This window comes from Amia ocellicauda, chromosome 13 (genome assembly GCF_036373705.1).
Source record: "Amia ocellicauda isolate fAmiCal2 chromosome 13, fAmiCal2.hap1, whole genome shotgun sequence".
NCBI lineage: Eukaryota > Metazoa > Chordata > Actinopteri > Amiiformes > Amiidae > Amia > Amia ocellicauda.
In genome coordinates, this window is record NC_089862.1 from 6,271,591 (window position 1) to 6,393,486 (window position 121,896).

Here is a 121,896-nt window from a genome sequence, read left to right on the forward strand (position 1 = left end):
CAAAAAGCACAAGTAAATTCCAAGGTTCCATATACATAGTAACGTTCAATGCTGTGCAAGACTTAAACTGTCTCTTATCTGCAAATAAGGATGATCAAAGACTTGTTTATAATTAAGAGCTACAAGCACGACAGAAAATATAAACTTAAAAATCAGGTTGGCTTCTTTTAACAGAGTGGAAGATGCATGGCAAATTGGATAAATTAGATAAAATAGAATTCTCCACCATTCTGTCACTGTATCAGCAGCCCTCCAACTCCCTCTTGTCCGCCTTCACTGCTGACCCCGCTCTGACAAGTGACTAGTTTGACAGTTTAGACAGCATTGTGTGTGCTATGTATTGTCATGGTTCTCTTACAAAGAAGCACCTCAGCTGTGGGGGCAGTGGCAGCAGACTATTCTCTGTGCTGGTTGCTGGTTGCTGGTGGCTATCAGCAGTAGAACAACTACTGTTCATAGCCTTGCATTCACACTAAAAAGAAAGTCACCTGTAGGTTGATTTGAAACATTGCCAAATTGAGCACTGAGTTTTCCTTTGGGGGGTGATTAATGCTGGTCGTCTAGAACCATAGAGTTGTCTGTTCTTTATTGCATTTGGGAGCTTGCATCAACCAATAAAATCCATGTTTGGCATTCAGGAAATGGAGCTGAGCCACAATGGTTAAACTTCACTAAAGTATGCTGATGAGAATAAACTATGGGTCCATTGTTACCACAGTGAGGTATTGGACATTGCAGAACTATTGATGGAAACATGGAGTCCACCATGGTCCTCCTTGGTTTGTGTATTTCCAGTCCATATTGATATGTAAACTATATGTTTAAACCATGAGCCATATCCTAAAATTTTGCTCATCCTGTGGGACAACTCTAGCCTCAGAGAATAAATATGCTGAGCTTTCAGAATAGATACACATATATTTGGACAGCGACACAATTGTCATCGTTTTGGCTCTGTACGCCACCACAATGGATTTGAAAGGAAACAATCAAGATGTGCTTTAAATGTAGACTTTCATCTTTAATGTGAGGGTAGTTACATCCAAATTGGGTGAATGGTGTAGGAATTACACCAATTTTTATATGTGGTCCCCCCAATTCTAGGGGCTCAAAAATAATTGGACAAACTAAAATAATCATGAATTAAATTGTGAGTTTCAATACTTGGTTACAAATCCTTTGCAGTCAATGACTGCCTGAAGTCTGGAACCCATAGACATCACCAGATGCCAAGTATTGAAACTCACAATTTAATTCATGATTAAGTTAATTTGTCCAATGACTTTTGAGCCCCTAAAATTGGGGGGACCACATATAGAAATGGGTGTAATTCCTACACTGTTAACCCAATTTGGATGTCTGCACTTAAAGCACATCTTGATTGCTTCCTTTAAAATCCATTGTGGTGGCGTACAGAGCCAAAAAGATGACAATTGTGTCGCTGTCCAAATATTTATGGACCTAACTGTACATACAACAAAATCAACCCCACCCAAAAAAACACAGGGCATACAAAAACATTTACCTTACTCGAGTGTCTCACTGAAATACATCATAGGTAAAACTGTAATACAGAAGTTTATCACTATCAAGTCACATTTGCATGCACCTGTTAATTCATTTATCTAAAACAATAATAACAATAATAATAAAACATAAACAACAATAATATTAATACTGATGATAGCGATTTATGTAACCTCTACTTTTCTGCAAGAAATAAAAGAGAGACTCCAGTGCCTTCTGCTTAAAGTAGTAACTATGGCAACGGTTCGCTGCACAGCAGAGCTACTACAGCAGTACAGAAATAAAACTGTTAAAATATCACTGAGCAGGTAAGACAAAAGATCTGGGCAGGCCTATTTATAGGGCTGCAGTTATATAATTTCCAAAGTGCACTGCAGGCATGGTCTGTCAGTGTGCTAGAATGTGAACTGAGAAGAACAGAATGGCGACAGCCGCAGAGTTCTCTCAACTACTCCCACAGAGAAAAACTGTTCTGTCTGTTGAAAAAATGGCTATGATACAAGGGGTAATGGGGGGTATTTAGGTGATGAGTCATAGGGGAGAGCCAGAGGGGAATAACTCATTTTCTCAGAGGGACTGAGTGTGGGAGGGGAGTCACTGAACTACCATGTTTTCATCTAGTTAATGGGCAGTCCCTCACTGAGGTGACAATCCTTTGAGTGTATTATCTAGGGCCCCTCCAGGGGACCAGCTGCATGCAGGAACACTGTGACATCACTAGGAATGCCACTGGGGTATTAGAGTGTAATACATGCTGAAATTCCATTACTGCACATTTGGAGGTATTTACCAGGAGAGTTGTTTGTGTGAAAAATAGGACGGATTGTAGGTGGGTTTAGACATCAGTCAGCATCAGTAAACATTGCATCATTACCCTGGAGTCATGTGGCCATTAAAAGGTCAGAAAAAGCAAGCACTGTCATGGCAGTTTACTACCTCTATCTCAAGGGACACCTTGTGAATATACAGTCACTAAGCAGACATCCAAACAACCTCCCACATTCAATAATACATGCATTCATTTCCGTGTCTTTTTACACCTTATTTCATCAGTGAATGAATGACACACTGGCTGGTTAAACATGGGCCAAATGGACTGTTCAATCAGTCAGGCTGTTTTGGGAAGCGACTGTTCAGCTCCGATTGACTAGAATGCAAAAGTTGTTCAGATCTGAAAGGATGAGCTCACTGATTGGCATTTTTGTTAATACATTTTCTTTGCCTAACCAGTTCTGGGGTTCTATAGTCAATCTTGTCACATATGTCTTAAAGAGCAAAATATCATATATTCTTATTTTTCATTACCATAATCTCCTTCCCCGCCTTTTTATTTCTGTGTGCAGCTTTTCCTTCATCAAAGTCTGCTTGTGGTTTGAAATACAGCGTGTCTGTTCCATTAGCAGCCACTCAGTTAAATGTGACATTAATACACCATTACTTACATTTAGATTTCCACATTTGTTTTCATATCCTTCAGTTGCTTTAGAAAACATTTTTAAACAAGGGTGGAGACAAAATCAAACCAACAAACAAACAGATCCTGTTGGTGAAAATTTTGATTTAGGAATGTCTGCTCGCTTAATACATAACTATTAAATTCAAGCTATCCGGTTTTATGGCATCTATGCTATTGCCTTTCCCTAAACATTCTGCCAGGCCCCATGTAAAAAGACCTTTGTTTAGACTTTAGATTATATTTAATCTTTGGGAAACTTGTAAAAGAGCTCCCTCTAGGAGCAGCACTGAGACACTACAGGTTTAGATTGGTTGCTAATTCTAACTGATGTGTAGATCTCCCACAGAGCTGAATTATTCAGCAGTCTTCAGCATCAATTCCATTGCAAGACATTACGATAGTCTGTACTCATTTAATCATATTATATTATTATTATTACTACATTTCCTATCAGACTTATCCAGGTGGACTTACAATTTTTACAATATATCACATTATTTTTACATACAATTATCCAGTTTTACAGCTGTGTTTTTACTGCAGTACTCTAGGTAAAGTACCTTGCTCAAGGGTACCACAGCAGTGTGCCCCACCTGGGATTGAATCCGCTCCAGCATCCAGAGGCCTAACCACTACACACTGCTGCCCCATATATATTCATGATTAAACAAAGATTCTTTTTTTAAATAGATTACTATTTTGTATTTAATTTCTGACTATTGCACTATTTCAATATAGAAAAAAGCTGAACATAGTTTCCAAATTGTTACTGTATGTAGTCTATAAATCTTATGTAAGTGATCTGATGCACTCATAGAAGAGACTTATAGAATTTAAAATATTTACTACAGAAAAACTGCAACTATGTTAAAAAAGTATGAAATAATGCCTCATTCGTACCTGTAAACATTAATAGGTGTACCAAAGTTAGTTGTACCGAAATCTTAACCTTTTTTAAGTAGATCTGCTGATTGAGATGATAGCTGTTATTAATATATTCTGGGTGTCTGTTTTTCTGAACTATATAATTATTATAATTATATATTATAATTAAACAAAAATATGAAATTTGTCTTCAGAATGGAAATCCATCCATATAAAGGTATATGTGTTGATTAACAGGTCAGACTGGGAACCCTTATCATCAGTTGTTCAGCCAAGCTGCAAATTTATGATATCACAACATCTCCAGCAATTCTTTCACACGCTCCATTGTGTAAAATTTCAGTCATATCACCTAATGTGACAAAAGTGTCTGAACTTTCAAAACAGGTATGACTGCAATACACTGAGGAATAAAACAGTATGTGTTTCATCATTTAAGAATTCCTGTGCTACTAACATTTCAAACAATTACAAGATACACCTTATTCAGTATTTTAGATTTTTCAGTACATTGCTTCTAATAAAAAGCATATATATATATATATAATTTTTAAATGACAGCATAACTTTCCTTTTGGGAGTGCATCTACGTTAGGTGAAAAAGGTCAGTTTAATCCCATGATTCAGTTCTGTCCCACATTTTGAGGGAATGTACGTAACGTGACTCATCTGTTTATTTGTAAAAGCTTCCCGTTAATGGTGTTTACACTAACATTTAATCACTGACACTGAAAGTGGTCTTTCAGATTATGAACTACGCAGTTAGTGCTTTAGTTAGAAGGTAAAAGATGTAAACACATTATTGACCATGCTTATTCAGAATGCAGTACATCTTAGCCAGTATTGTCAGGAGAATAATTTTACAGATGTAATTGAATCCATGTGAAGGTGTACAAATATTAAATAATGGAAGGATCTCAATGTTTTGCATATTGTACATGTTTACACTATCACTGTTCAAAAAGCTGATAATATTGACATTACTCAGTTTGAGGTAATACTCAAAATCTCAGAAAGCACATTATGAATTGTGATTTAAATTGCCCAGTAGCATAAACTGAAAGAGAGCAGCATGATTCAACTTAATGCCCAAAACCCAACTCTTGGCCTTGGAAGCCAGTAACCCAATGGAAAACATTATTTTGAAAACATCAACACAATTAATACTTGAGAAAGGGGGATCAATTGTTTCAGTTATGCACTTGATTTTTTCAATTATGTTATTCTGAGCTCAGGTGGAATGAAAACCAGAACACAATGTAACCTCCAAGGACTGGAGATGGGAACCCCTGGTATAGCCAGTATATCTTGGCAGACTTCATGTAGATAGTGCTAAATATCTCTGAGAGCAAAATTGTACACTTTTGTCCTAATTCTTCCTCAGGTGGGCCATCCCTTAACAGACTGAACCCCAAGGCATTATAGGTCCTCCACACTTATTCTTTTTTTAAATGTACTCTCTGAAATGATCTGTAAATATTTATTTACATTTTCATTGATTTTGCCTGACTGGGGTTGTTGGATGTTGTTTATATCTGCTGTTTTCTGTCTTTAAATTGAGTCCTGACCTAGTTCTGGGAGAGAAGGGATTCATTAGTCTCCCAGTTCTTTGAAACTAGTTTGGGAGACTGAAAGTAGACCCTACTTTTTGAAGAGGAAGAGCCCTTACTTGCTTGGAATGCTCTGCTGAGCATACAACAGTCTAATATTATTTCCCCTATTCTCCCGCAATGGCAGCATCATACCTGTAAATGCTACATTCCTAGAAATAGACTACTTAACAATACTTAAAAGCAACTACATTACCTTTTTTTTAATTCTAGGCATGTTGATCGAGGGTTAGAAATAGTGCACAGTAAGAATGAACACTTGCCAGTGTGAATTACTGCAAAAACACAGTAGAGATATCAGCACTTCATCATTTATAATGGATTATTTTTAAGGAATTAAGTGTACAAAAAGCATGAAAATCCATTGCTAAAATAGCAGCTTTTAAGAGGGGGGTACATTTAAAGTAGCTGATTGAAACATATTAAAACATGGCCAGAAGTGTCAGGAAATATAATAATAATAATAATAATAATAATAATAATAATAATAATAATAATAATAATAATAATTATAAACAGTGAAAATATACACTCAGGACATTTTTAAGGCACTTCCTTCCATCCACCACCAAGCTCATCCCAGATTGAGATGTGTCTTGTAACAAAGATTGCTTTCCTGTTCAAGGTTAGCTGACTAAGGCTGAGTGGGTGGCGTGAATTATATCTTGTGACTATAAAAGACCTGACCCCTACTTATTGATAAAATTGCATTAAAAATAATATATATATATATATATATATATATATATATATATATATATAATAAACAACAACAGAAAGAAAGGAAAAATGGCAACAACAACAGAATTCTGAGGTGAGAAAATCTCCAAAATAAGGTTTTATCATACAAGTGTACATTTTGTTAATTACAATGTTGTAGCTTTCATACATTGATTTGTTTTAGTGACACATTTATATTCTAAGAATTGTCCTGCCTTGTCCTAAAGACATTTCAGTGTAGAATGTAAAGAACTGGGCTGCATCTATATGACAAATATGTGCTGCTTATCAAGAATTGATCTGGCATTCCTTTACATACAACATAAGACCTATTCAAAGAGAAAATATTCTCCCTAGTTTCATTGACTGTAGCGGTTATATTTTCTGAAAGCATGTCTACTGGTCTGCTTGTTGTTATTTAACCTCAATTCATGATGCTTGCAATCGAACTAGACATACTTCAAAAATACTTTCACTCACACCAGCATCATTTGCTCATATTCTACAATTCCCTTTCCGTTTTGTTCAAATCAATCCACGGTCGCAAGTACATTTATACACACCGATTCCATTGTGACTTCAGCCGCAGCAGCAGGCCAAACAAAGCTGCTTCGCCATGGAAACACAGTCGAACAGAAACAATTACCTGTTTGGGATTGACGTCAAGCTGTTTCCTTCATGTGTGAACAAAATCACAAGGCCTGCCATTGAAATCAATCCTCAATTCTCACCTCAGCTCGGGTCCGTACCATCATTAATTTCATTTATCTAACAGAAATGGTCTGAGGCTTCTGACAGACAAGGTCGACATCAATGACTGTATGCTAATAGGATTAAATAAATCACAGACAAAAAGTGTAAATGGGAATGGTATTCTATATTTGTCAAAAAAAAAGTGTTTTAACAGTTTTACCTAATTGGGCAAAGGGGATAAGCAAACTGCAGATAATGTAAAACAAGGTATATTTTAATTAAAGTACTTACAACAAAAGGCTCAGTTGTCCAGTCTGGGCTACATGATAATTGGCATTAAACACAAACATTTCAGGTAGCTGAACTTTCATGGAATAGGAAAAATGCATTTATATTCAAAGGAAAAAAGCCTTATACTTTAGCAACATATTGCCGTAAAGCTTTTTTTTCATATCAAGCATAAAAAAAACATTGTCCATGTGCTCTCATCTTACATGATGCTGTGCCTACAGTGAAATCAATGCCTGTTTTATTTTTATAAAATTAGATAGTGTTGGTGGGCAGTATGGTAGTCATTCATTTAAAAAACGTTGTTCAGTTCACAAACACTCTTAAATTATGCCTGTCTCAAAGTACTTCTCCACTTTTGCTTTAATCATGTGTACAATTGCTCTTCTTTTCCATTCGTACCTCCTGACTGTATTTTAATTTGTATTGTGTAATTGCAGAACACTTTGTCAGTTCTTCTCTGGAGTTTCAAGTTCCCACAAAAGTGATCTCTAAAGACTGTGCTAGTCTTAACCACTCAATTAGAGAATATGGCTTTGAGTCCAGGAATTATTTTGTTTCTCTCTCCCCAAAGCAGCACTATGTCTGTAGTACAGATCTGAAAGGCACTATCCTAACATAGCTGAATATACACTCACCTAAAGGATTATTAGGAACACCATACTAATACTGTGTTTGACCCCCTTTCGCCTTCAGAACTGCCTTAATTCTACGTGGCATTGATTCAACAAGGTGCTGAAAGCATTCTTTAGAAATGTTGGCCCATATTGATAGGATAGCATCTTGCAGTTGATGGAGATTTGTGGGATGCACATCCAGGGCACGAAGCACCCGTTCCACCACATCCCAAAGATGCTCTATTGGGTTGAGATCTGGTGACTGTGGGGGCCAGTTTAGTACAGTGAACTCATTGTCATGTTCAAGAAACCAATTTGAAATGATTCAACCTTTGTGACATGGTGCATTATCCTGCTGGAAGTAGCCATCAGAGGATGGGTACATGGTGGTCATAAAGGGATGGACATGGTCAGAAACAATGCTCAGGTAGGCCGTGGCATTTAAATGATGCCCAATTGGCACCAAGGGGCCTAAAGTGTGCCAAGAAAACATCCCCCACACCATTACACCACCACCACCATCCTGCACAGTGGTAACAAGGCATGATGGATCCATGTTCTCATTCTGTTTACGCCAAATTCTGACTCTACCATCTGAATGTCTCAACAGAAATCGAGACTCATCAGACCAGGCAACATTTTTCCAGTCTTCAACTGTCCAATTTTGGTGAGCTTGTGCAAATTGTAGCCTCTTTTTCCTATTTGTAGTGGAGATGAGTGGTACCCGGTGGGGTCTTCTGCTGTTGTAGCCCATCTGCCTCAAGGTTGTACGTGTTGTGGCTTCACAAATGCTTTGCTGCATACCTCGGTTGTAACGAGTGGTTATTTCAGTCAAAGTTGCTCTTCTATCAGCTTGAATCAGTCGGCCCATTCTCCTCTGACCTCTAGCATCAACAAGGCATTTTCGCCCACAGGACTGCCGCATACTGGATAGAATACTCAGACCGGCCCGTCTAGCACCAACAACCATGCCACGCTCAAAATTGCTTCAATCACCTTTCTTTCCCATTCAGACATTCAGTTTGGAGTTCAGGAGATTGTCTTGACCAGGACCACACCCCTAAATGCATTGAAGCAACTGCCATGTGATTGGTTGGTTAGATAATTGCATTAATGAGAAATTGAACAGGTGTTCCTAATAATCCTTTAGGTGAGTGTATATATATATATGTATGTATGTATATATATATATATATATATATATATATATATATACATATACACACACACATGCATACAGTGGCTCTTAAAAGTATTCACCCCCTTTGGACTTTTCCACATTTCATTGTGTTACAATATGAAATCAGAATGGATTTAATCAGGAGTTTTTACCCCTGATCAACACGGAAAATTACAAATAAAACTAAATTAATTACAAATTCAAAATGGAAAATAATCAAATGCATAAATTATCACCCCCTTCAGTCAATATTTGCTGGAGGCACCTTTGGCAGCAATTACAGTTATGATTGTATGTGGATAAGTCTCAGTTTTGCACATCTGGACACAGATTCTTCTTTGCAAAATTGCTCAAGCTCCATCAAGTTGGATGGGGACCTTTGGTGAACAGCAATTTTCAACTCTTCCACATATTCTCAATTGGATTGAGGTCCGGGCTTTGACTGGGATATTTGATTTAATCCACTCCAGATTATTTCAGCAGGTTTTCTTCCAGGGTTCAGCAGGTTTTCTTCCAGGGTCTCTCTGTACTTTGCTGCATCCATTTTGCTCTCTATCTTTACAGGCCCTGACGCAGAGAAGCATCCCCATAGCATGATGCTGCCACCACCATGCTCCATGGTAGGGATGGTGTTCTCAGGATGATGTGTGATGTTAGGCTTGCACCAAACATAGCGCTTAGCATTTAGGCCAGAAAGCTCTATTTTGTCTCATCAGACCATAGAATCTTCCTCCCCACATGCCTTCTGGCAAACTAGCTGAGATTTGATGTGAGGTTTTTTTCTCTCCCATAAAGGCCACTTTTGTGAAGCACCCAGGCTATTGTTGCAGTCTGCACAGTGTCTCCCAGCTCAGCCGTGGAAGACGGTGGCCTCCCTGACTAGTACCCTTCTTGCCCGGATACTCTGTTTTTGAGGATGGCCTGATTTAGGCAGATTCACAGTTGTGCCATATTCTCTTCATTTCTTAATAATGGCCTTTACTGTGCTCTGGGGGATTTTGGAAATGTTCTTATATCCTACCCCTGATTGGTGCTTTTGAACCTTCTACTGGATTTGCATTGAATGTTCCTTCATCTTCATGATGTACTTTTTGATAGGAATTGTACTAACCAACTGTGAAAATGGAATTCCTTCACTCTTGTGTCTGTCTCCACTGTGTTCTGCCCTGGATGCTGTGCTTGTAGCATGAACGTTCACAAGTGGTACCAGGAGTGGAGTGCACAGCCTATTCGTGCAGAGATGGAGGTAGGAAAGTTATTGTGGTGGCTGCAGGAGCAGGAAGGAACGTGAAGAGACAGGAACAATTGGCTAGATTTTTTGGCTCGCCGGTGGAAAAGATGGCCTCTCCAGGAGGTACAGAGGCTGCAGTGACTAAGATGTTTGCAGTCCAGGGTCAAAGTGAATCAGTGGCATGTACGGGTTCCGACAGTCAAACGGAAGGCCATGGCGTAGGAATTGAGAAAAATGCAGAAGCTGGGCTTTATTAGAGAATTGTTCAGTGAATAGTGCAGTCTGGATGTAATGGTGTCAAAGCCTCATGGGCCAATATGGTTTTGTATTGATTTCCGAAAACTAGAGTAGATGAGCTGCTAGAATGTGTGGGAACTGCCTGGGAATATATACACTGTAGACTTAACCAAAGGCTACTGGTAGGTACCATTATTGCCAGATTCGTGTGAAAAAAAATGCTTTCTCCACCCCTCATGAGCTTTTGGTCCTACCCTTTGGTCTGCACAGAGCCCCTGCCACCTTCCAGAGGTTGATGGACAGAATCCCATGTCCTCATGCTGAATATGCTGGAGCCTTTCTAGATGATGTGGTCTTTAGTCAGGACTGGCCGACTCATTTAAAGAGGTTACAGGCGATGTTAAATTCTGTTAGGCAGGCAGGACTCACAGCGAATCCAAAAAACAATGCAGGTAACCCTTTCCAGAAACTCAATATTTAGGATACACAATGGGGCAGGGATTAATAAAACCCCAAGAGTCAAATCTAGGGGAATTGCTGAACCGCTGCATCCAGTGGACCCCGGACTGTGTGGTGGCATTTCAGGACCTGAAACATGCCTTGCAGTTGGGCCAGTCTTAAGGAACTCCGACTTTAGGAAAGATTATATACTTCAAACTGATGCATCTGGAGTAGGTATCGGGGCAGTACTGGCACAGAACATTGATGGTGAAGAGCATCCGCTTATGTTTCTGAGATTAAAACTTTTGCCCTGGGAACAGCAGTATGCACCATAGAGAAGGAATGTTTAGCAATTAAATGGGCAATAGAGAACTTGAAATACTATTTGTGGAGATGCCGTTTTACCCTCTACACAGACCATGCCCACTATGCTGGATGTTCAGGGTAAAAGATTCAAACCCTCGTCTCACGCGATAGTTCCTGGCTCTCCAGCCTTATTGTTTTGAGGTGAAGCACTGGGCAGGTAAGGACCATGTTAATGCTGACAGGTTGTCAAGACTCCCAAATTTTTTTTTTTCTCCGTTTTAGGATTATGCAGAAGCAGATCAGCCACTAGGGGGAGCTAATGGTGGGGCTGGAAGAGGGCTGACCAGACCCAGCACACACCATGGGAGGGATCATTAACAGTGCTAGATTTAGCCTTCCATTGGCTACAGGTGTGAATATATATTTTTTGTATTCCTCACCAGCATTTGCCATTGAAAAAAGACAAATACAAAATAAAACCAGTCACCATTCCTTCACTCCTGTCTGCCTCCACTGTGTTCTGCCCTGGAAGCTGTTCTTGTTATTGTGGTGGCTGCAGGAGCAGGAAGGAAAGCGAGAAGAGAGAAGCGAAGAGACAGGAGCAACTGGCTAGTGTTTTTGGCTCGCTGGTGGAAAAGATTACCTCTCCAAGAGATAGAGTATCCGTAGCGGTGTCTAAGATGTTTGCGATCCAGCCCAAGCTTAAAATGACCTCGAAAGATGACCCTGAAGCATTTTTGATATTTGCTGTGCTTGCAGTGTTTTACTTTTTACTACATATATATTGATGTTAAAATGACATACACTCACCTAAAGGATTATTAGGAACACCTGTTCAATTTCTCATTAATGAAATTATCTAACCAACCAATCACATGGCAGTTGCTTCAATGCATTTAGGGGTGTGGTCCTGGTCAAGACAATCTCCTGAACTCCAAACTGAATGTCTGAATGGGAAAGAAAGGTGATTGAAGCAATTTTGAGCGTGGCATGGTTGTTGGTGCCAGACGGGCCGGTCTGAGTATTTCACAATCTGTTCAGTTACTGGGATTTTCACGCACAACCATTTCTAGGGTTTACAAAGAATGGTGTGAAAAGGGAAAAACATCCAGTATGCGGCAGTCCTGTGGGCAAAAATGCCTTGTTGATGCTAGAGGTCAGAGGAGAATGGGCCGACTGATTCAAGCTGATAGAAGAGCAACTTTGACTGAAATAACCACTCGTTACAACCGAGGTATGCAGCAAAGCATTTGTGAAGCCACAACACGTACAACCTTGAGGCAGATGGGCTACAACAGCAGAAGACCCCACCGGGTACCACTCATCTCCACTACAAATAGGAAAAAGAGGCTACAATTTGCACAAGCTCACCAAAATTGGACAGTTGAAGACTGGAAAAATGTTGCCTGGTCTGATGAGTCTCGATTTCTGTTGAGATATTCAGATGGTAGAGTCAGAATTTGGCGTAAACAGAATGAGAACATGGATCCATCATGCCTTGTTACCACTGTGCAGGCTGGTGGTGGTGGTGTAATGGTGTGGGGGATGTTTTCTTGGCACACTTTAGGCCCCTTGGTGTCAATTGGGCATCGTTTAAATGCCACGGCCTACCTGAGCATTGTTTCTGACCATGTCCATCCCTTTATGACCACCATGTACCCATCCTCTGATGGCTACTTCCAGCAGGATAATGCACCATGTCACAAAGGTCGAATCATTTCAAATTGGTTTCTTGAACATGACAATGAGTTCACTGTACTAAACTGGCCCCTACAGTCACCAGATCTCAACCCAATAGAGCATCTTTGGGATGTGGTGGAACGGGAGCTTCGTGCCCTGGATGTGCATCCCACAAATCTCCATCAACTGCAAGATGCTATCCTATCAATATGGGCCAACATTTCTAAAGAATGCTTTCAGCACCGTGTTGAATCAATGCCACGTAGAATTAAGGCAGTTCTGAAGGCGAAGGGGGTCAAACACAGTATTAGTATGGTGTTCCTAATAATCCTTTAGGTGAGTGTATATATATATATATATATATATATAATATATATATATATACACACACACACACACAGACACATATATATATATATATATATAGGTGTTAAACACTGTAAATGTGTATTTTATAGTCTGCTCCACTGCTTATTTTCATACATAAGGACCATTACATTAATTAGTCCTGATACAATAACATTTACAAATTTATTTTCCAAAATTCTCATGGTACAAAGCTCATTAAAACCTAGCCGAAAGTATTACAGCAATGCAATGCGAAACATTATATCCACAGTGGCAGGGGATATGGCCTAAATTATTTTATTTAATTTTTACTTTTATTTAAGTTGAAGGAAAGATAAGAAAATAACTGTACAGCAGTGGGATCAAACGCTCATTTGAAAGCCCATAGACCTGAAGGTTTCATGGGTATCTTTACACTTTGTTATTTTACACTTGGGAGAAGACCAAAAAAAAAAAAACAATAAGCATAACAAGTCCAATTGAGAAAACGCAAGCGCAAGAAAGCACCAGAGGATCACTGCTGGTTTCTGGGATTGGAGCATGACATACCGGCTGCACAGTAAGCAAAGTGTAGAAATAAAGACCTCCTGTTTAGCGTCATTTCTTGTTTATTTCCACAAAGTCACAATCTCTCTTACACACAGAAAACAAGAGCTGGTGTCCTGCTTCAGCCCGGTTACACTCACACTGCAGTGGAACGGCAAAGCACACAACCCTGCAAATACAACTCCACTGGTCTGAGCAGCTCAGCCTTCACTGATCAGCAGCTGCAGGAAAATCAAACAGGACAATGCTCTCTCACAAACACACACACAAGCACCTGCACCTAAAGAATCAGATTCCTAAACCGATCATTTCCTGAGCTCTTAAAGAATTACATAGCAAACAGATGAGTAAGGACATTGTTTTTAACAATGATACCTAGTTCTGCTACTGGAGGTCCACAGTCCAGCAGGGCTTATACATCTGAAGCACCAACACTAAGATTTTTTTGGGAAAAAAATCTAATCAAATTAAACATATAAGGGGCCACCTGAAGGGACACCCATTGTTTATGATTATAGACACAGGCCACTGTAATTTGTCTGTCTTCCATCTCAATAAGCTTTCAACTGAGAATGAAAAACAAGACACAAGACACCTCCTCACACTGTATGAGAAGATCCCTTTAAAATCAAGAGTTGAGAAAGTATAGACAAGTCACTGAACAGCATTCACACCACAGTACAGTACAACACAGTATTTCATGGTCTTCTAAAATTAATTCAACTGGTAGACAGTAATACTGTTTCAATGGAGGTTTGCTTCGTTAAAAAAGTCATCAAAACAGAATTCCATCACTTTTTTGGTGTCAAAGAGGAGCTTTTGATCCTGTAACATGGCATATGTTCAATAATGTGCGATACAATTAGGATTCAATAGTACACCACTTATTTACCTTGAGATGACCATTGTGTTCCTATTTTTCAATTTATTGTATCTTGCAAAAGTGTTTATTTTTAAAGTGAAGTTTTAAAATATGAACAATACATTATCATTATTACATGAGTCTGTCCGATTTACAAACACTTTAATTACAAAATAATCCTTGGAGTTGTGTGCACTGCTCTCAGGACAAATTTGTTGATCTGGCATTAAATATATATAATTATGAAAAAAACTTACAAATTACATACGTGCCACAGATCTCTGTCAATTGTATTTCCAGTGCACAAGAAAACTGCAAGAGTTTAAACAGTTCAATAGTCTCACAGTGCCAGTTGTCAATATGTTGCAGTGTTCTTACAGATTATATTATTCTTGGCATTTTTTAAAAGCCACTAAACCTTATGTAAATGTACAGTATATAATCCACTTCAAGAAAGACAAAATTTCCTAGCTTTCTTTCGTAATGAAAAACTTTAAAAAAGCTGAAATTGATTATGCCACTCTTAGTTGCACCACAAATTATCAATCCAGTTAAAGCAATATTTTTACACTGCATTACTGTGCTTGTTAAATTAATAAAATTAAAAAGTTGGAATAATTTGTATAGAAAAGTTACGATGTCCTTTGCCGTTGTTTTGAGGTCGATAATGTTTCAAATAAAGCAACATTTAATTCTCAGTTGTACTTCAGAGATTTTCAGGCAGCCCTATACTTTTTCCACCACTGGAAACATACTTGTTTCTGTAGTGTTTCTGTGTCCTGCATTATTATACCTCTCATGCTCAAAGCACTCGGTGGTGTCTTTCTTGCCAACAGCACTATTCCGAATTCAACTGAAAATCGTGGAAAGGTAAACGTTTGATTCTTCCATCTGCTACAATGCAAATGGTTTTCCATTCATAAAATGCACAAGATGTTATAGATATTTGGTTTTTATCATCATTGTATAATTAATAGAGTCATGGGTTTACAGGAGTACTATAGTATTTCAGTCCATCATGATTTCATATCTAGACAGCATAATTTAATTAAGAATACAATGAACCACAAAACACGTGTTTATAGTTGTGACTTAGACTAACATCAGCTGGAATTGCCAAATGAATGTTTAATTGTCTGCGTGTAAATCTTTAAAGAGGAATGGGGAGGTGTTCTCATAAATCTGCATGCTACTGCAAATGTATGGACACTCAATCACTGCTGATTTGCTGCACTGTCATCATTCAAACTTCATGGCAGTCACAGTAATATCAAAGTATGAAAACTGGGCATCAATGAGTCATTTTATTCCATAAGTAAAACAGGCCCATGTACCCCTCTATTGGGAGTATTATCAAATCTGAAACACAGCATACAGCTTTGAAGACACTTGGTTTACTAAAAACTTACATAAAATACGTTAAGATATGCAGACAAATCAGACACAAAGCTGCATTTTTCTTTTTTCATAAATTACCGGAAGATTGAAATGATAAGGGTGGGGGGGCATATAATGCAGATGGTATTTTGCTTTTCATGGCTGCCTCAGTACTGCTCGGCCATAATTAACAAAGACAGAGCAGACCAACCAGTGAAAGGATGGCTTCCTTGACCCCGTCCTGTGATGTCACTGTACTGTTCCCAGATATAGCCCGTTTCCATGTATTGCCTGTTAACATTCTCTATAATATTCTTCCTCAAGTCCTGGTACAGAGCAGCTGCCTTTTCCCGATATGGCCCCTTGGAGTTTGCGTAGTAGTGCAGGGCTCGGATGGCCAGGTAGTTAATGTTGATCCATATGGGGCCCCGCCAGTAAGGGGCATCGTGTTCAGTATTACGTTTCATGTAGAGGGGGTCAGACTTGGACAGGGATCGCAGGCCATATGGGGTCCACAGCTTCTGTTCGTCCCTCATGTCCTTGAGGATGTGCTCCAGCTTGGGCGAGTCAGGCGTCAGGATCTGCAGCAGGAAGGGGAAGAGGTTCACGTAGCCCAAGGCATTGACGTACTGGAGCTTGGGGGCCTTGCGGACAGAGCGTACCAGCCTGGCCACGGGGAACTGGTGCCTGGGCTGTCCGGGTGGCACGTACACCTTCTCCCTCTGGAGGACCACCGCTTGGGTATGGTTCCCATAGTCGGAGAAAGCCTTGAGCTGCTCGGACCAGTGCAGCTCACTAAGCAGGGAGTTGTCGCTCAGAACCTGGTAAATCCTTTCATACTCTTGGTGGGGCTCTCCAAGAAGTTTGGCCACGTCAGCCATGATTCCAGAAGCCAGGGCCATCCAGCAATACAGGTCCACATGCCTCTCATCCTGGGACGGGTGCGAGGCCCTGGGGTAGTCATCCAGGCCGGAGGTGAGGGTCTTGGGGTTCAGGAAAAGGTTGGTGTCCTTGTCCCGGCCCCTCCAGCGGTAGGAGTTGGGGAGGGGCCCAGCTTGAGTTGTGTTGTACCACTCAAACCAGGTCTGGAGTCTGGGGAACAGCCGCCTGAGGAAGGCGTTGGTGTGCTCCTGTGCCTGTCCATCTGCTTCCGAAACGCCGGAGACCCTCTCCAGCAGCTTCTGCAGGGCGAGGAAAAGCGTGGGCGGGTTGGCGTTCTCGTTCCTTTGCACAATGAACTCGGCTGGCACTTTGCTGCGAGCCTCGTCATCCAGAATCTGCTCCCGGGGAATCCAGCCCTCCACGTTCATCAGGTCCAGCCAGTGGGCCAGTGACTCCCTGGTGATCTGGGGGTCCCACTTGCTGATGAGAAGCTGATGGAAGCCCTCATCCCAGAGGAAGCCCCTAGGGAAGAAGGAGCGGGACGGGACTGCAGTAAACAAGGGGCCTTCAGGGTAAGCTAGTGGGTACTCATTATACACCGACTGAACGACTGACTGACCGTAGAAGTAGCCCATCCCGCCCAGCATGTTGCTCAGGGCTGCTTTGCCAAACTTAATCAGAGCCGGGGCGTATCCTTGTCTTTGGAGGCCAAAGGTCTCCTCAAACTTCACTTCAAAAGCAGACTTCCTTTTCTCCAGCTCCTTTGTCATTACCTCCCCCACCAGCTGGTTGGGCCGGTCCCGGAAGCTGCCCGACTCGAACAGCACCTCCATCTGGAAGGGCGTCTGGACAGTCACCTGGTGCACTGCGAAATCGCCCTCCTTCTTGGTCTCACCACGCTGCTGCTGTTGAAGGGAGGGGGGCTTGTACGTATCCACTGCGATGTAGTACCGCTTCTCACCAGATGGGGGATTGTAGATAAACCTTCCATCCAGGCTATTTTTCACAATGTCTGTCAGCTTATCCAATCCTGGGCTGACAGTCTTCAGGTGATTATAGCTGGAAAGTACAAATAAGGCAATGAACATGGTGGGGGGGTGGTAGATTTAAAAATTAAGACCGCAATGACAGATAAATTACATTTTTTATACAGTCATCCCCTCAAGTTACGTCATCTCGTTTTACGTGTTGGCAGGTACATGTTTTTTGCTGTTGTTAAATGTTTCATCATCGAATATCAAAATATCTGTGCAGCATCTGACTAATGTCACCAATGATCTTCTCAGAAATGTCTTTCAACTCATGGCTCAATTGGTTTGCTTCTGCACAGAATTGTCCACAAGAAAGCAGCGTGTGACTAAATCACTTGTGTACAAGACCTACTTCACACTCGATAGTTTAGTAAGTCTGTGCACTCTTCACAAATTGCGTTATTGGGGTTTCTGATTTTAAATATTTTTAACAAAATTATGGGTTTCGATACAAAAAGATTTACAAGACAGAATGGGAGAGTGGGTTTATTTATTTGAGTAAATGTAGTGGAGAGTGGAAACACCAAACATACAGATTTACGTTGGGTTTGAAAAAAATATTGGGCAGGTTTTAGGGTAGAATATTATTGATTTTGAGCTACTAGTGCATTTTTATGTCTGACAACACTGCCCAGAGCTTCATTCTGCAGTTAGTGCTTGTATCAAAATCATCTCCCTGCTGTCTAATTGTATTTTACGGTTAAGTGAACGGTTTACTGATTTTACGATAGCTTTGAATAAGAATGCTTGTTTTAATTTTACAGTTTTAGTGCAAGGACATCCTGCTCCACAAATTGTCATTTGTTTGCAAATTAAAAAAAAAAAATCACAAGAATGCCGTGTCCAAGGGGGGTGAATAGTTTTGAGAGCCACTGTACATTTTACATTAGTAATAAATATATATTTTTTCTTGATCAAAATTGATGGGTTTGGAACCACCATTCCCATTTCAACGATGTATGTCCTCTCGACCAACGTCGCCAGTCTCAGAACAAACAACCATCAACATAACCACCAACAACAACAACCTCAACAAACTAACTCCCACCCAACCTCAACATACCCACAACTTTGGACTGCAGTGCCTGAGACGACCAATACAGCATAGAGTCGGCTCCATACCTAGCGTACTTGGCACCCGCGGTCTCTCCAGCTGCAGGCTTGCGGAAAGTGAGTTTGAAGTGTCCCAACTCTTCGGAGAAGCCTGTGACAGAGCCCAGGCGGTTCTTCTCCTCAACATGGGCCTGCAGAGAGCCCTGAGAGTCCGTCGCCACATAGAACAGCAGGGAGATCATTGGAGCCTGGGGCGTCGAGCTCTGAGGGAAATCAGCCCAAAACAACGACATGGAGCTGAACAACAGAATGCAGTCATTACAGTCTGCTCCTGGTCAGATCACAAATGCATTCAGGTGACTGTCCTAATCCTGCACACACACACAGACACACACACACACACACGAAGCCCATAACCCAAAGCATGGAAAAGAGGAGAGATGACCCTAATGGTGTGAAAAAATACATGAAAACAGCAACAAAAGGTAAAGTATTAACAGTAGTGAAGGAAAGTGTTGAAATGCAAATTTAGACTGGTTACTCATTCATCCATCGATTCATTTTCAATAACCAGTAAATCCAGTACAGGGCCACAGTGAGTGGGAGCCTAATACAGCGGACACAGGATGCAAGGCAGGGCACCCCCTGGACGGGACACCAGTCCATCACAGGCCAATCCATTCTTATACTGTACTCTGTTTAATAGTAACAGCAGCAAACCTGTATTCTACTTATTCCATAATAGCTGTGTTTATCTCTGTATTACACAATTTATGCAACCCATCAGGTTATCACAATGTGTTGCACAAAAAGGGTATTTCAGTTTGGATTATGTTTTTTTTGGAAGAATGAAAAATGACCCAAACTGAGGTGACAGATTTAAAACTGAAGAAAAGCTGCAAGAATCTGTATTGATTAATCAGCACTGTAAGAAGCAATGAGCGAAAATAACTCCCCGAGGTGAGAGTGCAAGATCGATTTGGTCCGGTGAAGAGTTCCTCACCTCTTTCACATCAGATTCCCACTTTTCTTCCCACAGTGCTGACTGAGCAATACAAACTCTTGCAGTTGTTCTCTCCCATCTCAAATGCCAATCACTCCAGGCAGTGTCATTCAAGTCCCCTCCCAGAAACCACCCCTTCCAAATAATTGAATAAGCGTTTAAGTTGTGCAGCATTTATCACAACTCACTGTGTGACAGAGGACACAGGACTCAGGACTGTGCTAGGGGCGCAGGTGGACAATGAGAAACGAAGAACAAGAGAGGAGTGACAGTTGCACACAGAGCGGTTATTGTTCTGGCTGACCTGCTGCTTGGCTGTCACCCTCCAGGTCCAGTCTCCCCCATGCTCTCCTCCCGTCCTCTTGACGAACTCTGTGGTCAGGGTGAAATCGGTGTCTCTGATCTCCTGGATGCCGAAGCTCACTCCATCGTGCATCAGCCAGCCGTAGCTCTGCAGCCGGTCGCCCTGTTCACAGGTGTGCCGCAGGTTCACGTCCCCCCCACCATCCTGACGCATCCACATTAGCCCTACGCAGACATACCAGGAACTTGTTTTTTTAAAAGACAGACAGACATCTCTAAAAAACACAATTGACACCTGGAGCAAATCAAAACTCTGATCAGTCAATTATAAACTTGTTCCCTATCACGCTTTTAACTTAACTTATAAGTTGTACAAAGTTGCATCTGACAATAACTTAAACTACAGTAAGGTACTGATTTGCACTTTTACAATTCACTGGTAGATTTCGCTGGGTCTAGCCCAGGGGTGGGCGAGATAGATCTATACATACACATATATACTTAATTAAATTACCGGTCACAATTGACTTGGGGCTCCTTGTTTTCATTCCAAAATACACCTGAGGCCTGTAGGAGCCCCAGAACCTTTCAGGAGACACAGCGGCACTGGTGCTATTGGGATGGAGGATTTTGTCAGAGGGGTGAGGGGTGATGATCCGCTTGGCCAGGTATGAGCGCATGTAGAGGGCGTAGAAGAACCATATCAAGCTGAAGATGCACAGCCCGATGGAAATGTTGATAAAGAGCTGTCCCACATTTAGTTTTTTCTTTTTCTCCTTGTGAAGGAAGATTGAGTTGGCAATGTCCTTTTTCTTCTCCTCCTTTCTGTTGGGGATCGTGTCACTCCCATCTTTGCTGTTGTTAGTAAGCACCCTCTTTCTATGCTGTTGTCTACCCATCCTTCCCTCGACAACCTGGGCAGGAAGACAGAAATCCATCAATGGCTAAAGATAAGACACTTGTGTAGTGATATACCTTTCCCTAATGGTATTGTAATTTGTACTGTAACTCATTAAGACAATTAATCTCACATATATTCAGGTGCAAACTTCGGTCAACATTATATTCCATGATATTATCACTTATCCTAGGTTTTTAGGCAGCAAAAAACCCGGCGCATCTTATATTAGTAGATCGCATATAACAAACCCAATTGTCTTGATAGACCTGCAGTACGGGCTACAAGTGGTGAAGAATAGATGGTTGACGCCAGAAGAAGTTGCCAATTTGCATTTCGGATTTCACTTAGTTTATGTTTACTTAAATGTTCAACATTAATATATTTCCCTACACTGCAGGGCTGTGGAAGCTGAAGGGGCCACCACTGTTTGAGACTACAATATAATGGCTGCTTTCGGCTACTATTTACAGGAACCCCAATTGATTCAGGTGTACATTTTGTTGAATGTACAAATGTAATCAAGTTTCTGAGGTTCAAACAAAGATCATGTCTGAACTAGGGAAGTCTAAGAAGAGCGGAAATATGACGTCAGATGATAAATGCATGGTCTCCGTATCTCAAGAAAACAAATTGCATTAAATGTCCATATTAAATCACATTGAGCAGGTACGAAAAATAAATACAAATACTTAACATAATTCTGCTTACCAAGTTTAATGTGATGAATGAGCCTCTCAGGCTGAGCAAAGAGGTTTGAGATCAAATATAGTTGACAATTGAATGTACATATCGGGATCAGCATTCAGTTTGTGTACTTTATCGTGGACACGTAGCTAGAAAATCCAGTTTCACATTAGGTGTGTGTGTTAGCGAAGGGCAGGGTTTTAGGGAGAGCTCGTTTCGCAAGATCTGGAAAATCACAGATTACTTCAGCCCAAAACGTGAACAGATCCTACACTGGAAAAGCACCTGCTCCATTTCTTTACTACTGAATTCAGGGGATGTGTTGTTAAATGGATTGCGAACCCAGTAACAGGTTTTCATTTCAAAAGGAAAATTATTTTGAATTTCAACGTGACGCAAACAGCGCACAAACGCGAGGCGAGGTGAACTATGTTGAAGTCGAGGCCGTGGGAACTCTCCGGACTAATGAGCCACTTTTCAGACAACGGTCGATTGACAGAACAAATCTGGTTTAGCACACAATGCAGTATTTTAATTGATAACTGTTAAATGTAATTCAGTGTACACGCTATAAAACATAATATAAAATCACAAACACACATCTGCACGGAAGAAAAATCCAGCTGTGGAATTAACCATAATCGTTCGTTTCCGAGTTTTTCCGCTGGTATTCGTGTGCTAGTTCATTGGTTTTCTCGTCTGCTGGCGCTCTCAGCAGACAAGCGCTAGCAGGCGATAGGAGTTTAAGAAAAGTGTACGCACGAAAAGTAACGTATAACTGATAAAATCCTATCTACTTACTTAATTATTTCTGCGAATTCACACAAGTTAGCCATTCATTATTCCATTTTAACTATATGTTGAGGACCACTGCTGTATCTCAAGAAGGTAGCCAACTTCCCCTTTTCTTCCGCCTTTGAGACGCGGTGCATCGTGGGATTGCACGGAGTTCCGGTGGCGCTTTACTCCGTATCTATATAATAGCATATTTCATATTCCAGATCTTCTCTTTTAAAAACAATTGCATTTTTTTAACGTAAGCGTTATTATTTCACTGAACAATGTCTTCACATGGCATGACAAGAACGCTTTATCTTCGAAGTGCTGTCTCTAGTCGCCGGGGTCATGAATATTCATAGAAATACAGGATCTTAGAACGACTGCTCTAGTGATTCTTTATCTATGGTCATTTTCGGTGGCGTAGCATTTATACGACGCGCAAAAAAACACGTCATTACACCTAAAGATCGAATATTTATGCAAAATTATTATAGCAGATATTATTTTAAGATTATCTGTTGTAATCGACTGGTAAATGGCATTAGACATATAGACAAACTTAACGTCAATTTTTCTGACAGCAGATATGTAAGGGCGGTATTGAGTATAGGGGATAATACATTTGAAACATAGGCTACTTCAAGAACAGTAAACTGAGAATAAGATTGGTGTAAAGATATGGGAATCTATTTATTTTTTCTTGAGACGTGTACAGTGCAGAGATAATATAGAAGAAATCAAAATAAGTCAAAATGGGAGCGCATTTGGAAGAAGCAGTATGTGGATGAAAGGAAATCTTTCCATTTGCCTGAAGTGAAAAGTATTTGATCAATGCATACTACCAGTGCTCATAAATGGTATTGAAACCTGGTCACTAAAAACAAAAATGTCATAGAAACTGTGGAACAACACAAAAAAGCTTGGAAATATGCATGCTTGGAATAACAAAGAGACAGATAAAGAAATCAATGGCAGTCTGACTGATGAATCTGGGTTTGGCGGATGTCAGGAGAACGCTACCTGCTCACATGCACAGTGCCAACTGTTAAGTTTGGTGCAGGAGGAATAATAGTCTGGGGCTGTTTTTCATGGTTGGGGCCCCTTAGTTCCACTGAAGGGAAATCTTAACACTACAGCATACAATGACATTCTAGATGATTTCGTGCTTCCAAATTTGTGTCAAAAATTCAGAAAAGGCCCTTTCCTGTTTCAGCATGACAATGGACTGCAGAGCCCTTTGTGCACAAAGAGAGGTCCATACAGAAATTGTTTGTTGTGATCGGTGTGGAAGAACTTGCCTGGCCTGCAGAGCCCTGACCTCAACCCCATCAAACACCTTTGAGATAAAATGGAACGCCAACTGTGAGCCAGACCTGATCGCCCAACATCAGTGCCCGATAATGCTCTTGTGTCCGAATGGAAGCAAATCCCCACAGCAATGTTCCAATATCTAGTGGAAAGCCTTCCCAAAAGAGTGGAGGCTGTTATAGCAGCAAAGGGGTGGCCAACTCCATATTAATACCCATGAATTTGGAATGAGATGTTCGATGAACAGGTGTCCACATATGTTTGGCCATGTAGTGTATTTTTGTTAAACACTGTAAATGTGTATTTTATACAGTCTCCGCCACTATTTTCCAGAGAGAATTCAAGTCTGCTGATTTTCATCTAGATACACGGACCATTACATTAATTAGTCCTGATACAATAACATTTACTAATTGATTTATTTTCAGAATTTCTTGTTTTACAAAGCTCATTAAAACCTAGCCCAAAGTATTACAGCAATGCAAAGTGATACATTATATCCACAGGGATATGGCCTAAATACTTTTTGTTTTATTTAACTTGAGAAGCTGAAGGGCAGATAAGAAAATAACTGTACAGCAGGGGGATCAAACTCTCATTTGAAAGCCCACAGTGCTGCAGGTTTCATGGGTATCTTCATGGGTATCTTTAAATTTAAAAAATCTAAATAAGCATAACAAGTCCAATTGAGAAAACACAAGCGCAATAACAGAAAGCACCAGAGGATCACTGCTGGTTTCTGGGATTGGAGCATGACATACCAGCTGCACAGTAAGCAAAGTGTAGAAATAAAGACCACCTGTTTAGCGTCATTTCTTGTTTATTTCCACAAAGTCACAATCTCCCTTACACACAGAAAACAAGAGCTGGTGTCCTGCTTCAGCCCGGTTACACTCACACTGCAGTGGAACGGCAAAGCACACAACCCTGCAAATACAACTCCACTGGTCTGAGCAGCTCAGCCTTCACTGATCAGCAGCTGCAGGAAAATCAAACAGGACAATGCTCTCTCACAAACACACACACAAGCACCTGCACCTAAAGAATCAGATTCCTAAACAGATAAGTACCTGAGCTTGTAGAGTTATGTAGCAAACAGATGAGTTAGGACTTTGTTTTTAAGTAGTACAATTTTGTTTTTATAACAATGATACCCAGTTCTACCACAGTCCAGCAGGGCTTAAACATCTGAAGCACCAACACCTTCAGAGTTTTGGTGAAAAAACATCAAATTAAATTAAACAATTAATAGTGTAATCAGGAGCTCCTGAATGGCCACCCATTCTTTTTCATTATAGACACAGGCCACTGTAATGTGTCTGTCTTCCATCTCAATAAGCTTTCAATTGAGACTGAAAAACAAGACTCACACTGTATGAGAAGATCCCTTTAAATCAAGGGTTGAGAAAGTATAGACAAGTCACTGAACAGCATTCACACCACAGTACAGTACAACACTATTTCATGGTCTTAGATTCTTCTAAAATTAATTCAACTGGTAGAAAGTAATACTGTTTCAATGGAGGTTTGCATCATTAAAAAAAGTAATCAAAACAGAATTCCATCAGTTTTTTGGTGTCAAACAGGAGCTTTTGATCCTGTAACATGGCATATGTTCAATAATGTGCGATACAATTAGGATTCAATAGTACACCACTTATTTACCTTGAGATGCCCATTGTGTTCCTAATTTTCTATTTATTGTATCTCGCAAAGTTTTTTCTTTTTAAAGTGAAGTTTTAAAATATGAACAATACATTATCATCCTTACACGAGTCTGTTCTATTTACAACCACAGATCTCTGTCAATTGTATTTCCAGTGCACAAGAAAGCTTCAGGAGTTTAAACAGTTCAATAGTCTCACAGTGCCAGTTGTCAATATGTTGCAGTGTTTTTACAGATTATTTAATTATTGGCATTTTTTAAAAGCCACTAAACCTTATGTACATATAGATTATATTATCCACTTCAAGAAAGAGGAAATTTCCAATCTTTCTGTCGTAAGGAAAAAGAGTTTAAAAAACAATTATAACTATTGTTAAATTGATTATGCCACTCTTTGTTGAACAAACGTTCAATAAAGTTAAAGCAATATTTTTACACTGCTTCAATTGGGTGACACACTGTATTACTGTGTTTGTTAAATTAATAATAATTAATAGGTGGAATCATTTGTACAGAAATGTTACAATGCTGTTGTTTTGAGGTGGTTAAACTTTAGACAAAATTTCCTAGCTTTCTTTCGTAATGAAAAACTTAAAAAAAGCTGAAATTGATTATGCCACTCTTAGTTGCACCACAAATTATCAATCCAGTTAAAGCAATATTTTTACACTGCATTACTGTGCTTGTTAAATTAATAAAATTAAAAAGTTGGAATAATTTGTATAGAAAAGTTACGATGTCCTTTGCCGTTGTTTTGAGGTCGATAATCTTTCAAATAAAGCAACATTTAATTCTCAGTTGTACTTCAGAGATTTTCAGGCAGCCCTATACTTTTTCCACCACTGGAAACATACTTGTTTCTGTAGTGTTTCTGTGTCCTGCATTATTATACCTCTCATGCTCAAAGCACTCGGTGGTGTCTTTCTTGCCAACAGCACTATTCCGAATTCAACTGAAAATCGTGGAAAGGTAAACGTTTGATTCTTCCATCTGCTACAATGCAAATGGTTTTCCATTCATAAAATGCACAACATGTTATAGTTATTTGGTTTTTATCATCATTGTATAATTAATAGAGTCATGGGTTTACAGGAGTACTATAGTATTTCAGTCCATCATGATTTCATATCTAGACGGCATAATTTAATTAACAATACAATGAACCACAAAACACGTGTTTATAGTTGTGACTTAGACTAACATCAGCTGGAATTGCCAAATGAATGTTTAATTGTCTGCGTGTAAATCTTTAAAGAGGAATGGGGAGGTGTTCTCATAAATCTGCATGCTACTGCAAATGTATGGACACTCAATCACTGCTGATTTGCTGCATTGTCATCATTCAAACTTCATGGCAGTCACAGTAATATCAAAGTATGAAAACTGGGCATCAATGAGTCATTTTATTCCATAAGTAAAACAGGCCCATGTACCCCTCTATTGGGAGTATTATCAAATCTGAAACACAGCATACAGCTTTGAAGACACTTGGTTTACTAAAAACTTACATAAAATACGTTAAGATATGCAGACAAATCAGACACAAAGCTGTATTTTTCTTTTTTCATAAATTACCGGAAGATTGAACTGATAAGGGTGGGGGGGCATATAATGCAGATGGTATTTTGCTTTTCATGGCTGCCTCAGTACTGCTCGGCCATAATTAACAAAGACAGAGCAGACCAACCAGTGAAAGGATGGCTTCCTTGACCCCGTCCTGTGATGTCACTGTACTGTTCCCAGATATAGCCCGTTTCCATGTATTGCCTGTTAACATTCTCTATAATATTCTTCCTCAAGTCCTGGTACAGAGCAGCTGCCTTTTCCCGATATGGCCCCTTGGAGTTTGCGTAGTAGTGCAGGGCTCGGATGGCCAGGTAGTTAATGTTGATCCATATGGGGCCCCGCCAGTAAGGGGCATCGTGTTCAGTATTACGTTTCATGTAGAGGGGGTCAGACTTGGACAGGGATCGCAGGCCATATGGGGTCCACAGCTTCTGTTCGTCCCTCATGTCCTTGAGGATGTGCTCCAGCTTGGGCGAGTCAGGCGTCAGGATCTGCAGCAGGAAGGGGAAGAGGTTCACGTAGCCCAAGGCATTGACGTACTGGAGCTTGGGGGCCTTGCGGACAGAGCGTACCAGCCTGGCCACGGGGAACTGGTGCCTGGGCTGTCCGGGTGGCACGTACACCTTCTCCCTCTGGAGGACCACCGCTTGGGTGTGGTTCCCATAGTCGGAGAAAGCCTTGAGCTGCTCGGACCAGTGCAGCTCACTAAGCAGGGAGTTGTCGCTCAGAACCTGGTAAATCCTTTCATACTCTTGGTGGGGCTCTCCAAGAAGTTTGGCCACGTCAGCCATGATTCCAGAAGCCAGGGCCATCCAGCAATACAGGTCCACATGCCTCTCATCCTGGGACGGGTGCGAGGCCCTGGGGTAGTCATCCAGGCCGGAGGTGAGGGTCTTGGGGTTCAGGAAAAGGTTGGTGTCCTTGTCCCGGCCCCTCCAGCGGTAGGAGTTGGGGAGGGGCCCAGCTTGAGTTGTGTTGTACCACTCAAACCAGGTCTGGAGTCTGGGGAACAGCCGCCTGAGGAAGGCGTTGGTGTGCTCCTGTGCCTGTCCATCTGCTTCCGAAACGCCGGAGACCCTCTCCAGCAGCTTCTGCAGGGCGAGGAAAAGCGTGGGCGGGTTGGCGTTCTCGTTCCTTTGCACAATGAACTCGGCTGGCACTTTGCTGCGAGCCTCGTCATCCAGAATCTGCTCCCGGGGAATCCAGCCCTCCACGTTCATCAGGTCCAGCCAGTGGGCCAGTGACTCCCTGGTGATCTGGGGGTCCCACTTGCTGATGAGAAGCTGATGGAAGCCCTCATCCCAGAGGAAGCCCCTAGGGAAGAAGGAGCGGGACGGGACTGCAGTAAACAAGGGGCCTTCAGGGTAAGCTAGTGGGTACTCATTATACACCGACTGAACGACTGACTGACCGTAGAAGTAGCCCATCCCGCCCAGCATGTTGCTCAGGGCTGCTTTGCCAAACTTAATCAGAGCCGGGGCGTATCCTTGTCTTTGGAGGCCAAAGGTCTCCTCAAACTTCACTTCAAAAGCAGACTTCCTTTTCTCCAGCTCCTCTGTCATTACCTCCCCCACCAGCTGGTTGGGCCGGTCCCGGAAGCTGCCCGACTCGAACAGCACCTCCATCTGGAAGGGCGTCTGGACAGTCACCTGGTGCACTGCGAAATCGCCCTCCTTCTTGGTCTCACCACGCTGCTGCTGTTGAAGGGAGGGGGGCTTGTACGTATCCACTGCGATGTAGTACCGCTTCTCACCAGATGGGGGATTGTAGATAAACCTTCCATCCAGGCTATTTTTCACAATGTCTGTCAGCTTATCCAATCCTGGGCTGACAGTCTTCAGGTGATTATAGCTGGAAAGTACAAAGACAACAAACATGGTGGGGGGGTGGTAGATTATTAAAAAAAAAAAAACAGTTTTGCCTAAACTATATAAGGCAGCAATGAGAAATTGATCAATATCATCAATTTTTTAAAAATATTTCCAGTGGGCTTTTTCACCCATGAGAACAGTGGCACATCCACCCAACAATTACACAGACATTCATCTGCCCTATTCACCAGTGTTAAATTACAATCAATCTACCGGGATTTGCACAGACTAGTCAAACTAACTCCCACCCAACCTCAACATACCCACAACTTTGGACTGCAGTGCCTGAGACAACCAATACAGCATAGAGTCGGCTCCGTACCTGGCATACTTGGCACCGGCAGTCTCTCCAGCTGCAGGCTTGCGGAAAGTGAGTTTGAAGTGTCCCAGCTCTTCGGAGAAGCCTGTGACAGAGCCCAGGTGGTTTTTCTCCCCAACATGGGCCTGCAGAGAGCCCTGAGAGTCCGTCGCCACATAGAACAGCAGGGAGATCACTGGAGCCTGGGGCGTCGAGCTCTGAGGGAAATCAGCCCAAAACAACGACATGGAGCTGAACAACGGAATGCAGTCATTTGCTAAATCCACCCCACACACACACACACACACACACACACACACACACAAACAAAACCATAACAAAGGTAAAATATTAACAGTGGTGAAGGAAAGTGTTGAAATGCAAATGTAGATTGGGTGTTGGGGGGCGGTTTTAGCATGTCCCAGCAAGAAAACACACAGCCAGGTAAGTAGTTAGGCTTTACTTAAATGATTTATAAGTCAAGTATCCTTTCAAAATGCCATCAGAGTTTAGTTTAAGTTTATTTGATCAGATTCTCTGTACACAAGAAAACAGGAACGGAGAAAGAGCTGCTTCCCATAATACAATACACTTTCACTAATGATAGCTAACACTAGTGCCATTTCTCTGATATTGTAGTATATGTTAAGATCAGAACTCTATCACCTTTCTTATGTGAAAACAGTTGATGCACAGGCACAGAAACACCCCACAGTATTACAGATTAAGGGTCCCTTACTATTGCAATCTGCTTTTGATGATGCATCTATGATCGCTCTTAACATAAATCTACATACTTCGAAATCTTATTTTGCTGTGTTTACTGCCCTGTTGTACATTCCCTTGCTTATTATATTTAGATCTCTGTCAATAACAATAGGACATGAAGAGTCTGTATTGATTAATCAGCACTGTAAGAAGCAATGAGCGAAAATAACTCCCCGAGGTGAGAGTGCAAGATCGATTTGGTCCGGTGAAGAGTTCCTCACCTCTTTCACATCAGATTCCCACTTTTCTTCCCACAGTGCTGACTGAGCAATACAAACTCTTGCAGTTGTTCTCTCCCATCTCAAATGCCAATCACTCCAGGCAGTGTCATTCAAGTCCCCTCCCAGAAACCACCCCTTCCAAATAATTGAATAAGCGTTTAAGTTGTGCAGCATTTATCACAACTCACTGTGTGACAGAGGACACAGGACACAGGACTGTGCTAGGGGCGCAGGTGGACAATGAGAAACGAAGAACAAGAGAGGAGTGACAGTTGCACACAGAGCGGTTATTGTTCTGGCTGACCTGCTGCTTGGCTGTCACCCTCCAGGTCCAGTCTCCCCCATGCTCTCCTCCCGTCCTCTTGACAAACTCTGTGGTCAGGGTGAAATCGGTGTCTCTGATCTCCTGGATGCCGAAGCTCACTCCATCGTGCATCAGCCAGCCGTAGCTCTGCAGCCGGTCGCCCTGTTCACAGGTGTGCCGCAGGTTCACGTCGCCCCCACCATCCTGACGCATCCACATCAGCCCTACGCAGACATACCAGGAAAAAGTTTTTTAAAGACACAGGCAGACATCTCTTACCTACATTCATCCAAGAAGTGACACTTTGCCAGTTGTGATCTCTTCTTCACCATATATTAATATAAATGTTATAGCATTGTCATCCTAAATAATTACAGTCATACACAGAAATATATACTTAATTAAATTACCGGTCACAATTGACTTGGGGCTCCTTGTTTTCATTCCAAAATACACCTGAGGCCTGTAGGAGCCCCAGAACCTGTCAGGAGACACAGCGGCACTGGTGCTATTGGGATGGAGGATTTTGTCAGAGGGGTGAGGAGTGACGATCCGCTTGGCCAGGTATGAGCGCATGTAGAAGGTGTAGATGAACCATAAGCAGATGAAGAAGATGCACAGCCCGATGGAAATGTAGATGAAGAGCTGGTCCACAGTGAGTTTTTTCTTCTTCTTCTTGTGATTGGAGGTTGAGTTGGCAATGTCTTTTTTCTTCTCCTCCTTTCTGTTGGGGATCGTGTCACTCCCATCTTTGCTGTGGTTCGAATCCACCCGCTTTCTCTTGCCCATTTTCTTACCCATCTTTCCCTCAACAACCTTGACAGGAAGACAGAAATCCATCAATGGATAAGACACTTGTGTGGTGATATACCTTTCCCTCATGGTATTGTAATTTGTACTGTAACTCATTAAGACAATTCATCTCACATATATTCAGGTGCAAAGTTTGGTCAACATTATGTTTCTATGAGGGTGTAGCAATATCCCAATCAGCAAAGAGCACAGGTTAGCCACCCCTTTGCTAATGCAGTCCTCATGTTCCATTATATTATCACTTATGCTAGGTTTTTAGGCAGCAAAAATTGTTTCAGGGAGCATGTTGAGCTGCTGTGAACTTCAAATCCTACAGATATCAACTGCCAACTTGAAAAAATTAGCCTGACTTCTTGTGGATCTAGGTTTGAAAAGAGACAGTTTACACCTGCATCAGAAAGCTTTACCAAGTGTATTGGATTTTGCTCATATTGTCATGAGAAAATGGAGATCACAGTATGAAGGGGAAAGGGGTCGGCTGTGAGTAGCTGCACAGCTTACCGGCGCATCTTATATTCGTAGATCGCATATAACAAACCCAATTGTCCTGCATTTGACAGATTTAATTGCATCTCGGATCTCACTTAAATGAGTTTGTGCTTACTTAAACGTAAGACTTTGTATTAAGTTTACAAATATAGAGATTTACTAACACATTCAGAAGAGCGTATTTCAATGCTCATCATTTACCTTGTTGTGAATATCCGTAAACAGTATAAAATAAACAGGATAGTTTTACCCCTCTCTCTGGTGTTTAGGAAATTAACTGTGCAATCTAAACCCTGCAATCTGTGATCATATCTTAACACTGCAGACAACGCGGATTAACTATAAATCCTCTCTCCTTTCCGGAAATGAGCCACATTACAATGTAGCAATTAATCATGATATTAACGTGCAGTCATCCCTTCACAGTGTGTGTTTCCCACCATTTGTTACAAACTATACGCCGATGCTGCAGGCAGGCACGGAGCTGTTTGTGAAGCGTTTGATTTGTAATGAAGCTACAGCGCCGTCACTGATTCAACAGCATATCTTGACCACCTTCAAGAGTAACATTGTGCAAATTCTCCATTCAAAATCAGCCGTTAATCTAGACAATTTAGGATTAAACAATTAATGAATGTATTCTGAGCTGTGTACCTGATCGCTTTCTGGTTCTGCGGATACACATGAGCGCTCCTCGCACTTCCCCTTCTTCACAGAGAGACGTGTAGCGTAGACGCCGCGCACAAAAAACACGTCATCACACCTCACGAGCCAATGCATTTATGTATCAAATGTATTAAAAAATGTATATATACATATATATAAAAGGGGGAAAAAGAACAATGTATAAGTACGACACACAAAGACTCAACAATGCACAAAATGTAGCCAAATATGATAGCGGTCGCTTGTATCTAACATCATACACAGAATCACGGGATCATCCATAAAGTAACAAGTCAGTAGTCAAGCAGACACCAGCAGGCTCATTGCACTGCCATTTTCAAAGACAGCTAGCTTCACTAATTTCCTTTTATTGTTTTTAGTAAACTTTTTATTATGCCAATTAGGCGTATTATATAATCAGTGATATGACTAGTTCGTGTTTTAAATCTTATTTTTCGGCATACTATGTTCATTCCAGCTTGTGTGATATGTGATGGTGTGGGTGGTGTTGGGGGATAAAGCATTTCAAACACAGGCTACTCCAAGTACAGTCAGCTGACAAGGATAAGATCTGGTCTAAAGATATGGGAATGGAGTTCACATCTGCAGAACATATATTATTGTTGGTTAAATAATACCAAAAAATAGGTATATAAGCAGAGGTAGCTGGAGATCCTTATCTTATGATGACATCTGGGCAATACTGCATTTGCAGTTGTTTGCAAAGCTAGAACCGCAGCAACCTTTGTTCATTACTTAGATTTGTGCTCAACTGCCTAGAATACAATTAAACATTTTTTTTCTTCTGTGAAGATGAATGGAAAAAAATGAAAATTTCAGAGATTAACAGAATAGTTGCCATATCTATTTTAATGTAGATCTCTGAACTTGATGTTAATGACAAAGGAAACAGAAGTCATTTGCCTACCAGTGTCCATAATTTCAATGCCATCCAATGATCTGCATAGTGCAGATCCCCACAGCCCTGCCACACCTCAATAAACAGCCTTGACCGTGGGGTGGTATGTATAGCACACCACACCCTCGCCAAAGAGGACAGACAAATACAGCAGTGGCTGCTTGTCCTTGCATGTCACGCACAGCCTGTCACCCACATTGATGCTGATATTTATACCACATGGCACAGAAGGCTGCTTGTGAATGGGATTTGCAGAGATAACAGAGCCTGTTTTTTTACCACCTGCTAGTGTTGAAAATGGGTCGCAGATACAGCGAACATACAAGTTTATTTCCATGGAAACCATGGAGATTCAACAGCTTGATCCAAAAGTCCCCGTTTCCCCAGAAACGGTCTCTGATGTACGTTTTCATTGAGTCTAGCTCCACTTAGTAACAGCAGAACATGATTATCATATGAACAGTGGAGATTGGGTTCTCTGCAATACTAGTGAAGTTAGTAACCCCTTTTAAAAAATGAAAAGAACAGGTGAAGAGATGGCTTGAATGTTTTATGTGAACAAAAATATAAACTCGACATATAAAGTGCTGGTCCCATGGTCCCGTGAGCTGAATTGAAAGATCACATTTTTTCCCCATACACACAAAAAGCTTATTTCTCGCAAATGTGTGCACAAATTTGTTTACATTCCTGTTAGTGAGCATTTCTGCTTTGCCAAGATAATCCATCCAACTGACAGTTGTGGCATATCAAGAAGCTAATTAAACAGTGAGATCATTACACAGATGCATCTTGTTCTGGGGACACTAAAAAGCCACTCTAAAATGTGCACTTTTGTTACACAACACAATGCCACAGATGTCTCAAGTTTTGAGGGAGCGTGCGATTGGCTGCCGACTGCAGGAATGTCCACCAGAGCTGTTGCCAGAGAATTGAAGGTTAATTTCTCTGTGATAAGCCGCCACCAACATTTCAGAGAATTTTGCAGTATGCCAAACTGGCCTGTGACCAGCCTTCAGGACAGCTGATGAAACTGGGATTGCACAAACTGTCAGAAAATGTCTCGGGGAAGCTCATCTGTGGCTCGTCATCCTCACCAGGGTCTCGACCCGACTGTAGCTCTGGTGGACTTTCCTGCAGTCAGTAGCCAACTCCCTCAAAACTTGAGACTTGAAATCCATAGATTAGGGCCTAATGAATTTATTTCAATTGACTAATTTTGCTTTAACCCTGCAGATTAAACAATAAAAACATCTATGTGAATGTCTTCATATACCAATTGAAGCAGAATACAGTAATGGAAAATAAAAAATAAATTATATATCGGTTTGGAGGAAGCATGCATACAGAAGTGCCCTGGGACCATGTTAGACCAACTTTTAAACTCAACATTTCCACTTCAAAACTCCAATGATGTAGCTTGAACAAATGCAAAAGTTTCAAAACAGCGTCTCCCTTTCCAGTTCAGTCTGACATGCATATCACCTCAAAACCTACAGAGTCATCATACACAGCAAAGCAGCAAATCCTAAGTAGGTTTGTGATTGATGCATGTCATTTGTTGTGGTTAACTTCCTGAAGTCTTCAAACAAAAACGTTTCTTAATGCAATGATACAGACTAGGATTATGTCAGCTTTTATTCAAATAATGACATTGTCCCAATGGATCTGCAATGCTGGAAGTTTGTAACAGAATAAACAAAAATAAAGCTTTTTAACAAGTGATCCACACTGCAGCATTATGGGGATAGGTTCAGGGGTTACATACAAAAGAAAATAACAATCAAACAGATTTGTTTTGGTTTCCATTTATGACATGAGCATTTATATCATTTTCAACATTTACCTGGAAACAAATAACACTTGTAAAAATAGGCTTATATATATATATGTTACAAAACACCAATGATCTCTTAAAACAATTGGGTATTTGCACCAAAGACTGATTACTTTTAAAATTACCATACCGTTTTAAATGTCCAAGATTTAGTTCTCTCCCCCTCCCGAGAGGTTGCTGCCAATAACCCCACACCGTTTTACCCCAATTCCATATTGATTATATACTGAATTGGTTTTGTTAACCCTTTTAAGTTTGTAATGCTGAAGTGAAAATTTAAAACCATTTATCTTGCTCAGTTCTACTGTATTTGAGAACTTGTGATTGTGAAATTAGAGAACGGAAAATGGCTAGAGGCTTTTAAAGTCTGGTATTACTATAAGTGCGTGGATTATAGAATACAGAGGCAAAGCAGAGATACCATGTAATTGAACATCCACCCACTAGCTGACAATTCCTTAGCCACGACAGAGGAGGAAATGTAATGGAAGGAACAGGAGAGAAATGCGCTATCCCAAGAGACTATGAATACATCGCCAGCCACAATGGGAACTACAGGCTGAAGAGACTACATCACACAGAGACCACATCGCTATATCTATGGGGAAAAACTAATCCACAATACAGTGTAACTAGTCCATTTGTACTGTCATTACTGTAAAGAAGGGAGGGAAAAAAAAACTATTAATTGCTCAAGTTGGAGAATTATCATACCAAGGTGACTTTTATTGCAAGTGCTTAGTTTTCATCTGTCACTTCTATATATGGTTACTTTCTGTATATGCTGCTGTAGTCAAAAGTATTCATATCCTAGATTGGAAGCAGTGTAATTTGAATCATTTAAGTCATATTAATTAAACAGATTAAGAGAGCAGGCGTGTTAACTTGTGACTGCCTCTGCTAGGATATTAATGGAGAGGAAGTCAACGCCCGATCTTAACTCATAATATTTACGGTTCTCTCCAGGCTCAATAAGTGCTAAACTATGACCAGATTCCCTTGATAGATAAGTATAGTTTAAATCAACAATTGTTATTGACCTAAGGCAAATCACTGAATAACACTTTAAGCCGATGGGGTATGAATACTTTCAGCTTAAAACTGTACAGTGAAATGTACTCATTGCTTTTTACATAGGACCCTGTTCTATTAGTTGTGTGCCTTCTTCAGCAGACTACGGTGTACTAGAGTAGGTTGAAACTTAAAGTGTGATGTGACCAGCTTGTTTTGCAATAACATTAACAAAAAGTTTAGAAAAGTCTGACATGACCAGTATAAAGACAGACCACTAAGCAAATGGAAGAAAGCTGCCCATGGTATAGGTACAAAGGGAACTAATTGAATATTTTGTATGATTATGTCACCTGTTCAGCCTGTAGACATTTCTTGAGAAGGCAGTAAACAGACATGATTTTGAATGCACTTCAGCTGCCTGTCACTGGCTAATTGATAAATATAGGGCTGCCAGTTTGGAATTTTATTCTTACCATACCTACATGACTTTAAAAGCCTTTTGTTCTGAAAACGAAAGAAATGACAAGTGATTTTAAACAGCCAGTCATCAAAAGGCATTGTGTTGACTGCTCTTTGCTCCTAAAGGTGAAATTGAATACATCTGTAAATCCTCCCCATTGTCTGTACACACTTTCTGCATTTGCATGGCATGTGTTGTTCCAACTCTGGGTCATCTCCAGAAATGCTGTGACATTGTTGTGTCAAGCTATACCCATAGAACAGTCTGAGCTGGTTTAGTCATCCACCGCTGAGAACTGCCATTTAACTAAACATTCAAATATTGCGATTACAGTTTTAAAGGCATGTAGAGAGGATAAAAAATAACTTTGAAACTGAGCAACCCTATAAGACAATATGATAAAAATGAACTTTGATATAAACAATTATCAGATTGTAAGAACAACACTGATTGCACACACATATTGAGGCGGTGATTGAGACTTCAGGTCAAATCTCCTCAGAGAAGAAAATAATCTTCAGAACATGGATAATAGATCATGGTTCTCAAACTGGAACTGAATCGAAGGCCACAGCAGGCAACTCGTACTATATTTCAAAACGGTCCAGGGGCCAGAGTTGTAGCACTGTCCTGGTGATTACTCCGTATCTCAGAAGCCTGTCTCACAGCCACTGCTGTACTGTTTGGATAACTGAGCATGAGAAGAGATGAGGAAATAAATGATTTCTGGTATAGGGTGAAGTTTCATGCAATCTCCAAAAAAAGGAGATGTTTTGGGGAGAACCTTCTATCAATAATACTTATAGTAACGGCTTCTTTTTTAGATAGCGTTGCCCAAAACTCTTTGGCCTACTCTTCAAGCTGAAAAAGGCAGGTTTACAGTTTCTTGAATTGGTTTTCTAAATTATTCATTTACACACTGAATTGCTCATTTGTTTTAATGTTCCCTTTTAATATTTTGCAGATGCTCTTTTCCATTTTCATTTACAAACCTTTCAAGTTCTATTCTGCCTTTTAAACAGCTTGAGTTTACAGCTCGTGGGGAAAATCAAAACCAGTTCTTTGGATGTCATTTAATAACACTGGAAAGGATTTGTAAAGATTTACCATTAATCTTCCTATTGTAAGACTCTGAAAACAAGAGCTTATGGATTCCTGTAGCCAAACCCAAAAGTACACACTCCTTAACTTATGCAGCAGTAGCTAGGTCCAGTTTTGCATGAACTCTTTCTTTGTAGTCTTCACATTTAACTGGGATTTCTATGTTAAAGATGTGGCGTCATCTAATTTTCAGTGGAGTGTTGCATATAGTGCATTTCATAGCAATCACAGCATAGTTTGGCTCTGGCAGAAGGAACAATTAGACTAAGAAATGTTGTGATTAGGTAGAATACACAGCAGGACCCCAGGCACTTAGGTAGAAGCTTAGACTAAGGTTGTTCCTCTTGCTGCTCTTACACTCAAAATTAGCTTTTTGTCCAACCACAAATCCCATTTCTTAACTGCCTATCGATAAGATTCTATGGAATCATAATGCCTTGCTCATTATGTTATATATAGAAAGTAATGAATGTTCAGGCAATGATGGGAAATTAAACTTGATTTAAAACACAAGAAATTAACTAGTTTCCTTAGCACTCAAAGGAAGGACATTATTTTTTAACTTATTTCATTCATCTGTTTTCCCATTGTTACCTAACACCTGTGTGGTGTTGCCCTGCACATCAGCGTGTGCATCATTTTGGTGTGGAAATCAAGAGTAAATGGGTCCTCCCTCCACACAGCCTTCTAGGCATGCATTAGCCTTGAGACAGGCTTCATTCTAAATTTAGGGTCATGAGAAGATTTAACAAAGTATGGATGTGTAAATCAACAGGAATAAACAAACTGCTTTAAGCATTATTATATTGAGGAATAAGGTCCTCTTAAAAAAAAGAATCAAAAGCTTTAAGAATGACTTCCACTGAATTTCTTTTAAACGAAGTGCAGGTGTGTTTGGACTTGCACAGATCCCACTCAGAGTGGACAGCCTGGGGTTAACAGACCTCTGCGGAGAAATCAGATTTGCCAGGGCCAGACTGAAAACATGATCATGGGTGGGCATATATATTTTTGAAATGCAGCAAAGCAAGAGAACACTGTGTGAGTGTTACACTGTCAAAAAGCCTGAAAAGCAAAATTAAATGAAAGCACCTGAAATGCTCTACCCCAACTGCCGAGTCCTACCAGAAATGTTCTAAATCGCAATGGTTTCCTTTCCATTATTGTTACTCATCCTTTAAATTAGGGCCTGACACCCAATTACATGCAATGCAAAACACAAAGGACAGTCACTGGTGCCGAGATCACCGTAACCAAACCTGCCACCCCCGACTCTCTCCCTCTGTACATGAGTGCGCTGAACAACGAACTCAGGAGAAAGGGGGGAAAGAAACAAAAAACAAAAAAAAAATATGCCTCCTCCCCCCATCCTTCCTGCCCTCCCTCCCCTATGTCACCAGAATCAAAGCACTACCCTTGGCATTGCCGTGGGGGCGAGTGTGGGTAGTGGTGGAGGGGAGACACGCTGCCCTCTCTGCTTCAGGGCTGCAACAGGGGGAGGCCACGGCACGCTCTCCCTCCCATCTACTGCTTGATGAGCCCTCCGTCACCCTCGCTCACAAAGCGCTTTCGCCCCCTGGTGGTCAGAACAACAATAACAAAAAGCTCAGTTCTAAACACTCGTTTCATTTTCTTTCAGGTAGAACAAATGGAAGCATACAAACTGCAGTTCGATACAAAAACACAGGCCTGTACTGCAGCAGGGTCATTCATACAGATATGCTCAGTGACATAAGAATGGTAATCAGACTAAAACAATGTAAAAAGTATTTGGGATGGAACTGTACATTTTCCACATAAAATTGAGTAAATCCCTTAATTAAATATATAGAATTAGCTCCTTTCTGAAGCGGTCTGGTTGCTTTTCAGTAAGGTGCGTTTACCAAATGGAAATGGATGTCAGCCGAGTGAAACCAGCATGGGCCCTTGGTGGCAACGCTCACCTGGAAGGACAGGCGTCTCTCAGCTGTTTGGTGATGACAGTCTCCGTGAAGCAGAGGTCCACAAATGTCTCCATGATGGTGTGGGCGTGAGGTACATCCAGACAGATATCGGGCAGCTCGTCAAACACGCGCCGGAATCCCTGTAGGGCAGAACACTGCTTTAGTCATGCCACCGCTGGGCTCCACGAAAGCACACACACACTTTGTTTTCTCCTTGAAATACCTTCAACCAGTTTCAACAGATCAATACTAATACAATACAAAAGAATCAGATAGCATAGCAAAATGTGACCGGAAGGGTCTTCTTGAACAGTGTTTTTAGCAGGGGAGTGTCACAGATGAGAGAGTGCTGACCCGGTTCATCTGATCAAGAGTGATGAGGCCCGTTTCCCAGAATGCCTTGAGCAGCTTCACCATCATCTGCACAGCCGACTCCCCTGTGGACTCCAGAACCATGATCACAGCCTGGGGGCCAGGAGACAAGACACACTCGCTCATTACCCTCAAGGAGGAGCAGGGGAAAGACACAGGCACACCAGGAGCTCAGGGTGCCAGTAAAATTGAGAAGTTCCGTACATATTAGGAAAAATATATATAATTTGGTAAAAACAAACTACACTAGCAAGTGGAATGGAAACTGCCTTTTGGGTCAATCACAGTGCACTGATTTTAGATACCACCTTTTCTATGTAGACTATCTAGTGGTATCTGCAGTGTACACTGACCGTCAGGCTGCAGACACCTAATTTAAAGATGCAAGATACAGATTTTCACATCCAGAGCTGTGCCAGGTCACCCCCGTGGAAATAATTATTTCGTTGAATATCTTTGTACCCAAGAAAGAAGTTGCACAAAAAGAAAATTCCTGTCCAATTGAAATGGTACAGTGTAGCTAATAGTAAATATTACTGGACCTCGCCACTAGAGGTCACCCTTGACTGTAACTGGAGGCCTAGTCGAAATGAAAATAAACAGAGGACAAAGTCTGACAGAATTGCTTTCATATTAAATTTAGAACTAAACCTAGACTACATTCTGAATCCAACTGCAATGCTGACAATTACCAAGATATGTTTTTGTTCCCCATTAGCCTTTCCTACAAGTTCTAAAATAGTATAAATTATAATACACAAGAACTGGCCAAGAAAGCTTCCTCAGACACCATTTCCAGAGAACTTATCTGAAAGAAGCGCAGTTAATTTTTGTTTTATTTTCAGTCAACTTTTCCCAGAATATCAGGTTAGAACAGGAGACTGCAACGCCATACAAAGTAAGCCGTTTCTATCCTAAAAGCACTGAGAGGAGGAGGAGATGGTGCCGTACCTCATAGACAAGCTCGTGGTGAAAGTGAGGCACTTCAAGGTCCCGCAGACAGCGCTCTGCCTCAGACACATCCCCCGAGATCAGGTACTCCTTCAGCAGCAGGTTCATCTGAAATGCAGACAGCGGTTTAATCTGGGACTGCCCAGCCAGCAACACTGAGACAGAGGCAAAATTAAAAACACAGGATTTCACAGAGTAATCAAATGGGCTGCGATAAACCAAGGTCAACCAAGGTTAGAACAGCAGTGGGGAATTGGTCTCTGCATTTACCTCAATTATCAATTACTTAACTAAAGCATCTAATTGTCTGAAGCAATTATGCCTTTGTTTCCTGGTTGTGAGGAGGTGGAGGTCTAGAGAGACCAATAACATCTGTAGGAATATGGCCCTCCAGAACCAGGACTCGCTCCTTGGGTTTGGTGCATTTCAGTTCAGGAAGTTCTGACCAATATACTCAAATCCTGACTAAGATCAGTTTAATCAAGGGCTCAAGGGGAAAACAAGGACAACCGGTACATTAAAAGTGAATTTAGGCCACACAGGGATCTGAAGTGAGAACAAATGATCAAGCTTGTGGCAAATGCAGATTTATTGATTTATTTTTCGCTAACCAGTCACACTGCAATTTCATTAATAAACACCAAAAACTAACAACTTCTTTTTAGACAGATTAAAAATCAAATCAAACTCACTTTTCTTTTGTTTTATCTTAGACCAATAACGATTTAGTCGAGAATTCCCCACTGTTAATTTATTTCTCTCTCAATAGGAAATACAGGTTTCTGCTTGGCATAACAGTTTCATTAATACAGCCCAGAGCCTTTCCTGTTGCCATTTTCCCCAGATAAAGCCAGAATGCATCTACAGTTCAGTGATAATCTAAGCACATATTTACCGACTTTAAAATAAACCCAACTTAATTTTGAGGGTTAATGACTTTATATAATTGCAGAGAAAGGGAAAGTTTCTAAGCATGACATCTTCTCAAAAGATTGGCCAATAACTGTTTTAACCCTAATGAACCCACTATAAGCTTCTCTTTCAGTATGTGAAATAATAGTAGCATTAGTAAGGTTTTAACAGTGGCCTACTTGCTGAAGATTCCTTTATGGAGTCTTCAGTCACAAACAATGGAAGGTTGTTCTGCTCATACCACACACTGCTTCTACAACAGACCTAAGAGGCCACTTTTTGGAAGGCCACTTTCATAGCAAAATCATGAAATAAAGTGCAAGGAACATGATTTCTCCTATTGGGATCTGATGGGGGACCCTTTCTGTTAATTACCCTAAATCAGTTTTCCTCACTGATTTGCACACTTAATCGATTTCAACAGACAATGTTTGCAGGTGACAAGGGCACCCAGGCATCTCCACCAGACACGGGGTTGGCGCAAGGCTTGGATTAACAGCCACAAAGACAACAGCTTAACACTGAAATCACTAGCAGGGACACATTTAGCATTTATATCGCAGGCAACAGGACAATCTGGGTCCAAAAAATATATATAAACTAATATACTTCAAAAGCATCTGAACAGAAACCAAATTGACAACATAAGGAATCCAATGTAAACAGTAGTGCAGTCCGCAGTGATTGTTATACCAGGGGTGCATTTCTGAGATGGGGATAGAAAAGGTGTGCACCATTTCCACTGCTTGCAGCAAAGCTGGCATAGAAACACTGCCCGAGAAGTCAGGAACAGTAACAGGGAGCCTACTGCTGTGACAACAGGGGTTATGTAAGAGACTGTGCTCCCAGCATTCACAGAGGCATGCCAGGATTGCTGATCTGTGGAGTGCAGTCTTTTTTGCACTGAGATACTGGTCACAGTATATCACCCCAGCATACACCTGCTTGCATCAAGTGTCTATTACTGAACAGAAGCAGAAATATTGCCCATTTTTCTGTCTGTGGAGGAATGGGTTTGTGTTCTTTTAGACTTAAAATTAAAAAGATAGTGGGGGGTGCTTTATAAATAAGTGTGCCTGCTATCTGTATGTAGGTATAATTTAGTTTTTACATTTTACAAGCCCTTAGGGAAACATTAGGGAAGGCAACAGTCACAGGGTTAAAAACAGCCCCAGCTGAGCCATAATTTTACACTCAAACCTCACAGCAAGTAGCCGTGATGTTTTCGCAACCCACGTTTTTAAACATGCACCCTGTCAAGCTCCTACTGAAATATTAAAGATGCCCATAAATAAATCGCTCTGTCCTCCTACCTCTTTGACAAGGTGTCTGACAGGCCTCTGTCCTCCGCCCACGCCCCATACGTTGTCTAGTCGCACTATCTCCCTCTTCATTGACAGCAACACAGCAGCCCGGTCTAGAGCAGCCCTGCCATCAACCAAAGCCATCATTACACAAAACACCCAAAAGGTTAAGGATCTTGCAGTTGTCACACCTCCTCCATTTTCTAATACTCTGTTTTTGCTCTTCTTTTTCTTAAACAATACACCTACATACTTCCTTCCCTTTAAACAGGTCTCATACAGTTACAGTAAAACAAACCTTCTCCAATAGCTAAAGAATCAATGTCCTGCAAGCATTTCTGATTCCTGTACAGTATAAGAGTAGGTTCAAGTAAATGGAACTATAGACATGCTCTTCAATAGCTTGTGACATCAGCAATGAAGTAAAGATAACTAATTACTCTACAGCAAAATAAAGGATCCCATTACCTTAAAATCAGAACAGAATTCTATTTTTTCAATTTAGCACATTCTTCATTTCATACCAAGACAGAAAAGTACAAATTTTGAAAGAGACAAGTAATGACATTTAGGGCTTTAATGATCATTAATTTGCTCAAGACTGATCAATGCTCTTGTGTTTCTTGGCATGGGAGAAGGTGGCATTTTCTCAGCTGCCATCTTGTCATTGTTTCTGTAGGGATTATGCATCCTTAAAAGTGACAAAAACAAACTGCAGGGCTCTCTGAAGGCAACTGCACTGCTCCTGGTCCAGCCAGCACACTTGTCCTTTTCAGGAACTGACCAATGGCCTCCAATCCAGCCCTCACCTGGCATGCTCACAGTCCACCTTGCCCTTATAACGGTCCAGGAAATCCATGGGGAGAGCATGATCCGCAATTGCTCTGGCGATAAACTGGCCCAGCATCTGCAAACACAAACACAAAGGCACCTGTGAGAAACCTAAAACACAAGGTCTTCCCAAGCAGAGCTTCCCTTCCCTCCAGCAAACAGCCGACACATGAATGAGATTTTATTACACCCTGCAGAACTCAATACCTTTGCTTTTCACAGAAAGGGAAAGCAAACTCTCATCCTCTCTATTTACATTTTTGGCACACAACAGCACAAACCCAGGTTACTTCACACCTATTGTGCAAGAGCTCTGTAGGCCACACATTGCACAGCGTTAAACACCTTAGAAAGAAGCACACAACTGATTTCAACAGAGAAATATATAATGTTTTTATCATTAGCAAACAGAAAAAGAATTCTCTGATGCAAATAACTTCAAACAAGGCAATTGTCCAACACTGTTTTAAGGTGTCCATTGATGGTATAAAGACTGGGTGCTTGGGAAGATTACATTTCTGTTTTTGATCAGCAGCTATCCTTGAGTAATGGTAATGGAAAATATATTGAACTGTACAGAAATTGAATACAATTGATTAACTAAATAAGAGAATAAAGATTTGACTTAAATATGGAATAAATTATACATGCATGCACTTCTTAAGATTCAAAATTACATTTCTACCATCTCAAATTGGAAACATTGAAAAGTATATGTGAAACAAATAGTGTGTTTTACTGCATGCACTATTGCAACATTGTTAACAGAAGCAGTGTTGTGCAGATGACTTGTTAAATTAACCTGTCATTCATCTGGTAATACATTCACAGCTTTAGCATTTAAGAATAGAGAAATCTCAAATGGAAAGCACAAAATAACAAAGGGCTGAACTGTCAAGTCTGCTGTATTGACAATACATTAAAAAAAAAAACTTGGAAAGCATATTTTGCAGTTTAATGTCAAATAGATCTTTCTGCAGTGTGAAATTAGGAACCCCTTAAAAGACTAAAAGCCCTTAAAACGGACAATCTGTTCTGATCATTTAGCTCAAAAAGGTCAAAAGTTCAGGCTCTTTAGGTTGAGACGAATACCTTGTTTTGCCGACATTAGAAAATAATATAAAGACAGGTGTACTTTGATATTTACATGTCAAAATTTCAGTTTCCATACCAATCTTAAACTTGGCAGAAATCCAGCTGTTTCCCAATCCACTCAAGGCTCAGTATGTGCAAAGCTTGGGTTTGGAGATCACAGCTATCCAATGCCCACACTGTGCAAACCCACAACTGCAAACTTACAAGTTACAACACTGAACTCCAAAGAAAGGTATTAGTAAAATTTACTCAGCATAATTGCTTGAACTTCACATCTGCATGCAGAATAACAGTCTAAAGCTCTGGGATGAAAATGTGAAATGGCTCTTTCATGGAACTCTCCTCCAACACCCCATAACACAAAAAGAAAATATTAATGCCGTATATAGCAAAAAATACATTTCAATAAGAAAAATGTGTTGATGTTTTACAAAAGTACAAAAGGCAACCCAGGAACTCTAAAATTAACCGGATTTGAATAATCTGGAAGCTATTCTGAGAAGAGATACTTAGGTTGCGATCTTAATAAAAGTGTCTCCACCAGTAAAAGTTGTTTTTGGTTTTGTTTTTCTACATACTGTTAAACAAAAACAAAGAATGGATGGACAGACCTTCAGATGATAAATATTACTAAAAGGAGGGGGAGGGAGGTACATTAATCAAGTAGAGCGACATTGACAGGAGTTAAAGTGGGATAAAGAATCAAGTAAATATTTGTATTGAGACTTTTAAAACCAGATCAAGACTGTAAAACAATTCAACCACTACAAGCCTCTGTTCAGACAATCCCCACCTGAATGTGGGCTACTGCACAGTAGTGAGAGGGACTGCCCAAGGGCCAATGCACATCTAGCCAAGTGCTGCTGGATTTATTTGGGGACAAAATCAGTCAGGGTTTCCATAGCTTTACACATAACAGTGCTCCTTTTGGCTGTGGACCTTCCCAGCTTGCCTGCAGAGTTCAGAAAGTGCTGCATCAGGCCTCCCTAGCATGCCCTAGTGCTATTCAAGTTTACTCACAGTGTGACAGGAAGGGTGTGGACAGTTTTTGAGGACAGTTGCATATTAGACATCACCTCTCCTGTGCAGGTACACAGTCTGTAGACTTTGTCAGTGTCTGGTAACAGACTACTCCAAATCGGGTATAAAAGTATTTTCAGTTGTATCTGCATAGTTATTTATCTGTAAAGTGAGGTCCCTGAATCAGAAGTTACAGCTGTAGTGTACCTGCGGGGCCTCTGGAGTGTCCAGGATGAGGTCTGGGAGGTCCTTTAGCATCTTATCGAACGCTCGCCCCATGTCGGCCTCAGACAGGACCCTGCCCACGAGGTCAGAAAGCAGCCGTGATGTTAGCTCCCGATGGCTGGCCTTGCCCTCCAGTGCCAGCGACACTGCCAGCGACGAGAACTCAAATCTGTTAGCGCCCAGGTTTAGCTCCTTCAGGAGAGCCTGCCAAACAGAGAAGATTATGCTGAAGCCTCTGTGGCACAATACATTCCTATTGCCTTTGTGTGCCCTCCATCTTGTCCTGACCCACAATGCAGTGCAAGGAGAAAAAAAAACACATTACATTAATGGCCCAAATATTGATCTTAAGACTTCTACATAATGTCACTGGGTGTGTATTGCATTATGGTCCTTCTCAATGACTGATGTAAATGCCATCAACATTCCCATGTTTTTTTTTTTTTTTTTTTTTTTAAATCAACTTTAGAGCGCCTCCACAATTTTCCAATGCCCCTAATCCCCTCCCACACACCCAACTTCTCTGCAAAACAATTCAGCCAGCAGGTTTGTAAAAGGTAGATGGAAAAGTATGTAATTAACCCTGAATCTGCATTTTTAAGGCCTTTTAATGTGGTTCACTGAAATCGGATTCTAAAAATAACAGCTAGTTTGTGAAATAACAGTTAAGAGAAAACGTGGAAACCTGGTAACACTGGGATTACAGACAAAAGATAAGAATGTTATATTTAAGTGAAAGTACAGAAGGTCTAGCATGCTAAATATTAGCCAATATAATCTTCAGAATTGTTTTGAAGTGTTTCCTCACACACGGGAGCTGGACCAACTTTTACTTGCTGGTGGCGTCCCTGAGGCAAAGAGTTCAAACAAACAATGCAGCATTCAATCACACCACATTCACTTACAACAATGAGAGTGTGTGTTTGGGGGGGTATCACAGAACATAGATAGCTAAGGCTGGTGATGATTTCACAAACTAACAGTATGCAGACTGCAATATCTGAACAGCCTTACCTGTACTTCCCTTGTGTCCCCGTGCTCAAAGTACTCCTGTACAATGGGGTTTACAGCTTTCTCCAGCTCTCCCAGCTCCAGTTCAGGCACCACTGTGGCAAAAACCGTGTCTCCCTTCAGCAGAAACAAAACATCTCGATAAAGCACTGCTCCTTCGGGTCCCTCTGCAAAGCCCTTTTCAGAGTCTTGTTACCATAAAATACTTCATAATGTAGTACAGTCCCTGGACAATGAATATATTCAACATGTGGGCATTAAAACATGCTCTTCAGTTCTCCATTGGAAAAATTGTGTTTTAGAAAGCAGGTGATATTTTCCAAACATCAAATCTAAAGCAGTTCAATCAATTTGAAATATTAGGCATGTTTATGAATAACACATCCACAGTACTTTTGTACAGTTTGCACAGGGTCGTAAACCTGTATCACACCATGTTCATATCTATATAACTTGAAGGCACATTCATTTTCTAAAAGCCTAATCAACAAACACTGTCATTAATTCTTTATTTTCTTTAAATTACTGGTTCTATGTGAATTTCAAGGTTTCAATATTTGGTTAAACAATTTTAACAATTAAAAAAACAGACTCCTGGGTTTGTTTTTATAATCACATTCAGTCCTTAGTTTCTGAACACAGCTGGTACCAATGAGCTATAGGGGAAACAACTGGGAAGCCCTGTAATGTGGGGCAGCTCTAGCTTAGAAATAATTATTGCAGTTTCCTCTGCAGCAATAGGTCTGAAAATCTGGAGGAAACTGTTAAAGAAGGAGGAGTTAAAACTCCATTGTTGGATTGGCTTTGAAATGACCAACCTTTGAATCTTAAATGTTGATAAGAACTCAGCTGTAATCATAATAAAAATACAAGACTTAGTGGCTTCAATTATTAACCCACTAATGACTCAATTTTTTGTTTTTGTTCATTGTGTCCTTCAATCACAGGTTCCAATGAGGAAAACATTTTCTAGGCAAACAGAACTATCAACTCCTTCCCCTTTCAAAATTGTGGAATTCCACTCAGCACTTCTGCAAAAGATGCCCTCCAAGCAAGTGTTTCATAATACAAAATCTATATCAACTTACTTATGGAAATGCATTCTTCAATTAACACCCATAAAAATTTAATACACTAAATATTGCCACTTGTGACCCTGATGCAATTTTAAAGTGGTGAGAGTTGGCAGGTTTCTGTAGCATTGTGCTGAAAACTGACTTGACCATAAAGAGAAATTCATGAGTCAGTTGTGTCTTAAGTTCCCCAAAAATCCCAATACACTGCAGCTCTGCAAGTGCACAGTTGTTTTTTCATTGGAGGATCAGTCATGGCTGGGGAAATCCTGTGATTCAATTCTTACTCCAATTTGGACACACAAACCCAGAAGGTGTCATTGTCTGCAGGCTTGCAAACTCAATCAGATAATACTACTGTGAAAGATACATAGTAAAAAGTCTGTTCTGGTTTGTAAAGAGAAAATAAAGCTTAAGATTTGTGAAAATATTTCTGACCTTATATCTAGCAAAGTGGAATAGAAAATTAGGATTGGTCTCTAGTCATCTCTAAAACCACTGTAGATCAAGAATTCCTAAGAAACTAGCATGATTCCAGACAGGTCTTTCCACATTATGGGCCTAGAAAGTATACTAAATGGATTTGTGTCAGGACAGAGATGGCCCTGACTTAAACTTTCCAGATTTGTGGCGACCCATCTAGCAACAAGGGTCTCTAGTGCTTGGTTAGCAGAGGATCAAGTCCACCCAATCCTAGCAGCAGACAAAGTAGTTGAAGCTCCCAATGACAATCGACTATTGACAAGGATTAAACCTGACTACGCAACCCCCACTTATAGGGTGAATCCCTCAAAGGGTGTGTACGGTTACTGGATGAACTGCTCAGGGGACCTCATTCCTTTAGCCACGTTCTTATGTTAGCTGAGTTAGGGAAATACAGCTCATTTTAGGGCTGTGTATCGGCAAGAATCGGGCGCTACGATACGTATTGCGATACAGGGGTTGTGATATAATGTTGCAATATATTGCGATATTTCTTATTTTAGGAATAGGATCTAATATTAGGAAAGATGTCATAAAGAACACACCACCATATGCAAACCTGAGCAAAAAAATATTTTGATTTTATTTAACCAGAACACACAGTGGGATCTGCATCAGTCCCTGTAACATACAACATCATGGAACTACTTTTTGTGCAATCTGAGTAAAGGGAAAAAAAAAGTGCTTGCAGGATTCTTTAGTTAAATTAAATGTATATATAAACAAATGTAAACAGTTATAAACACTATATATTTTGAGATCCTGCTTTAAAGGTTCACAGTGTAACAGTTTACTGTAGTAAAATACATCATAACTTATTTTGTGATCTGATCAAAAGAATTACATCTGCCTAATATCTATAAAAAATAAAGTGCTTGCAAGATTCCTAAAGACGGCTTTTCTGTCAAAACACGTGCCATTGGGGTCAGTGGGAAGAGGCGGCACCGGAGGGCGTGTCTGTAGGTCACGCCCATAAAATGGCTCTTATTTTCACACTTATAGCAAAAATACCTCTGGGGTTTGGCTAAAAACACCTATGAATATGTAATATAGACAAGCACATGAATATATCTAATCTAAATTGGGCTTGTTTCCAATTGATTTACCCATTGAAAATATGAGGTAAATGGAACACGTGATTTTTTTGTATTTCTATTGGTCTGTTTCTCTGGAAACAGTTACACCAGTTTTGGTACAACCCTCTACTTTAAATTGAGTGACAGTTTAGCAATCAAATCACAGTGGTTCACGGAGGCCAGGGCCTTAAAGACGGGGAGTGACCGAAATTTTTGGTGGCACCTGGCGGAACAAAATGCTATGCCGGCTCATACACAGCGCAGTGTGGAATGCCATTGGGGAAGAACGTTCCACGATCAGACATGCCGATTCTATAACAAGACTGCTAGTATCTAGCAGTCGGGGTATAATCCCATGTTATGAAAAAAAAAAATATATATATATTGATAGTGTTTTTGAGAATCGATGCAGTCTCGCCAAACATAATATTGCGATTGATATTTTCTTACACCCCTAGCTCATTTATCTTTAGTTAGATTTACTTGTATAAAGGAAGTCTATATCCATCTTTGTTTTCTAGATTTGATTTTTATTTGCCTATTAAGTAAATTCTTACTGAAACTAAAGAGAGCAATTAATTCAAGTCAAGTTCAACTGGTTTTGTTTCATAGCTCCAAAGAGCCTTTATCAGATGACTTTATACAAGTAAATCTGAAGATAAATGAGACTTAGACACACACACGGCTGTATTTCCATACTCTGCTAAAATATTTGAGCACCATTCCATTCATAGTGCAGGCAGCCAGCTAGGACCAGTCTACTTGAAAAACGATCACTTGGTCCCATTAAATTTGTGTATTTGCCCTTTAAATTTCAAATGCCCAGAAGTGTAATGCACAGCTGTGTTTAGATACAGTCAGGAATGCTTGTTTAGGATAATTCTCTGCAAAAACTATCTTGCCCTGTTGAAGTAAGTCAATGTAAAGACACTCACTCTGGAGGTGAATGACTCCCTCATAACTGAACAACAAAAACAGCTATTGATGTCCTTCTGCAATTTCCCGATTACTTCCTTAGCTATTATACTACTATACTCAACATTCTGTAAGTGTAGGGTGTAACAACACAGCACACTTCAATGAACAGCACCACTTGTGCAAAGTGCAGTCTACTGTATAACAGCCCTGAGAATTGCATGCATTACAATTCTGAAAGGGTCAGAAATCATGCGAAAACATTCTTTGTATCCAAGATAAATGTTTTATTTTTTATTTTAATTGAATTATGAGCTACAGATGCCTTTAAACTGTACTGAAGCAGAAAACTATTTTACAATATTTGAACTCAATGCAGTAGTCTGGAATGACTCCTAGGACCCTCAAGTATACTGCAGCACATTGTTTCATGGCCCATTCAAAACCACGGACACTGATATTTAAGAATCACACTTCAGTGGATCAGGTACTCTTCCAACATGGCAAGGCTGTGGGAGGGAGTGGTGTGCGTAACTGTACTAGAAATATCTTGTGAAACTTGGCTTAACACAACACTAGACAAAGAAAAGTTGAAACACCCTGATAATGTTATACCCTAGCTGCTTTTATGGAGAGAACTGAATATGCTTTTCTAGACCAATGGACTTCTCTGCAAAACGGAGCACACTGACCTGAGAGGACTCGTCGTAGTTGGGATCCCTGGCGTCCGGCTCCTCCATCTCGTACACCATTCCTGCTGCGCCCCACACGCCCTTCCCACCGGCTCCCCCTGCAAACCAAATGCAGCTCGTCTATAAACAGGGCCCACATCCAAAGGGCATCACAAAACAAACATAACATTATACTTGGTAACAGAGCTTGATTCAGAGAACCTTCTCAAATTCAGGGAAAGAACATACAAAATAATATCAATGGGTAGGCCTAGGCAGTGTTGAAAGGTAATTACTATACTTTAGTACACTTAATTTGTTCTAAAATATAGAAAGACCATTTTTTACCCCACATGTATACAAACCAAAGCCATAAGCACTGACAATAACTAAAGAATTTATACCATATTACAGCTTATTTTAAATGCTTCATCAGATTGACTGGAGGGGAAGAGAAAGATGCCAATGTTTGTTAAGCATGACAGAGTTTAAGAAAAACAAGAAAATAAATACAGATTTTAAATAAATAACACTAATTAAAATCCAGAGATTTGGTGTGAGTGTTCCCTATGGTACAGTAAACAAGCCAGTAACTTGGTCACAATCTGCAGGCCTGAACAGGGCTTGACAGCAGTGCCCACACCCTGGCTTTCTCTCCGGTTCTCACTGCATTGTGCTCTGCTATCCGTGATGAGGAACATCGGTGCCAGTGTAATATGTAATCCTGGAAACAAGCAGTGCAGGGTGGGGCAAACTGTTGCTGTGCAGAGCTGCCTCGTCCAAGGTAGCTTAACCAATGAAAACCAAACACAACGAGTCTGGTGACAGAGAGGTCTATCTCAAATCTCTCTCACTGGGAGGTGCCAAGATTCAAGTAAGTTACTTTTCATTGGCAAAATCGACTCAATATCTGACATGTAGGTGCGGTCAATTTTTTTTTTATAAAACTATACTTTACCAAAGGAGGTATTATCTTAATCTTATAATTAATCTTACTATTTCTGAATGACTGAAGTGTTAATTCCCCTACACTAGCAATGGGAAGATAAAATTTCTCAATGGTTCCAGTATCCCTGGAGTTATACGACATGTCTAGCTGTGGAAGACTGTCTCCAATGAAACAATAGTTTTAACAGTAACTGAAAAACGTGTGAAAGATTCAATCCACTGACGAATACTGGCCATTACAGCCTGTTCTGACCTGCCGATTTCCATGAAGGAGAGAAGAAGCATACACACCTGATTAAAATGCACTTCAGCTTCATATCAATCACTTAAATAAAACCAAACACAATAATTCAATGATACAACCCACACAGAGTGAGGCTGTGACAGGCGCTGACCTTTCTTGGGCAGCCCCCGGCCTTTGCCCATCCTGGACTTGCGGTCATTGCCATTGATCTTGCCCTTGGGGCTGGTGGGATCAGCCCCTGGCTCGCCGGATGCCTCCGAGAGAGACTCGCGCGTCGAGTCCCGGGACGAAGTCCTGCGCAGCCGGCGTTTGGCCTTGGCCTTGAGACGGGCCTCGTGCAGGGCCTTCTCCTGTGGGGTCCAGTTTCCATTCACCTCCACCTCGTTCAGCACGTCGTCGTCATCCCCAAACTGCTCTGCCAACTCCTCAGACCCTGGCATAGTGGAGAACATCCCTGCCGAGACACACAGACACCGAAGGAATAATAAAAAAGGAAACTCCAGGCTGCCACTGATCACTACCACCACCCCAGTTGCACAAATGACCCCAAATGTTTTCTTCTTTTGGGATTGCAGATACCGCAAACATCAAGGCCTGGCCTGGCTGGGTATGACGTATAGTTCTGGGATTACAAAGGAATTAAACTGAAGGAGGCACTTGCCAAGTCTAAATCCTCCGGAGCTCCAGATGAGAATAAACTGCTGCCCTATAACACACTGCAAGAAAAAAGTAATATTTAAGAACTGATATAAAGTCTGATATAAAAGTAAAATAACTGCATACAAATATTTTCTATATGCAAGTTTACAAATATACCTAACTTTCCTACTTAGTTTGTGGTGTAATTAGAGAGGAAGAAAAACAAGTTCCACTACCAACAAACTACTGTTGTTTTTGTATCCAGTGGCAAAGACCAACCACTACATTTCTATGGACAAAAGGCCAAAAAGGAAATTACCTTTGCCACAATACCTCACTTTATCATTAAATGAAACAATGACTCAAAATAGAATACTCAAAAACTTTCCAGAATCCTTTCCAGACCTGGGCCATACTAGCCTGTTTTTCCGTTTCTTCTCTGTTTTTAATTGTGATCTCATTCGGCCACTATATTGACAGTTACAGTGAAAAAACTGAAGTTGGTTTTGATGAACGAATCAGTTAAAAACACAGTTTAAAAGAAAAAAAAAAAGTTGTACAGTTACTGAAAACCATTCAATAGTGCAGAGGGGACTTGGTGGCAGAATTTGTTTTAAAGGTTTCACACAATTACAAGGATTTTAAGGGCAATCTCTGAAATGTTGATTACAACTGCAGAGACCAGGAGCTAGGAAATGGAGAATAACACTAATCAAAGATGTGTTAGGTGGAATGCATTTCGTCTTCATGTGCATCTAAACCTTGACGTTAATTTTACCAGTACTTTGAACTGGCCAAAAAATGAAAAGCTCGCCTTTATCACACTGCTTCAGTAATGTCATATTATGCATTTTGTTCTGAGCTGCACTGCAGACACAGACAAGACTGTGCAACTGGTTATTGCCGTACAAACAATTTACATATAATATTTTAGTGTAAAATGTAGGAGTCAAGTATGAGGTTATATTGTTGAGTAAAGCCAAGGAAATGAGGGGGAAACAATCCAGTGTGAGAGCCTATTCAGTACTGAAGATGCAGCTTTGGCCTGGTGAAACAGATTTATTACATGTCTTCCCTCTCAGCCTGACACCATCTTGCAACGAGTACTAGCATAGGCATGAAGAGGCACGGAGAAGTTATTATATTGCTTTATGCTTATGAAACATTTATGGGTAGTTACTTTCTGGGTGCGTGCACAGAGTCAATGTGTGCAGAGTTACTACTACTGCAACATATCTATATCCTCTCTATAATCTGAAACACTACACACAGCACTTGATCATCATACAGTTTTAGTCATATTAAAGAGAATAGGTCTCAGATTAAATTGCTATAATGTTCAAACATTTTAGACTAGAAGGGACATACAGGTTTAAACTTCAACAAAACAAAATACAAATGTTTATTTTCATATATTGAGATTTGAATATACAGAGAGTAAATCAGCAAAGACGGATTTTACCGAGTAATTTTAAGTTTAGATTATAGATGGGATTTGGACTCGAGGGCCTTTTTCTGCACATACACACTGACCGAATGGACTTCTAGTTTCATTTTGTACAAGCCTTTGTAAACACAGACTCAATTATACCAATCATCAGCCATAGATAGCACCTTAATATTAGTTTAAAAATAGTAAAGCAGTGCTGCAACTGCCCCCAGGAGCCAATTAAGAGAATGACATACCAAGTTAAAGACTTGTGTGAGACCAAGTATGAGCTGCTTCCAGGAATCCTCAAGAATAATACCAGTGAAGAAGAAATATGATTTTTACACAATGAGAAAATACTTCCTACATTTTGTATCTTCTAAACTGTACACAACTAAGTCCTCTCATACTCCAAGTGGTCCTACTGCTGAGCAACCAATGTTCATAAAACTCAAATCTACTGACCTACGAGACCACTCTAAGATCAACATTGAAACAAGGCCACAGGGTTTGGGAAATATAATACACCAAGAGATACACTTCCATGAGAGTAGTAGCTCAAAGCCATGGGAGCTGGCATGGCTAAAGCCACTGTACAGATCAGTGCTGGCCTAACATAGATTTGTGTGTTGTTTTCACACCTATCACTCCTCCACACATTTTAGGGGGTTTCTTTTCTAGCATTTCCAAGAAAGAAAAAGAATCACATTTTGAAACTTTGTAGTAATTGTATGAATGCACAGAGTTTGAATGATTTGTGAGTAACTGCGTAAACAAAACATAATATAAATAAATAGGCTACATACAGTTGAGTTAAAGGCACTCATGTAAAGCCAAATTCAAATGTGCAAATGATAGAAATAAACCAAGTAGACTACTAAAAAAAGAAAACGTTTATTTACTGAAGACTGTTAAACTCCGGAAACATATTTCCACATTTCAGCACAGCCCTAGTTTCAGATGTTGTTTTCTTCTGTAACATTTATTACTCAATAATACAATTTGAATTACTGTTTTAGGCGAAGTCAGACATTACCTGCATTCGTAACGATTTTGGGTGAAGTGGGATATGAATGTTATGCTTTTACATCTCAATGACAGGTGATTGGTGCGTAGCCTAGAACACTTGACTTTAAATGTTTGGGTTTTAAAACAAATTTCCTACTTGTAACATTTTGCAGTGCACTTTAATTTATTTTAATCATAGCCATAAAAGTGTAAAATAACCAAACAAACATTCAGAATATAACCAATTCCCATTCTGTAGCATTTTTCTTTACTGTACAACAGAACCTTCTCCTAAGTGACTTCGCCCAATGTGTGTGGGAGATTTGTGAGGAACTCTGAATAATAATCAGCCGATTTAAACTGGAATATAAATAGACATAAATAATTGACAAGTCAGAATTTATTCTGCCAAGGCAGGAAACAATCTTCACACATTGTGCATATGTAGACTTAAAATTGTTCAGGCGTGAAAAACCTATTTCATCAAAAAACTAAATCGCAGGAAGAACACGTATATATTAGGCAGCTAGAATTAATGAATGTAGCCCTGTACTTCTCAGGTCCTCCTGATTTACTGGTTGTCTTCAAGTACATAATTCCAGTCTGCATGTAACAAGATGATTATATAATGCCTAACTGCAGTGCTATATAGCCTAATCCTAATACTGTTGGAAGTCGTCTCCGCAGACAGGTCAGATTCTCAATATCAACAGTGCTGATGAGAGATTAGTTTAACCTGCTGGTCAAAACACAGTAAATCAGAGAAACTCCCTAGGTAATTCTATGTCTTTGACTTAAATAGATGAGAATCAAACAATACTGCAACCACTTGTATTATACATCAGTATTAAAATGGTAATGGCATCACCAATTTCCCCTAACCAATTTACAACCTACTATACAAATCATATTTTCAGGGGGAAAAACAAAAGAAAACACTTATACTGGAAGGGCAGCTTAAGTGTGATCACACAATTCTCAATCAGTGGTAATTAAATACTTTCAGGCAGAGCCACGCACTCATATAAACTCATTATAACCTTAATATACAAGATATGTTAACAACTCTGTACTGTACAATGTATCCCCGTAATGTGTAGCTGTAGTGCGTAGGTGAATGCATCTTTCTATCACAGCTAAAGACTTCAAGATCGATGGTTTAAAAATCATTGATCTAAATCAGTTTCTATAATCTAAAGCACATTATCCATTCGAGTTACTTAAACAGGTTCCATATAGCTATCCAATTAGTAAAGTGTGAAGATTCCTAAACAATCATTTCTCCCACTTGTAATTCAAAAACCAAATAAAAACTAACATGTTACAAATTAATGAGTAAGATTAAAATCGATGTCCTTGTGAATGCATCTAGTTGTAACTACTCTAACTAAAGATGAAAATGAGACACTCTCGAGCTGGCAATGCACTCTCTAGCTGCATAGTCTCATGAGGGGGACAACAAAATACTACAAACATGCATATAGGGTACTGAGAAAGCTTGCAAATTAATATCAGCAATGTATTCTTGTGCCAGTGCACGTGTTTCAGTCTACATCCCCAAGGGATTTTTGTTTGTTTGTTTGAGTTATGTGCTGATCATTACCATTTTACCATGGGATTATTGCTTTTCAATTACTGGGAAGGTCTTCTGGCCTCAGAGATGTTCCCTTTCAGACACTAGAGATGAGCAAGTTTACATTCCTCAGATGAATCAGACTGTTTTTAATACGTGTTCATAGCAGACTATAATTTGTTTGAAGAAACATGAGTTATGCAGGATGCTTCAGCTTTTGTTAGATTTTTGAGAGGTTAAAAAAATAAACATTAATACATATTGTTTGCAAGTCAATGTTTAGGTACTATAAACTGATGGTATCTGTAATCCGTAAAAATATCTCATGCGATTCTAATACTGCTGAAATTCACATTTAAATTATAATTGAACACAGGTCTTTCTCCTGAAGTCTTACTCATGAGAGGAAGAACTTGGGCGGTTTAAAATAAAATTATTAGCAAAATATCAGTGTTGCATATGTTTATGTATGTAAAGAAGTTTTTACTTCTGTAAACACTGAAAGTTTCGCTATTACAACTTACATTGAAAACTCCTGAGACAAAGACAAGCACCAGTCCCTGGCTGAGGACTAGTGCTGTTCAATTCTAGGCTTGGAGAATCACAGAGCTATGTGGTTGCCCTACTATCAAGAGTTCTCAATTACTTATGAGAAGCACATTTGTCAGTTAAGCACATTTCTTTCACTCCCTCACTCCCCCAGGTCTTTAACCTTGTTGTAGTGCACACTGCCAAGTACATACACAGCTCAGCCCCAACCGTTTACTCCACTCAGGAACCAATTACCATCCAGCACTGCAGGATCACCACTATCTTGCAGACTCAACAGATTCCAATCGGTCTTCATTGGCATTCCTAGGCTTGCTTTGGTACAGTAATAGAAAAAAGATTACATTTCTAACATACTAGAGATCACGGACTATATACATTAGTATATACATTTAAAACCCCTCAGTAAAGTTTTCAGGTAAGCGGTGGATACAAAGTGCAAAGGACTCCTGATACGGGCACTAAGCCTGGGGAATTTTTTCTTCCCTCTATAAAATGAGCATAGATGTGCCATCCAGGGGAGGAGTTTCCATATAGCAGTGTCCAAATCGGGACTCCCACTTGCTCGCTCAGTACTCAACGCAGCATGGCAGGAATGTCTCCAGCAGCAGTTAACCTCCTCCTGTCAGTGCACTTCCACTATCAGTGTAAGGAACTAGCAATGCTATACATCACAAGTCAGCAAAGGCACCCTCAGCTATGTTCTTATTTTCACCTTACTCCTTGAGCTAGAGAGTGACAGTGAGACCAGACTTTTTTTTTTTTTTTTTTTTATAACTCTTGAAAACCTCATTCAACAATCTTGTTCTTACTTCTGAAGCTGTTCTCTTCTAGTCTGCGGTTACACACCTTCAGGAGCAAAACATATCAGATTTTGAAGGAGGACAATCATTTTAAAATGGTGTAGCTGCAATACGTCTACTGTCATCCTGTAAGGAAACAATTTAATGATATGCCAGTATTCTCTTTTTTCATTTAACTGCAATGCAATGTTTGCCTCCTTACATTTAGTGATATTTCACTACATTCCTACAGATACATTCTACTCTAGGTGGCACAAAAGCACACTCTACACTGCTTACAAGCAAGTCATTTCAATTTTAGTGTTACTTATTTTACCTGCTAGAGTTATCACTGAATAAATTATCTACAGGAAACAAAATGGAAAATATTTTCAAAGAGACAACAGCAAGGCTTTAAAATTAACCTTTTAAAACTAGCACCTTTCATTGAGAACAAAACGTTTTCAACACTAACAAGTGTGGTTTTGCAGTAACACTAAGACTCATGAGCCCTTCAACATTACTCAATATACAAACAAAGAGGAAGTACTTCATTCACTGATTACCCACAAGGCTGCAGGCCACAGTACATGTGTCTACATACACTCACCCTCTACTGTGAACAAAACAGGCCATGCCTCCACCTTCTGCAAAACAAATGTGCCAGAGATGTAAAGCCAAATGAATGCATCGTTTGGTTAAAGCAATATGTCAGCAGTGAGCACACAGTTATACATCAAAATGTTGTTCCATAAGAGTACAACTTGACAAAGAGGATACTGGACAATATCCAGACCACATTTCATTCAAATGCAAAGAAAGCAGTGTACAAAGAGGTACTGAACACCTTCCTGTTACTTTCATTTAAATTCCTTCATGCCAACACCCGAACTGCATGTAAATAAAGACAAAAACCTAAACATACAAACACAATGAGCTTCATTGCTGTATTCCAAGTAATCAATTATCCTACATTCCAAATACAAACGCAAAATAAATATTTTATTTGTAATCTGTATTTCTTCCGAGTCTGTACCTGCTTGTACTGTTAATCATTAAGAGCTTTCAGGAGTAGATGTGGGCACCTTTCCACAGATCTGAACTTATTAATTATTATTTATTAAAATAACTTCATTTGTGTTCTCAGTTGGTCAGGTAAGGGATTCCTTAGACTTACTGTCAATGACACACTGTTCTCCCCTAAAATGGTCTAGCTAACTGGGATAAATCTAATGGTTGTCATACTTTATTTAAAAAAAAAAAAAAAAAAAAAAGTCTGAGGGTGCTGTGAACAAACCGTAGTGCAGAGCAAAAATTGCCATTTGTAAGGAAATCGACTATATAGCACAGAGTCATTTAACGGGAGCCTGCTTTGGCCTGCAAATGATTGCCTGACAGCGGGTTAAAAAAAAAAAAACATATACTGAGCCACTGAAGAGTTAACGTTATACAGATATCTCAGTGTTGCTACTGATAACAGTAAGTAAAGTCCCATTCTTTGTTTGATAAGAGTCTTTAGTCCACACAGCAGTTCCACACAGACTTGTGGTAAGAGGTGTGGCGAGTGATGAATGGGAATATTAACTGAAGTAAACCACTGATATCTCAACAGTTGGAGACTATCACTGGCAATGTAATGCACTGTCACAAGCAAAAGTGCTATGTTCCACTGCAAAATAAAAGTCAGACCACCCTGACTCGGCAGAGGGATCTTATTTGTTTTAGGGGCCTTTGCACAGTTTTGACATTTCCCTCGCATTAATTAATATTTAAAAGGGATCAAGTATTATACTCTTGACCGCCTTTTTCCTTGTTTAATGTGTAAGAAATAATACAGAAAACTCCTGGTGTGGATAAAGTGTATTTAAACTAATTTGGAAGCTCAAAACATAGAAGGCATTTAGCTCAAACAGTAAAATGTATAATATCTGTCCGGATTAAATTTCATTAGTTTGCATTGATTTAGTAGTGCATTTGTTGAGAACCTAGATGTGAATGTTTATTGAATGGCACGTGAATGAGGAATATCAGTACAAATTCTCTCAAATAAAAGGTGAAAAGGGAATTATTTGTATTTTGTTTGCTTGAGTTATTTACGATCGTTGTACATTTGGGTTAGCAAAAATGTTAAAAAGGTAAATGTGGTGGTTTGGAGTGCAAATAGTTAGTTAAAGTATTTTACCAATGTAACCCCTAGTCTGCAATTTAAAACACACATAAGGAGTCTGCTGGCAGGCTTTGCTGGCCACACAAAAGCCTCTTTGACGGAGGTGCTCCACGGCAGCGCAGGGGCAGGGCTGGTCTGGTTTAAGATGCACACCAGTGCCTGTGTAGCTCCAAGCACACACACCTTGACTCCTGCTTTCTGTCCCAAGACTGTGCGAGTCCAGATGATTTTTTGCATTTAAGCTAGGTCATGGTTTTCGATCACTAAAACCAATTAGCAATAATAATAATACATTTCATTGCAACTACGTAGCAAGAGGCACATCACAAAACTGCGATGATGTGTAGTAATAGTCTTCCATGAGCCAAACAAAGGGTTTCAATTCATTTGTAATACAGCATTAAGCACACAACAGTCGACGACCACAGCTGCAACGTCAAATGATTGCTCAGTTATACGCATTATGTTAGCAATTACAGTATTTTCAATACTCCAAGAAACGGATCTGGCTATAACATATGCAAAGACAAGATCGATAGAAACGACAAGTGAATAGCAGCCTGTGACACAGCGCACATTACATCAGCGCACCGTCGAGGGGGGACAGAGCGGCGTTTCTGATCTCTAACCAAACCCTGCCGTCGTCGCGTTTGAAACACGAAGCTGACAAAGACCTGTGTGGGACTGACAGCGATCCGGCAGCAGGACGACAATCACGGTCTTCAACCCACACCCCATCAAGAAATACAACAAAACAAATCCATTAAAACCAGCTGCCCTGGCCTGAAATGTACATTGTGTGCTTAGTAGCTTTAATAAAGACGCACATTTGCAGAAAAGCGCGGAAGGGGGCGTGGCCATTCACACAAAACAAAAACAGGGTGGACAGATATTTATTTACCTTTGATATTGGTATAGTTATATATATATATAAAATCAATACAACATGCATCTACCTGTGACCTAAACACGTTTTCGCAGTTTACTGATGTTTTCATTATTATTTCGTGATCAAATAACTCGTGTTTACGGAAATACATGTGTACAATTATGAACGCTAAACATATAAAAACAAACATGCATTTTTGTTCCTAGTAGCAGGCCTCCAAACAAAGAAAAAACGTCTCTAGGCCTATTCAACTATTTGAATAGTGTCCTGTACTCGATTTATCGTCCGGCTTGAGCAGCTGCTTCAATTCATATTGATTAAATACGGACATGTTTTCCCCAAGGTAAACACGGACTGAAGTGACAACAAGGGACGGACGAGCATTGTATTGTGCACTGCAGCCGCGGAAGGCATCGTGAAAATAGACAGCCATGTGAATACGCCGAGGTAAAACGATAAGTGCAATCAAATTCATATTATACACAGATTAAGCACGAAACAATGCAGCCTGGAGTTAACCCTTGTGTTGGAGCACATGGCGAGTTAAAAGTCCCCACAAGTTATACCCCGCCCCCCAAGCAAAAAAAAAATTAGAAAAACAAACAGCAAACTTTTATTTTTATTTTTGCGTGCACAACTTTGCAAATTAAAGGTGCCCCGACCCCTACGTGCATATCTTTCCACCGCGATTTGCTATTTCCAGAACAAGACAAGACGACTCACCGTCCTGCTGCGGAGCGGCGGCCCATGCTTCCACTTCAGTCGCCATTTCTCTCGTCTGCTGTGCGGTGAAGCCCTGCGTTGCAGCGAAGCGGCTCTGTCAGGAAACAAAACAGCAGACATGACGGCCACGCCACTTCAGCAGAGCGAAGCACCCCGACACTTTCCGCAAACCGTTATTATTTACTGTGAAAAAGCTGCGAGCGGATACCATGCACGACTGATTCACGATGCATTTAAAGGGCCACCTCACCTTCCCTCTTCCGCCTTCACAAAAACAAACCAAAATATTAAAACAATATTGAACAAATGAAGTCAATCCGGCACCGATCAATGACCCGAGTTGTTTTGGTTATTATATTCCTTAAGGGGGGGATAGTGCACGATTCCAAAAGTGACACAATATTTATTTCAGCAAAAGAACTAGAAGCCCGTCCCGCCTGATCACTCACTCACTCACTCACTCACACACACGCACAATATGAGCCCTGCGCCTTTAAAGAGTCTCTGGACGTAAACACATTCTGTTTTTAACTTTGGAACGCACTGGAGGTCACGTGGGAGAAAGGAGGCCGGGGATTGGCGGAGAGAGGGGCGGGAGCGCTTGCGTTCCGGCCAATCAGATCGCAGACACTGCCAGTATACTAAAACAGTCAGCCATGGCCAGGGTTTGAATTTCTGAAAACTTGAAAGTGGGGGCAAGGGAGTGAGATGTTCTCATCTTGTACTTTGTTGCAAGTGTGGTTACAAGTGCCGTCAGTGTCAGTGTTCAATCAGAGCTTCATGACCATCCTTTACAGCGTGTGCTGCCCTGGACCGCTTTGACTGTGACGTCACTCGAGTCTCCGCTGTTCTTGCAGATCTGTGCAAGTCTTATAAAGGCATGCACGCACTCTGCAACACTAAGCTTCTTTAGCTAATGAATGGGATGCGTGCATTTAAGCCCATTACGAGGAAGAGATTGTCCCTTTTTTGGAATGCATTCCGAAAATATTATTGCTTAGGAAGCCTAATAACTGCAGGCGTTATTTTTAAACGTGCTGCTAAATCTAGTTTATGTAACGCAGATTTGCCCTCTTTATAAATGCACGCGTTTTTTGACTCGACATGAACGTATTTTACAGTGTAAAGACGGGAATATACCATGCTCCAATACGTATAATCTGCAAATTCATACACTATCCTTATCATTGAACACAAATGTAACGAATAATTTGCCTAATCTGAGATCTTACATTATTTTAAACAATTGTAGATTTCATGTTAAATTTGAAACTGTAGATCTCCAACTTTTTATAAGCTACACAATTAAAAAGTGAAATGAAGCAAATCCGTTACATTGAGGTTCAATTATGTAATTGAGAGCTGTTTGAAACAAATAACACCAGTGCAGGGGGTCCACCAGGACCAGGTTTGAGATCCAGTGCACTAAACCATCCCCCATGGGCAGTGCCTTGTTGTAATTGACCTGCTGTCATTTAATGTATGTAACTGCATACAATGAAAATGTATTATGATGTATTTTACATCACAAGGTAATGATCATTATCATAAATAAAAATGTTCATGTTTGTATTCTGACATGTTTTATGTTTTCACTCTTGCTATTGTGGGCAGTTCTAAAGATATAATAAAGCTGTCTTCTGCTGGTGTCAGTGTCATGTAGTCATCTAAGGAACAATGCTAGTAGGCATGTTGTATTATTGGTGTACACTAAGAAACCAAGGAGAGCATTTTCTAGCTCCTGAGGTCTCCTGCACTGATTACCACCATTAAATCCATTGCCCACCAGTTCCCTAATTATTTTCAAGTTACTAATTTCCTCCATTGCTGTTGTAGAAACAGTTCTGGTGGTATTTGGCCTAGTTCTGCACAAGCCCTGGAAACAAGTAATTGACAGCCTTGATAACCAGGAGACTACTGACTGTAGAGCATGTACTCTAGTCTGATGGTAAATGTATCAGATCAGATCAGGATTTCATGTTATTGGTAATTATTGAGTTGGAGTAGAAAACGCAATGGTTTCACTTTATTATATCTGGTTTATGTGTTGCTTGTGCAGACTGTGGTGCACTATGCAGTGAATCATGTTGTGATAGTACCTCTCATTAATGACAGTGTAAATTGATTGACACGGTTTGCTTTGTGCAGACCCGAGAGTAAGACAGATTTACTATTCACTGAAAAAGCTATTTATATTTTGCAAGGAGAATCAATTGTCTGATAAACAGCACCTGCAAGAGATTATCGGACAAGATATTATATTTCAATTCAGGCAAGCAGCTTGGCTAAAAAAAAATCTTTAATTCTTTACATTTTAATCCTTTGTAAACTCCTTGAGACTATATTGATTTTAAGAGCCATGCAATACCTCTGTTGACATATCACTGGACAAAGGGAAAAGAACATGTTGCTATAGTATTATATTTTCTTATGGAGGTTTACAAAATGGATGCCATCCATCAATATGATAGGATTGTCATGAATTTATTACATGGATTTATTAGGAGCATTGTTGTGTTATTGTCACAGTTTCTACATGTATTAGTCCCATAATTCCATAGTGTATCTGGTTCCATCCCTTATTTATACAAGCATGACTACAACACAACCTTTCTACCAAAAGCCATAGTTAATTATTTGCCTTGTCGTTCATACTTATAATTCTGTACCTGTCGGTTTTCTCTTATCTGCTCTTCAGTGATAATCTTCACATTCCAAGAGGTCTGGAAAATGTGACATAAGCCTTCCATACCTTCTCCTCAGGATCCCAGTTTGTTTTGAATTATATACCAGCTGAGCTATGGGTTATCAAATCACACTATTAGAAGTACTTCTTATATTTGTGTTTTTTTATATCTTGGAAATTGTATTATTGTATTATCTGAGTAATTTGAAAACTGCAACTTTTTTAGGAGCTGAAAATAATGAATACAAGTTCTAATAAGCAAATCATTAGTTAATTCGGTGACTAAATTTGTAACCCCAGAAATGTACGTGTCCCTCTGTCTCTTTTTTTCTGCCCCCTCTTGTCTCTATCCAAGCTTAACTCCAGCCCACAAGCCATTCAGTAAGGGTTTAAAAAGGTTGTGTTGCTTTGACCCAGGTGGAAGGGCAAAGCAAAGAGAAACCACAAATCCATCAACATTCACTATTTATCAGCATGAGAAAACCAGATAGTCTAGGAGGAGCCAGAATTCCACATTAATCAGTTTCGCAATGATGCAAAGAATCTCCTGAGAAAATGTACAAAGCAACAGAGTATATTTACACATCACACACACATTTATATAGTTTAATTATAGTATTAATGATTGATATTCCATAAAAACCCACAGAATATCTATAAACTGCTATACATTTCAAATGTGTGACCTGGAAATCTGAGCTATATAGCAATGATCTCTAAGTCCCTGGCTCCAGTCCTTTAGGTCACAAATATTTAACAGACCTGACAGAAATATATTATCCCAAATGCTCATGCCCTATTTATATAAACAAATAAAGCATTTTTCTTGGTATTTGAGAAATATGTTATGGTGGGTTCTTAGTTATAACCATAATTTATGTCTTCCAGCATTGCCCAAGTAATGGAAATTGCTCAGGCACATTGAACTATATTTATAATCCGTAATCTTAGTCTGGAAATAAAACAAATATAGCATTTTTTTCTTGGCAAATCCAACTGACAAAAAATAAGATGAAAACTAATTTTCAATTTGGCAATCAAGCTGCTAGAAGAGAACACTTGTATTATTTCAACATCCCTAAGAGTGTTTAGCCAACAATGCTTTATTAATCCCCTGATTTCATTACATTTTTTGCTAAAGATGAAGAATGGACATAGAAGTGGAAGTTTATGGAAAGTCTTCCAGAAATGGATGTATTGTATATTTTGAAATGGATTACATGTGAATGAAAATGAAGTGTCATATTCACAAAGGAATGTCCTGGGCACACTTTTGAAAAAGCAAAATCAAACAAATTCTCTTCCAAGAGGTTTATGTGACACGTTACCACTTTACTGTGTTGGAAATGTGCATAAACAGCAGTGACGTTAGCATGTTGGCTAGCCTTTAATAAATAATGTGCTAGGTGGCAAAAGCACAAGAAGTGAAAATAATCAAAGAAGAATATTTAAAAAAAAAAAATTTGGTTGGATTTCTTTAATTTTTTTGAAGCTCTGAAGTCCCAAAAACATTTCTTACTGCAAACTGTCTTGTAGAGGCCTAAAGTATTTAAATTTGTGAGTTTGTGATGTGGCTGAGGACACAAACGCCTTTCCTCTGGAGAAATGACTGGATTGCAAAACCGCCCCAGCACAGTTTGACAGAATTCTGTATTCTCCCATGATGCAATAACAGGCTGACATCTGCATGATAGGGAGGTGCTGTTGCGCCTGAAGAGAGATGTTCCATCTGAGCAGAAACACAGATTTTCTTTGTCAGCTGCTTTCATAATCCCTCCATATCTACTGCCACTGCAGCATCACTCACTCTGAACACATCTGCTGTAACAAAATGCAGCCTGTGTGAAATGTGTTAGAATAAAGATTTGATCACTTCCATAGTTTTGTTAAAATAATATAATCAATTACTGGTTATGCAGGTTAGTAAGATGAAAACATTAAAAGAGAACTATAGATTCAACCCCACTTATTTTAAAGAGTGCAGAGATTTCTTGCTAGACAACAAATGCTTTCAAATCTGAATTGTCTGAACAAACAAGAAATCAAAAGCTAACATCTTTTACCACAAGGAGGCGCCCTTTGAGTTCAGTTTAAGATTCATGAAAACTAAACATGGTAGGAGGTCATGCTTCTGTGTGATAAGTGTCACCAAAGATAAAAAAAACACATGTTTTAACCAAAGCCACACACAGAGAGGGTTGTAATTGAAGTCCACCAGCACTGTAGTAGGTATGCATTTCCCAGCAGGCTTCACCACAAACCATGAACTTAAACAACATCCTACGCTGTGGCTTTACTTACTATAAGCTTTTGTTTGTGTTAGCTCTTCAAATATTTGTTCTGAAGGAAGATGATCAGATTTTTAAAATACAATCCACAAAATGTAAGTTGTATCGTATAATTTCATACCCACAAATGCATACTGCTCTGCTATGGTCTATAATAAGCGTAGGTGTATTGGTCGCCACTGCCGTATAGGAGCACCTACCTCATGGAAAGGTTTAGAGAGCGGAAGCTGCAGATCACATAGATAACAAACTGTCATGAAATTGTTGCAAAGACCAGATGATCTGCCTTCCACACACAATTACCCTGCTTCCTCCCACACATCAGGTTGAGCACCAAGTGAGGAGGGAAAATATTACAGTTGCAATAGTGCCTGATGGGTCAAGAGGATATAGATATATATACACACACACACAGTACTGTGCAAAAGTTTTTGGCTTTTGTACCTAGAAGAATTGATGCTGTTTTGAAGGCAAAGGGTGGTCACACCAAATATGGATTTGATTTAGATTTTTCTTCTGTTCACTCACTTTGCGTTTAGTTAATTGATAAATATAATCTATTAACATGTCTATTTTTGAAAGCATTCTTACTTACTTTTTTTAATTATTATTTTTTTTACACCCATTTCCTTTATATGAGTTTGCGCTTCTCGTTCTCTCTCGTTCTCGTTCGTTCTCTCTCTCTCTCTCTCTCTCTCTCTGTGTCTCTCTCTCTCTCTCTCTCACTCACTCCCTCTCAATTAATTTACTGGGTTTTACTTTTTTTAAGTAGGATTCATGGGTTTAATTGGTTATGTGTATATGTGTTTTTCTTAGATTTGGTTTAATGAACACCGTCTGTAGTAGTGGTTGGTGTTTTATGGGGAGACGTGGGGAGAGGCAAGGAGGGAGAGAAGAAGAGATACAGTGGGGGGTCTTGTTTTGACTTACATGACCTTAATTTTTAAGGTATAATGTGATCTGATTGTTTTCTGTTCGTGAAAAATAATATAAATTAAAAAGGACAAATTTAAAGTCTCTTTTTTCATGTTTGTTAATTAAAATGTGGAGACACCATCACTTTTATTATGAGAAAGATATTAGCCTGTTCATTTGGCTCCATTATATTAGGTACTTACTGAAGCTATTATCTATATAATTAAAATAAAGGTATTTGATGTCTTTTTGCTAAATGACTTTACTGAAGGTTATTCACATATTTATTTCTTTATATATTTGGATTGAGGTTTACTCACCTTTCCTACCATTTTAATCTAGGCCTTCTTACAGGCTGTGATTTAAATAAATAAGCAGACACATAACAATCTGCTACATGATAAACCTATGAAAGTAAAACAAACAAATAAACAAGACAATTAAAACTATGTAATGAAGCTGTCAAGCTAGCCAACTAATTGTGACATTCCAATAAAGATATAAAGCCTTATTTTCCATACTTGTATTCAAATATAATTATCAAGTATTTCATATAATCTTTTTTTATGTTATGTCAATGACCATACATCTGTATTCTCATTATTCCTTGTTCCTCTGTACAGTTTCATCTTGATTTGGTTTTTCACTGTGGCAAAAAATGATCAATTCTACTCCATGAATCCCTTAAAGGAGACTAAATCACACAGGCTGTCCTGCCTACAGCTTCCATCAATAGGATGACCATCTTCTAATTCAGGTTAATAACTTGCCAGCCTTACAAAGCTGAAAAACCCAGCACAAACAGTCCACCAGAAATCTGGAATGAAAGGCAAAGGCTTGGAAAAAAAATCAATAGCCATCTTGACAGGAAATGCAAGTGCAATTTAACAACTGACAAGTTCAGCTGTGACTTCTGCTGACAAAGCAACATTTAGCTGTAATCTGCAAAGTACCAGTTACAAATAATTAACGGTGTGTGAGGTAAACCAGTGTTGTCAATGTGCCTGTAGAATAACTTTAATGCAGACAAACACACACACACATGCACATATAGTGCCTATATGTCTAACATGGGATTCTATAGTTCATTACCAGAATCATTACTGATTCAAATCAATTGACATTAAAAGGTCACGATAAGTATGTCATGAATAAAATGAAAAGCCAACCATAGAATGCAGAATCATTCTCCAGAGTTTCCAATACTCTTTGTTATACCGTAGTACTGAAAGGGGGAAGTCAGTCCTTCACAAATTGACTCACTAGAAGACTACAGAAATATGTTTATCTGTGTTGTGCTTCTATTACAAGGCCAGTACACCATGAAACAAAACAAACTCCTTTCAAACAGAGCTGATTGAGGGTCTCCCAGTTTTATCTGAAGTCCCCAAGGCTGAGAGACTGTGCCGTGTTTATTGAACACTGGCACATGTCAGGGACAGAATTCACAGCTATGCAAAAACAACCCCCAGCACCAAAAACACACAGAGTCTTCCTCAGTGCTCTCCCTCCTGAAAGACTGTGTGAAGAAACAGAAAGCTAGGAGAAACTAGATACTAAGAAGTGTTTTGAACAAATATTGTATTTTTTGTGTATTTGTTATCAAGTAGGTAAAGATGGATGACAAATTAAAGGAAAAAACTGAAGAAATGAGTGGAGGAACATAACGACTGCAGATGCCTCTAAACAGGTGTACTGCATGATACAATTAAGCAATTAACATCCCATCATGCTCTGTGGCATGTATACAAATGCTGAGCAGGCCCAGTTGACCACGATTTTGGATCAGGATGGCAAGAGGAAAGGATCTAAGTGACTTTGAAAGAGGGTCATTATTGGGACACGAATGGCAGGAGCTTCAGTCACAACTGACTTGTGTTCTGGACAAGTGGGCGAGTGCATGTGTGGCAACACCAAGAGAACAGTGGAGGCCTGACTGCTGGACCCCGACAGTGAGGGGGTCCGGAGGCTCTGTTATGCTGTGGGGGGCATTTTCCTGGCATGGTTTGGGTTCACTTGTCCCCTTGGAGGGAAGGGTCACTGCATATCATTACAAAGTTATTCTGAGTGATCACCTTTATCCTATGGTGACACATTTCTATCCTGATGGGAGTGGTCTCCTCCAGGATGACGATGCCCCCATCCACAGGGCATGAGGGCTCACTGACTGGTTTGATGAGTATGAAAATGATGTGAATCATATGCAATGGCCTTCATAGTCACCAGATCTCAACCCAATTGAACACCTATAGGAGATTTTGGACCGACGTGTTAGACAGCGCTCTCCACCACCATCATCAAAACCCCAAATGAGGGAATATCTTTGGGAAGAATGGTGTTCATCCCTCCAGCAAAGTCCAGAGACTCGTAGAATCTGTGTCAAGAGCATTGAAGTTGTCCTGGTGGCTCGTGGTGCCCAACACCTAACTGACACTTTATGTTGGTTTTCCCTTTACATTGTCATCCGTCTCTAACTGTGTGTGTTCAACTACATTCTTACATGTAGCCGACCGCAATGTATTCTTGTACCATTTTTGCTCTCCATGTCTCCATTGTATCATTACAGAAATGAACATGAAGTGACACACTATGGTATTGTGTATAATGTTCCTCATTTGTATTCACTTTCCCTTTCAAATGGTAGAATATGCCCTGCATTTGAAAAACAGGCACAGCTAGGAAGTACTACAACCACTGATGACTTTGGAATGTCATTAAAGCTCTAAGAATATAACTGAACAGGAAATTAAAGAGGACAGTTAATCAAAAACAATCATTCAGGTTTTGAAATATGTATACATTTGTCATTTATAAGTCATGTAAGTACATTCAAGGATTGCTTAAAATAGTTTTTAAAGTTATTGAAAGTATGTAGGGACTTGATTCAAGTCTTCAAAATCATGAAAGGCATCGACCACATCAAACCAGAGGAGCTTTTCCAGTTCTGCAGGGACACAGGGACCGGGGACACAAATGGAAATTGGGCTTCAAGGCATTCGAGACGGAAAACAGGAGACACTTCTTCACACAGAGAGTCATCACAATCTGGAACAAACTCCCCAGCGATGTGGTTTAAGTGACAATTTGGGAACATTCAAAAACAGACTGGATAGGATCCTTGGATCACTTAGTTTTTATTGGACACCAAACGAGCACAATGGGTCGAATGGCCTCCTCTCATTTGCGAACTTTCTTATGTTCTTATGTTTCTAATACTGCTTCAGACTTTTTGCATTCAACTTTAGAGATTAAATATCAATCTTTTTAGAACAGAGGTTGCAGCTCCGAGGAACATTCAGGGCCTGGGAGAGCTCTGTGACTGCAATTGCTATGGGAATCATGGAACTTTGGCTCTGTCCAGTATTTCAGTACTCAGTATTTATTTATTATTAAATCCCAAAGGGCAAATTATTTGCAGCCTACTACAAAAAACAATATGGTACCAAAAACAAACTGCATACAATACAATTCCATCAACAGCAAACGTGCCAAACATAGTAAGCAAACAAAGCAAAACCCAAAATGCATGAAAGCACTGATGCTATATGTGATTCAGTCTATTAACAAAGTTGTTGGCTGACCGAATGTATGAATATTTACAGTTAGGTCCATAAATATTTCGACAGTGACACAATTGTCATCATTTTGGCTCTGTACGCCACCACAATGAATTTGAAAGGAAACAATCAATATATGCTTTAAGTGTAGACTTTCATCTTTAATTTGAGGGTAGTTACATCCAAATTGGGTGAATGGTGTAGGAATTACAACCATTTGTATATGTGGTCCCCCCAATCCCCATAATCATGAATTAAATTGTGACTACCTGAAGTCTGGAACCCATAGACATCACCAGTGTCAGTGTCCAAATATTTATGGACCTAACTGTATACCTATTGGTCTTAATCTTAGGCAGCCGGAATTGGGTACCAGAGGGCAGGGTAATGAACTCTAAATGTAGGGGATATTCACCATCAGAAAGAATGACCTGAGCTTTCCCTAGAGCCTGTCTATAAAACAATTCAGGCAACTGTGCCAGATTGACTCCTGTAACCCTTGTCTAGCAATTTGATACAGTGCATACTAAAACAAACTATAGATTCAATTAAAACATAATCATAATAGTTCTATCAACTTTAAAATACCTCAGCTTTCTCAGACAAAACAATCGTGGTTTCAAATTAAAGGCATGAACAACTGTGTGCCATGGACTCACATATGAGAAAACTTAATACCATAAGTTAAATACATTTATACAATGTATACATACATATATATTAATTGTTAATTGTATATTAATAAAACAATGTACCATACACATTGTAAACTTCCTTGCGTATTTCCACAAAATGACAGATCCACTCAGGAAGACCATTCTTATAACTTGGCCTGGCAGTGAGTGTCCCTTTGTGAAATTAGACTGCACACATCCAGAACACAGACAATTCTTCATTACAGATTGACTGGAACTATTGACGATCTGTGCTTGTAACTTGCCTGCTTGGGCATTCAAGGAGGATGGCTTTACTGCCTCTAATCAAAATGCAGATTCCAATGTTGACTCAAAGAGTAACAGTAACAATACTCTTCTCCTTGGCTGCCAATTGTTATCTTGATGTAAGCACTCACTCCATGACCTCTGAACTCTGTCAAGGTTCTATGATGCCACAGAAGAAGTCCATCCTGATAGGGCAGATTCCCTTGTCATAGTCCCAGTGTCCCAGTGTTGCTCACTTCACTTTAACTGTGTGAAGCAGGGGGGAGAGAAGAAGACATGGTACTTTCCACCCCTGAGGTCCTGCTGCTTTCTGCCCTGGTGGCTGTGGTGATCGTCAAGCTGCTGAAGAGTATGGTTCACTCACGGCCCAATGCCCTGCCCTGCCTGCCCTCGCTGCCGATGGTGGGCAGCCTGCTGAGTCTGGGAGGCAGTGTGCCCCCTCACCTGCACTTCACTTCTCTGGGGGAGCGCTACGGGGACCTGTTTGCCCTCTACTTGGGGCCACACTACACTGTGGTCATCAACAGCTTCAAGCACGCCAGGGAGGTCCTGCTACAGAAAGGCAAGGTGTTCGCCGGGAGGCCACAAATGGTGAGTCAGTAAGAGCTAATGAATAAAAATTGGACTGCATATAAATATGCCGAAAGACAGATAGATAGATCGAGCCTCACCTTTTGCAAATTATGAGAAAAACGTATGCTTGTGACAGATAAGACTTTCAATCAGTGTTATTAATGTAATGTAAAAATTAAAAGCAATAGTAATAATCATGAATGTAACTTAAACATTAAAGTATGAAGCCATATTACTGAAATATAGTTCCTTGTTTTGAGATATACTTGGACATTGATCTGCAAAGATCTGAAAGCACAGGAGGTCCAGAGCCAAATGTAAGCATGTTAAATATGTGCAATTTGTGAACTGAAACCAATAAATAATCACATTAGACATCCGGGATACCAATGCTTGTGACTCTCTTCTAGTCCATCTGAACCTTCAGACCTTCAGTAAGAGAAAAGACACAAGCAATTATCCAAAAATAAGGGGTATTGACTAAAGAGACGGTTTGATTTAGTTTTGATCTGCTGACCCAGCTGGTATGCAGATCAGAAAGACCTAAAAGAAGGCATGATGCGTTCACTTTATCTGGACTTCAGATGGACAGGTCACACACACTGTAAAGCTGCTGTTTCTCTCACAGTTCAAGCACAAAGGTCAGCAGACACGTTTCAAAAGAGTACGAGATGCAGTGCAAGTACATCACACAACCTGCACTCCAATGAATAATGAATACATGACGAACATATGCTGACAACCTGTGATTCGATTAGCGTCGTTCTCTCGATCATTATGGATACAAAAATGAAGACGGTCAGCTGTGCATTGTTGAGGTGATTTCTCTTTGTGATGCTTCTGCCATGTTCAAACACTTGATCTGCACACTGACAGACCCATCAGAATGCAAATACTCAGCTCATCTTTAATTCAGTGCAAGAGGAGGAAAATTGGAAATGATGTTGACATACAGAAGAATAGCATCCTACAAAGGCTGTTACTATTTGTCTCTCTCTACATGTATCACCTAATGTCTGAATGTTCATGATTTTGATTATGATTATGATTATTAGGCCTTGAAAGGTCCAGAGTGCAGATTCATTACAAAACCTGGAAAAAATTGGTTAAAATCCTAGGTTGCACCTTTCAGCAACTGAAGCCAGTGGTGGGGGAATACTGTCAATGATCCTCCTTATAAATAGGCTGCCCTCTCTTTGACTCTGGCTGCCTGTCCACAGGTGACAACTGACCTGCTAAGTCGGGGGGGAAAGGACATTGCCTTCTGTGACTACAGCCCTCTGTGGAAGGCTCACCGGAGGCTGGTCCACTCTTCCTTCAGCACATTCGGAGAGGGCACCAGCAAGCTGCAGAGCATCGGTGAGGGGCAGAGGGCCTAGATCACAAACTCTGAGGCACCATGCTCATTTGACCTTCTTTTACCAATAAAGACAACAACATTATTAAATCATAAAGTGTCACATCTCAGCACACCAGCTTAAGAGCATTAAGAACATGGTCCTTTTATACATTAAACATGAGCCATAATAATAATAATAATAATAATAATAATAATAATAATAATAATAATAATAATACAATCTGCTGTTGACTCCAGGAACTATACCTACAGAATTCATTTGGAGTCCACAGAAAAATATGAAAATAATCCAGTTCACAAAATTCAAACCATGTTCGAGATCTGGATTGGAACAATATCCAGTCGACACAGTACTGCCCCCTCTCCACACAGCCCCAGGACTGGAGTGACATTCCTGCTGTAGGGACTGTCAGTTAGGCTCTTTGTCTGTGTGTGCAGTGTGTGAGGAGGCCTCTCACCTGTGCAGTGCCTTCCTGGAGAGAGCAGGAGAGCCCCTGGACCCGGAGTCAGCGCTGACCCGAGCTGTCACCAATATAGTGTGCACACTGGTCTTCAGCTCCAGGTACCAGCCCCAGGACCCTGAATTCCACACCGTGATGGAGTACAACAGTGGAATTGTCCAGACCATCGCACGGGGCAATCTGGTGGACATATTCCCATGGCTCAAGGTACTCTGTCTCTCTTCCCCTCTCCTTGCACAACTATAGGCAACAATATTTCACCCAATTATTATTATTATTATTTTTATTTCTTGGCAGACGCCCTTATCCAGGGCAAAAATAAGTGCAAAAATACAGAGAAGTACATCAATCATTACAAGTTCAATTTAGCTAACACATAACAATTCAAAATACATTTTACAGATTCAAATTTAGAATTTACACAAGTTGGTGGCATTATCTGGGTAATCGCACATGCTGTAACAAAGTGTAATTTTCTGTTTAATTTGAATTTTCTATATGGGTGGCTGATCCATTTTACAAATGCTTTTATTTAACCAGGAAGGAACCCTCGAGATGCATGTCATATTTGCCAGGGTGTCATGCCAAGGAGAGGTGAATGGTGATAAGTAATGGGAAATTAATGAATTCACCCCAACAAAACACATATAACCAGAGTCATAATGAAAAGCAACAATTTGTTTTGCTGCATTACTTTTTTATTGTGCACTGCAGGAGACACAAAAGAAAACAAAAGGAACAGGAGAAATGTAGTAATTCATTTTTAGTTTCAGCATGTAATCAATATTTTACAAAATAGCAGAATCAAACCTGTATAATCAGCCAGGACGAAATGCTGAAAACTAGTAAAGGAAGAAGGACTTTTATATGTTGCATAAAGTAACAATAATGTATTTTGCCTTTGTCTTCAGATTTTCCCAAACAGGGACTTGAAGAAACTAAAAGCATGTATTCAAGTGAGAGATGAGCTGCTAGGAAGGAAGCTACAAGAGCACAAGGTACCATTAATGCCAAAGTTGGGAGTTTGCTTTTCTCAAACAATTTACATAAGCCCAATATACAATTTCATTTAAAAAAGAAAGCTGACATTCACAGACACATCTGTTGAGGTCAGAAAGCGCTCTTTCTTTCTCGTACTGGGCTCCCAAAAGGGAACATATACAAAATTATTGTTCAAAATTAGTATCACATTACTACTCTGAGCCTGTATATTGACAGCAATATCTGAAAAGAAAATGTATGGGTGAGACCAAGTAAGAGGTGCCATTGGAATAGGGATAGGGCCAGCACTTTCTCTGCTGCAAGTCAATGGTGTGTCAAAGCTTCCCAGTGAAGGCTGCAGCGTGGTTTTGTGAAGCATGGCGAGCACTGTCTGTCTGCCTGCTCCAGGAGAGTTACAGTCCCGAGGACATGAGAGACTTGATGGACGCCTTACTGAAAGGCCAGCGTGGTCCGGGGGAGGAGGCCGGCATCCAGGATGACCACATCCTCATGACAGCTGCTGAGGCTTTCGGGGCCGGAGTCGAAACCACGTCCACCACATTGTTATGGACCCTCGCCTTCCTCTTGCACCATCCAGAGGTGAGTGGGAACAGGAGACACTACAGCCATATCTAGCTGTATATTAGTGCCTGCAAGACTGAGTGAGGGGGGAAACTTTTGGGGGGAAGAAGCAGTTTGGAAGATCTAAAGCAGAAGATGTTTTCTTGGACCTCTAATTGTGGAGAGATTATGAGGTGTAAGCCAAATGTATGAGTATTCTTTGTTATCCCTTTAAGCCTTCCTTTCAACACTTAGGTCCAGGAGAAGATCCATCGGGAGATTGATGAGCAGATTGGTGGTGATCGTACACCCGGCCTGGCTGACCGCGGACGGCTGCCTTACCTGGAGAGCACACTCTGTGAGGTGCTGAGGATCAGACCTGTTGCCCCTTTGCTCATCCCCCATGTTGCTCTGCAAGACACCAGGTATGGACAGGAAAACAGCCCCTTGATGGCACCAGTGCATCACAAACAATGGGCTGCAACCCAAACGATGGATTATCAGAGATCATAAATAAGCAGAATAAATACATTTCTGGACCATGAATTAGTGCCCAGAAATTAGCCACTGCTGGCAGGGCACAAGTGCAACATTGCTGAGTGGAATCTTTTTAACTTGTGGTGCAATGATTGACAAAGTGCCTGGAGTTCAAAAGACAGAAGATTGGGAAAGTGTGATATCAGTCATTGCTTCATTACTTGAAAAGGCTCTGTTGATTTTGTTCCTGCAGTACGGAGACACGTGCTACTTTCACACACTCTGACAATATCCCATGACTCAAAGCCTTGTGAATAGGGCCTGCTGTGCACCATATACTGCTTGAGGACGGTCACTGGCAGACTTCCAACCTGACCCTCCCAGTGGAAAGACGAAATAGTGATACACATTTCATGGAGAGTTATTTCAGTTGTGTGGTGGGAAAATCACTCTTTGAAGATTAACAAAGTGCATATTAAATATGCCCCACTTTTTCTTCCAGCTTAGGAGAGCATTTCATCCCCAAAGGCACTCGGGTGGTTGTAAACATGTGGTCCATTCACCATGACCCTCGGCAATGGGAAGAGCCTGAGAGATTCAGACCAGGTAAGAGGCCCACAGTGCTGGGTTACCTCTGGGAAGACTCCTATATGCTGGTCTGGCTGCAAGAAAGGGCTTTCATTTAGACATGGATTCCCAGAGGTTTCCAAGCTAGCAGCAAAGCTCTCATGATACAGAGAAGGCACTGTTCCAAACCATGTCTCGGCCACTTGATTGCCTGCCCCTCTATAGATACGTTATCACAAAGAAAATCATAATCGCTGGCACATCCTCCTGTTTAGCACGGTCTACCACAAGGGAACACAAGCGAGGTTACTAATGCATGCAGCTCATTTAGGCCGCCCAGCTTAATCGATTGAAAGTATCTTATTGATCCAAGAATCCTGTCAGTATCTGCAAACGAATCGGCAGCCACCGACTGACTAGGCCATTGGTGTGATTTATCTGCATCTCTTTGTGCACATAAGTGCCTCCTCTGCTCTGCACTGAATCTACTTGGAATTGATTGCATACTGCACTCCATCCATCTATCAGAGTGAAGAGATCCTAATAGAAGCTGCTTGTTGTAGCTGGCGAGTTGGCAAGCCTCCTTGATCTTGTCACATGTACACAGTGTCTCAGAATGGTCTGAAGCCTTTTGAACAATGTTCGATCTTCATGTAGGAGGTGGTTAATAATAATTGCAGGATTGCATGGAAAGAAAACAACTTTCAAAAGGCATATGTATTTCTGCAGTGTCCCAAACCTAACTGTGTTTTTAGACAGACATGTTGGATTCAGATTTGATCCCATTCCTCTGTCGTGGAATATGAGCTGCTAAGGGCTGCTGTGTGTGCTTCTTGTCCTGCAGAGAGATTCCTGGACAGCCAGGGGAACCGTTGCTCTCCGGCAAGCTTCATCCCATTTGGTGCCGGGCCGCGCGTGTGTGTGGGTGAATCCCTGGCCAAGATGGAGCTCTTCTTGCTTGCCAGTTGGTTGCTCCAGCGCTTCTCCTTCAGCCCCCGGCTCGGCGCCACGCTGCCTGACCTCCAAGGCCGGTATGGAGTTGTGCTGCAGCCGCACAACTACACCCTGGTCGTCACTCCGCGCCACGGCTGGGCAGCAGGCATCCCTCAAGAGTGCCAATTGATCCGAGAGTCAATCTGCACTTTAACAGATGTGTGACACTACTGCTTAGGCCCAGGCATAGCTAACACAGAGTTTAAATGAGACAGGAATGCCACAAGGCCAGGGATTAGATCGTGTTAAACCTGCAGGGAACCCCCTGACCACAAAAGGTTAGATACCCTTCTTTTCTACAAAATAATCTGTAATACTGAACACCAAGAAGCAGGCCATACACCTTCAAAGCTCTTTCATTAGTTTATTTCTGCATTTCTATGAAGTATAATGTTACAACTTCTTGATGGGATAGAGACTGAGGACAAAATAAATTTTCTGAGATGCAGAAATCAATGAATGGAAGAACTGAGAGGGTACAGTATTCTTTGTCATTTACTTTAGATATTAGACAATGCACCTGATGAATCCTTTGAGTGAGAGTCTACAGTGTTCATCTGGACTAGAGAATAATCCCTAATAAAATAAGAATTATAGTTTGGTAACAAACAATATTTTTGATTAAGCAATATAATGAATCTAGCAATATTTCCAATTAAAGCTATCAATTTCAAAGTTTAAGATTTTGTATCTGGGTGGATAGAACTTCCTGATGATTAGGATAACAAAATAAAAGATTTTGAACTGCACTCCAAATTCACAACCCATCATTGCTTCATTGACATTATAGTTCTCACATTAAAACCGTATTTACAGGCACCAATTTAGATAGACAAAACACACACACACACACAGAGTTATTATTATTATTATTATTATTATTATTATTATTATTTCTTAGCAGACACCCTTATCCAGGGCGAGTTAAATCTGGATGCACCAAAGTGCTGTCCTTTCAATGTCCTGTTCAGCAAAGGTTCCTTGCAATCTATACTTCCTAAAGGATCTGTATTTATTGTGAACCCATAGAGACACAAAGTACTTTATATAATTTATAAGGGATCAAGAAAATCAGATTGCAGATGTCTGCACCACCATGTGGAAAGAGTATGTTACTGCATGTCTTTCTGATCATGAATATGAATAAGGTTATTTGTGTACATGTAATATATATGCATAATATATATGCCCATATTTTAACAGTAAATTGTTAAAAGTACATAAACAGGAAATTAGATTGTTGTGCTTTACAAGGATATCTGTCATTATTAATCATATTTTAAAACTAAATATTGTGTTTAAAAAGTATGAAGGTACCCGGTCAAGTGCATTTCCCTTTTTATGATGTATATATATATTAAAGGCTTTTTAATGATGCACTTATATAATATTTCCTAAACATATTAAATTCACTTAACTGCATTGTTTCCAATGAAGGGTTTGAAATACTCTCAACTAGAGCCGGAAATCGAACAGTAACATTTAGTAAGTTTAGAAACGGATCATCGGATGCACTCATTCTCAGTTGACGGCCACAGAAGGACTAGAGCAGACTTATGTTTTAGCACTTTTTCACATTTATTTTCACACAAATTCACAGGTTGTTCATGAGCAACATTTACTGCCAAGTGCAATTAAGCAGTTACTTTTAATGGAGATGAGAAACAGAATAAGAATATGACCCTTGATAAAGAGGAACAGACAGACACGAACAAGGACAGCCAGATCATTTGAGCTTAAGACTTGGCATATCTGTAAAATGTATTTGTGAAAAAGAAGTCCATACATTATATATATATATATATATATATATATATATATATATATATATATATATATATATATATATATATATATATATATAATAATAAGAATTCAACACATATTTTCAGTGAGTACACAATATGCTGGAGACTTATTACATCAGGTTACAGACAACATCAAAATGACTTGCCATTCTCAATAGTACAATACATACAGAAGGCAAAGTTGAGAGGAAATATGTTAATGTTAAAATATAAAATGTCCACCTCAGAAGTTTCTACCTGAATCTTCTTGTTTCTTAAGAGAAGCCAGACCTTAAAAAAAAAAAAAAGAAAAAAAAAAAAAAAAAACCTGGAAAGAATCTGGTAAGTGATTACAAATGTCAGGCTAGTGAAGGCTTGCATGCTTATGCACTAACACCAGGGAAATCAATTAACAGTAAAGATCAACAGTCAGATCAATAATCCACTAATAGCTGCAACAGCATGACGGACTGAATGATTTGGTTAATTAAACCTCTCATATGTTTTTATATATCACAGCATTAAAAAAACATTTGTGACAAAATGAAAGCCCATAAATACCCAGTGGAAAGAAAGTTCAAGAAAAAGAACTGAATGGGTAGCCATATAGTTATGCTAATTACACGTGGTCTCACAAACACAGCTTCAAACAATTATTTTACACCAAATGGGATGAGTTGGAGAGTACAGTCCTTGGCGTGACAGATGCTGCACTGCAGAGAGAGAAATGGGAGCTAGGAGTAGATATAATACAATTTCTTTTCTGGAATGATTTTGGAGGAATATGAGAATTCTACATTCTAAACATTTTGTATTTTTTGGTCTCTGAAATTAAAAGGATCTTACAAATATAGAACAGATTTCCATTAAGATATGAAGCAAACACATTTAGATGCGTTGGACAGAATTACAAACTACAGGGCTTGGTAACAGTCTAATATTATGCCAAGTAACTAGAGTGGGCATAACAGATGGATAGGCTGGACAGTCAGTACCTGGTAAATGATGTAAGGGGAAAATTGATGATGTCACAGAATTAAAACCCTCCTTTAAAAGGGCACACGGTTGGCTTAAAATTGGCAAAACAATGTTTATGGAAAGGAGGTAGAGAGATTGAACTACCATTGTCCTTTTTCAGTCCCCAACAGATGAAAATTTGTATTAAAAATAATTATATATATATATATATATAATTTGTTTTAAAAGTAGTTCCTATTTGAATTTCTTTTTTGTTTCCGCTCAAACAAAACAACAATCTGCAAAATGATTTAGGGAATAAAACAAGGGTGAATCCATGTGTTCAGCTTTGATCATTAATATGAAGGTATGAAAACATAGAACATACATATGGAAAAAGACAAGTGGCACACCATGGTAAAACCAAAAATGGAAATTACTGTTTTACACTTAAACAATTGTAGCATTATAAAAGGCAACAGTCTACTAGTATCCATTTTGCTTTCTGCCTAAAACCCCCTCACATGTACATGAGGATTTACAAGGCTAGTTACACACATGAACCACAATAGCCAAAGAACACACCACTCATTTAAAACATATTAGATGTTGGTTTTAAATACATTCTATAATCTTCCATTTTGCATATTAAGTGGTCACTAAACAGGGTTTTAAGGTCTCACTATTGTATGTCCAGTATGTAGGCTGGTAATTACACAGCAACATAACTAGACCAGGCAAAAGATTAACAGAAGCCTAACAAACAGAAGGACACCAAAATGAGAATACGCTGAAAGTTCCTTGGCAGAGCTCTTGCAAAAGAAACACCATCTCTGAATCAGTTTCAAAGAAATAACATTAGCTTTTAAAATGGCACAGTTGAACTTAATCTAACAAGGAGGATTCTTATACATATAGATAGGTATTCATGTGTGTATTGTGTGTGTGAAGGGTTGTTCCTGTATATGAATCCACAGCATACCCATAGAAATTCAAACTAAACCATTAACTAAGTGTTAGACTAGTGTAATACCCTGCCCAATCAGAAATGGCTGGTGTGCACCTTAACGGCTTAATAGAAAAAGTTAACTATATAAGAAAAAACATACAGAACACAGACATGACATTTAAAGGCTTGTGTGTTATAAATACAATACAAATATTGACCACACAACCAGTTTTTTCATTGTTTCGTGTTTTTAAACAGGAAAAAAGTGGAATGCATAAATTACAAACCTGAACTTCTTGTGATGAATGGTTTAATCTTTCTTGTGGAATAATCGGCGAAGCTGAGGTATAATGGCATGCATGTTGCTTTTGGGAAAGTTAAAATAATTCTTGTGAAACTCTTGAAATGTACATCAAGCGTAATCACTAGCGAGTTCCTTTTAACGTATGTTGAGGGTGAAGGGCACAATAGATGCGTTTTAATCAGAACTTGACATCTGATGCTGCGATAGACATGAAACAACAAGGGTGAAATAACAGCCTTGTGTCACGCGATTTCCTAGGCTTTCATAATGCCAATCCACACTGGTGCCAGTGATGACCAATCCTGTGACAGTCTCAAGGCAGCACCATTCGATCGTCTTGGTCAATAGGAAGCTCTGTCCTGGCATACATTTTTTACAATGTGCAAATGAGGATTTTCAATGCCATTACATGCACATTGTTTAGACAGGATCTTGTGCGTAGAACCAGACAATGGGTTCTTTGCTTTTACAGCGAAGCATGTTCATCGCACTGTATTTCCAAAGAACCGATGGATCAGCACTGAAGACTTCTAATTTAATGGTAAGTTTTCCTAAACTTTAAAATAAACTTCAGACAGTGTAATTGTCGTGTCATCGTTAAACACAGTATAGGCTGACCACATGTAGGCTATAAAGGTTTTCATTCCACAAGAAAGCATTTATTCCCCCGCAATGCAAGTCATTTCTTTCAAACCTGCATGGATATACAAATAAACTCTCTGGATTTGAATGTTGCTGCCATTTTTCGTTTTGCTTTATTTACCTAAATGCTAAATAGTACATATCTGCAGTCTATCTTACGACCATGATTTCTAAAGTAAGACAAGACTATGCAAGTGGTCAAACTGAATTATATATAAGTCTTACAGGCTTGCACCCAAAGCCAAACAAAGCTTTACAAATCTAGCCCTGTGGTAGTGTCTTAACATAGGGGCAGTGGAATGTGCATGAAAAGAGAACAGTCTCTACAAGTAAAGGCGAGAGGCAAGTCCTTTACAAAGGCTTACAACAAGTCATGTGAGGTGTTAGTCATTGGTTAATTTCAATAACGAACAGAAGACATTCAGGCCAGTCAGCAGCAGTCCTCACACTGGACTATGTTGAGCACCTGCACAGCAATCAGGCTTTACAAATTGGCTACTGATGGGTTACATATTTGCTATCTGGTCTAAGAGCCAAGAGCTAGCTAACATTGGCAGAGAAGTGGCAGGCAGCCCCACAGAGCCTGGGCTTAGTCGACTGAGCACCCTGCCGAAACAACAGCTTTCCTGTCAATTGTGAGCGTGTGTGTGTGTCTGTGGGGTAAATAAATAAATAAACAAATAAATAAAAATCAGTCCTGCAGACATTTAATAGAGGAATGCCTCCATGGCTTTTTGAGAAAAAAACTGTGGTAGTAATTAAAACAATACAGGACAAAATGACAAACCTAAACTTGGAAATATTAAAGAAAGAGTTCTTGTTGGTGTTGAGTGTTTGTTTTTCACTTTTAAACCACAGGCTCATTGACATAAACCTTCCTGTCACATTCCCACGAAACCTTCACATTGCACATTTTATTTATTGTATTATTAGGGAAAACGGGAATAAACAAAATGGCAAAAAACTGAAAAAACTTAAAAATAAAATGTGCATTTTTATATTTTATGTTGAATCAAACAAATCAACTATTTCTGGGGTACTGTGGTTATATCAGACAATGCATGCAACTTAAAAGGAAAAAAACAAACAAAAAAAACCTAACTAATTTTAATGAATGCCTCAATATAGATTTATATATATTTTAGCTGCATGCGCTTTTTCTCCTAGGTGTATTTTCATAGGAAGAATGCTTTGGCTCATGTTATACATCGACAATAGCATTCAACATGTTATTATTAGAAAACAATCAAATCCTGCTGCTGGTTAGAATAACTTACTCCGAATATAACTCACACCCAGAGAATGCCCTGGTAGTGTGTGCATCTTTCACAGCTTATTTGACCAGCCAGGATCATCTAACCAAGTTCAGGTGGCATTCTGTGTGCAAGGCCACACTTACAGATGCTTCGTACTTATCCCTGCCTTATTGTCTTCCGGGTTTAAATAAGCTTTGAAATCCGACGAGGAAGCGTTACAATCATACATCTCTGTTGAGGAACAGTGGCTTTGGACAGGTGTCTCCCAGTATCCCTGTGTGAGGCTGCAGTCTAGTCACTGCTCCATGGTGCTGGGATTTGTGTGTGTTGAACGTAAGCTCAACACACCTGCATTTCATCAAAATAAACAGTCCGTCTAAAAGGAAGTCTGTCAAGAACCTTTCGGCTTTGTTCCTCCACATCTGAACTCTGGAAAATTCAGGAATTATTTTTTCGGGGGGATGTTTTTTTGTTGTATTCAAATCTTTGTTATTACGTTTTCCAAGAACGGCCCCAATCCCAGTGCCCATCCCCAGTTTCACTAAACTATGGGGCAGGACCAAACGTATTATTGCCTTTGAATTGATGAGCAGTTCAAGCAGCATTAGTAATCTACAGAGCAACAATGCAAGTCTCTAAGTGGGTTCATGTTACACCAGGCTGGTTACAGACAAGCAGCAATTATAAGAACCGCTGCTGACGAGGAGCAGAATCGCGCCGCTCGGATGAGAGAGGAAGATCAGTGCACATCTTTTAGAAACACAAGGGGACGAACAGCAATGCGTGAGCAGCTGAATTAACAAAAGGGAGGTATAAAAATTATGCTGACTTCAGCTGGTATTATTCTTTGTGTGACTTTGGACAGCTTAGGAGAAAAGAGCTGCATTTCATTGCGGCTTTGTTTCTGGTCTTGAAACCCCCTTTGTTCTTTGTTGTACACACTGTTTCTCCATACACAAATGGAAATGAACCAGAAAAGGCGCACGTTTATTTTCAGTTGCTTGATCCCCTTGCCTTATTTCTGATTTTGCTTTTGAATGCACACCGGTTAGATAGCACAGGTAACTTCCTTTTGTGTGCATATTGTTGGATCGTTACTCATTATTGACGTGTGAATTACAATGGCACACGGTGCAGGGCTGCTTTTGTTTGCCTTCCCCCCCCTGCAGGCCACACCAGGGCTTACATTTATTTCCCCTCGCCTTGGACTACATTCATGTTGCATTTTTTTGTTATTTTTCCATTTATTTTATCTCCCTTCAGGCTGATTAGCTCAGCCCAGCCAACTCTTACTTCACACAGACTCCACAGTGATCACCGACTCCCCACTGAGCTGCAGAGTTGTGGCAGGGGTACACAGACTGGCACACTCCTCTGGTGCCGTGCTGCTGGTCTGGCAATTTTGCTGTGCTTGGGTGGCCTGGGCTCTGTTTGAACAGTCCACGCTGTCGTGCAGGAAACCGGCAGCCTCCTTCCCCTCCGTCTCCTCCCGCTCCTCGGCCTCCTCCTCGTCACTCTCCACCTGGCAGCGGCACACCTCGATGCCCGAGTCCCCGGTGAGCCTACGGTGTCGGAAGTGACTCTCGTCGGCGTCTTCGTCCCCTTCGATGTCCGAGCCACAGCACACATGGCACTCCGGCTCGAAGAAGTCCACATTGGAGGAGAAGAGGGCATGCTTGGGGGGAGACTGAGCTGGTTTCAGGGATTGGGGTTCCTTGCTGGTCTCCTCGCTCGGCGCCTTGTCCGGCAGTTCAGCCAGCGTGGAGGCCCCCAGAGGGTCAGTGAGATCTGCGGCAGGGGTGGTAGGAGACAGGGCAATGGCGGCGGTGGTGGTGGTGGTGGCTACACTGGGCGGCCGGGAGTCTCCTGCTTCGCTGGGCGTTGTGGCATTGCTGGTGTCGGTCTCGTCAGTAACCTGCACGGAGAAGGAGGTGCTGCTGGGGGAAGAGGCGGAGCAGGACTCGCAGGAGCAGCTGGTGTAGTTGTCAGAGCTCTGTGAGGAGGTCATGCCACTGGGCCCTGCATGTGCATACTGCCCCCCCTGCAGGGCAAACACCGTGCTGTAGGGAGGTGGCGGTGTGTTGGGGCGAGCTGCAACCTCCTCATAGGACGGCAGCTTAAACGAGGCCAGGAAACCTGAAAGAGTGGAAATCGAGAAACAGAAATCGTAACCTATCAGAAGTTTCAGAAATATGATTCCCTTATTTTTTTCCCTTAAAAAAAAAATCCCTTATTTTGCACATTTGCCTAAAAGGAGTGTTTACAGGTGTTAAATCAGGTCAACAAAATCCTTACAAACTGTAAACAAAATTTAAAAATGTGTTGGGTTATTGAGTCTATGGTCCCAAGATCATTCCACTAGATCACCTTTCAGATGGCTTAATAAAATTGAAATTAGAGGCCTTATTAAAGCTGAAACAACATCTGCAAGATTAGACTCCTGCTGAGGCAGTGGGACTTGGGGAGGAAGAGGTCTTGCCCAAGGTCATGCGGCGAATGCTGTTGTGGAACTAGTATCCACTTTCAGTGTAATTAGGCCATTTCTACATAATTTATAAAAGTGTTGGATAGAGCATTGCTACTCTCCATTTTCTATTGGGGCTGAATGACCTATTTTAACAGTAGGACTCAGAGGAGGAGGCAAACTATTTTCACTGAAATGGGCTGTGGACCTGCAGGCAATGTCATTAGGGTAACACATTAACACGTTTGATCATCGTTCTGTTTCTGAATATTAAGTGGTAGCATTTGGTTCAGATTTTTTTTTTTTTTTTAATAGTATAGTGTATACACATATTTCATATGTAAAACACGTGGTCACATGATCGTGTCAGTTATTCACAAATGGTTCAATACAACTGGCCTACAATCATCAGCAGGTGGAAAACTACTAGCGTCTAGAAGGGGTTAATTGATGGTGCACAGTATGCACACCAAACAGAAGAAATCATTGCAAAGGTGATCACATGGCTTTGTAATGCACAAGGCAGTTGTTGTTGGACAGGAAAATCAAATCCAGAAGGATTTGGGATAACAGGCATCCACTTCTACAGGGCAGGGATCAACTTTGCTTGACAGAGACTGTCCAACAAAATGGGCAATCCTCTCTTCAGCAACTGCGCAGAGGCACTGATCACAGATGGCAGAAGACCCTTCCATGTGAACTACGTGAGGGAGCTGTATTATCTATAGTTTCCTCACTCCAGAAACAGACTGTCAGCCAAAAAACAAAAGATTTGTTTCATGTGGTGTCTAGGGCACTGGGATGTAAGGATGAACCAGCAGGAGGGGGAAAAGGTTACTTGGTACAAAGAATCCTGATTTTTTGCTTTCTTTTATGACCAATATGCCTCGTGTTCTTAATTTGGAAGTAAAGAGAACAGACTTTACTAACACAACTTTTGTCATCCACTCAGTATGGGCAGAAGATAATTTGGATTTTACATGATACAAGTAATCACTGAAACTACCCTAACTGAACAATATATAAAAGGTAACATCAAAAGACAGGGGTATGACATACTTAGGTCCAGCATGGAGGCAGGGTAGTTGCAGGCCCCGTGGTAAGCAATAAGATTGATCTCTCTCTGTCGCTGTTGCTGCTGGATGCGCAGTTTTGCCCGGCGGTGTCGATATGCACAGCAGCAGCTGAATAAGATGAGAACGGTCCAGAGCAGCCAGAACCCTGGAAGACACAGAGGCCAAGCTAATCACCAGTTCTTTCCTCTCACAGAAACACCGCAACTGCACACTACAAATAAAAGCGGGAAACCAAGCCAAGACTTAAAGAGCTGAATCATGCAAGGCAAGGGAATGCCAAGTCTAAAACTCTTACATTGTTTACCTTGGTTTTGTCCTTTTGAGAAAGTTCATTTAAAAAAAAAAAAAAAAAAAAAAATCCTAGTAAGTATAGCTCCATGTCTTTTCATCACAGCAGGGGGGTATAGTGTGGATTTGACACTAAATCTCGATCCCGCACTCCATGTAGAGGCTATTACACACATGAACACACTCACTAACAAACACACATTCATTGTTTGTGGGTGTTCGTTTGTTCAATTCAAAGCGGCCATTAATTGTACTATTAGCAGTCCTACCTGGGAGGGATTGTGCCAACACGACAGGCTTGTGGGTTTTTTGTACAGTCCAGTTAAATTAGCCGGTGTGTTATCATTTGCCAATGAACACTCGGGCAAGACAGCAGAGGAGATGCCTAGCTCACCCCACTTAAGTATCGTTTTTTCACATCTTCTAGTTTAACTAAGAGATGTATCGATTGTTTACATGGTTACTTGTTTAGCTAAGAGTTAGCTATATTTTGCACCTGTATTGTAGTAACAACAGCGACTGTTTGTTAGTAAATTAGCAACTGACTTAATGCACTTTTTTCTTAGATTGACATGCAGTTTCTGTAAATCCTCTTCTCATTCTCCTTGATCTCTCTGCAGCATTTGACACTGTTGATCACTCCATCCTCTTCTCCTGCCTCGCTGACCTTGGAATCTCTGGGACTGCTCTCACCTGGTTCTCCTCCTACCTCAGCGACCAGACCTACCAAGTGACATGGCGAGGCTCCTCATCCACCCCCCAACCTCTCCTCACAGGCGTTCCCCAAGGCTACGTCCTGGGCCCGCTCCTGTTCTCTCTCTACACTCGCTGCCTGGGTCCCCTCATCGCATGCCATGGTTTCTCCTACCACTTCTATGCAGATGATGCCCTTCCTGTCTTTTCCCTCTTCTGACCTCATCCCCTCTTGCATCTCTTCTTGTTTGTCTGCTCTCTCTGCCTGGATTCACTCACACCACCTCAGCTCAATCTCTCCAAATCTGATCTCTTCTTTCCCCCCTCCTTCCTCACCTTCTGCTGATCTCTCCACTTCAATTCCTTTGGAATCTACGACATTCTCTCCTTCTTCTGCTAAGAACCTAGGAGTCACCCTCGATCCTGCGCTCTCCTACACCCAGCACATCACCACGCTGACACGCACCTGTAGCTTCTTCCTGAGCAACATACGCCAAATCCGTCCCTTCCTCAATGACTACTTGACTCAGCTGCTTGTCCAGTCACTGGTCCTCTCCCGCCTGGACTACTGCAACTCCCTCCTGGCCGGCCTGCCTGCATCCACTACCTGCCGCTCCAGCTCATCCAGAACTCTGCGGCTCATCTGGTATTCTCTCTGCCCCGATTCGCACTCGCTACTCCACTGCTCCGCTCCCTCCACTGGCTCCCGATACCGGCATGCATTCAGTTCAAGACATTGACCCTCACCTACCGCTGTCTCAACCACACTGCACCAAGCTACCTTCAGTCCCTCGTCTCCCCATACATCCCCTCCAGACCACTGCGGTCTTCCGGTGCCAGAAGACTAACTCTGCCTCCTCTGCACTTTCCTTCCTCCAGAGCCACTCCTTCTCATCCCTGGCCCTTGAGTGGTGGAATGACCTTCCCACTGAAGTCAAGACAGCAGAGTCCTTGACCTCCTTCGGGCGATTACTCAAGATGCATCTTTTCAGACTCTACTTGTAATTTAGTCATTCATTCTCCTGTAAGATTGCACTTTACAAAATTTTTTTCATACTACTTGCCTTGCGTTACTAGTACTCGTGTTATTTTGAGTTCCCCTATGCTCCCTTTCCCTTGGCCCTTGACTGTGACCTAACATCTTGTCTGCACTCTGCTTTTACAATCCAGGTTGTAAGACCTCATATATTGTATACACTTCTGTAAATTGGAATTTGTCAAATGTATTATGCTTAGAATTGCACAGTATTATGTAAACTGGAATTCGTAATATGTTTTATGCCTTGAACTGCACTGTATTTTTGCAGTTTGTTTGCTTATATTTTGTAAGTCGCCCTAGATAAGGGCGTCTGCCAATAAATAAATATTATTATTATTATTATTATTAACAATGATGCTGCCTAGTCCTGCAGGCTCCCAGTGAGTGAAAGGGGTCACGGTGTTATGCAAAGATAAGGATCGCTTAGACAACTGTCTCTACTCAGAGTCAGAGTAATTCACTGAATTGTTTTTCAGACTGATTTACTGCTGCCAGCCTACACCTCTGATAGAAGAAGGCAAAACTGCAAAAGGGACCCGGAAGCCCAGTATTTGCCAGGATTCTGCTGGGTGTAGCACTACAGGCTTACTCACACCAAAGCTCGTAGTAGTAGGTGCAGCAGCCCGTCTCCCCACAGCAGTGGCCGGTCTCGCACAGATAGCCCGCGTTGTTGTTGACTCCAGGGCAGTACTTGGGGCTAGCAATGATGGGTTGGCTACCACTGCCCTGGTACTCCACACCCTGCAAGAACCATGCCCGACAGATTAATATCAGCACTGCCCTCGTACAACACATCACCTTCTACCAATTTCATTCTGTAATGCCGGACATTAGATAAGTTTTACCCAACTGTATGAAAGGAATGTCCACATACTCAGTTAGTTAATACCAGGGATAATGACCCTAGGCTGGAGATAAAATGGCAATTTCTATCGTTTATTTTAGCTGGCAACTAAACAATGACAGCTGAAAAGCATTTGCTTAATGTGGTATATGTACATAAATCAACAATTGTATGACATTTTAAGATAGAATCTGTTTCCAGGAATGGTTTTAGATAATGTCACAGCAACTGGAATAATTGTGTGAACCAGAGTGTGGCCATGCTAAACAAACAGGCATGGAGCATTTAGTCTTTTTCATCTGTTTCTCTTTCCCAAAAGCATTTGCGAATTTGTCATTTTCCACTTTATTTTGGTAACAAAATAACAGAACATTATTATAATACTTCCTTGGCAAATGCTCATACCCAGGGCAACAATTCAATATATCATAAGTCCTGCCTGAAGTAAATCAACTAAGAGGAAGTACAAAATTCAGTACAGGATTCAATGGGGTAGTGCAAATAAAAGCAGAAATGTGGTAATTGGATCTCTACCATAGGTAAATGTAACTGTTACAATTAAGGCATAAAAACCTGGAATAATTAGCACAGATACTGAAAGGTGCTATAGTAGGGATCATGAAGATGGAAGCAGGTAAATGCAAGTTAAGAAAGTGGGCTAACAGTTGAGTGCTCTATGATCCAGAAGAGGTGGGTTTACAGGTTAAGAGCAGGCACTGGAGGTGACCAGGGCCTGGACAGTACTAATCTCAATGGGTAGATCATTGCACTACTCGGGGGCGAGGGTAGAGAAAGAGACAGAGGTATAAAAGAGGATGTAGGGGTCAGAGGGGGGAGAGGAGATGAAGATCTGAGTATCATCTGTATAGCCATGGTATGATAAACCATATGATACAAAGGAGGAGATCCAGAGTGTGGGTGCAGAGAGATAACACAAGGTGGTGCAGGACAGATCTTTGAGATGCACAAGAGAGGGTGAGAAGTAGAGGAAGAGCCATGCCACACTACCTGGTGGGAGCAGGCAGAGAGGCAGGAGGAGAGCCAGACAAGGTCAGTGCCAGATATTCCAAGATTAGCAAGGCGGGATAAGTGAATGAAGTGGTCAACAGTGTCACGGGCCACAGAGACGTCAAGAAAAATTAGGACAGGGAAAAGAGAGCCAGCACGAACAGAGTTACTGACACATACGAGAGCAGTTGTGGTGGATATACATCTATATAAATTCACACACTCATATCAATATAGATTGTAGTACATTTTTATAATAATAATACTACAATTATTATTAATATTAATCAGTTTAAAATATTCCAATGTGTGCTCTTTTCTACTGCACCATTTCCCACTTAATAAATTCAGGCAATTAAGAAACAAAATCTTTAATTCTGCATGTGTAACACAAGCAGACACAATGAAATAAGCGAGACAAACTGCAGAAGATAGAGTTGTCAATTAATAACACGTGATTAATTTTGTTAATGTCAATCTATGGTGCCAAGAAAAATACTGCTTAAAATGGAGTCTCCAGCCTAATAAAAAAAAAAAAGTCACCAAGCTAGTGTGGAGTTAATAGCCGTGCAGCATTCACAGAGTAGGGCAAACAAGCTCAATTCAAGAATAATTAAAGGACTAGGCAATAGGCACCGCATCTTGCTCCTATTTCCCATCTCTTCTGCTCCCAGTGATTTTTAGCAAATAACCACACTACACCAGCTCCAGCTGCTTCTGAACAGAGCCCTCCAGCCCAGCCTATGCAAGGAATGCGAGGAAATGAGGTGAGAAAGTGTATTAGTGTTGTACAGCCTGGAGTGCCATGTTCACAAATGAGCTGCATCTAAAATAGCACCTCTCCCAAGACAAGCTGGTAGCAACCATGTATTTTTTTATCAATGTATTTTAGGTTTAAAGGGAAAAAAGCATGGAATTTAACCAGAAAAAATGAGAAATGTTTGATTACACAGTTATGGAATGACTAAACACTGGAAATGCTGTAGTTCTTTTGAGCATGACCTGTTCTTCGAGAACTCTTCTCACACTGTGTTGGCTCGAATAGTAAGTCTCCATGGCATAGAATCTTTATTTTTCTTCAATGATTAATTTAGCTTAATTCATATTTTTCATAAAGTGTGACTGTACTTATCAGTGATATTTCAGAGTTTGCTGAAGATTCCAGTTGATTGATCAGAGTTAAGACAGGGCTGTGTAAGCCTTTGGCTGCCACTCCATACACATCAATAGAATGTCAGTCAAATGTTTTAACACCCCAGGTGGGGAAGGCTTAGTTCTCCACACGCAAGTGACTCATGTGGCTTCTCAGGTGCTTGCAAGAACAGTGTTTGCCACTCCATGTGCAAAAAAAACCTGCGATTGGTGGACTCAAACATTTTGGGCTTGCAGTGCAAACAGCACCTGAGGACGGATGCGTTGTGCCATCCCTCCTGAAGCACTGGAACTGGTGTGGTGCAAGCCTGTCCTTTATTCTGTCAGCAGGTCAGCACCTACATTTTCTAGGCAATGAGAGGTGAGCGGTATCAAGTCAGATGCCAGATTTAAGACGCCATCACAGACACACCTCTGCACAGCCCAAATGAGCGTCAAACACACTACTTCAAAACCTGTCCACAGAGTGTGCTTTGAATATGATCAGCTTTTTAGTGTCATGAATGAAATGGCCTCTCCATCCCTAGTACTTGGCCCAGTGTCTTTGTTTAACAGCAAACACTGTGCCAAGTCTGCTATTTGAAAGAGAGTTATCAATAAAGAATACATATTCCTTACCTTGTTAATGGTTGCAAGATCAGGGTCCTGCGGGGATACTGTCATCTTAAGAAATCAGAAAGATGTTAATAATTGACTTTTGTTCAGACTATCTGTAATACAGCAGCTGGGCTGTTCAGCACTCTTGGTCTTATCCACGTTCTTATTAAACTCTGCTCCCTCACTCTCCTGATTACTTATATATTGATAGCACTTATACATAATGCACATATATAATGTTATTTATAGTCCCACAACATCAGATCAACTAAACGGACCAAAAGCTGAAAATGTCAAAATTCATACCCGGAGTAGATCTATGCCAAAATCTGTATTCTACATATGGGTATAGAACCATTGCTTTATACAAATGTTGCCCTTTTGAGAGATGTTATTATAAGTAGAAGAGGAATGGAAGCTTGCCAAGTACCAGCACCACTGAATACCAAGTACCACATAACCACATTTTAACATTCAGTGTCTCTGAAACTGTATGGGGTGGAGAAATAAAAATGTATACTAACTTAGCACTTACCAATAACAGCCCAAGTGTTAGTGAAACAGAGTAACAAAAACAGTTCGAAATTAAGATTGAGAAGGACTCCTGTGACCCCCAGTGTTATCAACGACAACAGCATTAGTCCTCCATATGGTCAGGCGCTATACTGGTTTCCTTAATCTCTCCTGTGCTAGTATGACAACCGTATCACAGAGCTCAACAGAATCACAAAGAAAAAATATGAATAAGTAACAAAATTATCCTTACCTTAGTAATTGCAATATCGGGGTCCCGCAGGGATATTGTCATCTGTATTAAAAGAGAAGAATTCATACTCTCAACTGGTTATGCCCGTTAGGTGCCAATGAAAAGGTGCAAACAGGCATCAAGATAGCACCTCCCTGAAAGGTATCATTCACAGAGAGATAATGCTGTGTAAAATGGCTGTGAGAAGTTACACTGTCTCATTTAATCTGAGTGTACTGTATGGGCTATATGTCATTTGTTGCTTTTAATAAATATGTATCTTCTAAATTAAGTCTCTGTGAAAATCACCTGCAAGCACTTGTCCATAATGATGGAATAAGCATTTCCAAATTTCCTAGCTGCCCATGTGACATGTGCTTCATGTGTTTTAACATCTTGTTGAGAAGAAAATAACATAATTACAACCAGTGGTGCATGATTAAAGAAAGCATGAGATGTCTCCTTCAGGACTGGCCCCGACTAGGATATACAAAAAAGGCAATACCAATCTTTCAATGTTTGTTTAGGCTTGTGAAAGCAAACCTCAGGAAGCTTTTCTTAGTTTTTAAAAGGAATTAGGTTGAACAAAACTTAAACAGGATTTCAGCCCATTCATAAACTAAATGTCAATGAAAGGTTTTCAACACTCTAAAGACAGTCAAACACAAGATCATTTTCACCACTCCTATACAATAAAAACGTGGCTAAACACACATACACATTCTGCTCAGTAAATGCTTAATTACCATTTGCAGTGAGCTTTAGACAAAACATAAGTCCAGCAACATCAGATCAATTAAACAGACCGAAAGCTGAACACTTCATACCGGAGTCACAAAAGCAAGCGAAAGAGCAACAGCTTTTGCAAATAATACAGTCTAGCTTTACCAATATTGTGTTTGAGTCAAGTAAAGTATGAAGTCACTAAGTACAACATGCACTATTTACACTTACACCACAGTAAATACTTGGATACTTAGAACTGTGTCAGTAACAGCTGTAGTTCTAATAAAACTATTGCCAGCATAAGGTCCTGCCTCTACCTAAAATGGAAACACTTTACCAACAAATTTACATTCATTCTTATAACAGATTGTATTATAATTACTGTGATGGGAACAACAGATAAAGTTGTTCTACATTTGTGATTTGCGAGTTAACCTTCATTTGCATGGTATTGGTCATGAAAAACACTGGTTCATTAAACTTATTTAGACTTGAATTCCTGTCATCAAACTAAAGCTAACATTTAGTCTAACCTTTTATGTTTAAGGCATATTTTGGGGAGGGGGTCATAGATCGTCTCTATTGTTTAAAAAAAAAAAATGTCTGCCTTGCATTTGTCTGAGACACTTATGCAAAATGAATGGCTTATGAGTCTAATTGCGTTTGTCATTACAATTTTAAGTGACCAGCCAAACTTTTAAGATTACAATCCCTTATTTAAAACAATTAGCTGTGACATTAATACAATTTTCAATATACTGTAATTAAACAAAGCAGGAGGCTTTTCCTAGGAGTCCAGATTATGAAGATTAAAATAACATTTTTGCTGTGGGATTTAGCATTCAATTTTCCCTCAGAGACAGAATGCAATGCAAATCTGTAGTTTTGTCAGCAGGCACAATATTGGCTACTGTGTGGCTCTGCAATTCCTCAGCACTGCAGTACATCAGGGCAAGCATCTGTTAATACAGCCAATTATTGATTCAGAGGCAGAACTCTGTGCCCTGAAAAACCAGGCAGAAGCAGATTGAGAGATCTGAATTCAATCAGCGATCAGGCTGATGCAGACAGAAAGCCCTTACTGAACACACAGGTGTCCAAAACTTATTTGGACAATGTGCATTCAGGTAAACAGATTACAAAAAATAAGGCAACACATTGATCAATATATCAACAATTAATTCAAAGGCCTGCAAACACAGAACACAGATTTTGGTAAACAAAACAGACTTCCGTTATCTACAAGCAAGTAGCCTCATTTATTTAATCTTACTAATTTCAGATATTCCCCAAAGAGCTTCTACTCCACAGCTGTTTGGACGAGGTGGGGGCGAGTCAAATGGAAGATACCGAAGATACCTTCCGTTAGCACTACGGTCAGCATGAGGATGTTTCAAAAGCCTCAGAAATGACAGATGCATGTTTACATTGATAAATCATGCTTTCCTTTTTTTTTGGAATCCAGACAAGTAAGCACAGGGATTTCATTTATACCAACCATTTAAGATCTAATGATAACCTCACACAGGAAAATTTTGCGAGGACACTCAATCCTGCTATAGACCACCATGATTTCACCACACATTAAAACTTATTGAATATAGTATCAGATGTTTCAAGATCCATTTCCCCTTTGGGAGTCTGCACTGCAATTGCCTGAACTTCCCTGCCAAATATTATGTTTGTTTGTCTGTTTAAATAACAGTATTGTGCGTTTTTGTTTTTTTTAGCAATTGTAGAAAAAAAAATCACAGTCCATGCCCAAGTGAATGGTTCCAAGATCCTGAACTAGTAATTGCCTTGGCTTGTATTGCAGCAGCATCTATGCAGCCTGGACATTGCTGGTCCCAATGCAGACTGCAAAACACACATGCTGTGGCCTACATTCCCCTTAGGCAGCACAAAATGAAGGTGTATTGCTCTCTGATGGCAGGACAAGGCACAGAGGAGAACTGGGATGGACACTGGGAAGTTACTGACTTCAGCAACGAGGTGGGGGGGGATAATACAGGATTTATAAAAATGAATTAAAGGAAACACCCATTCTCCCTGGGCTATGGCAGCATGAAGTGGCACCACCAATCCTTTCAAATTATTAAAAAGCTTTCATGAGGAAATTTTGTGAAGCTGCTTCTATTTAAATTAAATCCCAGAATCATCATTTACACAATCAGCTTCCACTGCATCAGACAGCTGCAGTCCTTTCATACTCCAAACAGGAGGTTCTACACTAAAAACACTTTTCAGGATAAGTAAGAAAAACAGCTCAACATCTTTGACAGAGGTGTATCCCCAACATAAAATACCCTGAGGATCTAACTGGGACCTAGTTTGTAAAGTACGTTAATAATGCAACAAAAAGCAAGACGAAAAATAAATAAACAATCAAAAAAAAAAAACTACAGGTTCCATGTTTCATATCCAACATCACTACAATACTTAATTTTCCTGTAATGCAAATCATATTTTGTGCATGTTTAAAATTTTCCCTATGTTTTTGTGTACATTTTAGACTGTACTGCTGTCAGTATCAAAGCACATCATGACCATCATGGAACTCTTTAAAATCTTAGAAGTCCAAAGCAGAGGTCCAGCTGTTATTGCCAACATAAAATACAGAGATAAACAGATTTATTTTCGATAAAAGGAACAACTTTTTTATTTTAAGTAGATTTGAACAGGTAATACTTAATAAAAGCTCCATAGACTTGCCACTGACTAGTGTACACTAGTGAAGATTCAGGCAGCTACTATATCAGCATGGCTTGTATTACTAAATAAAAGTGAGCTCTGACAGGATAGTAGTGTTGTCATATTTCTTTTTTTTTTTTAAGTAATCCCCCCATTCATTAATTAATACACGTTAATTCAAATGGTTTTCTTTTGGGACATATTCACAGTTATTTAATTTAAAATAGCAACTGATTCTACAGATTGTTCAGTAAATAAATAAATAAATAAATAAATAAATATGCTATAAAAGTTTGAGTATGTTCTTATTAATCATACACACAACATAACCACTACAGATGTTCCAACTGCAGACAGTTATGTGAACAGCTTTGCTTTTGTGACTATTCAGCTTGTATTATGTAATCAACATTTTGTGACAAGAGCTATACAAGTGGTTTGTACAAAACAAATGCCTAGTGTAAACCTTCAACTTGTAAAAACTCAGATAAATAACTCAGATTTGATAGTTTTGTCTGAATTATGGTTGTCAATAAAGAGGGCAATAAAGCTTTTATACATACACCAAGATTTATAAACGGTAGAGAAAACATCTGTTACATCATTAAAATAAATACACTGAAAGGACTTGAGCCAAAATATAATCTGTCATATCTTTGTTCAACAAAAAGATGGCATTCATTTACTGAACAGCCACTATGCAATTATATATTTATGCAATTCTGTATAATGCATATGACCAAACTGTTCCACTACAGGAAAAAAAGACTATGATTATTATTAATAAAAAAAAAAATACTGCTATTAATATTATTTAAAATCTAATAAAGAAGCTGGGTATCAATAGATAGACTTTTTAAATTCAGAACTGCTTGTGGTCATGGCCTGTTTGGATGGGAGTTAGTCTGTCTTTCCTTGTGGTCTTCTAGAGAAGAACTCATTATAGGCCTTAATATTTATGCTATAGGCCCTATTCGAGTTTTGGATTTTTTTTCCCAGTGACTGTTGATGCTATGAAATGTTACGAAAACTGAATACATTTTTAACCCATGCAAAGACATCAGATCTGCTGTGCTCAACCCTTTAAAGGTACAGCTTGACAGTAATGTCTACAATGGCAGAACAAATAAAGTACATTTTAACTTTTTGTATAAACATGTTCAATGGCTCTTATACCCGTCTTTCCGTCATGAACTACGTTATGCATTACACTATGGGAAAGAAACACATGAACACAATTGCTTTGAGAGTGTTTGTGTACATTATACATTGCCAATCAATGCGTTAATTACAAGAAGCGTTAATTCTAGTTAGCAAAGGTGTCGCATAGATTGTATATTTACACATCAGCACTGGCACACAACTCGATTTCACAAAGATACTGTTGGTAATGCTGTTGTATTTTGCGTTACGTTTAATAGTAATGGAAGCAGAAAACCTCAAATGCTTAGATGATACCCATACCAATAATGTCCAGGCACAACTTTGGAGCGACTAAGCGCTTCACACAAGAAGCACATCTCCAGCTCCAGACTTTGCTGCATTGGTGCAATCTCGCTGCTGCACGACTTTCGCAACAGCAGGAGCACTTTGAAGAAATGAGCAACTTTCCATCCATCCATGTATGCAACGTGACTGCCTAGAAAGAGAAGACATGCCGACATATTTGCACTAACTGTTCATAGCCTGCGGTTTCGTGCCATGTGGAAGAGGAATAAAGTAGCTCGATCCAACATTGCATCTTTGTACTGCCACTAACTTGAGTGATGCAAACAGATTATTATTACAAATGATCAAGAAAAATCCAATTAGAATTGAAATGAATGACCCTGAACCTCAAATCGTACTCTTGGCATTGCACTGTTATCTATACCCATGTTATTATCTTTCGTGTTTACTGTATGTCAAAATGGACATAATGTGGATGAAACCTCAGACTAAAATGTATTTAGGATGCTAGAAGGGCTGCTGTATTATTAATAGGAATGCAACCTTAGCGGCTGCACCAGACGTTGCAGTAAAACAAAATAATGTTATATATATATATATATATATATATATATTGTAATAGTACTCAATATAATTATCCCTAGTATTAATAAGAAAAATAAAGAGCACTTGCCTCCACCGCATTCAGCCCTAAGCAGAACGTCAGGTTCTTCTCTGGGTCCATGGCGAAGACAACAGAGTTGACAAAAACTGAAAAAAATAAATAAATGCAGGATATTATTTCTTTAAGCCCCCATGTCTCCCTCTCTCCAGATCCGAAGCCGACCCGTCCGCCATTTCCGTCCGGACAGGACGCCCCTCCCCACAGTCTATACCAAACTTGTCACAGCGCCTGCGGCCAATCGCAAGCCGGTACCGCCTTTATTGACAGGCAACAGAACCACTGTGCGTGGAGACACCCCTGTGATGCCAGCCTGTAGGCGGGACTGTGTCCGACGCATAGCCAATCAGAGGGGTTATTTTCAGGGGGCGGGCAAGCCAGTGGTGATGTCACGAATGCCAGCCCCCAACTGGGAGGCACTCTCAAGAGTCGGCCGCTGATTGGATGCGGCTGGTCCTAGCAACAGCCGCAGAAACTGGAACTAAATAATATTGGGGAAAGAGATAGAAATGCGCTGTAATAAAATGTATGATTTGTTTTTATTTTGAACGTGTTCCATTAATGCTTCCAAACGATAAGCTCCTATTTCTTTAACACATGTTTATTTTATTTTTGTAATATTCGCGACATCCAGCTGCAAGCATATGCCAAAAGTGTGCCGTTCAGTGGTGCTGGCCCCTTGCTTCCCTGCAGCTGTAAAAACATCCCCAGTGCAATGCACAGCGACGGGACAAGAAGTGTGGCGGCAAGGTCACACAGTAGGTTACACGAGGTACTGAGAAGCTGGACGGATGTCACCGTGCGATGCGACATTTAGCCAGCTTTACTAAAAATATCTATTTTTTCTACGAAGCACAACAGGAATTCACCTCTACTGATACCAAATCAATCCGTTACGGCTGAACAAATCGAAAGCTTCACAAGGTTGATTACAAACTGACTGCAGCAGCTGTCAGTTTGCATATCTGTTATATAAAACAATCTAACGTATCTTATATAACCACAATAGTGCAGACAGTGTTTTGTTTGTTCATCTGTTTTTTGGGTGGTGGTGTAAATATGGACCTAAGGTGCTCCATGCCTGCATACCTCAACTGTATGTGACAACAAGGCACATTTACATTTGTGTTCTCTATTCTTGCCTTTCACTCATTAGTTTAAATTGGGCCAAATGGTAATTTGCCCATTGTCTCTTTTCGGCCATTGTCCAGACATGATTCTGCTCAGCAATGACATCAGGTACACACAAACCAGCTCTAATAGATGCCACATAGAGCTTGGCCATTATGTTGAAAAGCAGCCTTTAAATAAGGCCATTTTTAGAACCCATTATGTCACTAGGTTGTCAGCATTAGACAATTTTTCAGAATCAACATGGAAATGTTATCCCAATCTGTGTTCAATGCTGTGGTATAGCAACCAGACAAGCAAGGGGCACAGACTGTCCTCCTTTCCTGAACTTACAAAATTAAAGCATTATAATTGCTCAATATCTACTTTATTGTGGTAGGGGGAGGGATTATTCAAGTAAACTAATCCCAAATCTGAATGTTTTTTTTTTTTTAGGAGGGTTTGTTGTTGAATGTGTGCAATGTTTTATTCTCTTAAGAGACAGAAAGGGGTAGAGTGGGTCTTTAGTCATTTAAACTATGTGTAATCATTTGAGATACTGGTGGTTTTCCAGAACTTACAAAATGTATTAGGCAAAGGGTTATTTTCTCTGTTAAAGGTTACAAACAGTAACATGGTAATGTTAATAAGGGCTGGTTTTGTAGTTAAGCTTTGGGTTAGAATGTACATTATTAAGGCTTGATCCTGTGCTAGACCCTTCATCACACATATCAAAGGGAGCCATACTAAGATGCGCTAGATCCTTAATGAAAAAATCCCTGCTTGCTTGAACCAATGAAAGGTAAACTGTTAGTTATAGTATTTAAACCCTCAGGTTATTTAATTAGTGAAAGCATTTTGTGTGCTTTGTATATTCTGTGTATAATTGTAAGTATGATAATTGTAATTGAAAGCACTATCTCTGTAGATAGAGGTTTAATGCATGTTGTGGGCAGAATTAGGGTTTACTCCTTCTCACGAAACAAAACTCCAGAAGTATTGATAAGTATTATTATTTTGTAATCGATTATACTGAAGTAGAATGTTCAGAAGTATGTTTGTAGTTTCAGGTGCCTGCAATACAGTATATTTCTCGCCTTTAATAACATTTGAACACAAAGATGTTGTGTTTGATGTGGTCAAAGAATTGGTCACATTTATCATTGTCTGCTTTTGGAACAGCTTGCCATCATTTTATCACACGATCACTATGCAAATATCTGGTTCACAGCTGATCCTGCTGGTAGGCTTTTGCCACAGTTCAGCCTTAGATTTAATAAGGTCTTCCCTTTGTTCTGGATCATAATTTGGTTTGGTGCATGGCGAGCTCCAGAAACTCCTGTAAATGCCTCTTGTGGCTTCTGCACAGCATCACTCTCCTGCCTGAACCAGATTAAATCACCTCGTCTGGTCAAATGCCTGCTCAAAAAAGGTTCTGGCTTTTGATCAGGAAATATTTTGGGGCAAATAAAAGTTGTTGACAGCAATAATAAAGGACAACAACTAGCAAACTGTGTTTGTGCTGAAACTTTAATAGATTTACACCATATCAGTATTTTCAGTTTTTATGTAAATGTTCCTTGCTTGGGACTTTTATGGAATAAGGTTATTGTTATAATTGATTTATGCGGCTGACCGTGGTGACTAACATACAAGAAGTCAACTGCATTATACATTTCCAGGGAATTGAAAAATTACACAGAGCAAAAGTTCCATAGGCACAATGTTGGAAGTTATGCAGTGGAGCCAGAACATCAGAATACTTCAGAATGTCTGTTTTGTGGCTTTTTAATTCAATATAAATCATAAGACAATATAAAGAGAGAGAGAGAGGGATGCACTCTTAACTATTAACTATTAATTAATCATTACCTTTACTTGCAAGCTAACGTACTGGGTGACACAAACCTTTACCCAGTTGATGGGACATTATACTGTCATTCATCTGGTCGAGTAAAATTTCTGATTAAGTCCTTGGCATGTTTGTAGAGAGGAGGTGGGTTGGTGGTCTTTACTGGGGTGACAAGTCAGTGGTATGAGTGAGGATAATGAGCAATACATTTCCCACCCCCAGTACATCAGTTCTGTACATCATGTAGGCACCACTGCTTTGAAATGACTGAACTATTGTGTAGGTCAGTGCCATTGGTTTTATGTCAGTGTATTTAGCTATACAGCCATATAATTTAATTTTAATTGTGTGGGAAATACATATAACAATGCTATAACAATTGTAATAAGAACAATTTCAATTGCAGGTGATTTTACGGTAATTTCAGAATCTCCTTGATTGAACAGCCTGTCCTGTTTTACATAATAGCAAGACTTAGAACCAGTAAAACATAAGGAAATAAAGTTATTTAGCACAAACAATTATAACTCCTCTGTGAACTATACAACTCTACTTATTATATGTTATCACTACAAAATACAGTTTCTCTATGAACAGACTAAATCAAACTTTGTTAATGTTCAAATATGCTGGGAGGTATTTAGAGCAGGTTGTATTGGAAAATATTTCACCAAAGTATCTGTATCTTCTAGACCTGGGGGTGGCCAACCCTGTCCCTGGAGAGCCACAATCCTACAGTCTGTACGGGTCTCTCGAAATCATCACTCCCAATAATTGTCTCAATTAAGATGTTTAACTATTTGGATCAAACAAAAAGCAGATGGCACTGTGGCTCTGCACTGGGGCTGGCCACCACTGTTTAGACCAAATATTCTTGTCTTGGCCCTGACAAGTTAAATGGGTCTTCTGGTTTTCATTCTAACCAAGCTTCCATTACATAGCAGTAATCCACTTCTCAGCATCTTAATCGAAAGTGTGCAGTTTAATATAAATTGTGCATTATCCCATTGGCTAGAATTGTGCTTAGAATATTAGCCTTCTCACGAGATAATGTTTTATTTGTGTCATACCCCTGTGGCTTGTTCTATGCCAGATAGTAATTCAGCTCTAGTCAATAGTGTGATTAAAAGTGTACAGTTTTACACACAGCTATTATTGTAAAGTTTCGGTATCTGTGCCAGTTACACTCCATGAAGGTCACAGACACAAAGAGTAGCACAGTGTTTGCTAGTGATATCCTTGAAAAACAAAACATATGCATGACGGTTTTGTAAGATTTCAGATGTCAATATAACTGTACTGAAAGACTAATGTGTAATGTAGTGATTTCTTTGAATAGATTGTTTCATAATATTTAAATGTTAACGGAACCTCGATCGTACATTTTTGTAAATATTAGACTAAGTCATTGATTGAGAATCTATACTGAAATTATAGTTTCACAACAGCAGAAGTGAATAAAGCAGTGCTTAGTGAAACTGACAGGCGTTCTGTCCAGATCCCCCTGATAATAAGTGCAATAAGTTACAAAAGTCCACTGTGGTACATCTGCATGGCAATGTTTTATGTTTTATCATTGCTTACCAGATTGTGTTATGCAGTATACCATATTTATGATTTTATTATGGGTGTATTTTGTAATTGTAACTTCAATTCAATCCTCCCAGAAAAGAAAGTAATAGTAATAGCCAGTGCTCAACCTATTCTAGGGAGTTAAGCGACAAGTCTTGTTGAAACTTTTTAACAGATTTAAATGTGGTGCAGTGTTTGTCCACAAGGTGACAGCAGTGTTCATTTCAGTTCATCTTCATAATCAGGTAGAAGTTACATTTCTATGGTTATGCTAATACAGAATGCATTGTATTAACTTTTCAGTAGTTTTCATGGAAAAAATACATTTTATTACTGTATTTATTGTACATGAACATTGATACAAATCAAGACCATTGTACTTTATATACACTGTCTCACTGTATTAGAAATGTAATGATAAATTAGTATTTGAATATAAAAGTTATGTATCTTTAATGGTTTTGTTAATCATTCTTATGCTTGTACAATGAATAATTCAAATGTGAGCTCAATTGTAGGTCATGTTAATGAAATAATTAACTAACTTTTAAGTTAATTTGTTTTAGTTGTGACACCAAACTTTAGTTGCAATCTTTAGCCGTCTTTGTTTTTTAGAACTATTTCTTAATGAAAGCAAAGGGGTGTTGTGGTTTCTACTAATGGAGAACTCAAATTACTGCTTTTTCATTTTTTCAGATCTGAAACCATTTATTTATGTAACATATTTCTATAAAATAATACTCCATGAAAACAATCTGTTAGCTGTTAACAAGTTAAGAAACATACTTTTGTAAGGAAAAAAAACGACCTTGAAGCAGGAGTGAAAGACAATCACATGTAATGAGTGCTCAGTTCTGAAGAATTTAAACAAAGAGTTTGTTTGCTGCAGATCATTTACTGGTCACACTGGACACTAACAGAAGAGGTACAAGTTTATTATAAATGTAATAGTATTTCACCCAGTTCTGGTTGGTAGTTCTATTACACATTTGTATTTCTGTATTTTTTATTTACATCAAATAACATACATACGTTTTTTTTTTTTTTTCATTTTCTTGATCCTTTTATACATCTCATAATAAGGATTTGGATTGTATTTATTTTTGTTAACAGATGTAATGCCATTCACCCCCTCAGTTCGAGCCCTGGTCTCACAAGGGGAAGGATTTTTACATTTCAGTAAATGAGGGAAGGCTGTTCCCCTTCAATTCGAGCACCAAATTCGTGCATGATATAATTAATTCTAAAATTATCTGTTTTTTCTTTGCCACTCCTTCCAGTTACTATCTATACATTGTGAACACCTGCGTTGCACTAAGGCCTGGTAAACAAAACCTAAATGTGGTGATTGACACCGTATGGTCAGGGTAATAGGTTTCTACATGTCTCTCATGTCATATTTGTCAATACCGAAATAGAACCAAATTCCAATCTCACACAATGATGCCAGAACTAGTTGTGTTAGCTGGGATGCTCTAACTAGCAAACCTTCTTAATGATTGTTAATTGGTTAATTGGGAACAGCTTGTTGCTCTGGTATAAAACTCCTGCTCTTGCTTGTTGCAGGATGGCCATACTTCAGTGATTGAATAACCTAAAGCAACAGGTGTAATACAACTCCAGGAAACTAATAATTAAAGTAGTCCCCAGAAAGAGTCAATACAAACTGATGATTGCTTTATTGACAAAACAGAATTAACATGAAACCATTAACAATATAAAATATACTCATCTGCTGCATTTTCAAGTGCTTTTCCATCAGCTTCCACTCTGACTCTTTTTCAACTCCTCTAGCTCCTCCATGAGGCTCGCTCTCTTCACGTCCATGGCCAGTCTCTCCCTCTCTCCTTTCTGTTCATCAAGGTAGGCATGGTACTTCTGCCTGACTCCTGCAGCTGACAGAAGGAGCTCTTTTGTATTTTGTAACCTGAACATTACATTCTCCCCCAACTGCCCTGATGTGTCTATGATAATCCTCGGATTCTGCTCCCTCAGATTCTCTTCTACAACCTCCTTGCTAATGGAGAACACTTGCCTGCAAGCTGCGTGGGACAGTAGGGTCAGGCCAGGTCACTGGAGTTCAAGTTTTAGCTTTGCTCAGATCCCTGTCCTCACCTATTTCTGTCCAGTGTGCATGTGGACACTGCGAGACCCCGAAGCAGCCCAGGTTTGTGACGATTTTGAGTTCACCTAAAAGATATCATGAGGGAAAAATTACATTTATTCTGGCTGTTGGAAGACTCCCACAATTTAGGTGTTATACATGTAAAAACAATGAACAACCATGATAATCTGAACAAAATTGATTGATAAGGTGCTGAGCAACCTAAATTATCCAGTGGTCCACCAGTCCCAGTATCAAATCACTGCCTGCTAAAGGGGCACACCTATGGATTTATTGATCACATGATCACCATGGGACTGAACTAAGGGGGGGTTTTGTGAAATGTAAAACAATTGAGTTACTGGTGGGGATGAGGTGAGATGTGAGCCTGAGATACTTTAGCATAGAGACAGAGAAAAAGAAAGATAAAGGGGCTAGAACAAACACAGGACACTACTGTCCCCCTGCGCTGACCCTGAGAATGAGAAGAGACAGACAGGCCTGTGGAAATACACAAGTATAGATATTCTAATTTAACCTCAGAAAAAGACAGAGAGAGAGGCTGGACACTCAAAAGGCCCTGGAGATGGACAGCCTGGAGACAGTGAGGCAGCGAGGGGCAGTCTGCAGCAGGGACACTAGGGACTCAGGGAAATCATGTCATAATGATTCAATGTTGTGAGATGTTATAAAGTTAAAAGCTGTCAATTGTCACCCTCTTGTGTGTAAAAGGTGCAAAAGCTTACAGCACCTGGTATTCCCAGGCGGTCTCCCATCCAAGTACTGACCAGGCCCGAGCCTGCTTAGAGATCGGCCGTATTCAGGCTAGTATGGCAGTAAGCGAGTGAAGATTCACCTACACTCTACTTATAGGGAAAGCAACACTGTTTCTGACTTCTGTATTTACATTTTAACTCTCTCTACTCTTATGAGAGAACAGCTACTATAGTAGTAATTTCCCCAACACAAGATCCAAGTTGAACACCAGAACTACTGTACACTGTAGTTAAAGCTAAATATAGTTTTAATCTTAAAATAATAAAATCCAATCTACAACAGATAAGTGCCTGTATGTTGAAATATAAAGTTTCTTCCAGTTGCCCTGTTAACTTGATGTGCCTAAAGGGACAGTTTACATGGGGGGCGCACCTCTACATTAAAAAGTGAACATGTTCCTCTAAATGCAAACAAGTAAATACACGGTTAGTTTGGTGCCACATTTTTGAATTTTGTTAAGTTCAAATGTCAAATCGGGTTGTTTTTTCTGGGCTTACACTTTGAGGTGCTGCGCTGGCTACAATTATGACGCCATAAGCGGCTTTAATCATCGAATGACCATTGCGTGTGCACACTTGTATTGAGCCACACTGGAATAGACATGATCCTCTTGCACAGAGTCCGGACATCATTCTTCGGAGTAGCGCTCAGTGACACACTCTCGATCAGTATAATGGGGAACTGCCGCAGCCACCCCACAAGGAAAGTGACTTTGGTGATGGTGGGACTGGATAAGGCAGGAAAAACAGCGACTCTGAGAAGCATTCAGGGGCAAAATCCAGAAGACGTGGCCCCCACAGTGGGCTTCTCCAAAATTGCCCTGAAGCAAGGTGACGATCTACGACTTGGGTGGAGGCGAGAGCATCCGGGGCCTCTGGAAGAGCTACTACCGAGTTGCACGGCGTGGTGTTCATGGTGGACTCCAGCGATGCGGCGCACATCCAGGAGACCAAGGCCGCAGTGCTGAGACACCCGCGCATCACTGGGAAGACCGTGCTGCTGCTGGTCAATAAGCAGGACTGCAATGGAGCCTTGTACGAGGGAGAGCTTGTCGAGTCCCTCTCTCTGGACAAGCTGGTGAACCAGCACAAGTGTTGCTGTAAAATCGAGCCATGCTCGGCCGCGATGGACAACGGCATGAACCGGGAGCACCCCGTCAAGAGGGGGCTGGGATGGCTGCTGAGCAGCATCGTCTCGTCCTGCCCGTCCTTCCCCTCCTCAGCCTTGGCTCTCTGCTGTTCTCCGCTCAACCCGAACTAGTCTGTGTGCCGCCGAACAGAAGTGGAAAAGGACCAAACTCCCAGCTGCCCTCAAAGTCTGCCGCTCTCTACTGTCCACATTCTCCTCCTCACTCACCTCAGCCAAGAAGCCTTACTTCCAATCACTCTTCCAATCCACTGTCAACAACCCCCGCAAACTCTTCTCCACCTTTTCCTCCCTCCTTGCCCCCCCTCCCCCTCCCCCTCCCCCTCCTCCTCCCTCATCTCTCAATGCTGATGGTTTTGCCTCCTTCTTCTCCTCCAAGATTCCAGACATCCACAGGCTCTTCAATACTCCACCTCCCTCTCCCATCACATCCAAACCTCCCTCCGATCAAGCTTCCTTTTCTTCATTCTCACCCCTCTCAGAGGCTAAAGTTTCTGCTCTCCTCCTACGTCACAAACCTACAACGTGTGCCCTGGATCCTCTCCCTTCTCGCCTCTTCCAAGCGACTGCTCCTGATCTTCTCCCCTTCATCTCCTCACTCCTTTCTGGCTGTTTCCCCTCTGCATTTAAACAAGCTGCTGTCATCTCACTCCTCAAGAAATCAACCCTTGACGCCACCTCTCCTCAGAACTACCGCCCTGTCTCCCTACTCACCTTCCTCTCAAAGACTCTCGAGCGGGTGGTCCACCATCAGCTCTCTGACTTTCTGTCCTAACACTCACTCTTTGAATCTCTGCAATCCGGCTTCCGCACAGCTCACTCCACTGAGACGGCTCTCCTGGCAGTCACTGACTCCCTCAGCTGTGCTAGGGCAGCCTCCCTCTCCTCAGTCCTCATCCTCCTTGACCTCTTCGCAGCATTTGACACCATTGATCACTCCATCCTCCTCTCCTGCCTTGTTGACCTTGGAATCTCTGGGACTGCTCTCACCTGGTTCTCCTCCTACCTCAGCGACCAGTCCTACCAAGTGACATGGCGAGGCTCCTCATCCACCCCCCAACCTCTCCTCACAGGCGTACCCCAAGGCTCCATCCTGGGCCCGCTCCTGTTCTCTCTCTACACTCGCTCCCTGGGCCCCCTCATCGCATCCCATGGTTTCTCCTACCACTTCTATGCAGATGATGCCCAGATCTTCCTGTCTTTTCCCTCTTCTGATCCTCTCATCCCCTCTCGCATCTCTTAATGCTTGTCTGCCAATTCCGCCTGGATGTACTCGCACCACCTCAAGCTCAACCTCTCCAAATCGGATCTCCTGTTTTCCCCCCACTCTTCCTCACCTTCTGCTGACCTCCTCATCTCGATCCCCTTGGAATCCACAACACTCTCTCCTTCTTCTTCCTCTAAAAATCTAGGAGTCACCCTTGATCCTGCGCTCTCCTACACCCAGCACATCACCACACTGACACTGACACCTGCAGATTCTTCCTGAGCAACATACGCTGGATCCATGCCTTCCTCACCGACTACTCGACTCAGCTACTCATCCAGTCACTGGTCCTCTCCCGCCTGGACTACTGCAACTCCCTCCTGGCCAGCCTGCCTGCATCCACTACCCGCCGCTCCAGCTCATCCAGAACTCTGCGGCTCGTCTGGTATTCTCTCTGCCCCGATTCGCACACGCTACTCCACTGCTCCACTCCCTCCACTGGCTCCCGATACCGGCACGCATTCAGTTCAAGACTTTGACCCTCACCTACCGCTGTCTGAACCACACTGCACCAAGCTACCTTCAGACCCTCGTCTCTCCATACATCCCCTCCAGACCACTGCGCTCCTCCAGTGCCAGAAGACTAACTCTACCTCCTCTCCACTCTCCTTCCTCCAGAGCCCGCTCCTTCTCATCCCTGGCCCCTAAATGGTGGAATGACCTGCCCACCGAAGTCAAAACAGCAGAGTCCCTGACCTCATTCTGGTGCTTACTCAAGACGCATCTCTTCCGACAGCACTTGTAATATTAGTCCTCTATCCCTGCTAGATAGCACTTCTCAGTTTTATTATGCTTCTTGTGTTTTCGATTTTTGTTTTCCTCCTTGCTCTCTTTCCCGTAGCCCTTGACTGTGACCCTACATCTTGACAGCACTTTAGTTTAGTTTAATTGAATTTGTAATGATTGATGCCTTTTACTTAACTGTATTTTTGCACTTTGTTTTACACTTGTGTTGTAAGTTGCCCTGGATAAGGGCGTCTGCCAAGAAATAAAAATAATAATAATAATAATATGTATGTGCTATCTATGGATTCAGAACAGCTTCAGCTATGCATGTGCACATGTACAGACTTATAATGCATTATATAGTATATTCTTATAAGTGGAAAATGTGCAATAAAGTAAAAACAAATCAACAGAATTAGATTTTTGTTTTCCAGAAATGAAAAACATAATCTGATCCAGATTGGGCACCCACTCTGCCCAGATTTACCCCTGCCAGCCCCCCTGGGGTGCAACTGGACAAAACAAAGACTCACAGTGCACTGGATCACACGCAAACAGTCACACATCTTTACCAATTGCCCCTCTGGATACAGCAATTGATTAAGGTTTGCAACCAAAGCGTATGGAGGATCCTGTCATTACAAATGGCCAATGTAGTTGCAGCAGTGAGTGTTATTGGTTGTTACGTCCACACACTTCTACAGCCTATGTGTGGTGGTGTTGGTTTGTTTTCTTGTTTGCCCCTCTGTCTCTCCCAGGTGTTGGATCCTCCCCTGTCAGCCATCATTAGTCCGTCTGTTTCTCTGCTGTCATCTGTCAGCCAATCAGAGGAGGGTCCGTGTGTCATTTTTCAGCCAATCAGAGGACGGTCCTTGCCTACTTTAACCCTCCCGTCTCCTCTTGCTGGAGGGTCGGCACTTGTTTGCTCAGTTGTGTCAATTTTATTACTTGACATTGTTAGAGATTTGTTGTACCTGTGTTTTTTGTTTGTTTTTTTAATCACAGTTTGTTTTCATCCCCACTGTCATCCATTCCTGTAGTCAGCCCCAGGGGAGGGCGAGGTGGGCAGGTAAGACACACTAGGCTAGTCCACACACAGGTGCCACGACGTGTAGCTTTACTAGGCTAGGAGGGTTACTGGGTGGTTTAGTCAGACATACCTAGAAGGACAGATAGCTTTATATGCATTTTTTTAAATGATAATAATGTATTTTATATTATTATTTATTTATTAGCAGACGCCCTTGTCCAGGCATGTCCTCCCCTTAGTCGGTGGTATTTGTAGTAATTGATTATTGTATTTGTTTTGGGGTATTTGTGTTAGACTGCATTACAATGTATTCTATAGGTAGTTTGTTTAAAACATAAGTGTTGTTGTTTTCAATGTAGCAATAGTGTAATATCAGAAGATACAAATAGGATGTCAAAATATCAATAGAATTGCGCTTGAATAGGCTACATATGTGTGTCATGTTGACGACATGGATGGTCGTCATCATTATTATTAATTATTATTGTTATTTGATGCGAGAGTATGACAATAAATGTCTGTCCATAGATTGCGTATTTCTATGAAATCTTTGCAAATTTATTAAAAATAAAAAACAAAAAAAGCACATATACATAAGTATTCACAGTCTTTGCTCAATCCTTTGTTGAAGCACCTTTGGCACCAATTACAGCCTCAAGTCTTTTTGAGTATGATGCTACAAGCTTGGCACACTTATTTTTAGGCAGTTTCTCCCATTCTTCTTTGCAGGACCTCTCATGCTCCATCAGATTGGATGGGGAACGTCGGTGCACAGCCATTTTCAGATCTCTCCAGAGATGTTCAATCGAGTTCGAGTCTGGGCTCTGGCTGGGCCACTCAAGGACATTCAAAGAGTTGTTTTGTAGCCACTCCTTTGTTATCTTGGCTGTGTGCTTAGGGTCATTGTCCTGTTGGAAGATGAACCTTCGCCCCAGTCTGAGGTCCAGAGCGCTCTGGAGCAGGTTTTCATTAAGGATGTCTCTGTACATTGCTGCATTCATCTTTCCCTTGATCCTGACTAGTCTCCCAGTTCCTGCCACTGAAAAACATCCCCACAGCATGATGCTGCCACCACCATGCTTCACTGTAGGGATGGTATTGGCCAGGTGATGAGCGGTACCTGGTTTCCTCCAGACATGATGCTTGCCATTCAGGCCAAAGGGTTCAATCTTTGTTTCTCATGGTCTGAGAGTCCTTCAGGTGCCTTTTGGCAAACTCCAGGCAGGCTGTCATGTGCCTTTTACTAAGGAGTGGCTTCCGTCTGGCCACTCTACCATATAGGCCTGATTGGTGGAGTGCTGCAGAGATGGTTGTTCTTCTGGAAGGCTCTCCTCTCTCCACAGAGACATGCTGGAGCTCTGTCAGAGTTACCATCGGGTTCTTGGTCACCTCCCTGACTAAGGCCCTTCTCCCCCGATCGCTCAGTTTGGCCGGGCGGCCAGCTCTAGGAAGAATCCTGGTGGTTCCAAACTTCTTCCATTTACGGATGATGGAGGCCACTGTGCTCATTGGGACCTTCAATACTGCAGACATTTTTCTGTACCCTTCCCCAGATCTGTGCCTCGATACAATCCTGTCTCGGAGGTCTACAGACAATTCCTTGGACTTCATGGCTTGGTTTGTGCTCTGTCATGCACTGTTAACTGTGGGACCTTATATAGACAGGTGTATGCCTTTCCAAGTCATGTCCAATCAACTGAATTTACCACAGGTGGACTCCATTCAAGTTGTAGAAACATCTCAAGGATGATCAGTAGAAACAGGATGCACCTGAGCTCAATTTTGAGCATCATGGCAAAGGCTGTGAATACTTATGTATGTTTTTTATTTTTAAAAAGATTAGATAAGATTTCAAACAAACTTCTTTCAAGGTGTCATTATGGGGTATTGTTTGTAGAATTTTGAGGAAAATAATGGATTTAACCCATTTTGGAATAAGGCTGTAACATAACAAAATGTGGAAAAAGTGAAGCACTGTGAATACTTTCCGGATGCACTGTACATTATTGAAGCAAGTTAATGCAATTACATCATTTAAAGTTCATCTTCAGTAGATGTTATGTGAAATGTGTTATCTTAAACATAGTGTGGCTATGTAACAGAAATATTGTTTTCCCCATGCCGGTGAGTCAGTGCTGTCCCGGATTTGATTGGTGGATTTCAGTGCCTTCGATACAGAACATAATGAGAATGTGTGCCAGTGTGAGAGAGGCAGCGAGGGGCACAGTCTGCAGCAGGGGCAGTAGAAGCTGACATGGGCTCAGCTGGGTCAGAGCTCACCGGTGTCACCTCAATACATCCAGGTAGCTGCCAGTGTGAGCTCTAGGACTCCCTTCAGCCTGATGTCCCTGTCCTGGATTGATATCAGATCGCAGTGCTGTCCTCAGTGCTGCTCTCCCTGCTGGAGCTGCACTAATGAACACCAACCTGCCACAGATGTACAGTAAAGGGCAAAGATCATTCCTGTGGGTGTAAGATTAGAAAAAGTAAAAGTAGAAAAACCGCTGGCAAACTAAAAGCTTATTTCTTCCGTAAAGAAGTTAAAGCTGGGGACGGCGATGAAGAATTCGACATCTACGCCACTGATTCAGACTCTGACCTGAACTAATGGACTTTGAATATGGGGAATGTTCTGGACTGCTTCGGCAACTGTTTCTGTCATCAACACTCTGCAGCTAACCTGAGAGCTCTATTACACCATGTGCTTGACAAAAAAGTAGCCAACGCGAGCCTTTTCTCTACAGATTTAACCATCGATGAGGACCAACTTTCAAACCTGGAAAAGTTAATGACTGCTGTAACAAAGACCGGGGGGTACGAACACTGGGATGAAGTGTTCAAGGGGGCCAAGAATGATATTAGGCCATTTCATCAACATCTGTATGACCTTTTACTGAGCATGTTTAATACACCTCTGTTTACTTTTAAAATAGGCCATATTGTTGTTTTATTTACATATGTAACTGAGGTGTGTGCCTACAAGATAAAGAAACAGGTATTTGTTGATATAGATCAAGTAACCAATCATCTGATTTCTGGACCGTAGAAAAAATTGTTGTGTATGTTATACTTTTCTCAAATGTCTAAAAAGGGGTATCTGCTCTCCTGAAGTTGAATAAAAAACCTTGTATAAAAACTTTGTGCATAGTGTTGGTCTGTGTTGTTATTTGACAGAATGACTCGGCAAGCTCCCCAAATGCAGGAACTATACTACAACCCAGCCAAGATTGGGGGTTTGGCAGGTAAGAAGGGTTTTCAAAGAGGACTCGCGGAGGCAGGAGTGAAGGCTAATGATGTGGTTGTTTCAGAATGGTTACGGGAACAAGACGCCTATACCTTACATAAACCTCTCAGGATTAACTTTCAAAGAAACCACGTATATGCAACTGACATAGACTCACAATGGCAAATGGATCTAGTTGATATGTCAAATTTATCAAAACATTACAATGGTCACAAATGTATGTCGATGTGTATCGACGTGTTATCGAAATATGCCTGGGCTCGCATTCTACATAATAAAACAGGTAGGGCGGTGACAAGGGCCTTTGAGGATATATTGGGCCAGGGTCGATGTCCTAAAAAACTGCAGACTGATAAAGGAAAAGAGTTTCTCAATAGAGAATTTCAGAATCTACTGAAGAGACACAAAATACATCATTTCACCACCGGTAATGAGCTTAAGGCATCGGTGGTGGAGAGGTTTAACCGCACCATAAAGACCAAAATGTGGAGATATTTTACAGCGGTCAACACGTTCAAGTATTTTGATAAAGTTCAGGATTTTATCGAGGCTTACAACCAAGGGTATCACACCAGCATTAAAATGAAGCCTATAGATGTTGATCAAAGTAATTCTTTTAAGGTCTATAAAAATGTATACGGACCATTTATTAAGAAGGGAAAAACTACTTATAAGTTCAACATCGGTGATGTGGTTCGCGTTTCAAAGCTACGGAGTACTTTTGCCAAAGGTTATGAACAAACATTTTCTGACGAATATTTTACAGTTACCGAGCAGTTGGCTAGAGACCCCCCCGTGTACCGGTTAAAAGACTATGACGGGGAGAATATAGAAGGAACGTTTTACGAAGCCGAGTTAAAAAAAAATATTGTGGGTAAAAACAGTGTATACAGAGTTGAAAAGATATTAGCTGAAAAAACCCAGAGTTTAGGAGGGCTCTTTCGTGGTCTCTTTAGAATGGCCGTACCCCTGCTTAAGAGAGGCTTTGCTATAGCCAGACCCCACTTGAAATCAGCGGCTAAAAACATTGTTAGTGACGTGTTCACCAATGTTATGAACCGGGCAGCTAGCCATGAGCATCAGGAGGGTTCGGGTCTCATGGTAATGGCGAGGAGTGGGGGTAAAAGAAGAAACAGCAGGTGTCCACCAGGGCGACGAAGATCCATGGCTAACAAAAAACGAAGAATCGCTCATTCTCCAACATATCGAGGAAACACTCGGAGAAGGAAGCAGCACAAGAAAAAACCTGCAAAAAGAAAGTCTCAAAGAAAGACAAATAGAGCCTCAGGATACATCTTTTAAACATGTCTTTTGTCCACAGTCTATCGGAAGAATGCGTAAAATCAGAACTGGATCTGTTTACAGTTCCACACACTCAAACGAGTATAGATAAGAGCATATATGTAGAGATTCCCCCTCTTTCAGCAATTTCAGACATGGCCCCTCTGGAGTTTTTCATAGCAGGCAATGGCGAGGATTATATTGATTTGAATAACACATTTATTTTAATGAACTGTAAAGTGGCTGATGAGGATGGCGATGCAGTCGAGAAGAGGGGGTTTAAATCAAGGTTGTGTTTAGACGGTTATTTCTTTTCCCAAACTTACCCCACAGACTGTTTAAAATCAGTTTGGACATTTGTCTCTTGGCGGGGTTTACAGTTATGTTCCCCGGTTCTAGACAGATCCCTTCCTTTTTCAAAATATTGCTGAATGTATTGCTTTTTTTCCGCGGCATCAACACACCAAGAGGGATAGCCCGATGCCTCCTGTTTCCCTTTCAGATGGGTCATAATGTAATCAGCAAAAAGAGTATCAGATTTTTCAGAAAAATGCCAAACCTCATACACCTTACCGACTCTGTAACCTTTCTCCACCACCTTGTCAAGCTCAATGCTACACCAGACACCCGTCAGCGCTCTCTCTTCATCACTGTGCAGACAAGAGGTAGTCTGATTTTCAGTTTCCACACACGTTCTACACAGAGGGAACATCAATTTTCCCAAACACCTGTAAGGCAACACGGGTAAGAACAGCTCGCGAGGAGGGTACATGGTGACCTTGATCAAACCAAAGTAATGACCGAGTTCGAGAAAGTCACGATAAATGATGGTTGGATGACCCACTGGGTACATTTTGGTCTTGTTAACAAAAGGGTACAGACTGGTGAAATCATAGTAATCTACTCTCTCCCCCTCCTTTACCTCATAATGTAAACAGATGGCATTGGTACGACCCCCAAATAACGCATCCCAGGGCTCTAGACGTTCAGGAAAGTCCAAGGTTTCCATAAACCGTTGTACCTCCGCATCCTGCTGCTTCAGGGCCTTCCACTCGTGTTCCCAAATCACTAGTACGTTCAAACCATAGGTGTTTTTTAAAGTTTCAATTTGTTCCTGGAAATCATAGTACATATCACCGCAGAGTTTTTGTGTTACTGGGTTAAAGGTGTTTGGGTCGAAGCACTGCGGACAGCCATGGTAAATACAGCCAGCAAACTCATAAGCGGTACGCATCCCGGACACGTCGCTAAAACCGTCTAAGTAGTAAGGTCCCATTTTGACTTCCCCTTGATTTAAAGCATGTCTGATGAAGATGTTATCCCTGACACTCAGGTATTCCAGCCACTGTATGGAGACAGTCGAAAAGTTATTTTGTCTAGCACGATAGTTGTCAGAAGTGGTGACCGCTATAGTGTTTATCTGCAAGAAATTGGCCCGATACATTTTCATGCAGAGAGACGCTATGGTCACACTTTGCAAAGGATCGAGACCTGAGGTGTTAACCTCAGCGCGGAAACGCACACAGGCTTCTTTAAGGATCACCACATCATTTTTACAATAAGCGGCCATCTCTTCTCTGAAATCAAAAACACCTCCCTTAACCGTATTGTACCATTTAAAGAATTCCGCCCTCTCATGAGACATAGGGTAGGACCCTCGATAATTTTGAGTGTCCTTAGTATTAAAAAAATGGCAGAACCAACCTTTCTTCTGAGCCTCAAAACCCAGAGCTTTAGGCAAAGCGCTCAATTTCATGGGGAGGAAATTTAACGAGTCTATGTAACGTTGGTTGAAAGCTTCGTCGGTGAAACACATGATCTTGCTACCCTGAGCTATTATTTTTGGGGTCACCCCATTTTCCACCAGATACTTCATCAAAATGTAAGAATCATAACCCTTAGCATTGTGCGCAATAAATGTGTAATTGAGGTATTTTGGACCACGATACCGTGTAAAGAAATCCCTGACACAACTCTCACCGCTGGCTGACCACTCACGATCCAACATATCAATACAGTGTATATAATTAGCAACGTGGACCCCGTTTTCTTGTTGACATTCAAAATCAAAAAAGACATACCGGTTGTGCGGCAGCTCCTTTTTAACCAGCTGAATAAAGCATTGGTGCTTGGACCCTGGGGTTAAATCAGCATTACAGATCCTACATCTCGGCTTCAGGCATTTGTGTGGTTAACCTCATGAAAACAGTACTGGAGGCAACACTGCGGGCAATATTTAGTTTGATCACAATAACTCCGTTTTTTAACCCCCTCAACAGCTGCCCTCTGTAACTTATGCTCGGAAAAACAGAACGCCGAGAGACAAATCCTTAAGCAATCTTTACATCGGATGGTGGGTGCCAAACCCTTACGACATTGTGGATTGAAACAGACGTTACAATAACCGTCACAGCGGTGCTTAAGCTTATCATTGAAGGCCTTATAACACCAACGTCAAACTCTTTATTCCAAAGTAATGACTATCACTTAGGAAGAGAAACAGAGTCTGTGTATGGGTTTCAGGATGTGTCTGAAATTTCACAAATACTTCCTTTACCTCACAACGGTACCACACTACAATTTTTAAAGACAACAACTCCTCAAACTTTGTAATGTCTGAAAAGGCCACCATCTGTTGAGAGTTTAAGCCGGCACTCTGATGAAGCATTAAAGCCTCTTGCAGAGCTTGGGGTTCAGGCATGTTGGGGGTGAGTAGTTTTATTAAACTGTATGCAAAACAGAGCTTATTGTCCCCACTGGAACTCACCACTAATTGCCTGAGCTTGGTCCTAATTATGTCGTTCTTCAAGCATTTCGACAGTCTTCTAAGCGCCCCACCCTCAGGGTTACGAACCACATTCATTACCAGAGACAGACTTTCATCAGCTAAGATGGCCGCGTTACTTTGCAACAACGCTTCGATTTTAGCCAGAAATTCATCAACATCTAAATTATCTCCACTCAGCATTACAGATAGGTTGCTAAACAAATCATCCCCTCTGAGTTCTAACTGTACAACATCTCACGGTCTGACCCTTTCAGCAACCTGTTCAAGAATGTTTTGCAAGGCCTCGTGTATGTTGACAAATATTTCCGCATAATTGTCACAATTTAAAAGTTCTGCAAAATTAAAATGCTGAATCATTTCATAATTGTTATAGGAGTCGCTGATGTTGTTTCCGGCCATTGTTGATCTTTAGTCTTAAATCGAAAGGTCAGTATGAGTCTGTCCATACAACTGTCCATATGCCGGAGCTGTTTGTAAGGCATTGTTCTGGTCTGGACTTTGTGCCGCCCCGTTACAAATTAACATATCAAAAACAACAAATAAAATGGCACTGCATCAAATTTCAAATAGAAACCAAGATGGAGCCGATCTCTCTCCTCTCAACTCTAAACTTTTATTAGAACCTTTTTGGCTCTCAAAAAAACATTTTTAAATCATCTAGACCTATAGTCAACAACCACATTAAGAATATCTCACGCCTTTATAAGAGCTAAAAAACAACCTGAACCAAGAAAATAACTATAAAGATCTAAAATAACCATCGCTCTAATAGTTTTTAAAGTGATTTTTTTTTTTTAAATAGCTATGCTTTGTTTGGTATTAAACAAGTCACAAACTACTCAGAACAGCATTTATCACCGCAAAAGAGATATTTGGGTTTATTTTACAAAGCTTATAAATTATATAGGTTAAAAGTATTCTAAATGTTTTGACATCACACGTCATACCTACTGTTGTCTGACCCCCCTCCCGCGGTGTGAGCGATTTAGCCTTGAGAGATGTGAGCTATTTAGCATTGAGTGATCAGTTGTTTTTATTTTTTAAATGATGCCTTATCATTAGGTATTGAGACAGCTAAAATACATTAAAGCACATCATTATCTTAAGTCTAACTCTTTCGAGCTTTAAGACCCTAGAATGTATTTAAGTAAAACGAATGAAAACATTATGTGAGAGAGCTAATATAAAATAAAATATAATCACAGCTTTTTTTTTTTTTTTTACAAAAACAATTAACCTATACAGACACACACACACACACACTGTTTTAATTTTATTTTTAATTAAATTTGTCTTATTATTAAACAAACTGAACATCCTCAGATGTTTCCAGAGATTGGTGGGGAGAGACAGAGACAGAGACAGTGTGGATAACATAAGTACCCTATGCAAAACAGGCATTGTTAGGACCTGGGACCATTACAGACAACAGACCTTGTTGATCTTATAAAATGATTGGGCGAGAGAGACAGACAAAGACAGAGACAGAGACAGTGTGGATATGAAAACACCCTATTCAAAACTGGCATTGATAAGACCTGGGCCCCATTACAGACAACAGAACTTGTTGATCTTATAACGGTTTAGATTTCCTAAATCATTACATGTATATTTAAAAAAAAAACAGACCCCCAACCACTACAGGAGGATCTGACCCATTCACACTCTACAGATGACCAACAAGAACAACAAGAAAAACAGGGTTATGGGTGGCCTTGTTGTTCAGGGTGTACACTTTCTGACGGATAACTCTACCTAAAATCACGCCCCCCAATTATGACGTAGGAATATTAATAAGGTTAGGTCATACGTCATAACAAAACAAGACTCTACTACCTACTAATGGAAGTTAACAAGTTAAGTTTTAATACAAGTCAAAAAAATCGCCAGGGAATAATAAGACAACGGATTACAGTTAAAAGTTATAAAATATTCAAATATCAAAACCATAAAAAAAAAATAAGTCAAGTATAGGGGACACACATTTAGGCTCTGAAGCACCCTATCAATCAAGCTAGTCACTATAAGAGTAACTGAGCCACCACCAAAACCCACTTACACCCTAGGTTCCTGTGTGTGAGTTTGAGCTATTGCAATTATGGAGAAATGGAGAATTGAAGGGCAAAACATCACATCATGTTATCATCTTAGTCTACGACAATGAAGAAAACAATTTCCCTCTCCGCAGAGAGCTATACGATAACCTGTGAGCTGAAGAGATTTCATGGCAAACTCAGACAGTAAGACAGAAGCCTAAACTACAGCCTCGTTAGCGCATAATCTGAAGGTCGTGAGTTTGATCCTCACACGAGGCAGAACTATGTTTGTGGACGCTGCTTGACATATTTTGCATACGTCTAGCACATCTGCAATCTGCCAGGTCACACAGGCGTGTCACGCACCTTCATTTAGACCATGCGTCAACCTCCGTGACGTTTTCTCAGCCCGTTTTGCACGAGGAGCACATATGTCGCTCTGCGTATAGAGCAAACGCTCCAACTTACCATGATCGGTGACTCACTGTCAGCATGGCAAA

General features: G+C 40.5%; 5 protein-coding genes and 1 pseudogene across 7 annotated transcripts; 1 reads left to right on the plus strand and 5 right to left on the minus strand.

Annotated features, from left to right (window-relative positions):
- Positions 1 to 13,809: 13,809 nt before the first annotated feature.
- mogs (mannosyl-oligosaccharide glucosidase) lies at positions 13,810 to 22,793 on the minus strand. 2 transcript variants are annotated; one of them, XM_066719783.1, is made up of 5 exons: positions 22,663 to 22,793; positions 20,791 to 21,190; positions 20,278 to 20,501; positions 19,040 to 19,233; positions 13,810 to 17,945 (listed from the first exon to the last, which is right to left on the minus strand). In XM_066719783.1, exons 2-5 carry the CDS (start codon positions 21,173 to 21,175, stop codon positions 16,172 to 16,174), a joined length of 2,577 nt encoding a protein of 858 aa, XP_066575880.1. In that variant the 5' UTR covers positions 21,176 to 21,190; positions 22,663 to 22,793; the 3' UTR covers positions 13,810 to 16,171. The 2 variants fall into 2 exon arrangements, with proteins under 2 accessions (XP_066575880.1, XP_066575881.1); XM_066719784.1 differs by lacking the exon at positions 22,663 to 22,793 and adding an exon at positions 21,886 to 22,647.
- Positions 22,794 to 24,751: 1,958 nt separating this feature from the next.
- Positions 24,752 to 32,679, minus strand: LOC136766369 (mannosyl-oligosaccharide glucosidase). The gene is made up of 5 exons (XM_066719782.1): positions 32,600 to 32,679; positions 31,054 to 31,459; positions 30,644 to 30,867; positions 29,375 to 29,568; positions 24,752 to 29,032 (listed from the first exon to the last, which is right to left on the minus strand). Exons 2-5 carry the CDS (start codon positions 31,442 to 31,444, stop codon positions 27,259 to 27,261), a joined length of 2,583 nt encoding a protein of 860 aa, XP_066575879.1. The 5' UTR covers positions 31,445 to 31,459; positions 32,600 to 32,679; the 3' UTR covers positions 24,752 to 27,258.
- A 2,471-nt stretch (positions 32,680 to 35,150) lies between these two features.
- pdcd4a (programmed cell death 4a) lies at positions 35,151 to 63,304 on the minus strand. Its single transcript, XM_066719785.1, has 12 exons — positions 63,026 to 63,304; positions 62,776 to 62,869; positions 53,168 to 53,470; positions 51,846 to 51,943; positions 47,610 to 47,723; positions 46,578 to 46,799; positions 44,234 to 44,331; positions 43,434 to 43,548; positions 41,209 to 41,316; positions 40,240 to 40,350; positions 39,886 to 40,025; positions 35,151 to 39,518 (listed from the first exon to the last, which is right to left on the minus strand). Exons 2-12 carry the CDS (start codon positions 62,819 to 62,821, stop codon positions 39,467 to 39,469), a joined length of 1,407 nt encoding a protein of 468 aa, XP_066575882.1. The 5' UTR covers positions 62,822 to 62,869; positions 63,026 to 63,304; the 3' UTR covers positions 35,151 to 39,466.
- Positions 63,305 to 73,370: 10,066 nt separating this feature from the next.
- cyp17a2 (cytochrome P450, family 17, subfamily A, polypeptide 2) lies at positions 73,371 to 79,884 on the plus strand. The gene is made up of 8 exons (XM_066719786.1): positions 73,371 to 73,753; positions 74,956 to 75,094; positions 75,534 to 75,763; positions 76,468 to 76,554; positions 76,946 to 77,137; positions 77,354 to 77,523; positions 78,078 to 78,181; positions 78,987 to 79,884. The coding sequence occupies exons 1-8, from the start codon at positions 73,439 to 73,441 to the stop codon at positions 79,298 to 79,300; spliced, it is 1,551 nt and encodes a 516-aa protein (XP_066575883.1). The 5' UTR covers positions 73,371 to 73,438; the 3' UTR covers positions 79,301 to 79,884.
- A 1,618-nt stretch (positions 79,885 to 81,502) lies between these two features.
- Positions 81,503 to 100,663, minus strand: LOC136766374 (WW domain-binding protein 1). 2 transcript variants are annotated; one of them, XM_066719788.1, is made up of 7 exons: positions 100,472 to 100,663; positions 99,818 to 99,988; positions 94,958 to 94,999; positions 94,213 to 94,257; positions 91,184 to 91,331; positions 88,554 to 88,715; positions 81,503 to 87,166 (listed from the first exon to the last, which is right to left on the minus strand). In XM_066719788.1, exons 3-7 carry the CDS (start codon positions 94,997 to 94,999, stop codon positions 86,325 to 86,327), a joined length of 1,239 nt encoding a protein of 412 aa, XP_066575885.1. In that variant the 5' UTR covers positions 99,818 to 99,988; positions 100,472 to 100,663; the 3' UTR covers positions 81,503 to 86,324. The 2 variants fall into 2 exon arrangements, with proteins under 2 accessions (XP_066575885.1, XP_066575884.1); XM_066719787.1 differs by lacking the exon at positions 99,818 to 99,988 and having other exon boundaries at positions 100,476 to 100,663.
- Positions 100,664 to 107,840: 7,177 nt separating this feature from the next.
- Positions 107,841 to 107,943, minus strand: LOC136767025 (uncharacterized; annotated as a pseudogene).
- Positions 107,944 to 121,896: the final 13,953 nt, after the last annotated feature.

Bases quoted from the DNA above. Each gene is read 5' to 3' on its own strand.
- mogs (XM_066719783.1), bottom strand. From the start codon at position 21,175: ATGGGTAGACAACAGCATAGAAAGAGGGTGCTTACTAACAACAGCAAA. The intron at 19,234-20,277 runs GTCAGCCAGAAC...GATTTCCCTCAG, and splicing joins GGGTGACAGCCAAGCAGCAG to AGCTCGACGCCCCAGGCTCC. The intron at 17,946-19,039 runs GTATGGAGCCGA...TGTACTTTCCAG, and splicing joins GCGGGTGCCAAGTACGCTAG to CTATAATCACCTGAAGACTG.
- LOC136766369 (XM_066719782.1), bottom strand. From the start codon at position 31,444: ATGGGTAAGAAAATGGGCAAGAGAAAGCGGGTGGATTCGAACCACAGC. The intron at 29,569-30,643 runs GTCAGCCAGAAC...GATTTCCCTCAG, and splicing joins GGGTGACAGCCAAGCAGCAG to AGCTCGACGCCCCAGGCTCC. The intron at 29,033-29,374 runs GTACGGAGCCGA...TGTACTTTCCAG, and splicing joins GCCGGTGCCAAGTATGCCAG to CTATAATCACCTGAAGACTG.
- cyp17a2 (XM_066719786.1), top strand. From the start codon at position 73,439: ATGGTACTTTCCACCCCTGAGGTCCTGCTGCTTTCTGCCCTGGTGGCT. The intron at 77,138-77,353 runs GTGAGTGGGAAC...TTCAACACTTAG, and splicing joins TCCTCTTGCACCATCCAGAG to GTCCAGGAGAAGATCCATCG. The intron at 77,524-78,077 runs GTATGGACAGGA...TTTTTCTTCCAG, and splicing joins GTTGCTCTGCAAGACACCAG to CTTAGGAGAGCATTTCATCC.
- LOC136766374 (XM_066719787.1), bottom strand. From the start codon at position 100,526: ATGGACCCAGAGAAGAACCTGACGTTCTGCTTAGGGCTGAATGCGGTG. The intron at 94,258-94,957 runs GTAAGGATAATT...TGATTTCTTAAG, and splicing joins CCGATATTGCAATTACTAAG to ATGACAGTATCCCCGCAGGA. The intron at 88,716-91,183 runs GTGAGTAAGCCT...TGTGTCTTCCAG, and splicing joins CTACTACTACGAGCTTTGGT to GGTTCTGGCTGCTCTGGACC.
- pdcd4a (XM_066719785.1), bottom strand. From the start codon at position 62,821: ATGGCGACTGAAGTGGAAGCATGGGCCGCCGCTCCGCAGCAGGACG. The intron at 43,549-44,233 runs GTGAGGGCTGGA...GGTTGATGGCAG, and splicing joins GTGGACTGTGAGCATGCCAG to GGCTGCTCTAGACCGGGCTG. The intron at 40,351-41,208 runs GTACGGCACCAT...CCTGGCCCCCAG, and splicing joins ACCACGAGCTTGTCTATGAG to GCTGTGATCATGGTTCTGGA.